The 144,179-nt window shown below is 43.9% G+C and overlaps 1 protein-coding gene across 3 annotated transcripts; it reads right to left on the bottom strand.

Annotated features, from left to right (window-relative positions):
* Positions 1-69,601: 69,601 nt before the first annotated feature.
* HUNK (hormonally up-regulated Neu-associated kinase) lies at positions 69,602-126,726 on the bottom strand. 3 transcript variants are annotated; one of them, XM_051607965.1, is made up of 10 exons: positions 126,448-126,726; positions 105,570-105,862; positions 96,626-96,681; positions 91,040-91,175; positions 89,086-89,213; positions 83,410-83,545; positions 78,855-79,023; positions 77,758-77,841; positions 72,531-72,711; positions 69,602-71,351 (listed from the first exon to the last, which is right to left on the bottom strand). In XM_051607965.1, exons 1-10 carry the CDS (start codon positions 126,724-126,726, stop codon positions 70,705-70,707), a joined length of 2,109 nt encoding a protein of 702 aa, XP_051463925.1. In that variant the 3' UTR covers positions 69,602-70,704. The 3 variants fall into 3 exon arrangements, with proteins under 3 accessions (XP_051463925.1, XP_051463926.1, XP_051463927.1); XM_051607966.1 differs by having other exon boundaries at positions 72,531-72,594; XM_051607967.1 differs by lacking the exon at positions 126,448-126,726 and adding an exon at positions 123,088-123,139.
* Between the last annotated feature and the right edge of the window lie 17,453 nt (positions 126,727-144,179).

Below are 144,179 nucleotides of genomic sequence, written 5' to 3'. Positions count from 1 at the left end.
ATTGTGTACAGCTCTGGAGCCCTCCTGACAGGAAAGACATGGAACATTTGGAGATGCTCCAGAGAAGGGCTATGAAGATGATTAAAGGGCTGGAGCACCTCTGCTATGAAGACAGGCTGAGAGAGTTGGGTCTGTTCAGCCCAGATAGGAGAAGACTCTGGGAAGACTTCGTAGTGGCCTTCCAGTACCTGAAGGGGACCTACAGGAAAGCTGGGGAGGGACTGTTCGAAAGGGCGTGTTGTGATAAGACAAAAGGGAAAGGCTTTAAACTGGAAGAGGGTAGATTTAGATTAGACATTGGGAAGGAGCTCTTTACAGTGAGGGTGGTGAAACACTAGGACAGGTTGCCCAGAGAGATGGTGGAGGCTCCGTCCCTGGACACATTCAAGGCCAGGCTTGATGGGGCTCAGAACAACCTGATCTAGTTAAAGAGGTCCCTGCTTACTGCAGGGCGGTTGGACTAGGTGACCCTTAAATGTCCCTTCCAACCCAACACATTCTCTGATCTTGTTGCTGAGCATTTATCTCTCAGCACATTGACTTAATTAATGGTCTCATCCCTTTGGTCAAATTCTATCCACAGGTATGTAGCTTAAGGGATGTCTCTGTCAACCCTGTCTGCTTCAGTCACTGAAGTCCTTCCCACATAGGCTGTCCTTTAGTCTTCATCCTTACGGAATAAGGGAAATCCTTTTGGCACCTGAGGGGTAAGACAGCAGAAGAATGATGATAGCTGAAAAGGACAAACCTCTCCACAAATCACACTTCTGTTGTCTAGAGGCACAAACTCTGGCTTATAAAACTCATGCTATGCACCAAAGTTTCATAATGCTGGCTTCTTCATCCATAAAACATGTCAAATCCTAAATGACATAAGCAGGATTTTCAGTGGCAACAAAGCTGTTGGAAGAGGCTTAATAATTTCACACAACTTCTTGTGGGTAACATGATGACATGTCCAGCAGGGGAAGATCTGGCTAACCATCATCAGTGACCTCCTCTGGAGGACACTGCAGTGACCAAACAGAATGTCTGATTAAGATGAGCCAGCAGAGCAAGGAGTGCTCGGTGGCATTTGGCAGGTGAAATAAGCAGAGCTTGACTGTGTTTTGTTATTTTTGAAGAAAATGAGCAAGCAATCCAGGAAGGGAAACACACAAGTCAAGGATACGTTTTTGAAGATGATCTGTTGCCTTCCTCAAGAATGATGTGGAAATTGATTGTAATTTCCAAGAAGAGGAACTAGCTATTATAAAAGATCATCTTTCTTGAAATGTCTCTGAAAGTAAGAACATTTCAATTCAAACAGTTCCAGAAGGAAACAGCAATGCAGTTTTCCTCTGTACGTGTAGACAGCACCAGTAATGGTAATATTACTTCTGTTTTCACATAAAGAATTGTAAACTGGCCCCTTGAGCAGGCAAGGAGAAACCTAATCAAAACATGGGCTTGAAGACATCAAAATCTAACAGGCTGCCATTGCCCCTGCAGAACCCCTTTCCTCTTCCCACCAGAGCACCTCAGAGCTTGCCAAGAGGCAATTGCAATTTCCCAGCTAAGGGCAATCTTTCTTGGGTGACTTGTCAGCATTAGTCTCAAGGTAAATTAGAAGATACAGCCCTGCAATATAGCAATCATAGGCTTAGCTTAGACATAATTTACTGCCTCTCAGCATAAGCCTTGTATCAATGCAACAGGCATGACAGCCAGGGATCCCTCCCCGCTTTGTGCCAGTTGCAAACTCTCTAGTCTGGCAAATATCCATGTGTTACTTTAGCATTTATTGAATTGCTGAGATGTGTCCTAACACCTCTAGTAGGCTCAATGCACTTGCTTTTGGGTGGATGGTATCATGACACAACAGCAAAAACTCTAGCCATATCACCCTATTGCTGCATAGCATTTAGCTTTTGACCTTATGATACTTAAACTATCTTGCTGTGTTGGAAGTTTTACATTGTGTAATGAGAATAGCGGAATTTGAGCCAGGAAATTAGCTGAAGGAGGGGTGGGGGGTGAGGGGGGGAACAGAGTCTGCCTTAAAAAACCAGAACAAAACACGTAACTGCTTAAAAAGGCTGTAAAAAGGAGAGTCTGCAGGGAAAGCAGCAGTGAGAAAGCCCTCTTGGAGGGCTAGGACTGGAGTTTAGCACATTCTGCTCCAGAACCTGCTTTCCCTAGTTGGAGAGAGAAAGGCTGAAGTTAGAAGGCGTTTTGCTGGTTATGCAGCAACGTGCCTTGCAGCATCCCTGCCAGCTGTGTTCCAGTTGTGCGTCCCAGGGGCAAGGGGTGCTGTGACCCACCCAGGGCCTGTTCCAGAGCAGGCATAGATGGGCCCACACATGCACCCCTCTGGCTTCACTGAGAAGTCACCTTCACAGATAAGCCACCTGCCCAACTTGCCATATTTAGCCACAGCCAAAATTCAGGCACCCAAGCCTGTCCCAGAAACTTGGTTTCACCTTTTCTGTCATTGTAACTTCAGGTGGCCAGCTAACAAACCCTGTGCTGCAGTCACATGTTCCGTGTCCTCAGCAACCCTCTTTAGTTTACTGAAGCTGACTGTGATGCTCACAGTTCAGCATTTTTCTGTGGCAGCAGCCTGAAAATGACATCCAAGCATCAGCTTGGCAATTTCTAAAGTGAAAGATATTAGAACAGAACTGGCTTTCATATCCATCAATTTAAAATAATTATGGGTTCATTTAGGAAATCATTCAGTGGAGCACCATGGATTGACTGGAGCAGTCATACTGCCTTGAACTTGTTGACTTGACCTTTGAGTCAGACAACAAAGAGCTTGTGTTGAAGCAGCTAGTCATTGTGCTCATCAGAAAAAAAGATTTCTCCCTTAAAAGTGTGTATGTATTTGTCTCTGCAGAGCTCGATGGAAGATTTAAAGCAACTACCTACTTGCAACTTGATGAAGATATTTGTAAGGAAATTGGTGCACATAAAATACCTGAGCTAGCCCCAGACAGCTATCAGCTATTCTAGCTGAAATTACTATAGTAACCCTCGCATCACAAATACCCTTCTCAACAAAATTACCTCCTAAGTCTTACAAAACTAAGGGGAACTAAGCAGATTTGGAGCATTTGCATGTGATTGTGCAAAATGGCAGTTTTTTAAGCAGCTCTAATTTTTAGCTAATACAGTTGTAAAGAAAAACTTGAAATGTAGTTCAGAGAAATCCACTTTAAAAATCTGTCAACAAGGCTTGTCAGAATCTTCAGACAGCCCTGTAATGAGCTTGAGTTCTGGGCAATGTATATGGCAGTTAACTCTGGAACGTAACAATGAAAATGAAAATATTAGCACATGTTTCTATTGATCTGTTTTTCATTTTAGTGGAAACATTAAAGGTACAGGTTAATTCCAGATACATTCTTATGCTTTCACAGTCAAAAAATCTTTCTATTTGTCTGCCTGCTAGGCTAAAAACTCAGCTCCCCTCTGTGTGGCTATTTTCCATACAATATTCAGCAGCATATTGAATATGAAACATGATGTGGGAACATTCAAATAATGCAGTTAAGTAAGACACAGACTCATGTTTCGTGATAATCATTTCTATAATCCAACAAAAGCCTGCCCCATTTTTAATTTGTCTGGGGCTGCCACTGAGTTTCCAGTCTGCTGCACCAGAGTCATCCAAAATGTAGGTCAGGCTTGCCAAGTCCACTTCTGCATGAAACAAGCTGCCTTCCTCCCCAGGGGGTGGGTGTGACTCTCCCACTGCCAGGGCATGGCCAGCATCTTGCTGCTCTTCCTGCCAACCTGTGGCTGCTTTGCTCTCCTTAAGGGCTGAGAGGTGGCTCCTTGATGCCTTGGGTTGAGGAAATGAGTGGGAAGCTACCTCCCCATAGTGAGGCTGTGTTTTGGTTGCATCAGGCTCATGAGGGTGGCCATCTGTCTCCAAATCCAAGGCTGGTAGTACCATGCATTGGAGGTGAGTCCAAGTGACGGAGTGGCAGTGTCTCCAGTTTGGCACTGGGCACAAGCACCATGTCTGTGGTGGGCAAGGGGAAGGCCATGGTGAGCAGTCCTCCCAAAGGCTTGAGCACAGACTAAAATTATAGCCCCATATGGTCTAAAGTGGTTCCTGGGAGCAGAATGAGTCATTGTGGGGGAGAGAGGTCCTCCCCAGCCTGGCTGCTGTTAGCAAGAAGAGATTGGGAGCTGAAGAAGAAAGGGCTATGGGTGGGCAAGCCCAAGCACACCCAGGAGGTATCTGTGCTTTGGACAGACTCAGTGGAAGCAAGCTCAGAAACTGAGGAAGTACCCAAGAAAGGAGGCTACAATACCCAAAGGTATTACATAAAGGGTGTGGGATTTGCCTTTAGTCACTGCGACAGGCAGCTTGGGCTTCTGTCAAGCTTTGGAGGGGACAGGGAAATCCACGGTTATGCCATCCAGTCAGGAGATCCTGTGTTAGTTCACCAGAGCTAATACTTGGTCTGAGGTTTGGGTTGCTCCATCATGAGTGGCCGTACAACCCTTGCCCAAGGCACTGTTCAGATCACTAAGCTGCGTGTAGCAAACCAGCTCAGGCAGTTTCACTGGTTCCGGGAGTCATCTCCCAGGCTTGAAAGAGGGAGGTTCACTCACATTTTAATCCCTTTTTAGGGAGTGGGGCACCTCTTATATCTGATGCAAGCTGTAATAACTCCCTTGTGCATCGCCATCATGTCCACAGACACCTGTTTCCCAAGATAGGGTGTTATTGGCATGCATTTTGCTCACTGGTTGTACAATGCAAATTAAACCAGAGTGACATGATAAGCGTGGATGCCCCGAAACTGATGTCAGCTCTGAGGCCTCAGCCTCGCATCTTCCTAAAAGCTCCACCAAGTAGCACATCGAGTAAAGACATAATGTTGAGGAGTTACAAAATCCAGGTAAGATACTGAACTACCAGGAATGGCTGAAAATCTCTCTCATATGGCTGGTGAACTCTGCAAACCACCCTGAAACTCCTTAAGGTACCCTTTTCAGGGGGAGTCTTTCCTCTTCTGACCCTTTTCTTGTGTCTGACTTACAAAAGTATTTAAAAAATGAAGAAAGGAGAAAATTGCATACACAGCTGTGAAATAACATATAGTGTATAATATAACACTAAATAAAGGGCCCCTATTGATACTGCCAGTGCAGAAGCACATGCTGTAGATAAATCCAGCATGACACATATGTGCAATAGCCCAGTGTGTCCCACAGACCATCTGCCAACATATCTTATGGACTTCCATCCATCCATGTCAAACTTCTACTTAAGACTGCTCCAGGGCTCATGCACTTCCCAAGATTATGCGCAGCTTAATACAGCTTTGTAGGGTGTGAATCCCTGCTCTGGAAACTGCAGGTTTAGGTAGGTCAGAACTGGACATGAGTTGCATTAACTCTGCAACAGTCAAGTGCAATGTCAATGAGCTGCATATTTTGTGTGTGAAGTCAAGGGTGGCACAGTGGACACAATCCAATGATCTAGGGCTTGTATTGCATGCTCCCAAGTTAATATTCAGATTTAAATCCTAAACTTGGCCCTTCATTGTGTTTTTTTGGTTGGTCAGTTATATTAATTGTAAAGACAAAGTCTTCTCTAGTCCTAAGCAGCAAACTTAATTACCATTTTAGTCATCACAAATGCTTAAACTGGCTAGAAAGCAGGGTGTCTGAGCTATGGATTTATATATTTTTTTTGTGTTAACTTTGACCCTAAACCAGACAAAATTCAGAAATGTTAGCAATTTTCCACAATCAGTGGAGTTCCAAGAAAGTTTTATCTGAAATCAAATCTCCAAAACAAAATCTGCCCAACAGCTCATAGTCCTGCAAGATTAAATGAAAATATAGGCACAAAGATTTTTCAGAATGCTCTAAAGGTGGTGCAGAAGTGAATAAGAATGAAAATAAAGAGGGATAGGAGTTCAGGGAAAGTCCCAAGTTGAACAAGCAATGAATCTGACAGAACCCATGTAGCAGTTGACTTGCTACACTTGTCCCATGTAGTCTGATGTGACATTTGAAGTCATAGTGAGATTTTTCTTCTGCTAGCACTGTTCTGGTCTGTTAATCACCTTCAGCTTTTAGTCAGGAGTGCTCGGGTTTGTCAAAAGAGAAACTGTCTGTATGCTGTCTCCTTTGCTTTAGGCAGCAAAGGAGCCTTGGAAATGCACTAGCGCTTCTGAGGTAGCATGACCGACAGTCTCTGTTTCTAGACTTTCTAGCTGATTATTTAATGGGAGTGAACCACTCTGGGAGAAGTGTGGAGTTTCTTTCAGTGAGGAGCTGCTGTTAACTAGCAACACATTTTCATATGACAGGCAGTGATCATAGAGAAGCTTCAGAAAGTCTGAGACTCCTTAGACTTACTCCAGAGAAGATCAGGGCTGTAATGGTAACTAGGTTCATAAACGAATACGGGTTTTTATTTTAAAACTCATAGCAAATTCTTTATAAAGTTTATGGAAAAGAAATAATCCCATTGATTGGATCATCCAGAGCAGGTGATTAAACGCATGATGAGCCTTCACAGCCTTCTTTGCGACATTGCCAAGTGTTGGACCATTGATTGTAAAGTTCTCCACTGATGGTCTTGACTGGGTAGATGTAACCAATGTATTCTTAGGAGCTGCTTATGATTAAACATCAGTGTGCCTTGTAGCACACATTCATTCATAAAGCAACAAAAAGGATGACAAATTCTGTGGGTTATTACTGTCCCTGAATACCCTTCATTTATAGGGACATTTGAGTCATTTTTGCAGTAGCAAGAACAATGGTGAGTCTAGCATGAATATCAGAAGCAAAGCACACACTGTAAATATGAAAACTGAGTGCTTTTTTGCAAAAAATCTTTCCCAGAATGTTGTTGACCTCACAAAATATTATACGTGCATACATATATGTCGACATCTATACAGGAGTGTGTGCAAGTGTGTGTGCATATATGCCTCTATTGCTGCCTAAAAAATCACTATGGCCCTGCAGAACCCCAATTACATATGTGTTTAAAATAAAATATGAGTGTGTATTTATAGTGATGTGTAATATTTTATATAACATTTGAGAACAGATGTCTAGGGAGCAGCAAAATTTTAATTAGGGTTTTTCATTGCTTTTCCTTAGAAGTCAAATCGAAGTCCCACTGAAAGACAGGAGTGAGACACAAAAAAATAAAACCCACACAGTAACAAATGTTTACATGTATTTTGTAACTCACTCTGCAAAGGCCACCTGGGGCTCATCCAGTGTAAAAAAGCCAAGACTCTCTGGTATGAGGCCTTTTTCTGTGTATGTATCTGTAATGATCATGTCATGAGTAGTGGGAAAAAAAATATTCAGTGTCCTGAATTTCTCTCAGCATTTGTCACCTAATTTATCAGTGCTTTACAAACAGGTGCTTCAGAGCAGATAAAGCTACCTCAGACAGCATCAGCAAACTGCCTGTTGCTGAAGCCACTGTCACTGGGCTAGAGACATTGTGTCCCAGCATAAAGCCATGAGGAAGGGGAAAGCTACACTCCAGGCAGAGGTGCAACAACTGCCTATAAAGATGGATCCAAATGAGCTTTAAAGTAGCAATTGTGGGTGCTGGTATGAGCGTGGCTGTGACACCATGGAGCATGGCATGGCATGCTTTGGCTAGCTGGGCAATTGTCCCTGCTATAGACAGGATTTGCAGTGGTGCTGTTCCTGCACTCCAGTGGAAGCTGGGATAGTTGGTTTAAAGCAGACTACAAAAACATGGACATAACTGCAGGAATTTGTTTGACCTTTGGATTGACATGTTTTTAAGTGTGTCTCAGCAACTGTAACTCTGCTGGCTGAGGACCTCAAAAGTTTTATTCAGTGTAAACCCAGCTTTGGAAACAAGTCTCTTATCTGGTTATCAGAGAGGTACCCAAAGCAAAAAAGATTCAGGTAGTTGCCTGACATCCCAGGGGATGTCTTTGAGTGCACTAGACACAGGCTAATGCCCTCACCCCAGTGCCAGGCTCTTGCCCATGTGAGCTCACCATGTCAGAGCAGAGGTGAGAGACAGTGGACTCCTCTTGCACAGGAAAAGGAAGAATTTCCCAACTGTAAAGGAATTATTGAGCTGCTCTTCGAGGCTGGAATCTTGGCGTTTCCCAGAGATCAAACCTCCCCAGCACACAGTGCGGAAGGCCATGCCTGGGGTCCTTTCTGAATATTAGGACAACTTCCCTATCACTCTTGCTTGAAAATAGGTGATGGGGAGGTTATCTCCAGACCTTTGGTGCCTTCTCCCCCATCCTGTACTCAGAGTGTGGGAGTTCTCCTGGTTTCATGTAGCTGGGGAAACCCTGTGGGACTGACATCAGAGACAGGATGCAGCAAAAGATGAACAACTGGATTGTTTTGGCATGCCTTTTCCTTGTTACCAAAGTATATCCAGTCTGCAGCTGAGCCAGGCTCCCCAGGAGAGTCAGCAGCCTGCTTGGACTGGGGTGGTGTAGCCCAGGAATCATTTGTTTGCTGTCCTGCTAGTGCGATGACTACTGCATGCTATCAGGAAACTGTGCAGTAGGTGACATAACTGCCTTCCTGTGCAGAATCTACAGCCTGTCTCCTCTTGGGCTGAAGAGTGCTGAGGTGGATCAAACACCACTGAGCTGAGCTGGCTCTGCAACTTCTTAGCCCTGGTGGAAATGCATATAGTAGATAACCTGTCAGACATCCCCATCTAACCTGCCCTGGCAGAAAAAAAGATAATATTTTTCACTCTGCTGTGTTCACTTGCAGACTTTTTAAATGTAAACATTGATTCTGTCTGACTAATGTAAGTGGCCTAATTAGAGCCTGTTTCTAAATAGATTTAGAATTGCTGGCCATTCCAGGCTACTAGTAAAGCAGCACTGTGTTAAAATATTCTGCTTGATTACTTTCATTCAGTATCTCAAAGTAAACTTCATAGAAAAAAATGCTGTGAAATCAGTAGTAAGATGTTCACTCTTGATTCTAATTAATCTCCATGGTTATATTTAAGCATTATTAAATATGATTAAGTGCATGATCAGTAGACAGACCTGTTTTTACATATCACACTTAATATTCAGAGAAGGCTGCTCTGATCTGTGTCTCACCATGTGAGTAATACGATGGAAATAAATTAACAGGTGAAAAAACACACTGGTACATGAAACACTATCTGCAAAGGGCATTCAGTTCTTCCTTGGGATCTTACTCATTAAATAACAAAAGGAAACCCACACAGACGAAGGCTGGATCATTCATTTGGAAGTTTTAAATTTCTTCCCTACGGGAAGCTAAAGAACATTTTTTAAACACATACTATCTACAGTGTTTTAAATCTCTTGGGTGTTTTTGGCCTAAAACATTTGTCTCTGTAGCACCTCCTATATGCTAAATGTTCTCCAGATAGACACTTACTGGTGCAAGGGAAGTTAACCTCACAGAACATGTCTGGGATGGGGAAGGTGGTTACTCCCATTTTACAGGTAGGAACCCTGTTGGACAGAGGAGTTGGAGAGTTCAGTCAAGGTCATGCTGAAAATCTACAGTGCAGGCAGGAGCAGAGCATCAGTTTCCAAAACAGAGCTCCAGCCAAGCTGGAAGAAAACATTGGTTCCCAAAGCAGAAATCCAGTGCAAGTTTAAAATGCAAACTACATAATACACTGTGCACGCACTGTAGTCAATTCAAACATGAACTACAGCATTTTGCCTGGATTTCCAAGTCATTTGGCATATTTGGCATTGTGAAATAGTTGTCTTTCAGACAGACTTATTAGATCTGACAATGTACCAAAATGAGTGTCATCAGACATCATGAGGACTGTGAGAGACACACTTAACACCCTGCCCATGGTGACCCGATGTGTATGCAAGGAATATGTATGGCCTTGCCTGGTAATCACCTCAGGCTTTGAAGAAATCATTGGTGCCAATGTGTTTGATGTTTGGAGAGAGAAAAGGTTACAATTTCTCTGGAAGAAACAAGCCACCTTCATTCAGTGGGGAAAAAAGTGGCATTTTTCCATGCCTAGAAATGTGAATGCTTCAAGAAAAGTGCATTCAAGGGAACCTGCACACAAGGCAGCATCCATTGACTGTCATCTTGAGGGGGAACTCTAGACAATCTATGGCAAAATCCCTGCTTCCCCACTCGCATGCTCTAAACACTAATTTCTGCATCTTTTCCTCTGAGCCTTGCTGCTAGTTCCCCTCCTTGTGCAAACAATGACTCCAAGACATAAGTTCAGTATTTGCATCGCTACAACTTTTCAACTTAACAAAGCAAAAAAATACAATAAAGAAAAAATTCAAAGCAGATGGTCTAATAGGACAAAGCTGAATTTGAGGATTAACCAGACTAATAAAAGCTGTCATTACAGGTTGTCATCATTGGCAAGTTATTTATTAGCTCTAAACAAACAGTGTTCCCTTCAGATACCAAATGTCAAATGTTTTAATATGTAGAAATCAAGTCTTCCTCTTCCAGCTGCTCCCATTTCATCCTGCCAGCTGTACTGTCTCATCTTCTAAGACCTGCCAAAGAGCCCAACATTAACATACCTTATTATGCACATTATTTTGCCAAAAGAGGCCAGATGAGGCCAAATCATTTTGATAATAAGCCCCGCTGTCATTAAATACTATTATGCATGCTACTGTTGTTCCTGAAACCTCTGTGGAATATTAATGAGCTATCCTTGGCATTTGCTGCAAGCATTCTGCAGTAAATGAGTTTGGTACTTACTAGATCTGTCCACAGTCCAAAGGGATCTCTAACTATATTGGTCACTCTTGTAACTCAGAAAAAAAAAAAAAAGAATTGACTGGTAAGCAAAAGGTTTCCAATTCTGGGAATATTTCTTTCTCCTTTAAAAACCATGCAGCTAATGAAATAATGCTTTGGGGGTTTGATTTGGATCTTTAGCAGCAAAAAAAGAGAGGACAAAGGAGGGAATTGCCTGGGGATGATCCAAACCTTTTATCCCTTTTTTGAAAACCTTTTTTTAAGGTCAATTTTAAATGAAAATACCATTGTGAAATGAGAAGCTGAAAATGCCATGGTGAAAATAGAAGCTGAAACATTTCAAGTTCTCTGAATGCTCTTTTTCTTTTTCTTTTCTTTTTTTTTTTTTTTACACCTTCTTTTAAAACTGAAACCATATATGATAGTTTGACCTCAAGTTGTCAATAGCTTTGGATAACCTACAACTATATATTTCTGTGAATTTTTTTTCTTGGAAAAATAGTCACCGGTTCTATATGTTCTTTTAGGGCAGAGTACTTGACATTAATCTGAATGTTTTAAAGTTCCTTTGACCTAAGGTTTCTGCTATTATTGGAATATTTTGATTTGTTTTCTTAAGCAATTTATACTTCAAAAATTGAATTGTTTTTCATTTTCCTGTCCATTTTCTGCAATTGGCAATTTTTTTGTAGCATGATTTCAACAGAACAGTAACACAAAAACAGTGGGAAAATGTGCCATAAGCTCTCAGTTTTAACGTGACCATAAATTCAAGCCTTGTATCTGTTACTGGTGGCCCCTTCTCAGATATCTAAAGGCTAAAGCCTCACTTGCTGTGATTAACTAGTTAGAATCTCAGCCAGCTGCACACCCTTTACCAGGGACCAGCAAAAGCAAAGGCAGAAAGTTATTGCGGTCATTTTTTTTACCATGTCACAGAAAGGGAGTAAAAAAGAACACCCAAAAGGAAAATATTTTTGACTCGTAACATCTGGCTGGAAAGAGATTACACGTCTGTCAGAAAGACAGTTTCTGCCCCTGGAGGTGCAAAATCTTCTTTTCCCTTCATAGGGAAGTCTAAAAAAGGGAAAGAAAGCTGGAGGCTCCCTGCGCTTGGGCCCTGTGTCTGCCAGCATCAAAGGGTTTTGCTGCTGCCCTGCAGTGCCCTGGGAGCTGCATTGCAGGTGACACTGCTCTTCCAGCCTGCAAGGACAGCCTGGCCTTTGCAGGGCAGCTTGCTGGGGCAGGGCGTGCTGCTGCACGGCATTCCTGACATGTCTGTGTGCAACTGGTCCATGGCTCATCACTTGGGGTAGCCCATGCAATCTGGAAGGTGGTGGTTGCCCATGGCACTGGCAGGGACCTTGAAGGAAAGTGTGGCTTGGCAGCAGATGATATGATGTGACAGACTAGGCCAAATTTCTGTGCCTCGTCTCATGTGCAATTACTCAAACCTCAGCTCAAATGCCACAAAAAGAGACCCTGAGTAACATATTCCTCTTACTTTATTTCCTTATGTACTTTTTTTTTTTTACATCAGCTGGTTTTGCTGAATTTGGTTCAGATTTCTCAGCTTTCAGTACTTAAGCAGACAATACTATGGAATCTAATTTAACACATTTTCCTGGACCCTTTTGTTAAGCTGTTACTTTAAGTAGTTTATTTCAGATCAAGCAGAGAATGTCCATACTACAAGCTATGCCTGGGGCTGTTTCTGGACTATAATGCTAACCTAATCTGCAAGATTGGGCACGTCATGTTACCTTTCTGCATTTCACAATCTCCTATATATTCAAAGGCACTGTGAATAGGAGAAAAATCCCAGGGATACTGGATTGAGACACAAAGGAGTTTTATTTAAGAGTCTCAGTGACTGTGCAACTCCCTCCTACGGTGACAGTGGAGTACCAGCTGGCCTTGCAAAACATCTGCTTGCCATTGCTCTGCTTTGGCAATGCTGAGGGTCTTAATCATACTTTACTGAAAATGTTTCCACGTGTGTGCTTATATGCTCAGTATTAGTATGGTTAGCCATATATTTTTGTAGCAGAAAAGAAAAAAAATCCCTTGCATATTTTTTTTTTCCTTTAAAACCCTCTGCAGTCTGGACTCCATTCAGAGCTCAGGGCCTGCTTTGACAGAAGGTAGCACTTTTTAATCAAGTTTTTACCGCATTTGTTTCACCGTCACTTGCATCACCTAGGAAAGCTGTGATGCCTCCCCAAAGCACGTGACTGCAGAGTTGAAGGTGATGGGAGGGTGGAGGGGTGGAGAAGGAATTTTATGAGCTGAGTGTGTGGGAGGCCCACACTGATGGGAGAAGGAGCTTTCCAAGCACAATACCCATGGGTGGCAATAGGAAAGAGGTGAATGACCTGCTCTTCCCTCTCCAGGACCCTGGCTACTCCAGGGACATGTGGCTGTGCTGTGCAGCAGGTTGGGTATGGCCTGCAGACAGGACAGGCTGCGGGGCCACACCAGGCAGAGCTGGAACTGTATCTAACAGCCCCAGCATATCCCTCCTCTGGCAGATCCTCAGATGTAAAGCTGGGCCCAGCTGAGGCTTATCTACTTTTTAGCCCCTTCTTGGCCCTTTGCTGCCACAGATGGACTTCTCTGAGACCCAGAGGAGCTTGGCTGCAGGTAGCTCGGGTGGACGTGCAGTAGTCCTACAGTAGCACTGGTGCAGCACTTGTTTTAGAAGGGCTGTGACCTCCCAGCTCCTCTATGGGGCAAGATGCGGTGAAACCTCTGACTCATGGGAGGTGCTGCAGGAGCCAGGCATGGGGGTGCATCACGCAGTTCCTGCACGGCTGGGGCTGCTGGTGTGGCTAAGGAGCTCTGACGAGGTGAGCAACCTGCCATCCTGGTGTTTCCTGCTGTTGTCCATGTGGGAGCAGCTTTCATCCACAGCCTCCAGGGTCATCCTGCTGGTACTCTCTTGGGCAGCCCAGGAAATCTGATCCAAGGTGCTGTGCCTCCCCACTCCCTGGACAGGGAGATCCCTGGGAAGGATGTGACACCACTTTGCAGGTAGTCACTGTCTCTTCAAGCTTTGAAGCACATTAGTGATGCAGCAGCTCTCTGTGCACATTTGTCAGAGCAGTGATTTCTTCCCCAGCTGCTGGTGGGCCTGAAAGAGGCTGAGAAAGCAACCATGGAGAAGAAGGTGGGAGAAGGGAAGCACGACGCAGATGCCAGGACTGCAGAGCTAAGTCTGGAGGGAACTGTTTTGGAGGAGCTCCTTCATTAGTCCAGTAGAGTCTGGGCTTGGGAAATCCATCTGAAAGGTCAGGAGTGAGGAGTGCTCGTTGCCCAGGGTGACTGCAGCAGCTGGAGTGAGGAAGCTGCTTTCCTACAGCCTTGTGGGAAGCTCACTCCCAAAAGGCAGGGATAGAAAACCCATAGGAGAACCCCTGTTCCCTCAAAGTAACACTGAGATGTGGGGGAAATGATGTGGCAGTATGCTAAGTGCTTTGTGAAAATCCCCTGAAGAACAAAGCTTTGCAAACCTGAGAATGAGTATCTCAATTTGAGATTATAAAAGAATAAGTCATGCTATCTCCTCCTTTTATCATATTGTTGTCCATTCACTCATGCATTTATTTTAGTTGCATTCTTCTTCCATAATAACCTGGATTGTGACCAAGGTGTTACAGGCATACCATGAGATGCTTTCTTTTATATGTACAAAAGTGAGCTCTTGCTCATATAATATGCAAATTTTGCAGTTTGGTCTAGATACTGAGTTTCAATCAACAGTTTCATCTTAAAAGATCGAAAAGATAATCTTGTTTCCAATCATACATAAAGTTTATAAAAATTAAAACTGACACACCATTTTGGTTGACCTTTGAAGTTTCGGTTAAAAATAAAGCATTTTCTTGATCATGTTTAGGAAAAAATACATTTTTAGATCACATTTCTTTCATATGTTAGTGTGACTGGTGGGTCATTTCTTCCTCAGTAGTTAATAAAACTGAAAGGAGTAATCAACACCCTAAAAACCATTATAAAAAGTTGCTTTCTGCTTCTGTTTCTAATAACAACAACCAACCAACTTACTGAAAACTTTTCAGCTTGTATCCTTTGGATTCTATGATCTTCAACATATTTTTATGATCCAGGCCTCAAAACAGTCATCCAGAGGAAGTTGGAGAATTCCTCCTCTTTCAAAATTAGCCATAAAGATCCAGAGCATCTCTCAGAGATGGCAGTGTTGCACATCGACAGATGTCAGTATGGTGTAAAGCAGTTTTCTTTTTGTTAATCTATTCCTTCTGCTTGAAGAGAAAATTTGGGTGTGAGCACTTCCAGGACCATTTTGCAGAAGCTGAGCTGATGGCATTAGAACTGTGTGCCAATCTGGAAAAAGTAAGTCTAAGAATTTTGCTTCAGCTAGCCTGCAGTCTAAAAAAAAATCCCACCATAAACCAGGCACCTGCACTTTCTCAACAGACAAATGGCTATAGATTATAACATACCTTACCAATATATAGGACATGCTATTCCCCAGCTGTTGTAAAATGTATACTCCAACTTTCAGAAAAAGATTGGTGTAAAGCCCACGTTAAAATAAAACAAACTACTTCTTAGGTAATGTTTTCTGTCACCAAAAAGAAATAAACACAGAGCACATGCCTAAAATCAGAGTCAGAAGAAAGGGCCAAAGTATTTTTAGATCGTCTGAGTTCCCAGCCTAAGTAGAGAATGATTTTAATTAAATTTAGCCAAGCCTCAGCCATTCTTTCTGTGGTTGACTTCAGTTGTACATCTCACATCTTTGAAAAGCTCTTCTCAATTGCACACAGGCAGCTTTGTTTATAGCATAGGGAAGGATCAAATGGCTTCCATTGAGGGGGAAGGGAGAGGACAGGAAGGCATTTTCTTCTTAGTGATCCTTGCCTACAGAGGAAGCTTTATAACTTCACAAGAGAGAGTACAATATGCTCAGCATATGTCAGTCTTTCCTCCCAGTAAGAGAGATGAATCACCTGTTTTCTCTAGAAGGGAGGTGTTTAAATCCTCTCTGTTCATTAGGAGTAGGGAGCAGCTTTCTTATTATAATGCATATTAGTAATAATCCCAGCAAGAATAGTAGCATATGCAGTTGATGCTTCAGATTGGCAGCTGATGCTGGCAGAAGGGATCTTGAGGAAAGGCCCATTTTTAATGAATAATGCAAAGGACAGTGTTTGCAGTTCCAGTAATTCAAGGCCCAGGGTAGGAAGCCTGGTTCATTCTGCTTCAGGTCACACTTCTTCCCAGAGGGCACTAACAAAGTGGCTAGGAGCCCGCTGTGGAATCAAGAAGAGGACCTGTGTCACCTCAGAGGAACAATCTGTCTCATAAACACATAAAATTAGGGCCTGGAGAGGAGTAAGACAGGCAACACATCTTCCAGGGAAGTGGGCTTTAAAAAACACCTACAGCAAAACATGTATGTGTGGACTTCAGTCCACCCCTGTTCAAGAAGGCATTTCAATACGGTATAATAGCAACAATTTGTAGGCTTAAATCCTTGCTTAAGGCCAGGTTTTCTGTTATAAACTCCTCAGAATAAATGTGGTATGCAAATCAGGATGCAAAGTTAAGGAAAATGTTGCGGTGTAACCTCAAGAAGGGCTACGGAGGCTTCACTGGAAATGTGGTATTTGCAATTATTTCTGTGATGACAACACTCAACAGCCTTAGCTGGCGCCTATTTGTGCAGGGGACACTGCAAACGGGACAATAAGATGATCCTTGCTCCAGACGATTTTCAAGATGAGTGTGAAACAAGCCAGTGAAGGGCAGATGGAGCCCAAGGAAACCATAATATCATGTCAACCTGAAATGATTTGTCTGGTGGTAGGCAATTTGTTGATTTTAACAAATTGCAACTATTTCAGAAAGCTACATACATCATTCTGTGATAAGAGTCAGGAATTTCTCAAAGCTCATTTTACTGTTTGCTTTGAACCAACTTCTTTTAAAATTGTCATACAAAGTGGAATATAATTCTTCTCTTGCCTGGCAAGAGCAGAAAGAAGTACTGCTTTGAAAAGTCCAAATGTTTTAAACTGTTTTCACAATCAGCCTTTCTTTGTTTATTAATTGATTGGTCATGTGGGGGCAAATATCCTTGTGCAGATAGTCATTCTTGCACTGAGGCAGAGGAGAATGAGTAACCTTGGGTGGGTCAGGCACCCCAAAGCACAGGTTTGTCATTCATTTTTATGTGAACAAAAAATAAAAACTACAGAAAAAGCACCAAAGTATTCAATATCACGGTTTGCTTCTGACCGTAGTGCAGGGCAAGAAGTGGGGAGTTGAGCGCAAAAGAGAAATTGTTGCTCTAAACTCAGATTGAACTGAAATAGTTCAACAACGAAAATTAATAAAGTATCCTGGGAATTGAAGTATGGAGGGATTTGTCTGGGAAGCAAGTAGTTAGAGCAAACTTTAAAGAAAGACTGTTGACCTCTTTAAATTGGTGATTTAAAGTGCTTCTTATTGTCTCTAACCCTCTGATCCCTGGAAGTAGGGATGGTTTGCTGGCAAAGGAGCATGTTTTATCAACCCTGGTCTGTGTATGCCTTCCCTAAACAGGTATGAGCAGCCAGTCCTGGCAAGGTGATCTAATGGAGAGTCTGTACATTTGGGTGTACAGCTGCCCTTCTGCCCCATCCCAGAAACATGAATATAGTGAGTTTCAGGACAGTTGTTCTGATTACACTGCTTTCATGTATTGAAAATCTATACACTTGCCTTGATGGCTTTTCAGTGATTGATTACTCAATGCTTAAGTGTTGATTAGACCGAAAACCTTCCTCAGCTCTCAAAATATTTTACAGTGCTTATTACAAAAAGGAAGATGGACACCACTGGTCAATCAGATCTTTAAAGTGAAGCTCCTACTGATGCATTTATAACCATCTGTAGCACATAGTATTAATGTCAGCAACATGAAGCAGACGAAAATAAGTCTTTCCCCTGACTAACTCCATCATCTACCTCTGTCTGTCACTGAAACACTCACTCCTCATGCTGCCTTGGCCTGAATATTGTAGGTAGTAAATTTCTCGCAGCACCTTGAATCCTGTTTCAAGTTCTTCAGCAGTATGGAAATATTCCATATTGATTTATGTAAAGTAAACATTCTAGCTTGTGTCAGAGTAACTTGGAGGATTTTTCTCATTCAAAAAAGTATTTCTTTTTGAAGTTGAAAAGTTTAATTATAGCTCCAAGCACAACAGTCGTGGAAAAGCCTGAGGCTGAAAATGTACTGCCTTTGGATCTTGGATAGCCTGTTTTACATGCATGATGTTTTACTTTTGCCAAGCTGGAGAGTTAAGGTTATGCAAGTCTATTTTGGAATTAAATACAATTTGCTTTTACAGCCTGACAGTTTATGGGCATTTAGGTAAATGCATAGGCAGGCACTTCAGATTAATACCTTTATTATCAGCCTGGATATTTTACCTTTGAAAAGTAATCTGGCTGAAAGAGCTGGAAGAGTCTCTTTTGGTGACGTCTCTCTAGTTGCTGACCAAACAGTATTTAAAGAATTTGTGGTGCATTTTTCAGAGAGGATAGGATAACCTCACCCCTCTGACCTGTATTTATTCCCTCTATAAAACAGATCCTAATGTTCAGGGCCCTTAATACTACTAAGCACATAATGGCCACTCTGTTCGCCTACAAAGTCATTGCCCTCTGTGCTTCCAATTTGCACTTGATAAAGTGCCACTGCACAGCGACTCATAAACCCCAGTTTTAGTGAAATTTGGGGCAGGAGGAGGGTAAGCCTCAAGTGCCATCAAGCTATCACACTGGGGCCATGTCCTGGGGTTCACCACAGGGAAGTTGCTCCCTTATGGAGGTGAGAACACCTGAGGGGCCCTGGGCACCAGGGCCGGTGGCAGTCAGGCTGTGGTTGGAAGTCTGCACAGTCTCTTTCACTGCTTGCTGTATTGTGGGGGATCAGACATCATCTGTAGTAAATGGTCTCCACTGGGGTGCCTTTGTGGAGATGGCATCAGATTTGGTCCTTTGTGCTGCCACCTCTGCAGTAGCTGCTGCCACCTTCCTCCCTTGTCATGGTGGCTGGGATGGCCTGAAGAGGTCACCACTGCTGCTCCGGGGCACCTGAGCCCGGCTCCCTCCCCATCAGCTTCCCACCACAGCTGGCTCCGTTGGATCCAGAAGTGCTGCCTTGAAATCAACATGACTTGTTTTGTCCTCATCTGCAGGAAAACCCAGCCTTGCCCTTGAGGTGGGAGAGATTCCCCAGGGGCTGTCCACCCCAGTCAGCACCAGAACCAAGCCAGCTCTTTGGCTCCATGTTGGATACCCATGGTCCTACTGCCACCCCAGCTGGCACTGAGCTATTTTTTTGTTTGTTTAATGAAGCATTTGTGTCTCTTCTGCCAGGGCTCTGGAGCCTGGTCCAGAAAAACCCCCCATGTTGAGCTCCCGCTCCCTAGGGAAGCCCCTTCCTGGCTGCCCACAGGGACACAGCACAGGCAGGCTGCCACAGCACCCTGCCATGCACGGCTGGCCTTGCTGGATGGGCAGAAAGGAGCTGGGGGGTCAAGAAGAACACGACACTTCTTGGAAGTGCCTCCACTTCCCAGGCACTGAAGTCATGGATGAAAGGGCAGGAACAGATCGCTGCTGTGCCTGTGCCACAGTCAAAAGCATCCTGTGTCTGGCCTGCTACAAAAGTGATTCCAGAGCCAATTTTACACTAACCTGCCAGTCAGCTGGCCTTCCGTTTCACAAGAAACCCTCAATTTAAAAATCAGTTTTAATTCTAGATCAGTAGTCAACTTTGAGTTTCATAGCTGCCAGGGAATTTAGGTATTTAAAGATACTGTTCAAGATTAATTTTTAGTCTGTCTATGTAGCACAGTCAACATGATTTCTATATTTTATTGCCAGAAGGAATCTCAGATGTATTCACAGAATCACAGAATCACAGAGTCCTAGGGGTTGGAAGGGACCTTGAAAGATCATCTAGTCAAACTCCCCTGCCAGAGCAGGGTCACCTAGAGCACATCACACAGGAATGTGTCCAGGTGGGTTTTGAATGTCTCCAGTGAAGGAAACTCCTCAGCCTCTCTGGGCAGCCTGTTCCAGTGCTCTGTCACTCTCACAGTAAAGAAGGTTTTTTCTGATGTTTATGTGGAACCTCCTGTGTTCCAGTTTGCATCCATTGCCCCTTGTCCTATCACTGAACGTCACGGAAAAAAGCCTGGCTCCGTCCTCCTGACACTCACCCTTAACGTATTTGTAAACATTGATGAGGTCGCCCCTCAGTCTCCTCCAAGCTAAAGAGACCCAGCTCCCTCAGCCTTTCCTCATAAGGGAGATGCTCCACTCCCTTAATCATCTTTGTGGCTCTGCACTGGGCTCTCTCAAGCAGTTCCCTGTCCTTCCTGAACTGAGGGGCCCAGAACTGGACACAATATTCCAGATGTGGCCTCACCAATGCAGAATAGAGGGGGAGGAGAACCTCTCTTGACCTACTAACCACACCCTTTCTAATGCATCCCAGGATGCCATTGGCCTTCTTGGCCACAAGGGCACATTGCTGGCTCATAGTCATCCTCCTGTCTACCAGGACCCTCAGGTCCCTTTCTCCTCCACTGCTCTCCAGCAGGTCAGCCCCCAACCTGTACTGGTACCTGGGGTTGTTCTTCCCCAGATGCAAGACTCTGCACTTGCCCTTGTTGAATTTCATCTAGTTTCTCTCCACCCAACTCTCCAGCCTGTCTAGGTCTCACTGAATGGCAGCACAGCCTTCTGGTGTGTCAGCCACACTCCTCCCAGCTTGGTGTCATCAGCAAACTTGCTGAGGGTACATTCTGTTCCCTCATCCAGGTCATTGATGAAAATACTGAACAGTACTGGTCCCAGTACCGACCCCTGAGGGACTCCACTAGTCACAGACCTCCAACTAGATTCCGTCCCGTTGACCACAACTCTCTGACTTCTTCCTTTCAACCAGTTCATGATCCACCTCACTACCTGACCATCAAGACCACACTTCCTCAGTTCATCTACAAGGATGCTGTGGGAGACAGTGTCAAATGCTTTACTAAAATCAAGATAAACCACATCTACTGCTCTACCATCATCTATCCGCCTAGTTACTTCCTCATAGAAGGCTATAAGATTGGTCAAACACGACTTCCCCATGTTAAAAACATGTTGATTGCTCTTAATGACCCCTCATCCTTGATATGCCTAGAGATAGTGCCAAGAACAAGTTGTTCCCCCACCTTTCCAGGGATGGAGGTGAGGCTGACCGGTCTATAGTTACCCGGGTCCTCCTTCTTGCCCTTCTTGTAGACTGGAGTGACATTTGCTATCCTCCAGTCCTCAGGAACCTCTCCTGTTACTCACAACTTACCAAAGATGATGGAGAGTGGCCTAGCAATGACCTCCGCCAGCTCCCTCAGCACCCGCAGGTGCATTCCATCCAGACCCATCGATTTATGGATGTCCAGATTGCTTAACTGATCCCTAACCCAAACCTCATCTACCAAAGCAAACTCCTTCTTTATCCTGACTTCTTCTGGGGCGTTAGGGATCTGGGGCTCCTGGGGAGAGTCTGCAGCAGTAAAGACAGAGGCAAAGAAGGTGTTAAGCACCTCTGGCTTCTTTATATCCTAGGTCACCAGGGCACCCACCTCACTCAGCAGTGGGCCTGTATTGCCTCTAGCGTTAATTCTATCTGCAATGTATTTGAAGAAGCCCTTTCTATTGTCTTTGACCTCCCTAGCAATGTTTAGTTCCAAGGAGGCCTTAGATTTCCTTATTGTCTCCCTGCATCCTCTGACAACAGTCCTATATTCCTCCCAAATGACCAGCCCCTCCTTCCATGATCCATAGATTCTCTTTTCCCACTTGAGTTTGCCCAGCAGTTCCTTGTTTAACCATGCTGGTCTTCTGGCTCCCTTACTTGATTTCCTACCCATTGGGATGCTCTGATCCTGAGCTTGCAAGAAATGGTCCTTGAATGTTGACCAACTACCTTGAGCCCCTTAACCATCTAGCACTCTGTCCCATGGGACTTCTTTTAACAACTGATTGAAGAGGCCAAAGTTGGCCCTGAGGAAGTCCAGGGTTCTGGTCCTGCTAGGTATTCTGTTCCTCCCACACAGGACCCTGAACTCCAGCATCTCGTGATCACTGCAGCCAAGGCTGCCATTGACCCTCACTGCTTCAACAAGACTCTCCTTGTTGGTGAGCACAGATCCAGCAGTGGTCCTCTCCTGGTTGGTTTGTCCACCGTTTGTATCAAGAAGTTATCATCAATGCATTGGAGGAACCTCCTAGACTGGCTGTGCAGACCTTCCAGCAAATATGGGGGTAGTTAAAATACTCCATGAGGACCAAGGCCTGTAGTTGTGAGGCTGCTTTCAGCTGCCTGTAGAAAGCCTCACCAACTCCCTCGTCCTGATCAGGAGGTCTGTAATAGATGCCCATAACTGTATCTTCCACGCCAGCCTGCCCCTTAATTCTTACCCACAGACTTTCCACTTACTCCTCCTCTGCCCTTGGACATAACTCATTCATTTAATTCTGGACTGCTTGTTTAAGAAGTCACAGTTTGATTTTTTTAGACTTCTTCAATCACGTTTCCTCTTCATGCAAAATTCATAGCATAATATTTTAAAACTGTGTTGTACCCAGGTGTGTGATTCTCTGCAAATGAGAGCTCAAGTTTTTTCAATGTATAGGTAGCATTTTTGTGCATGGAAAATCAACTGCGTTCCCTACAGAAAGCTTCCAGATTTAACATCTATACTTAATGTCTGTGGAGATAACATGTCAGAAACAGAATATTCTGTAATGCATTACAGGGATGCAGTCTTAAGTCCTTAGACAGAACTGCCGCTGATTGCAGACTCTGGCTGTAGCCAAGCAAAGAGTATAATACACAGAAACCACATTCTCAAAAATGTGCAAGCAGTTCTATGGGAATTACCAGGATTTACTGCATGCATTTTCTCAAGCTGATAAAAGGCTACATTTTCAAACCCGACCTTAAGTGCCAAAATCTTTTGTGTTTACTAATTCACTTTGTATGTACACACAAACATTTTATAGTGTTGTAGTTTCTCCTGCCTGCTATAAATCTCTTTAGAAGGGATCAAGTTGTACACACTGAGAATACACAAAGCACATTGAAATCTTGGCCCTGCTAAAATGAGTGGGAGTCTTGCCTTTGGTTTCTGTAAGTCCAAAATTTTACCCACAAAGTTTAAAGAACAGGAGGATTTCTCAAGGCTCAAAAGTGGGTTTTTTTTCCTCCTTACTGGTGTTTATAGTTATACTACACTTTTTGTTTGTTTGTTTGTCTTGGTTTTGTTTGCTTGTTTGTTTTAAACATGGTATTGTCTTGCTTCAATAGAAAGAAAAGGCAATGCTCTGAAGAGAAAAAGAACAGAATGCCTAGTCTGCAAGTGAACTGTAATTAACCTTTTATTCTATAGAAATTGCACTTTTCCCTGAGTCTAATGGGTTGCTGATTCTGAGAAGAAGCAGATTCTGGGCAAATCTTGTGTGTTAGCACGTGCAGAGAGATACTTATAAGTACACACAAAAAATGGCTTTCCAGTATCTATCAACTAATTCATCTGACTTTCAGAGAAGCAGAACAAAACTAAAAGTATTGGTAATTTAGCTTTACCACAAATTCCCTTCCACCTGCTAACTGTGCATTTTTGCCCATTTTTCTCTTTTTTCCATGCATATGAACAGACTTGAAAATTCTTCACATCAGTCCTAACCTGGGGAAGACATCGTGATAAATCTTCAGTCACCGGATTAGATGTGTTTGTTATCTGTGGACAGCTACAACACATCCAGGAAGATCACTCAACACAACTAGTTTTTATGTTATGCTCATCCTGAATTCCTGTTGCATGTCTAAATAACCATACTTACGGTGAGAATAAATCTTCAACAGAAATTCAGTGACATTATTAAGTTATTAAGCTGTCTGGGTATGAAAGCCTCTGACTCAAGTTAGTGAGATTTGCAGATTGAATTAGCTGGCTTATCTTGGATGAGAGGCTAAAGCAAGGTCAGATGTGAATTCTGTTGAGCTCAGGAATCCACTGGCTTCATGGCAGTAGTAGAGGCAAGCTCACAAAATGCTATTTGATCTCTGTTTCCCTTTTATGGGCCCAGTTTTTTTCTGATGAGTCTGAGGGAAAAGCAGCCTTTTCCCAGTCACAAGAGAGCTAGTGCAGAGCCACCCAGCTCAATGTGGGACCTTGTGGCTGTGCTCCTGGGGTCTGGTAAGACCCAGCAGAGACTCATGTGCTCATATTATGTTGGGAATACATAGCTGCACACCAGAGGAAGGCATGGTTTCATTCTGGGGAGTGAGTACTTTAAAGAGATGGAAGTTTCGGATGGCTAAGCCTTGTGCTGCTTACACCAGAGCTGAATCTAGCCTCTCCCCTTTCAGATGTCTGCTTTCCTCTAAATCCCTTGTTCTGTCACTAAAAATCCTTTGCTGCTGATCCAGATAGGTGAACTGCAGTCACAATCATATTGATTTTATTGCTACTCCATCTGTACCTCTTGTGCTAGACCAAAAGGAGCATTTCTAAGACCGTAAGTGGCCTCAGGAGTAATTTTTCTTGCAGACAGGGGCAGTATTGTCTTTTTTCAAAGAGATCTCAATAGTCCTCATTCCTCCTAAAAGTTTCTGAAAACATTACCAGGCAAGGATGATCTGGATGGATTTTGGAGGTTTTTATCTACTTCAGACACTTTGTAAGTGTCAGCAGAAAGGCCTTGCTGTGCCACTGAACATGAGGCCTTTTTCCACCCCGTGAGAGAACGTTTTCTGTAACAGATAAGTCACACACCAACCAAATGGTGTGCTTCTTGTTTTATTCCCTCTGTCCTCAAATTAACTCTCATGGAGAAGCTGCAACTACTTTAAAAGCTAGCCCCTGCGGGACTGTGACTTTCCAAGGTTGCTTGCTCTGGAATAGAAGGAACTATTTTTTTGCTTGTGATCAGCCCAGCCTAAACAGGAACTTGATTACTTATTGAGTTCTTAAAATAACCCTCTTTATTTGCATTCCCATTGCCTGTAGAGATCATTTGGACCCATATGCAACGCTGATTGGTTTTAAGTTTCCATTTTGTTTTTAAGAACAAGAGGTCTCACATGCTTAAAACTACCTTTTTCCTTTCTGTTCTTTCATTAAACCAACTGACAACTGACATGTTTAACTTTGTAAATTTTTCAAAAAATACAATAAAGTTCAGCGCAGGCTTATGTGTGGAAAGACTCTCCTTTCCTCAGAGAGCCAGCTGGACCAAAGCCATGTCAAAAAGTTCCTGTAAGGAAGACGTAACTAGAAAGGAGAGAGGAATTTTACAATTACTCCTGCTGCATTAAAAGCCTCTTCAGAGTCCTGCTGGCTCTGCCAGCTTGCTGAGCTGGACCCTGCAAGGTCACAGCTGTAATGGGCTTGAAACAGCTTTCATGAGGCCACTTCTGTAAGTGTATAGGGCTGGATGCAGCTGCAGAGAGGATGGAGAGCAGGGGGCACTCAGGAGTCACACGGCTGCTACTACAACACAAAACTGAGACCGTAAGTGTGGTAGCAGAGGTGGCTCATGGGATGGGACAGAACAGAACTGTTGGGCCCTCCTATTCAGTAAATCTCCCCCTGCTTGACTTTGTACATACCCTTCTCTCCTGTGAGTGTGTGTAGCAATGATCTACTCAACCGAGGACAGAAGCCTGGATTTCATCCCTGCTCCAAACATGGTCTGATGTGCAGCTGCAGCCTACTATGTGGCATTTATGCTGTGTGCAGTTTTGCTCCAGAGATCCTCAAGAGTCAGTGGGAGACTTTCTGGCAATGTCTACAGGCTTTTAAGCAGCCACGTGGTGAAAAGCAGAACCTGTGACCTGAGGGTGCTGCAGTGCTGTTGGCTCTGCCAGGAATGGCTATGTCAGTGCAGAAAAACATACCTTTGTTGCCTTACCCCAGTGGGTAACTCACTGCAGAACAGAGAAAGAAGAGGCCACAGCTTTGTGCAGGACATCTAAACAGAGAGTGCTGTGCATTAGTTGCTTCTTAAAGCACAGCCGTGTCCAAAGCTTAATGCTGGTTTCCAGCCAGCTAAGCAAAGAACAAATCTTCCCTCTGAATGACCTCCTGAGGCTGGTATTTGAATCACACTGGGAAAAAAAATGCCAGCTAAAATTTGCAGGGGAAAATGAAAATAAAAGTGTGATGTAATGTGTGTGCTGACTGGACTTATTCCTCCTTGAATTTTCGTCACAGCAGTCGGCAGCTCAGTGCAACACAGAGGAGCTGGGCCTGGAGTCTGTGTGCTGCACGTGCTTTAGGAGCTGGCTTGGAAAAAGTGGTAGCACATGGAGACCATGATTTTCTTGGCTGCCCCTTCACTATATTCAGCTCAACACTTGATCATGATTCTTCTACCTTTAGTGTGTTATCATTTCACCATGCTCCCTGTTACAGCCTGTTTTGGACCTTGATGTGCAGGCTCTCTATGTAGCATCTGTGCTCCTCCAGCAGAGAGCACATGCTTGTTCTCCTCTGACTCACTTTCTAAGCCTCATTGCTTGTAAGCAGCAAATGAGATGGAATCCCAGATTTCTTGGCCGGTTTGGATGGGTGATGTCCTGCTAGGCAGCAGAATCCTAGCAATTTTGGGATGAAGCAACATGAAGCAGGATCCACAGTGTGCTCTCACTGTGGCATGTTGGAACAGCTGACACCACCTTCCCCAGGATGGGATTTAGTCACCCACACGGGGTACAAAGCATTTGGAGATATCCACTGTAAATAACCAGTGAGGCTCAAAGATAATGAGAGCAGGGAACTTTAGAACTTGAAGGAGGGTATGTCCTTATCTCTCCTGTGGTGATAAAAGGCTGAGAGAGAAGTCAGCCAGCCAGCTTCCCTCCAAGGTACAGGACTGTGGCAACCGAGGAGACCTGGAGTTGTTGAAGGCTCTGGTGGCAGCTACACAGCCCTTCTCACCAAATGAAAATGAAAGAGTCCTGTGGTGACCAGGAACAGCATGGCCCTGAAAGCTCTGATTTTAGGAAGGCCAGGGTTGCCCCAGGACTTAAAGGTCCCAGCTGCTTCAAATTGCGTCAGGCTGGAATTTAGCAAATGGAACAAAACATGCACATTTGCAAAGTATTAAGTGGTATCTTCAGTGCAGGACTTGGCTTTGCTTTTATTTGCCATCACAGCTTTGTTTTATAGGGCTCTGAAGCATGGGTGTGGGTTGCTTTTGATGGTCCAGCTTCCCTGGGTGTTTGAAATGTCAAGAATCTTCCAGTGTGCAAGTAGTCCTGCTCCTCCAGTTCATGATGCATTCCTTTTTTCTTCGTCATTGTAGCACTAAACATCTGGCTGAGCAGAGGGTGAATTTCCACACCAGGACTACCCAAAAGCCTGTCACTACATGCTTGTAGAGGTGACACAACAGCATAATTGCTATCCCAACGCTGTGTCAGTGTAAATTTGCAGGAACAGTGTTGTAGACAGGAAAGCTGCTTAAAGAACACAAGAAGATATTTTCGGGAGCAGGGAAGATTAAGATATTTGAATTAGCTGAGTTTCAGGCACTGTTGCATAAAAATGAGCAGGGAAAGAGCAAGAGACTGAGGCAAAAAATCCAGTTAGTGTTATTTCAGGTCACACAGGAGTGAGAGGAGCTGGTTGGCCTTGCTTCTAGAGAAGCGTGCTCAGCTTCAGAGCAGAAGGGACTTTGAGACCCTTAGGCAAGATGCAATATGGGAGGTGCAGCAAAGAAGATTTCCCTTGCAGAGCTCTGGCCAGGACCTGCTGATGCTAATACATGGTTGTTTGCCCTGGACTTTAGTGGGAGTTTCACTTACTGCACTGTAGAAACCAGTAAAGTCTGGTTCAACCTCAAGTAGTTGCCTTTCAACTCACTGACATTTTGCCATGATACCATTTCTTCTCCAGATCAGCTTCCAGGATTGCTTTGCTGTCGACATTGAAAATGTTATTTTCCCCAAATCTAACAGCAGGGATCAGAACGAATTTCTTAACATCCAAACCAAGATCCTCAGTTAACTGAAGAAAACTTACCCATTTAAAATCCCAGTTAATCCCATCTTTTAATAAACCAAAAGATTTCAAACAAAACTGGTTATTATGGGTGTGAGCCCATTCTTTCATATTAGCTGGAGATAACATTGAGGCAATCAATTGTCTCTGATAAGCAGAAACCAAGTCAAAACTACCCACAAGCTGTTCTCCCTCCATTTGGGAGAACCTGAGTGTGAAATCTGTTTAGATGTCTGAACGGTGCATTCACAGCAATTGCTTTTATTCTGACGTGAGAGCAATCCCAATTCAGATTGGAAATTCCTTATAAGAGAGGAAAGTACTTTACAGGCTTCTTTTGAAATCCACTGCTTCTCCGTATTTCCCTCTTCAGCTTGTAACCAATTTGCAACTTGAGGGGCTGAGACCTAAAACCCAGGTAATTCAATAAGCAATTAAAAAGAACTCAATTCCACGTGCTAAACGACTTGCAGAAGCAGGGCACTGTACCTCCACCAAATGCTGCATGTAGGTTTTTATGCCCAGAGGAGCGTCATTGAGGTAATTGCCTTTCCATTTAGAATAAATATGTTTTATTCTTTGCTGCTTAACTTAGTGTTTTTAGAAGAACGATCTTCATTAACATGAGAGAAGAGACACTGCTCTTTAGGCAAAAATGCCTGGAAGTACTTGTTAAAGAGGAATAGAGCATCTGCCACTAACTTTAACTTTCATCTTACTTCTTGGTGGGTTTTCTTCGTGCCTAAGCAGAGTTCACCTGCATAATTTCAAGACTCAGTGCACACTCCAGCCAGTATTAGACTAAATAACTCATTTTTCATTCATTTAGCTCTGTTAACCTTCTTGTCACAATTTTTCCACCTAAACCATCATTCCAAATCATGACTAACACTAAGTCATTTTTATCACCTGCATATGTTGCCATTTTGCAGTTTGTGGAGAGTTCTTAGTCATTCATAATATTGGTTTGATTTTAATTAAATATTTCTGAATGTGCATGTGTAAGTAACCTTCTCCACTTCCAATATTCGAAAGAACAGATTGAAAGAAATATTTAGACATTACCAGGCATCCCCTTCCAACATGAAAACATATATACGAAGGATGGTGGGATGCAGAGAGAAAAAAAGGAAGATGAATACTTGGGCATCCCTAAAATTGGAACAGCAGAAGGATGAAAGGAATTCAAAGAGAAGTAAAAAAAGACACCAGATGAAGCTCGTCTTAGCACTGAGGAAACAGTGCTAACAGAAGTTAGAGACTTCCCTGGGGATATTTTTGACCTGAGAGTTGGCTGAAAGAAGTCTGAAAACTGTAAGCAAAGGCGGCGGCTTCTGCTGTAGGATTTCTACTGGTTTTGGTGCAACAGTTTTTGTCCATCTTGTGTAATCAAACAGGTTTCTGTCACAGAGCCCCACTTCCACCGTCCTCCTAATGGAAAAAGCCAAAGGGGCCCTGATTGTGGCTGATGGGTTGGATCAGAAGGACTAATGATATGCTGAGCAAATTCTTGTCTTGCTGTGGGAACTTTCATGGGCTCACAGGACTGGGCTGGAAGAGACCTGAAGAGGTCAATTTCACAGCTTAAATGAAGGATCAGTTGTCCTTAACCCCTTTTGACAGAAGTTACTTCAGCTTGTCTTTCAGAACTTCCCCTGCCAGAGGGGAACTTCTTCACAACTAGATCCAAAAACAAAGAAATTATTACTTTTGTTCATTTTACATATGGCATTCCTGTTCTTACCTCTTACCACTGAGTACTTTCTTCTCAGCAGTTTGTCATGACTGTTCCAAATGCATCCTGTAATCACTAAACCACCCAAACTTTTTCTGCAACACCTCTCCACAGCCAGTTGTTGTGTCCTGGAGTTCTGCAGATGGTTCCTATGGAAGAATGAGCAGTGTGCTTGTGCCTGCTTGATGGCAATTAGTGTTTTTCTAGACTGAGTTCCTGGTTGGACAAGGCTAATCTGAATTCTGTGCCAGTCCTTGAGTGGCTTGCAGTCCTACACAGCTTAGTACTATCTGCATAATTGTTAGGCATCTTATCTGTCTCATCATTCATTAATGAATGAGTAGCATTGGCTCCAGTAGATATCCCTGGGGAACCCAGCTCAGTACAATCTCCCAGGTTGATAACGAATGACTAAGAAAGATTGTCTCACTATCTTCCCCATTCTTCCTCTTTTTAAGAGGTGTGGGCAGCTGACAAGGCCACTAGCTGAGTCCTGGCCTGAAGTTAAGCTAAGTGAACAGGACGTGGGAAACTGCTGGACAGGACTTGAGAAATGGCTGGACCTGAGAGATAGCAATGTGAGAAGTTGACTGGAGTTACAGATAGTGTGGAATGGGGTGGCTGGATTTTGCAGGTGGTTAAGGAGGTGTTAAGTGAGCAGTGGCCAGAATTCACAGATAACTCGAGGGAAGCACTGAGGAATTTTTCAGTAGTAGGACCTTGCAAGGCCCACATCACACATAGATTACCATATCCAGGAACACTATATAAGGACAATAGGTACCAGGATCAGTAATATTGTATTTGGTACAGATACAGCAAAACCGAGCAAAATGAAGAAAAAGCAATTGGGGTGGGTTGTTTATTTGGAAGAAGCATGCGGTGGAAAAAGGGAGAAACAAAGCACAGCAAAAAGGAGGGTTAATGTATGGGAAAAGGGAGAATACATGAATCATGCAATCAGGGTTGCATGCCAGGCAGTCCTGAGCTTGATGACAGCTCATGCAGGGCAAGGTACCAAGCCTGTTGCCCTATTCATACCGCACGAGCCCAACTTGCTTTCACAGTCAGGAGGACGGGCAGAAGGGGGACTGCTTTCCTTAGCAAATCCAGGGAATGTCCAAAGATGATCAAGCATCCTCAGGTCATTGAGTCCATGCTTACACCAAGTCTGACAGAATCACCATCTTGTCAGCAACTTCCAAAGACTCCTGGAGAGCTTTTACTTTTAAACTTGATCAGATATTTGAGCCTGTTTACAACAGGGCTCCCCAAACAGTTGTGTCAGAGCAGCAACGGCTTAGTGTGCTACTGCTCAGGAGTGGAAATAGAGGTCAGGAAAGGCACCTATTTAAGGCAGCGTGGTCACTAAAGCCTCCATTCCATCAAACTTTGGCCCAAGAATAAAAGAAAATCATTTTACACTACAGCCTTCTCCTAGCAAAGATTCAGACTCTTCTGAGTGAAATGTAATGTGTTACTGCCTCTCATTTCCTCTCTCTCCTTTTATTCAGATCTTTATTTATCATCCAAAACCTGAAACCTGGGGATTAATTTATTCCTTACAGTGGTTTGTTTTGTGTTGGGTTTTTTTGTTGTTTTGTTTTTTTTCTTCCAGAGCTTTCACTAGGAGAGAGTATTTGTTAGGTATTAATTTGTCCCCATTCTATTTATATTTGCATCCTTTCTTTCTGTGATAGCTACTTCACTTTACCCTCTGACATTTTATTAGTCCAAAATGGGAAACTCTGGCCCCACTGACATCAAGAGGAATCCAGCTATTGATTTCACTGCAAATGCAGTTTCAAACACTGACCTGACAGACTGCAAAAAGCTATGCCTAGCCTCCCGACATGCAGGGGACTGTCACCCTCATCACACATCACTTGCCTTTTCCTCTTAACCATCTGTAGGTCCAGCTCAGAAATACTTGTAAGAATCAGTAACAGACTGAAAAGATGTGAGCCTTGATATTAACTATCTGCTTATATAGTTTCTCTGATGTTGGCTTCAATTACCCATAACTGGGGGTCATGCTTTGCTGCCAAGTCACTGAGCAACTTCCTCTGTTTAAACAGAACATATAAGCCTTACTCTTTTCCAGAGTTCATGACTCTTTTGTAAAGTGTTTTATGATACAGTTGTTATAGAATCCACCATCACACTAACAGCTACAGACAAGGCTTGACTGTTGGCCTGGCTTCAAGCCCATTCAATTGAATGGAAGTTTTTCCATTGCTATCAGTGAATACATACATCAAACTGCACCACACGTCCCACTGTAATAACAATGCTGCAGTGTTTTGAGGGACATGTCTTGTCGCTGTTTTTCAGGGAAAAATCAGAGGTCATGATACTAACCCTGTGCAAAAGATTCACAAAAGGTTTGTGCACCTTTGAGGCCCTTGAAATACATTTTTAATTACTTTTCTGAGAGTCTTTGTGATGGTACTCATCACTGGAGCCTGGTCTAGTCATTATGCATGTATTCACACAGAAAGCCTGAACTTCTTTTTCTTTCCCTTCCACCTGTCATTTTCAGAGACTTTGTTCATGTGAGATTTAATATTGACTGTTCTTTGTTGAAAGGTGGAGCGATATGTGGAGTGTGGTACTTCCTTCTACCATGGTGTTAGATCAGATCAACTCATTAAGTCATGGCCCTGAAATAGTAAAGCAAAGCTGGATAATTGACTCCAAAGGACTCAGGACTGCAGGCACTTCTGCAGTTCAGGATAAGCAGAGGAAAACATCCATAGCACATCTGTATCCTAAGTGTGACTATGCCACAGCTCTAGCAGATGCCCTTCTTCAGAGAAAACCTTTTACTGTGCTTCACAAGGAAAGAAAGACCAGATTTTCACATGGCCTTGGCTTGCATATGTACATCGTTTTCTTTGAGGTTACGTTGGCTGGCATTTAATTCAGCAAGTGAAGCACCCACTGTGCAGAAGAGCATCTGAGAGGTGGTGCCGCTTGAGGCAATGAAGGAAAAGGCTAAATCAGCATATTGTATAAATCACAGGACCTTGTGAGAGGTATTGGGATACAGAGCAGCTTTTTGATGTCATCATTTGAAGTCTCACATAATATGGTTATTATTAGAGAAAAGCACAATGTTAGTCTTGTGTACTTGGGAAGTCTTTGCTGTCGTGTGACCGGAACAGTCAAAATACATTCATAGCGTTGTTGTGCACACAGCTTAAGCTGAACACCTACAGGCACTCAGATGAAACTTTACTGCACTGTAAAGGTTGTGTTTAATGGGAACAATATTAATACATCCTTATGCAAGCAGAGCTTGTTTCCCCCACACTCCTTTAGATTCAGATTCATTCTTTGTAGCTTGACTCTGAGAACTGACCAATGCCAGATGCTGCAGAGCAAGGACTGGACAATTTTAGAATATGTTGGACACGAGGAAAGCTTTTTCCCAGTATTAGTTTGAAGTACCAGTTGGCCTAACTTCTGAAGCATGCGGGGGAAGAAGAGGGGAGAGGCTGCACTTCCATAAATTAATGTAGATCTGGAGATGTTTGGTTCCCGTATGAATGCAGAGTTATTTTCTCTCCTATCAAAAATGACCATGAAAAAAAATCACTGTAAACCAAAGGTTTTAGATCATTAGAAGGGCAGAAAAATATCTCTGGTCCTTTTTAGGGGAAACTGGGCTATGGCTAATGCTGAGTTATCAATGTCCACTTACCCTCCCTGGACATCGGCTTTCCTAAAGCTTTTCTGAGGGCTTCTTAAATGGGAGTATCTGTCTTTTCAGTGGTAACTGTTACTGCCTGGGCCTGAGGGAGTTTAGCAAATTAATTAAATTGCTCTATTTTATTTTCTATGTTCCTGTTTTTAAAGCAAAACAGCCTGTATTTCAAAATCCCTTTATAATGGATAAAAAAGTGGAGTCCCTCAAAGTCCATATTAACATGCCAATTCAATTACAGCATAATCAGCCAGAACTGTTACTTGTTGAAATCCTGTCAACAAAAATAACTCACTCTTCCCCTTCAGATTACTCCAGCACCTCCATCTTCTTGACAAGGATTTTGAAGCAGAGACCACCTCCCCCCCTGCCCCTTTCAGACTGAAGGCAGGGAATGAAACACAGATGTGTTACCATTACAATCCAAGGAATGGTGGAAAATGGTGGGGAGAAAGGAGGACAAAGCTGGCCCTACTGTTCCACTGTTGCTCTTCCAGGGTGGGATAGGACCTTTGGGCAGAGCTGACTCCTGTGTTCCCTGGTGTAAGGCTGCAGCTGCCTCCCCTGATACACACCAGCCTGGACAGAAGGAGCCCCGCTCCTGGCAAGCTTTGTCTGCAATTCATTTAGAAAGGAGGCAGGTCCTCTCCTCTGACCTAATTAAAAACAGGTGGCCTCCTCCTAATTGTGTGCTCTAACCGGTTCATGTGCATTAGCAGAGGAAATTGGAGAGGAACAGGGTTCTGAGTTGTCATTAATTTCCTCACACTCAAAGATCCATACACTGGGAATGCTGGCTGTTTATCTATATATCATTCACATTGTTCTACTCCTCTATGTAGAAACTTGACCTTTTGTAAAAATAAAAGTATTGGGAAATTTTTTCATCTCTAATTCTAGGCAAGTATGTAGAAGGATACTGCTTTTCCAAAAGGCATCTCATAACTTGTTCTGGTTTGTTTGTGGGTTGGCTTTTTTAAAAAAATATTTAAAAACTCCTAATTCCAACAGATGACTGCATAGTTAATATTGCTGATAATTTTGCTCCTGTTCCTCAAAAGATCGTTTCCAGATTTGGTCCTGTCCACTTGCAAGGAGCCCTGCAAGAAAGTGGTCTATTTTGGTTAAAATATTGCAAAGCTGAAGCAGAAATCTTCCCTGGAGGCAGAGTGGCCAAGGGCACCTGGAGACCCATCAAAGCAGCATCTGAAAACCCTGCAGACGCAGCCAGTCTCTGCCGCAGTGTGGCCTTGTGGTCCTGGGGGGGAGCAGAGGGTCTTACAGAGCCAGGAGAGCATCTAGCAAGTTAAGAAAATCAGACACAGGGAGCAGGAGAAGATCTTACCCCACCCATCCTCACTGCTCACCTTGGGAAGATGCCGGGCACCAGCAGCTGTCCCCAAGCTTGGGGTGGGCGGGGGTGTCTCAGTGTCTTGCCATGTCCCAGCAAGCAAACATTTCAATGGTACTTCTGCCTTTGTATCTGTTGGTGGGACCACCCTGCCCATGTCTTCTGCCCAGTGCCAAGAGCCTCCTTAGGCAGGGGCTGCATTGGGCCCCTGGCAAGTTTCTCAGAAGAAGATGTCCTGATGTTTCTGTTGGTGGTCCACTTGGAAACATCTTTAAGAAGATGAAAGCTTTATTGTCCTTTCATTGTGAAAACACCATCACAATTTCTCTGCTTTTTTCTTGTTCTCTTTTTTTCAACATATTTTGCTATACTTCATCTTCTTCTTCATTCAAATTTGGGACATTTGTACTCACCTGAATATATATGTAAAATGCTGCTCTTCTTAATTTGTCCTACAACTCCTTTAAAACCAGCCCTCTCTCACTATAAGCCTGCAAGGGACCTGAAAAGTTGCTTTGTTTGAACTTGAGTTCTACAGCATTGGATAACTGGCTCCATTCAACCCAAAGTCTTCAGAAATTTGATGGATGAGAAGACTGTCCTGGTACCACCAGTCTGGGTACACTCGAGGGAACCAAGGCCCAGCAGCTCCTGTGCACAGCCCTGCTTCACAGAATCTGGTCTATGGGGTCCATACAGGGTCCGCACATATCCCTCTGAGCAGCCTGTGGGCCCCCCTGCCACATTTCCCAGTTTTCCACCATGAAGGCACCAGAGCTGGGTGTAGCATATGGAGTTAAGCTGTGTTTGTTTATATACCTATGCAATAAAAACTGTGATTTGGAACCCAGCTGTGTCTTTATGATTTCCTCACGTTACTAATGAGAAAAGCTTCCTTAACAGTGCACTATTAATGGTTATCAAGGCTGAATGAAAAATAAAGTCACAGCTCATAGACAGGCGTTACACACACCTGATTTAAGGAGATGAAAACATCTCCTGTCCTTCAGACTTAAACTCACAGCTGGATAAAGATATGCAGCTTTACCAAATTCCTTCTAGTCACTGTCAGTATGGAAAAGAAACAAGGCTGACAAAGGAGAAGTTGGACTAGCAGGGAAAGTTTTCTGCAGTACCTCTAATCTCAAATTTTATATGCTTATTTCAATAGAAAAGTTGATTATTTTTTTTTTCCTGTGAAGTTCTGAATAACTTTGTTCCAGATTTCTTCTGTCTATAATTTAAAGTCTTCGATAAATACCCAACAAGATGAGGCTGAGAATTCCCCTTTTCAGTCAGCAGCTTCAGGACTGTAAAGCCACATGTGCTCTGAATACAGAGTTATATTAAAGTAATACAACAACAGCAATAAAGCTTCTAGACAGAACTTTAACTCTGAGTTTGTATTTTTAATGTTTCCTTGCCTATACAGGTCTCAGTTCTGGGAACTCATACACAATCATGTAAATTAAGAGTTATTTGAAAGTCCCCATAGGATTTGGAGTCTTGATTGTTTCTATCTGGTCATATATTGAATGCGCTTAAGAAGAAATAGAAATGACTTTTAATTGCAATCAGGGAACTGTACATACCAAAGTCACCGCAATATGCTAAGGAGTATGCTAATGTCCCCCAGCATATGCTGATGTAGTGACACCAAGATGGAGAGAAAGAGAGAGAGAGGGTTTTTTGAGTGGGAGGTAAAACACAAAGGATGAAGTCCTGAATTTCACTGAAGTTAGAACTTTGAAATCCAGCTTCTTGCCCAGTCTCACCCTGCCTTCCTGTCTAGCAGCCAAGCCCTGGGAACCCCAGGCATGGATCCTCTGAAGCTTGCTTCTGGCTCTCAGCTGTAAGGGTGGTGGGCGCTCCTAGCTACATGAAATCTCTGCTGCAGTGATGGAAGATGTCTCATGGGCTTTGCCATAGTGTTTCTTCTAGGATTTTACCCACTAAACAGAGATATTTTGTAATCACATACTGAGGTAGAATCTTAGGGAAAATTGCCACTTACCAGGTGGAATTTCTGGAAGCCAGTGGAACTAGGGGCCTCCCTTCCAGGTTGTCATGGGCCACTGAGGTGGACAACACTTGAATTATTACCTGTGCTCTTTCCAGGTTTGCTAATGCATGTGAAAAAAGGGAACCTGCCTTCACTGTTATGGTTAACTGCAGAATTATTGATGGGAATTTTAATGCTCTTTGTCAGGCGGAGGTTTGGGGAACTAAAAGGGGCAAAAGATTTAAAGCAAGTCTGTTGGGTGCTGGCCAATCATGCAGACCAAGAATTGAAAGTGGGTGGTCTTGGAAAAGAGCCAGTCAAAATAGGGCCAGGAGATGGTGTCATCCTTGACTCCAACACATTCATATTTTCTAGTGAGGGTTATTTCTTCTTGTGGGGAACTTCTCTTTGTTCTGCAGTTGAGCACAAACATCTCATTTTCTACAATCTGTGGGATAATGTGTTCCACCTGCCAGGTGCAACACTGTTGACCAGAAAAATCACAGCAAATTACTAGAAAGAATAGACCAACAGCAAGCCCAAGAGAAAGATTCGCACCTGCTAAATTGTCCAACTAGGAAAAAACTTGGTGTTAGACTTTCAGAAAGGTGTGTAAAAGAATATTACAAATTACAAAATAAAGCATCTTGACTTCAGTAAGACCTGCCCACACACCAAGCTTTGAAACTTACCTTAAAATGTTTGTGGGACTGGTGTAAAGTGGTGTGAGGTTTCAGTATCATCCCCTTAGCTGCCACCAAAGTTTTAAGCAGAGCAGCTTGACATTTTCCTAGTGGTAGGTGGGATTTTTTAAATTTTAAATTGTTATTTATTATTCTTCTTTCAGTAGAGGTTGGGTAAGCGCATATAGGTTTTGTGACACTTTTGAACCACTGCCAAAATCTGGTTCCAGCTGAGTTGTGATGTGTCCTGCATCACTGTGTTGGTACTGCAGGGTCCTTCCTGAACCATGGAGTCCCAGGTGAGCCTCCCACTACTAAATTTTGCCTAGGGTAACACACACATTTTTAGATTTTAAAATACGGAGTCAAGCTAGGCAACACTGTAGTCCTCATAAGTATGGTCACTTGCTCTGCCTTGCATGATTTCACTTGGAAGCCAGTATTTCCAATTTCTGGGACTACAATTAACTAACCAAAGGGTCAAGCATTTGGCTCCGACCCTCACATTTATTCCATAAATGGTTTGATTCTTAACACATGCCACCTTGAAAGCTTCAGTGTTCCATTTATGGTAAAGCATGATGGAAATTTTTATTTGTTCCCATAATTGATGCCACTTGGGTTTCTTGTTACTTTACTGCTGACATGTGATAAAAACTCCATGGTAAACACATAGGTTAATTGCAGTTTTGATTCCCATTACTTATTTATCCTTTGCAGGAAAACATTGCAGACCATGTTAAATGTTATTGTTATTTTTTTTAGAAGTGTGCAGCTACAGCTCTACCAGCTACAAATAGGCAGAGCTGTCAAAGGCAGAGGATTTGCAAGTGTAAATACAACTGGAAGAGAAAAATGTTATTTTTTCTTTTTAGTTCTTTAAATTCGCCTTGAAGTGACAAGACAGGACACAGACCATTTCAGAAGAGCTTACTAGATGCTGCTTAGGGCCAAGAAAATAAAAGGGATTTTTCAGTACATCAGCCCAACAAAGCAAATCAGCTCAAAATCCATCTGGAGTGAACCAGGTTATGAAAGATTTCAAATTCATTTCTCCTGGGCACAAAAAAAAAAATAATCAAAACCAACAAGAAGACATTCTCTTCTGCTCAAAATGGCCCCTTAAATCTGAACAAAATTATTATTATTTCTGGGCCTGTGGAAAAAAGAAAAAGCAAACAAGAAGGAAAACTGCAAGAAGAAATATTCCCCTTTTCTCACCATTTTGGGCTGAAAAGAATTGCTGGAATGTGGGTAAATTTAGTTCTTTTTCTTCCTCTGCTTGAGGAGAGTTGATTCCCATTTCCCAACCTCCAGTCAGTTTATGAATCTTTTCCCAAAATAAATGTATTTCAAGCCCAGATGGTTCTAAAGCCACTGATGATTCCAGAAAGACCAAGGCCACATTTTTCAATTAATTTACTATTTGTCAATATATATTCATGGCTCTGCCCCAGTCTAATAAAGATATCACTCATCCAATGTATTAATGTCTATTTTTAAGTTGCTTTTTGGTGCTTTAGAGAGTGAAAGCAAGTAAGTCCAATTGAACTATCTTTCTTTAACCACTGAAGGCTTTCAGTGGGATTCGAGCAGCCAGGTGTAGGTAGAGACCTGGCTACCTCAGGAGCTCATCTGAAAAGGACCAAAGGAGTTCAAATGTCCTAAAGCCACAAAGCATGCAGGCTTCCTCACTGCAGTGCTCTGGGAAAGGGGAAGAACTTCCCCATTTTTTTTCTTTGCATGAGGTTTCCATTACACTTGCAGAGAACAGAGAGCAAGAGGGAAGGCGTTTGGTAGCCACCCTTCTTTGAACACCAAAGTGTCTCCCTGTGGCACTGTTTTTCAGACAAAACCCTCTTGAAATCACTGCTGACAGGATGAAGTGATTGCTGCCCAAGCCTGAGCCCAGCAAATTGGCACATCCAGCTGTGCAGGGCTGGGGCTGGGCAGTACCACAGGCACTGGGACAAAACCAAACACACCCCCACAACAACAGTAGGTGATAACCAACCCAGAGACGATTATTCCTTTTGGCTGTGCTGGCCAGCAGTTGACCAAGGTGGTGAATTCTAAGTGTTTTGCATGCTTTAAAAATAATCTTCTCTAGCATAATACCATTTTTAGAGTTATAGTGAAACTTGCACCTCAGTCATACTTAAGGATTGTAGTTTTTAGGTAAAATGTGTGTTAATGGAGAAGTATTTCCTTTTGCTAGGTTTAAAGCTGTGGGATTCTTGTCCACCAGTCTCTTGTTCCTCTGTGACCTAGAGCAGCACTGTCAGGTAGGTGTGTCTTTCTCTCATGTGTGATGCCCTCTTTTTGTGTGCGACACTGCACATCAGATGGAAGTGATGAGGGACTGAAGCCACACTCTTCCCCCAGTGAGGAGAACAGAGCCAAGCACAAGTGGAGGAACATGGCTTAGATGGGGGAAATCTTCAATCTCCACCTTCACCTGCCTTGGAGGACCTTTGTCTTGTCACCTTGGAAGAGCACTATGGAGCCATGGCTATGTCTGCAAAGCAAGATATCCAGCCCAGCAAACACCAAGCAAAGAAAGGACCCAATGTTTATGGACTCCTAGAGGCAAAACGCAGGCATAAACAGCATCTTCTTTAGCAGAAGATAAAGCAAAGGCTAGCCTGTGTGCAAAGATAGTTTTAACTATTGGCAGCTAAATTTGTCTTTAGATGTTGCTGAGGTATTTATAGAGCTTCTGGAAAGAGATTTGAAAATATGCTGTAATTAGGCATTTGAACTGGAATAACGTTATGATAAATGATCATATGGAGTTTCCAAACACCTTAAATAGTCACTCTGTGCTCCTAAAGCAGAATGTTATTGGCTCTGATCTTGATTTAATGTCCTCAAAAGGATCTTTAAAAACAAACGTGGGACAAAGAAGTCAAGCATCAAGTTTTTATTTCAGAGTTCAAAAGCCTAATGAGGTAAGGAAGCTACCAAGAGAACTATAAAAAGAAAGGCAAAAGGTTGAACAGTCAACAAACTGAAATAGGAGGTGGTTGCAGATGTGCATGATACACAACACAGGGCAACTGCTAAACTTCTTATTGACATGTTAATCAAATGCTTTCAAAATAGAAGCAAGAGAAAAAGGGTAATTCCTTTTTCTGTGTTTCATCAGTTTGCAGCAAAACTGCCCCTCAGCTGTAAAGAGGCTGATGGCTGCTGGTTGCTGGCCTTCTGTTCTGGTAATAAGATTTTGATGAGGAGTGTGCTTTTTGCCAAAATAGTTGTATTACTATCGTCCCTAACACAGATGTAGCTGACCTGGCATAAAGGTGTCTTTTACCGACAATAAATCATTCCTTAATGATGATGATCTGGTAGCAGTAAAATACATTTTCATCCATATAACTTCAGTCATACTACGAAGACCATGCCAGTGTCCAGGTATCTCAGGACTTAGCTAAACTGAGAGGGCTTTACTACCACAGAAAAACCTTGCAAAAGGTTGCAAAAATCACAGTGAAAACATGGGGTGAGAACAATTTAATGGAAACTTCTCCCAGCTGCATTTGGTCAGATGGGCAAATAGCAGAATTTTCTGGCATGTGCCCTGCCCTTGAAAATTTCAAAATGCAGAAAGCAAAGGCAGCCACACTTTTCCATCATGAATGACACACCACTGGTTACCTGGTACACATTAAAACAGCTTCAGCTTTACATATATTCTCATGTGTGTGGTAGAAGTAATTTCTGCATTACATGGCTATACAAAAGGGCAATGTTAGCAAAATTACACCAGTCAGAAGTATGCTAGAGTTATCGCTTGAACTTGGGCCTTTTAGGAAATCCTTTCTACTATAGACATGTATTAACTTTCAGAATGACTGGGCAAATTTTGAAAGAGAACAGAATCCAAAATGCATCTCGCAATGGACAGTTAAATCCTTTTTGGATTTTGGCACATCTTCACTTGCTGTGGCTGTTCATCAATGCTGAGGGAACTATAACAATTTATATATCCTAGAATGACTTCATAGATATTCCTTCTTTAGTGTACAACTACAAATAACACAAGATTTTCACTTAAACTGTTTTTAGAGGTAGGATAGGTGGCGGGCCTTTTGGAGTCAAGTGCATTAGTAACAATTAATGCTCTGGTGAAAATGGCAGTGACTTTTCTATGGATAGCCTTTTCCTCTTTTGTCTGATGGCTTTTCTGACAAATTCAAGACGCTATTTTTGACGTGTCTGTCTAGTTAGGCTTTTCCTCTATCCATAACGAAGGCTGGAGCTCAGGCAGGTTTTCCTGTCCTCCAAAGAGCCACTCAGAAAGAGCAAACAAATTGGGAAATCCAAACAATTCCAATAGCAAAGTATGAGCAATCTGTCTTCCCTCAATACACATGCCAAACAAATACCCTGACATCATCCTCATTCACTGCACAAAATCTATAGCAAGTGCAAACACCCTTTTCCTTCCTTTCCCTTCAGCTTTAACTAAGCAGAAAATAACCCTGCCTTTCCACAGGAGTGATGGTCTGTGCTTTTTCTATTTCCTGTTCCTGTTCTTCTATAAATAAGCTGAGTTTTACATCATTGTCTATGAAACCAACACTGTTTTCCTTAACCTCTTTGACAGATGAACTGGACAGGATGTAGCATGTGATCATGGGTTGAATCTGTGGCACTGTAGTTTATAGTTTAGCCCCTAAATCTATAAGCAAAGTTTTGCTGCTTTCAGTGAGCTGAATCCTGGCACAAAGTTTCGGCCTGAGCAAATTAGGATATCCAAGTGTGGAACATAGGGAGGCCCACACCTTAAGAATATAAAGACTGCTGTAAGATTATTAAATCTGCATTCTCCTGACTTCTGTGTATAGAGTAATTCTTTGGTTTTGCATTATACTCATAGCATTTTCATGCTCTCATTCAGATGCATAAACCAAACATGCTGATATGCACATACAAATGTTAAGAGTATTTTAAGATCCTCTAAGACTTCATAGCTATAGAGGATAAAGCTAAATGAAACAAGTATTCTAGCATATCATTAAACACAGTAATGTCCTGAATAATTCCAGATGTATGATCTCTCAAAGAAGTGAAATCAATCAGTCAAAAGCAATTGGTCCATTGAAAACATGAATCTGTGTGTGGAAATAATAAGACATGAGGTCCTTCGACCGTTTCTGCGATTTTTCAAGAGCTGCTAGAGGCTTTTGTTTGGGGTGGGTTCTTCAGTTGGCATCCCAGCTCTGCTCAAACAGTCAGGAGACTTCCCTGTATGAATTAACAATTCTTTTTGCAAGAAGCTGATGTAGCCTGTTTTCATTTCCCCTTAATATATCTGTGTATATGTACCTACATATATGTGTGTGTGTATATGTATAGAATAAATATATATATATGTCAAAATGAATTTCACTGTAAAATGCCTTCTTGTATGGAGTCATGACTAGCTATCAGAACCTGGAAGGGTCTTAATCCAGTCTGCAGCACAGCAATGACAGGATATGCCCTGAGCTGTGGCTCAAAGCAGCTCTGCAGTTCTTCCCCCTGGGACAGAGGGACAAAATTAATGATCTGTGTTTCCTAATGGAATGGGTTAAAAGAATGTTATGTACAGCTGAGGCCCTCAGCTCTCCGACGGATGCAAAAGCAGTGAGCTTGGATCTGGTATTGATGTAGCTGCTGCTTTGCTGTTTCTTCTCTTTCTTCTCCTCAAGGCAAAGGAGGATCCAGGTCCATTTGAGGGCTACTCTTCCCCTTACCCCTGAAAGCTGCTACACAGAAGGTAATTCACCTAGGCCCACCTGACTGTATATGGTCTCTGTGCAGTGCTGATCCTCACAGCACATTAATGTCTCTCTCCTTCCTCTGCCTTTGCATTCCTCCCAGGTGGATGGGACCTTTATCCCACTCCTCGATCTCTTCAAGTGACACCAGCTTACTTGACAATGTAGCTGAATGCCAGAAACTCAACACTACCTCATCCTTTGCTTTTCTTGCCTTTGTACTCCACCCAGGGCCTCCCCCCAGGAGAAAGCTTCAGCTCCCTGACAGTTCTTTTTGGAGTCTGAAGTTCCTTTTTTGTGGTGCTGGGTTCAGGCCTTCAGCCTGAATAGGGGAGTGTCTGTGGAAAGCTCAAGTCCAGATTCAAATGCATGTCTAGCTTTTGTTTATGTACAGCAGAGGCGAGAGCATGATTGCATCTGTAGACACAAATACATTCAGACTCCAGGGAAATTCAGGGTTCAGACTTGCTGCTGGGTCCTCTTTCCGACCGTGAGCTGAAGGAAAAGCCACACGCCCGACAGAGCAGCTCTGGGTTTGGATCTCACAGCTGGCTGTATTTATAACATGCTTAGGAGCAACCAAATCCCAGGCTGCAACTAAGATGATCATGACGATAACAGGAATGTGCTCCACTCTTCCTGAGCAGTCAAGCTCATGGCTCTGTGTGTTGTGTGGCAGCTGGATAAGAGAAAATTTAATTTATGGGCTGTATGTTTGTTGTCTGTGAGGGTAAGAATTCGTAAATCATTCTAATAATTTAAAGCAGTATCACAAGTTTTCCTTTCTAGGGTGAGTAGCTACTACTTCTGATGGCAGTAAACACTCTCAGAACAGTAGACCTTAGTAATTAGTGAAGGAGCCCCTCAGAGAGTGTCACCAGTGTGGGAAAACTCCTCTCAGGTTTTACCATCAAGTTGTTAACCAAGACTGGCTATGAGCATAGCAAGGGAAACGATATTAATTGGCACCATGTTCAGCTTCCTGCTGCATCTTCCCACCTGGACTATCTAATGACTTTCCCTGCAGTGGTCAGGGAGCAATGGGAGGACAGTGAGCTGGCTACTGGAGTCAACAGAAGCTTTCTGCTGGCCTTTGGTAGAAGAAGGCACTTGGGGATTTGCCCGCTACAAACATGACCTTGGTATAAAATGTGGAAGTGTTTTTGGTAAACAAAGGAGCCTAAAGCCACATTGCAATGGCTTCACCAGGTTTGCTGTATGTACTTCTAGGGCTCTCTGAGGACAATGCCAACATGACTTCTTTAAAGTCATGCAATAGCCATGGGCAAATCATGGAATGGTTTGGGTTGGAAGGGACCTTAAAGATCATTTAGTTCCAACCTCCACCTCCCACTAGACCAGGTTGTTCAAAGTACTGTCCAATCTGGTGTTTAACACTTCCAGGGAGGGGGCATCCATAATTTCTCTGGGCAACCTGTGCCAGTGTCTCACCACACTCACACTAAAGAATTTCCTCCTAATGTCTAACCTAAATCTCCCCTCTTACAGTTTAAAACCATTACCTCTTGTCCTGTTACTACACACTCTTGTAAAAAGTCCCTCTCCAGCTTTCCTGTAGCCCCTTCAGATACTGGAGGGCTACTATAAAGTCTCCCCAGAACCTTCTCTTCTCCAGACTGAACAACCCTAACTCTCTCAGCCTGTCTTCACAGGAGAGGTGCTCCAGCCTCCAGGTCATGTCTGGGGCCTGTGTTCCTGTCTTGGGGACTTCAGAATTGAACACAGTACTCCAGGGGGGGTCTCAGGAGAGTGGAGCAGAGGGGGAGAATCACCTCCCTGTATGACCAGCTTGCTGCAGGAAAGCCATGGGAGCCCCTCACCAGCACTCACCCTTGCCTTCCTGCCCTGTGCAAGAGCTGCCCAGCCAGCCCTCTGCAATGCATGGTGTGGCTCCAGGCTTGTATATTTTATCTTGGCTGTGTCTTGTGCTGCCAAAAGGTACTGGAAAAGGTCCAGCCACCTCACAAGCTCTTTTCCCCTGCAAATTACTGCAGCACAAGGTTAGCGACAAAGCAGCCAGGTGGAGTGTATGTTGCTTCTCACTTTTGGAAGACAAGCAAAGGGCTTGACTGACTTCCAGCTAGCACTGCAGCACATCAGTTATGTTGGTGTGTGGAGTTCTTGGCAGGAGGAATCCCCCATAGCAAGAGTACAAATGCACTGGCCCAAAGCCCCAGTGTTTAGCAGAACCAGTGGAGCCGTTCAGCCCATGTGGGAGCCCCTGCAAGGCCATCCTTGCTGGAAGAAGCTCCAACTCCAGCCCCAGTGGAGGGGCAATGCTGATGGGAGTTGGGGTGGGAGAGCAGAGGGTAATCCCACCTGGTATTTTCTAGGAAGACTTGTGCAATTTCAATGGCCTTCAGTCATAGAGGATTAGGTTGGACGGGAACAGCACAGGAATGCTGCTTCAGCTGTTTAATAAGGAAGGAGACCTTGCTGTGCTTATAAAACTAGTCAGAGTGTGTTTGTCTCTGGTTTCTCTAAAATTTGTGGGGGAGCTGGGCTGCTGGGTGAGGGAACAGGAACTTTGTGGGATTGTGTTTGTATCTGCAGTACTTGGGATGTTTTCTGAGCAAGAGTCATGTTCTGCCAGAAGGAGTAAAGATGGTGGGCAAAAGGCTGGTGGCAACCTTGGCAGCTGCTGCACCATTCATTGTAGAGATAAGTGGATTTTAGATACACTGAAAGCTTCCTCTGTGTTACTCATCCTGCAACACAGTGCCCTGTGCCAGTTCCAGTGAGATGATAATTAACTCCTTTACTTATTCACTGGACTAGGTACCTTCAACTGCAGGTAACTTTTCCCTGCTCTTCAGTGACAAAGCTGGAAAAGAGAAGTGGAAGCACGTTTGTGAGTGAGTGAACAGAAGGCAAGGAGAAGTGAAAAGCTGAAAGCCAGATCTCCCAACAAGATTTTCAGTATTGTACAAACCATGATAAAATGTGAAATCACTCTCCTTTTGTCCACCCAGGGAGCTCAGTGAGTGAGCCAGGACCCAGGGAGCAGGACTGGGCACAGGTGACCTGCAAGGCAGCATGAGACAGGCTTTGGGAACTGTGACGGAGGTCCCATGGGCAGGGGTGAGCATGAGAGTGCTGAGTGAGGCTGCTCAAGGCCATCTGGGACTGTGCACCCAGGGAGGCCCTGATGATGGCTGAGTTGGCTTTTGTAGGAAGGAGAGTCAAAGGTGAGGAGACCAGGGAAAACAGGTTGCAAACATGCAGCCTGAGCCTCCGAATGGACATCTGCATCTCTGGTGGAACTGAGGCACTGCAACTGGACCTGGGGATGGAGATGGACAACACATCTCATAGCTCAAGCATGTGCTACAAGAATCCAAAGGCAAGAGATTTTTCTGTCCTGTGCTTAGCCTCTGGTAACATTGGACATACTTCCACCAAGGCTTCAGTAGCTGCCTCTTCACCTGCAGCCCAGGAAGCAGCAGGGGCAGCTTGTGGGGTGAGTGGGGCAGCTGTGGTGGCCATGGAAAGGCAGGCCACCTCTACTTACAGATCCTGATCCCATTGATGTGTGGGGACTGACCTCCACGTGGGCATGCTCTGCAGCTGAGTATTTTAATGTGACTGTCACCATTGGCCTGTCTTCGTGACCAGAATAAGTTAGTTAAGGCATTTTCAAAGCAGTAACCACAGGAAATTTTAAACAGACTTGTGTTTGTAGGAAAAATATAGTGACTTTTATTTAAATACAACTTGAAATTACTCAGCCCACATTTATAGGACATGTCAAGTGGGATGTGTAATGCCAACATGTCCTACAATTTTCATGACATAGCTATACATCGTGGAGAACTCATTTTACATAAAAATCCCTGTGAGCATGAAGTGAATGGCTTTTCTACACCTGGTGCTTAGATGGGGAACACCATGAAATCAGCTGCTAAAGAGGCTTCCACCATTTTTCTGCCACAATATGTTGTCCAAAATAATGCTCTCCCTCTGCTTGCAGCAGTTTACTATCTCCTTGTCATGGGCTGATGCCTTGCAGAACACAGAGGCTTTGGGAAATAAACCTTTATGAGTGTTAAGTACTGATAAACAGGGTGGCCTCTGGCCAGCCTCTGGCCCTCTAAAAGTTTGCTGCTCCTGGTCTGGCCATTGTTGGTAGTTGTCACCCCTGTTGCAGGGGTAACTGAGAAGGTGGTGTGCAGTTGGGTCTGGTGGCAACTTCCATCATCCGTGGCTAAGGGCTGGCACACCACTCACTCCACAGCTCTTGCTCTGAGATGTTCAACAGGCAAACAAGGCTGCAGGCCGAGGCAATAAATTAACTCAGCCTGGCTCATGGGAGCTCAGACAGACACATCTCTGCAACTAGACCCCCTCACAGCAATTCATTCCTTATGTTTGTACAGGGAAACCTGCTCTCATGGCCCAAATGGGAAGAGCAGATACCCCCTGTGCTCAATAGATAAGCACCTTGAAGGCTGAGGGTCATCCTAGGGCCACCTGGCACTTGGGCCCTGCTCCTACTTGATGCTGACCACTCTGACTCTGCTGAGGTGATTTGTATCAGTCTTGGGTCTGACCCTCAGTCTTTACACGAGCCTCCCAGTGATTTTAACCAGATCATGGTACATGGCACGTTGCAGATTATCCTATCAAAATTTTGCCTTTTCCACTGTGGTCAAATCAGCAAGGCTCCATTCAGCTTCATCATCCCATTGGCACTGAGCTGCTCCACACACAAAACTGTAGATGAATAGGAGCTTGGCCTCTAAAAGGAGGAATGTGTAGCATCAGAACCCCCACCTTTGATTTGTAATTAAAAAAAACCCAAAACAATAGGTTGTAATAAGTCATTGGAACTGCTATTCTTCCTCCTCCAAGGAAAAAGTTACCATCACAAATAACTAAAAAACAAGCAATGTAGAGAAGCATTGCATGCTCCTGTCAAGTGCAGAATTAACAGAATATATTGTTATGCCCGTATTATACCTATCAAACTCAGGAAAACATGAGGATCTGGTACAGAACTTCTAAAGAGGTCACAGAAATCAGCCAGAGGCATGTACAGATATGATATACCATGGAGCAATTTTTCAGGCTTTGGTGACAGCAGACAGTTGGATTCAGAAACCTTTGCCAGTGGCCATCACTTCCTGGGAAAGCTGAGATCATTCATGCCTTTTCATTTCTCTTTCAAGGCAGCCTGGCATGATGTGGCTGTGCAAGTCTAACACAAGTTAATGAAACCACTGGCAGCATTTTATAATCCATGCAATCACTGAAATTATTTTTTCTAGCTTCTCCTTTGCTGCTGTATTATTGCTATATGGACTCTTTTATATTAGGGTGGATCTGGACTTACTGCATTATTGTTTACAAAGACAGCACATTCATCCCATTGTAGGAATTTTTACTGTATGAATGTGGGTTTAATAAATAAATAAATAAATAAATTTAATAATAAATACATGAATTTTTAATAAATAAAAAAACCTAAGGAGCTGGGGAGGAAGAATGGCTGGGTCTTTCACCTGCTGCGTAAAGGTTATGGTGGGACAGAGGAGGAGCCACGAGTGCTGAGCCGTGTGACATGACAGCCTGCAGAGCCTCTGACAAATGGGCTTTTGACAAGAGCAATTGACAAAAGCAAGAGCTGGTGTCTGAATTCTAAGTACTTTGGTTTTTTGTGTGTGTGTGTTTTCAGGAAGATTGTGTCAGCCAGCCATTTGATGCAAAGCAGGCTGATATATTACGTGGTCACTGTGGGGATCTGAGGGAGATGAATATAAGATCTAGCCCACCCTCTGGCCACCCGTCTTCACCACGTCACAAACAAGGTGTCCTGCAACCCCCACCCAGCCTCCTGCCTCTCTTCAGTGCTGGTGGGTATCTCCCACCTCTGAGGGGCCCTTGAGGACAGCTACATGCATTGCATTAACAGCCGCTGCCTGATCTCCCCATGGTACCTGGGGGGAAATTGCCTCTAAGCATCTGTAAAACTAATTTAAACTTTTCCTCCTAACCCCCACATAAATGATCTTTTTTTTGTTGAGCTTGCAAATAATAGACACAACTTCTAGATGCAGAGAAGACAGTTTATCACACCAAACAAAATTAACTCCTTGTTACCGTATCCTTCTCCATTTGTTTGCTGTAGGCTGCAGTATCCTTGGGAGAGGAATCATCTTTGTCATGGATATTTGCACAGCACTTACTTGGTGGTCCTTGATGAAGTCTTCCAGGCATTCCAGCTACTCACATAGTATATTAAAGCAACAAGAAATTCTCTCACAGGGCTTTAGCTAGGACAGGCATGCATTGTTTGCTTCTCTAAAATCCCATTCTTTTTGTTTCCTTCCAAATATTTACACAAACAGTATTTTCATTTCAGGCTCTTTAACTCTTTCCCACATCTTATGGGATCTTCTCAAAGAAAAGTGCCAGCATTCCTAAATCCTGATAGTCCTGGTTATCAGATATGTACATGTGGAGGACACACACCCAGAGCTTCATATGTGCCTCAAGAGCTCTATAAGATCCTACCCCTGCCTCTGTTTTCCCAGCAGATATTTATTTTCTGTCTCTTTCTTCACAGCAAACTCAAGCAACGAGCTTGGAAGGCAGTCAACACTTGTGGACTACTCCAGCTTCAGGGTTGCTTTACACAAATGGAGCTGCTTAGAGGAAAAACTAGTCCTATCCTTTTGTTTCGGTGGTTTCACCTTAACCTAGAATTTACAGCTTTGCCTTGAAAAATTGTCAGCTTAAAACTTAATACCCACTGATCACTGATAAACATTTCAGTCAAAATACTAGAAACACAGGATGGGATGGGCTGGGCCAAGATGCCCAGACCCTGAGTGGTGCAGACAACCAAACCCTACCTGAGAGTTCAGAAAAGCAGACAGAGAGTTCAACCTTCCCGTGGCTTGGGAAGCATCTGTGAAAAAAATGAACATCAGGAGTAAATAACCCCAAAGCCATCACTGCAGTGTGCCACAGGGAGAAAACAAGAGGGATCAGGGAGAAAATCAAGCCTTTAGTAAAGCTGAGGAGACAAAACCTAGAGGTGCAGTGGTGAGAAGGGAAGGGAATTGAGGGCTGCAAAGAGAGCTTGGCTGTGCAACATCTAGGGTATTTCTGGAAGGCCTTGCACAAAGCTTGTCCATCAGTTATGGTTATAGTTAGGATAAGGTTTGGGGTTTAGAGAGACTGGCAGAAAAAGCCTGGAGGTGCAGTTAGAGCATGGATGGAAAGGGAAGTGTGGGCTGACAGGAGAGGTTGACTGTGAGATATTTTTCAAGTTGGGAAAAAAAAAAAGCTGTTCCTTGGGTAAGGTTTGGGGTTGAGGAAGGCAGGCAACCTAGAGTTACAGCTGACCTGAAGAGGGAAAGGGACTGTCCAGAGGAAGTGTGGTGCCAAGAGAACTTGGCTGTGAGTTATTTTTCAATTTGGGCAATGTCTAGGGCACCTTGTCCAAACGATGATTGTCAGCTAGTGATAAGCTTGGAGTTTAAGTTTGGTTTAAGAAAGGGAGATGGCCGGAGTTGATATTGGCTTGGAGTGGGGAAGGCATTTGCAAAAGGGCAGGGTAGGTGGCCAAGAGAGCTTGGATGCAAAGTATGCTTTATTTGGGCAACACCTGGGGGCCCTTGCCCATAAGTCAATTGTCAGTCAGCATTAGGGCTAGGGCTAAGAGAGGGAGAAATCATGGAGCTGTATTGGACATCAGTATGGAAAGGGAAGTGTGGGTTGCTGAGAGAGCTTGCCAGTGAGGTATGTTTTATCTGGTTGTCCTCTCCAGAGTTTGGCCATCCACTACTGCTTTCGTGAGGTTAGGATTAGGCTTAGAGTAGACCCAGGGTTGCCATGGGAGGAGGGCTTGAAGGACACTGCCAAAGGGTGGGCTGTGGAGAGAGCTTGGCTGTGAAACAGATTTATATGGGAAATATCTGCAGAACCTTGTCTAGCAGTCTGGCTTCCACCAGGCCTATAGCTGAGAGAGAGAAAGCCTAGTGCTGCTTTTGGAAAGGGGCCACCTAAGGAAAGTCTTGGCTGCAAGTCAAAGGCAAATAGTTCAGGTCCTGCTGTTCAGGTGCTTCTCACTTGTCTGCAGCATAGTACAGACCCCACACTGAGCAACTGGTGCAAACCTGGTGCAATTCTGAACCAGTTTGGACCTACCATTTCTTTGTCCAAATATGGAGAATAACAGAAAATTATGATGTAGGCTTGAGGAGTTTTTTTCTGTTTAACCTCCTCCTAGTGATCCAAATAGAAATTTGTTACTGTGTGTTGCACAGAGCCCTTATCTGGATTGCACGGCTGGTTTTAAAGTAAACATTGTTTTTCTTGGTCATCAGTTGAGAGTGAAGATATGGGAGTTTCATTATCACAGATTAGCCCAACAGAGAATTTTTAACCCATTCGGAGCTTGTTCCACTTCCTTTCTTTTACACCTCATCCTCTTTGTAGGACTACTTCTCCCTGTCCCCACTGAGAGCTCACAGAGGAGCTTAGAGGCTGAGCCTGGCCCATGGGACATGGTCACAGGGTCCTGGCATAGCACTGGTGTTGGGGACAAGCCTTTCTGAAGAGAGTGCTCAGGGAACCTCGCAAGAAAGTATTTTCCCAGCTGCACCTTGAGAGATGGCCTTTCCCTCGTCACGCTTTCTGGGCCATGTGGAGTGTGGGGTGCATGGGTGTGCAACAAAACTGGAAGCCTGAGAGTCAGTAGAGTTGCTGCAGTAAGTGACCGCTGTATCTCACCAAATGAACTGATTAAAATACTACCTACTTAAGCCTTGCTGCCAGCATCCTCTCCATGGAGACATATCCCTGAAGCTTAGGGGAGAAAGAGAGCATGTGGCTTACCAAAGACACCACATCTGTTTGCAGCTGCTTTCTACAGAACTTAGCTATCACCTCTAGAGGAGCAGGACAGGGGAAATGTCAGAATGCAAGTTCTACTCATCCATCTGGCATTTCCACCTCTTTGAAAGATTTTATCATGTGCAGAGCTTCCAGGCTCCCCTGCAAGCCATGCTCAAGCATAAAATGAAGCTTAAGAGCAGTGCTTACACTCTAAGTCCTGTAAGGCTGCCAACAGGATTTTCCTCAGCTGGCTTTGCCCCCTCCACTGTTCCTAATGTCCCTGCTTACCCAGGGTGTGTGCATTCTCCTAAAGAAGTACTAGTTCAAATATTTGAATTTTTGGTGGTAAGGTTGTTTTTCCCCATGGAAAGGGAAAATAATCCCAGTCCATTAAAGCACATACTAACCTTAAATTAATGTCTATAGTCCATGTTTTGCTGGGTTAGGACAAACATAGACTTTCGTTGCTAGTCAGTGACAGCCTTACATCAATTAGGAGGATGGAGTAGTCCAGTAGGATCTATTTCACAGACATGTCCTGAGGTTTTAAATTGTCTTGGTCTTTTATATAAAATTTGAACAAAACTCACAAAGCTGTTGCGTGGCTCTTGCTCTTTGGTTATTTTGGGGCTGTATCCTCCTTTGTTGAAATACATGCGACTGAGAAAAGTTGCCAAGACTCTGAGAGGTAGAAAGAAAAGGAGAGAAGAGTCATTAAAATTCTTAGCACCTACTGCGAATACAATTTGTGTCTCTGTTGTATTATAGAAAAACTAGCTACATTTTCACAGTGACAGTCAGAGAGAAATTAGATGCATCTCCATTTTACACATAAAGAAAAGGAAATAAAGCTTGTAAAAGCCTGGTTTTCATGAGGGGCCCAGTACTCCTCTTGGAGATAGAGGGAGTTGCTGGGTTTGTGTCTTTGGAAGCACCATAGGAAACACCTGGTGGGATATGCATCCAGCCCAGACCCCCAAGGGATCGATGACTCAGAGTAAAACCAGTCAAGCAGGCAACCCCGCTGTGTTCCCCCCTGCTGTCCTTGTAAGACTACATCAGCTCATCAAGAAATTACAGGCTGCTCTTCGTCATCATGGAAACTGTTCTTCAATCGGAAATCAGAAATGCTATTTTCCTGCAAGCGCCAAAATTTAGGCTCTCTTGTTTCCCTCGCGATCTCTAACGGGAAACAATGACAGAAAAAATTATGCCTGATTCATGCCTTTGCTGATTCATGCCTGAGGAGCCCCAGTACTGGGAAGAGCCGTGCAGATAGCCAGGGTGTTCTGTTATTTGGTGGGTTGAGGAACATTAGCATCCCTCTTCGCACAGCCTCTTGGCGTTTCACGTGGCGCAGCTGTGGTGCATGTAAGTATCTAACACAAGAAGTCTTGGGGGGAGACCTAGAAGCCCTTCACCCTGAAGTCACATAGCTGCTGTCAGTGAGGATTTTTCCTGAGCTGTAGATTTTTCCTGGTTGGAGTATCAGAGAGAAACAGGTGCTCAGCATAATTTACCATAGGTTAGCAAGCAAGGGCCAGCAAGCTAGTGCCATCTTGCATTAAGCTTTCAGGCCTTAGATCACATTTCTGCTCCTGCATGCAAGAGGACAGGAAAGCATCAGGTGTGTAGGACTGCTTGCCCTATGTCTGCCACAAAAGCAGCCCTGTTCTTGGGACAGCTTAAGAGCTTGGCAGATATGAGACCTGACACCAGCAGATATCAACTCACGTATTGCAAGGAGAGATGGTACCAGGCCAGGGGCTCAGGGATCCTGTGTCCCAGGCTGCTGGTGAAGGAGCCACAGCCCGAGACTGCAGCTCACCCAGGGCCACCGTGTGATTCATGGTGTGGTCCCATCCTATATTGCACACCTGTTATGTCCAGCTGCTTTCTTCTTGTTCAAGCATCTCCAAAACAGCACAGCTTGGCTCATGTGCTTGCTCTGCCCTTCACAATCCTTGGAAAGATACTCTCCGGGGCCAGAAGAACTTGTAATCTAAACGGTACAAGAAATACAAACAAGACAGGAGGATGTCCCTTCAAGAGAGAGGGACATGGGGATGATTTATGGCAAGGAGGAGGGGGGGTGAGGGGAGGATTGATTACAAAGAAAGGTTTTATGGCAGTCATTGGCCTTATAGAACTAACATAGAACAATTTCTTATTCTGAAATCCATCAGTGCTGCTTTGGGTGACCTTTGGCAAATCAATTCATCTCTGTCTATGCCTCTGGTAAATGGGAATAATACAGCCTCACTGTCTGGAGAGCGCTTGGTAATTCTCAGATGAAAGATGTTTTATTGGTACCAGTATCATCTTTTACTGTCACTAGCATGGTAAGAGAGCTATCACCTAGCAACAGAGCAGCAACTCTCCCTGCTCTAGTTGTCCATGTATTTTTCTTCAATTTTGGCTCTCTGGCAGTCTGCTTTTCATTTGGTGATACTCTACAGCCTGTGACTGGTTTTCCTCCCTTAATGTTGCCTGCTACAGACAGGCACAGCTGCTGCATCCCAAGTCCCCCTTGCCTCCTTTCATCACTCCCTTTTACCTCTTACCAGGTCCTGCCATACATGCAAGTGGTGACAGAGTGTCACCATTGGCTAACACAACAAAACATTTGCTTCTCTTAGCCAAGGCACCCCAGCGGAAGTCTTGAACTTTAAAATAGATGTATAGCCTTTAAGCAAACTTTAAAATACAGTTATTTCTCAGATTAGCACAAATTACAGGTAGGAAAATGGTCAACAGGAAACTTCCTAAAATTTTGCGGAAACAACCATTGTCACAGATACTCCAGGTATCAGTTTTAAGGACAAAGGGGCATGTAAATAACACCAGCCACTGGAGATCTGGAGTCTTGCCAAGTCCTGTGATGCCTTAGACTTGTGATAAGAGCAGTCATAGATTCATAGAATTATCAAGATTGGAAAAGACCTTCAAGATCATCCAGTTCAACTATCTACCCTACAATTCCTAACCACTAAACCATCTCCTGAAACAACACATCTACCCATTTTCTTAACACCTCCAGGGATGGTGCCTCCACCACCTCCCTGGACAGCCTGTTCCTATGCCTCACTGTCTTTCTGTGAGGATTTTTTTACTAATATCCAATCTGAACCTCCCCTGGCAGAACTTGACCCCATTTCCTCTTGTCCTATCACTAGTCACTAGGGAGAAGAGGCCAGCATCCACTTCACTAGAACCTCCTTTCAGGTAGTTGTAGAAAACAAAGAGTGCTCCCTTCAGCCTCCTCTTCTCCAGGCTGAACAGCCCCAGCTCCCTCAGCCTCTCCTCATAAGACCTGTTCTCCAGACCCCTAATCAGCCTAGCTGCCCTTCTCTGCACCCTTTCCAGCACCTCAATGTCCTTCCTATACTGTGGTGCCCAAAACTGCATACAGGGCTGGATGTGCAGCCTCAGCAAGGCTGAGTAGAGGGGCAGGATCACCTCCCTGGTCCTGCTGTTCACACCACTGAAGAGCGTTCAGCCTTCTTGGACTCCTATACCCTTCAAACAGATTCCCAATAGATTCTGGCAATCAAGCTACTGAACAAGTTAAAGTTTGCCCTTTGGCAGTCTAGGGTGGCAGTTTTGCTGCCCCCTCCTCCTGGCATCTCTAAGAATAGAGAACTCTAACAATTCACGGTCACTGTGCCCAAGACAGCCTCCAGTCAGCACGTCTCCCACCAGCCCTTCCCTGTTCACTAAGAGCAGGTCTAGCAGGGCGCCTGGCCTGGTTGGTTCACTCACCAGCTGTATCAGGAAGTTATCTCCTACACATTCCAGGAACATCCAGGACTGTTCGCTTTCTGCTGTGTTGTAGTTCCAGCAGACATCAAGGAAGTTGAAGCCCCCCACAAGAACAAGGGCAAATGACTATGAGATTTTACCCAGGTATTTATAGAACAGCTCATCCACCTTACTGTCCTGGTTGGGAGGTCTATACCAGACTCCCATAGCAATATCAGCCTTGTTGGTCTTGCCCCTAATCCTGATCCGAATGCATTCTACCTTGTCATCATTATAGTCTAGTTCTAGACAAGCATAACAATTCCTAATATGTAGGGCCACCCCACTGCCTCTCCTTCCTTGTCTGTCTCTCCTGAAGAGCTGGTAGCCACCAGCTGTGGCACTCCAGTTGTGTGAGGTATCCCACCACATTTCTGTGACAGCCACTATGTCATAGTTTTCCTGCTGCATCATGGCTTCCAGCTCCCCTTGTTCATTGCCTTGTTTGCTGTCTTTCCATCCTTAAGTGGATAGACCAACAGAAACCATTAAAACCAAGAAGGACTATTCTTACTGTTTGTTTAAACTAGAGTTTATATAATTACTTAAGGAAAACAGTTTAAAAAGCTCAAACAAATTCTTCGATATTTGGGTCAGAATCTGAATCCAGGATCTGTTGGTTCATGAGTGTGGCGAGCTCTAAGTTAACTTCACTAAGTTCAGTGAAGCATCATCAATTTCTGTCAGGTGAGGATTTGAGCTAAAAATACTTCTATTTATTTTGCTACTTTCTCTCTCTCTCTCTCTTTTTTTTTAAAAACAAAACAAAACAAAACCAAAACAAAAAAACCACCCATCTCTCATTTGAGGGAGGATGTTCCTGTAGCCTAAAACACAAAGATGCACCAGTTCTGCCTGTACCACAAAATACTTTAAGGAGTGGTATCTCTCTACCCTTTGGGGGTGAAAGATCTGGTAGATTTGGCTCCTCTCCTTGGGAATGACTGCTATAAACCCGCACTGTCCTTGGGTCATCTGTCTGACACTTCACAGGAGGATAATGTGCCAGCGGGATGTTTATTGCACAGTAAAACCCATGCTGTTCCCCTGCGTGGTTGCTGTTAGCAGAGTGATTGTTGGCATTCAATGCATATGCAGCTCCTGTCTTTTGAAAGGAAGGGACAGGAGGGAGTCTGGGTTTCAGATGTTTCTAGGCGCCAGTGCTGTGGGAGGAGCCCACCCTTTCTGCCTCAGAAGATGCCTATCAGGAGGAGCACAGATGTTTGTTCATGGAGCTGATGCATCCATCATCATTAAGTTTCCTTTTAGAAAAAACTTTGCCTGGACCATTGCTTTTTTTCTGCAGTGTTTGTGCTGTTCACTGTATTTTTCTTTGCTGTGTGTGTCTCATGTGTGAAAAGAAATTATGGTTCTGGTGTCTCAGGTGGCTGTGAGGATCCTTTCCCCAGCCTTGGCTTCCCCAGTCTCTGCAGGTCACTGGTCATACCCACCCTTCTGATTTCTGGTAACCTTCTCCTTTTCCTCCATTCCCAAAGAAGTGAGGGGAAAAAACACTGGAAGACAAGTAACATGGAATAAATAAGTTCTTCTTCCCACTGTCCCTTCCCCTTGCCCTCTGTTAAAGCGTGGGAGTTTTGGAAAGGCTCCTTGGTGGAAGACAGGCTGGTTTTGTATTGCTTATGTAGCAGCATATTGAAGCATAGAGGAGACCTGGGAGACCAGGCCTGAGCACTCGACTCAACATTGCTAAAGAAGCTGATTTTATTAGAAGCTGCAGCTTCTCCAAAGAAATACACAGAGGTACACAACTGCTTCCTCAGTCAGAGAGACAGGTCAGCTCCTTCCCAGAGCAAATGCAGATCCTTCAGTCTTGCTCCTCCATTTGCTGACTCAGAGCAGGATCTTGCCTTCCCCCACTGACTGGGAAGAAAGTTTCACTGCTCAATCTAATGACACCAGTGCAGTGCAGGAGTGCCTCAATGCAGGGCTTTCGAATGTCTCCTGCAGCCAGTGCTGGTCAACATCAGCACATGTGTCTGACATACCAGCCTAATGAGCAACAGAGGAGGCATTAGTCAGATTTAATCTTATCTCCCTTTCCATGGCTGTCAGAAGCATAGCACTCCCTCACTGGAGAACACACTTCCCTAGGATGCATTTTACAGCCCCACATTGCTTGCTCCCCAAGGAATAGCTTATACAATAAACTTAGTCAAGGGGCAAATAGTGAGAAGTTGTGCACAAGGATGTTTAGAACCTGACTTAAAAAAGAAAGAGAAAAAGAAAAAGGAAAAAGGAGAAAGAAAAAAGGAAAAAGGAAACCCCCTTGGTGCTTGCCAGAAATTTGAGAAGGATTGAGATGACAAACTTAGTACCAGTTAGAGTAGCTGGTTGCATTCTAAAGAGGGAGGGAACAGGACATCACTGCATGAAAAAAAAAGAGTAGCTGCATGACCAGAGAGAGTAATTAAGACAGATCTTCCACAGATCAGTCCCACCACCAGAGTCTGTGGGGCCCATGGAGGACACAGGCTTTGACTGAAGGTTTTCCATGGTTGTGCTGGTCACAGCAACTACATCCTGAGCAGGCACTCTGGTTTCTGTTGCAGGCTGAGTGCAGCCTGCAGCCTGTCCTCTATGGAGGTACAAGCTCTACCTTCTCTATCTTTGTAATTTCATGAAACTTCTAGGAACAATGTGATTTCTGCAGCTGCTGCATCTCTGTGAACTGCAGTTGAGCTTGGTGAGGGACAGAAAACAACTATAAATGTTGCAAGCCTGATTGCTCCCACTTACCTTGTGTGTGAATCACGCAACAGACATTCACCTGTGAGTTATCTATTCATGTACAATAATATTAATGTCTACTAAAAATGCATGAACGCATGACTGTAACCCTCAGTTTATATTACTAATTATTTAAAAATATTGTGCAGTCACACAGCAGCTACTTGGATGCATCAATTACTTTTTCTTTCAAAGATAAAAAACCCCCACAAACAGCTGTGCGTGTCCAGATATCATGTTTCCAGGTCAGTACCTGGGCCGAACCAATGCTGTCACCATGGTGCTGCCTGGGGCTTGAGACAGAAGATGACAAGGGTAATTGCCAGTAGTTTGCTTTTTTTGTCCCTAATCACCTGAGCACAAAACACAAACCACAATGGTTTTAAGAAACCAACTTCTGAGATTTCATTTGACATGCCTGAAAGGATTTGAGGCAAGGATGCTCAGTGTAAAACTCTTGTAAAAATTGTTTGCAAGCTGTCAGCATCCTTTTAAATAGGCCGGGTCTGATTCTCTATAATTCTGATATAATCTCATCCTTCTAACATGGGATGCACACAACGGATTGGTTTTCTAATGTGGCTGAAAGGTAGGGATTTGGTGTCTTCATTCAAAGAGGATTGCAGATAACTGAATCAAGATGAGACAGGACTCTCTGAAGAGGATACTGTCCTTGCAAGCTCCTCTTTTGGCAACTACAATTTGAGAAACAGAATATATCCAGAAAAAAGGATGAGCTGGAAAGAAGAGCAGTTGCTTGAGTACACGGGTGCTAGGCTCTCCCAGAAAGCATCTGCAAAGACAGAAAAAGTGGAGGACATTTTTATCATGACATCCTTTCTTCCCTGTAATATTTAACCATCTTTATATATTCTTGTAAGAAGTTTGCCCAAGTATCCCACAACACAGGTGGTGAGTGGGCTCAGGTAGATGCCACATCCCTGTTTCCTGGAGGGACAGTTCTGCACACGTCAGCAAACGCCATGAGGATTTTCATTCTCCAGTGCTGTCAGCCTGTGCCTTCTCATGTTTGTCTTCCAAACACTCATTTGGGTTACAGGGGGAATTCTCCGTCTCTGTCGCAGCCCTTTCCATAGACCTGGAGAGACTAAGAAGCAGCAGCAGTAAGGTAGAGCAGGTCTGCTGAATCAAATGTGTCTCTTCCCAGTTTTTCACAAGTGAGGAGGCCTTCTTCTTCTGCATCCGATTTCCCCTGCCAAGTCAGGATGCCCTGTCTGTGAAGGTACAATTAATCACTATGGAGACTGTTGCAAAGTTACCAATCTGGGCTCAGTTATCAGCTGAGCACTAAGCAACAGGTGTGGGTGGCTTTTGGAAACATCTCTTTTTTTTCCCCATGCTGGTGTGCAGTGCCTGAAGGCAGAGAGAGGGTTTTTTTCCCTCCCAGTTATCAGGAAGTGTGCAGGCCAGAAGCTTAGGTGGGATTTCCCAAAGCGGAAGAGTCCATAGGACCCAGCATCTCTGGGTGTGCAGCCCCTGCGGAGCAGCGTGTCCTCCCGGGTCCTGTCACGCCATCTGAAATACAAGACCACGACCCAGCAAAATCCTGGGTGGGAGTAGGGAAGGGAGCACTTTGCTGTCACTTACAGAGTGTTACAAGCTCTAACCACAGCCCTAGGCCATCTGCCAGACCAACTCCTCACTCAAGCTGGAGCACAAACATCTCTAGTCGCTCTACCTATTGCTGCAGGCACAGAGGTGTGGTGGTCAGACACTGCTCTGCCAAGTCCTGCACAAACACAAGTCTTGGAGCCAAGACTAAGTACCTTAGACGTATAAGTCCTTTCCTGGTTCCTCGGCACTGGCAAACTGGGGGACTGCACTCAGCTGTAGGTAGTTTAAAGCACCCTCCTGGAGAGCAGACTGAAATATGTAATCTTTTCCATTTGGAAAGGAGAGCACAGCTCCGAGAAAAAGAAAATTTGAAGCATTCATGGGATTTGCCAGATCAAAGACAAGCTGGACTAAAGCACTGGCAGCTCCTTGCTGAATTTGCCCAGGTGGCCCTGCCCCATCCCCACACCCCCTCAGCAAGTCTGTGCAACATTGGACCTAGAGCTAGGGAATGACAACCATGGCTAACAAATGCAGGGAATTATGCATCGAGTGCTCTGCACATTTCAGCAGCCTTAGAGGAGCTGAATCTACAACCTGACAGGCACTCCATGAAACAGCAGTGATGAATAACTGCATCAGGAGGCACCCCAGGACAGCAAGGCAAGCATTTTTTACCCAGGTGTTGCCTATGCAGAGCCATCAGCACAGCTCCATGTGAAACTCCCTGTGCAGCTGAAAGTTCACATCCTCACCCAGTCGCCAGGAAAAGACAGAGGGGTTACATCCAGATGCATCCATGGATGAAATATTAAAATGAAGTGCTGTGAAAGAGGCCCCTGGGGTGTGGTAATATATTGTGCTGCATAAGAGAACCTGCCCTACTCTGGGGTTCTGGTTTGCCCCAGTTCCACTAGTGTAGATGTACAGTAAAGACAGCCAACATAGGTTCTGAATAACTGCCCCCCTTCCTTTTTCCAGTGGTTTCTTGATAGGACAGACACACTGAAATACCTATCCACAGTGCTACAGTCCAATTTTGGCTTTGAGGTGCACTGAATACCTAGCAAAGGAGATGCTGCAGAGCTCACCTCCTCCTGCTTGCACCCAGAGACACCTAAGTCCATAGGGATACGTATCTACATGTGATTTAAACCAGTTCTGCAGCTGCTCTGCCTGGTCTAGGTCTGAAACAGTCTCCAAGCAGCCCTGCCTGGTGGAGACCCTTTATTTCAGCTCCCTGACCACCCTTCAGGTATTGCACAAGCCTTGGACACTGCAATGGACACATTCCAGGGAAACTGAGCATTGTGGAGCACCTAGTGAAAGGTCAGCTGGGTCAGCAGAGCAGCTCAAAACACAGCTGCTCAAAAGAATAAGGCATGCTTTTAAAAGCATCAGTTGCAGCTGTTTTCCAAGCTCAGGAAGGGAAAAGGTAAAACTGGCTTCAGTTTTGGGAAAATCACTAGATGTATTCTCATTTTATCTCAATCTGCACTCTCAGACTTGGGCCACACGTCACCAGTGTAGTGGTAGCCTCAGAAAACCATGGGGCTTTGCCCTGTTACATGTCCCTTGAAAATAAAGAAGTTATGCAGTCATCAAAACTGGCCTAGCAGAGGTCTCAGACTGCAAGAGCCACTGGTGAGGCAGAAGGTGTCTTTAATGCTGCATTCAGCAAACCCCCCATGGTTTCCCTTATTTCTGTGCAGTTTGTACTCAGTTTAAAAATGTTTATTTTCTGAAGTTGCACTGCTTTATTATGGGAAAAAAAAATTATTATAATTATTTAGCCCTCTTTCTCCACATTAAATCCTCTTCACAGAGCATCATCCAGGACACATTGTTTTGGCAGCTTTATATCCTTACACAATTTCACTGCCCAAGCATCAAGTTTTTTTCACCTGGGGCTTTGCACCCAGCAGTCTAGCCTAGATGCAGCATAGCCTCTGGCAGGATCTTGAGGCTGCAGAAATTATAATGGCAGATTAAAACTGTTCAGATTCACTTTTAAGAAGTTTGTGCCAGAAATGCTGGTGACCTGTTAACGGTTATCACTGCACACTGACAGAGCATGGCCCTGTTCCTGGTAACTGTGATGACACCCAAGCTTGCTGTGTCCTCCTGCTATGCAGGAGAAACAGATTTTCTGTTTCTGTGGATCTGAAACATTGAGGAGGTTTTGCTATGAAGGTCGAGGCAGACCCAGGGTTGAAGCAAGCATGAGGATATTGATGTCCTTTCTCATCTGAAATCTGCTTTCACATTTAAATGAAGAAAAAGGCCTTTGATTTCTGCTTATGAATTGTCCCACCTGGGAGCAAAGCACCTGGGGGTGAAGCTCTGTATGACCTTGGACTGGTTGCAGGGGCTACCCTGGCTGGTCAGGTGACAAGCACCCCACCCCATCCATGTGCTTCCATCCCTTCTCCAATGTGAGAAAGAATGTGGGCTCAGGGGAGCTGAAAACAAGCCCAGCACATAAGTTAATTATTTTTCAACTTTGTAATCTCCTGCATTCACTCTTTGTGAAGTGCCAGAAAACCAGCCCTGGGGTGGGAGAGGGCAGAAACAGAGCAGAGCTGGAGGAGGGTGGTGGGGACGAGAAGAAAGGGATGGATGGTCCTGCTGCAGCCTTGGTTTTGTGAGGTTCCAGCTGTGGGAGAGCTGCCCCTCACTGCTTCTTCTTCTTCCCTCTGCCTGCCTTCTGGTTTCATTTGTCTGAGTTAATAATTAGTGTGGTGACTCTCAGAGAAAGCAAAACATGACTGTCCTTGCTGAGATGGTTTCTGCCATGTCATCGCTGCACATAACCAGGAGCAGAGGCGTGGGACTTACCAGTACAGGCTAAAGCTAGATTCTACCTCCTAATATACAAAATAAGCCCAAATGAAGGAGCTCTGTCCTGCTCTGTGCTAATAGAGCAAGCATCCAGCAGTGCTCCCAGAGCCACAGAACTTATCCTGAGGCTATTTGTGCTCAGCTGTAAATGTGGTATTTTCTCCTATTCCTTCAGGACACACATCTCTGAGGGAAGTGTCAGGTATTAACTTTTCCTTTGGCATTTCCTGGGTTCTGTTTGCCTCTGGTTCCCCCAAGGCAGCACTGATGGTCTCCACATCCTGGTTAAGCCTGGCTGAGCTGCTTGCACGCCCTGTGCCTGCGCTGTGCCAGCTGCTGTGCACTGCTTGAGACATGAGTTGGCAGCAGCAGCACCTTCGCACTGAGGAGATACCCTCCTCTGCACATCCCAAGTCACACCCACCTCGGTGGCCTAAGATGCTGCTGCGTTTTATCCCCATTAAGCCTACAAATTGCACTTGCCAAAATGCATCACATGTCACCTTGTTTGAGGGCTCTGGACAGTAATCTGGAGAAGAAAGCCCTCTATGGGTCAGGCATGAGCTGCATGAGGGAAGGGTAAGCCCCATGGAGCTCTCATTAGCTGCTCCACAGGAACGATCTGGTTTGGTGTCTCCTCCCAAGGCTGAGCTGAAAGCCCAGGGGTGGGAGTGGACATGATGGATTCTGCCCCATGTTTAAAATCATGCAGGAAACCTGCTTGCTCCCAGGACTATTTTGGTAGTGGCAAAGAGCAGAAGAGTCCCATCAGAGGGCATCCCCCTGGGCTCCTACTGTCAGCTAACTGCCCCTGGATGGGTCTCCTCCTCTTTCCCCCTTGCCCTCAGCTGATTCTGAGAGCTGGCACCTGAAGGACCCAGCCCAAAGGCCACCTTCTTCTGCAGCAACCACCCGCTGAGCTGCAGGACAGAGGTTTCTTCTCTTTCCCTTCTATTCTCTTCACTCTTCACAAAGGTGCCTGACAAAACAGCTGCATGTGTGAAAATGTTGGCTGCAACACCCGCTACGCTGTCATTTTCATAAAGGCAGGCTGGTTTTGTAACTTGCAATTTTGTTGTGTGCTGAAGTAACTAAGTAAGAAGGCTGGCATTGTGTGTGGTTGTTAAGCAAGCAAGCCTTAACACCATCAGCAAGAAAGAAGCCTGACATTTTTATCAGTAGCCCTGGGGTTCAATGTAAAATCTAATTAATCCATAAACTATCACAAATTGGTGGCCTCTGCAGGGACTGGAGAGTTAAGCACCAATTTAAGACATACTCTGCTGGGATATCTGACTCCTCCATTCAGAAGCCATGCTGTGAAAATGGACTTTTTCATCCCTCTCAAATTATTTTGCACTAACGTTTTACTTAATTGCTCTTTGGAAAGTGATAATCAATACATGTGTGAGAGGAACTTCTGCTGGGGGGTTTCCAGCAAGTGTCCTGAGTAAAATGTTAGGGCAGAAGATCCTCCCAGTTTTACAGATGTCATCTCTGGGAGGACTTCTGCTCTGCATTACCTTTGAGGGTGGCTTCCCCTTTCCCTGCTCCCCAGCTGCAGTGGTGGACTTTTGCAGGATGCCTTCCAAGGTTTGTGGGAGCTCCTTGGAGGACTTCCCATCAGTGCTGCTGGGAGCTGATCACATGCAGCAAGATCATGTCAGAAACTTGTCTCATCGTTCAAAATCTTCAGCAACTCCATATCCCACCTCCAGCTTTCACTTAGCCATTTCTGGGGGTTGGCTCTGCCACCTGTCCCCTAGAATCCCTTGCTCCTGCAGTGCCGAGGTCTTCAGGGCAAAGTCTTTGGGGAACTGAGCTGCTAAAACAACCCAAACTCCTCTTAAAAATCTGTCTGCCACTGTTTTTCAAACACTCATGGTCTTGTCTGGTGTGGCAGCTCTCACAGGGATGGACAGACCCCTTCCTGGCACAAAGGCCACCCGCAGGTGCTTTGAAGGCTTTCTGGGGAAGGGTTTGAACTCAAGAGAGCTGCTCAAAGACAGAATCTGTAAGAACTTGTTAATCTGGCAATTACAAATCTGTATTCCTCCCTCAAGCTCTGTCCTCAGAAATGACAGAAACATCTTAGCGGCATTAAAATAGTGTTTTAAAACCGGAGCCTGGCAACAGGCACCAAAAACTCCCATAAATTCCAGTGGTTAATGTGCTGGCATGGTAAACTGAGCAATCTCAGTGTCAGGCCTGCCTGACAGCCTGGCACATGGATGGGAGGTGTGCTGCATCAGTGTCCAAATAATTTCTGGGGTAAATGCCCCATGCACTGGATATCCCTGTGTCAGATACCCCCTGCAGTAACACTCAGGTTGACACGGGGTGAAAAAAGGTATTTCTGTTATGGATCCTAGATCAGGCTGTCCATCCGTCCATCAGCCTGAACAATGTCTGAGCCCTCCAGGCTGCTTTCAACCAAAGGAGGTCTTTGAAATCTGAAGTTTTCACAGATTTTATGAGGACTGGTGACCAGGTAGAGGAAACTCAGCTCAGCTCAGCTGGGGTGCACAGGAAACATGGGTCCAACTCCACATACGGACAAATCAGAAACAAATGGTCTGGGTGTAGGCAGAGGTGGCAGGGAAAAAACCTAACAGCCACCCCTGTGCTAAAAGCTCAGGACAATACTTCTGTTCCATTATGAGAAACAGAAAGAGGGAAGCTATTTTTAAATAAAGCCTCTGGTGGCTTTTCTTTTCTTTTAGATTGAGCCTATCTTTTCTGGTTGTAGGTGTTACAACAAATTAGTGGGTTTTCACATTTACAGGTAGAAGGTGCTATTCATACAAACATTAATAAATGTGCTTCTTTATGACTCATATCTCAAAATGCAGCAGTCGTGTTTTTAGATATTAACAAACATTTTTAATTACCTCACATTTAACTAGTAAATCTCTTCTTATTTCTTCTCTCTTGGGTATTTCACTGCCCTGACAAAAGTAGGCACAGAGCAGGAATGCTTGGGTAAACTCCAAATGCTACTATAGGCTCTATCCTCACACCCTTTGTTTCTAACAGCAGCTAGTTGCCTGGACCTCAATAACAGAAAGCATCATAAGACAAGCTTCTTTTGAGATTAAAGACTGAAAAGGCTCAAAATTATTTGGCCTGACCTCTCCCTACATCCATCTGCAAGCCATCGTTGTGAAAGACAATTACAGGTAATGCAAACATGTCCTGGGAAACACATGCCAATGTACGTGGCTAAGGAATCAATGCTCAAGCAGCTCCCTTGACAGAAAACCTGCTGCAAATGAGACAGTCACTCACTTCTGAGGGAGAACATTTCTCTCAATGAGGAGTGATGACATAAAGTTGAACCCTCTCCCCATATTCCCCCACGCTATTCCTGCTTGAGACTGCCTGCGATGCAAACAAGTGGTGTAACCAGGAGAAAGAGAGCTTGCTGAAAGACCGTAGGAGTCACACCTAGTAATGAACTTGCCACACGCTGTATTTCTGCACGTGAGTGATTTGTAACTCTCAGTCTACACTGCTATGATAACTTTTTAATAGGAAAAACAGGCCCCGGTGCTGTCCCCAGCAGTTTTGTTATGCTCCAGGGAAGCTATATGGAAGGGGAAACAAAAGAGAAAATTGACCAGCAAGTATTAAAAAAGCAGAGAAGAGGCAGGCAGACTCCAAACACCTGCACACAGCAATAGTATCTCTGAAACTTCTTACTTCTTGATAAGCAAGGCCCTTAGGAGCTTGGGGTGCTACACATTGTAAAGTTTAAAGCTTAATTACAAATGAACAAACTAAGGGGCAGCTTCCCCTTGGGTTGGAGGGTTTTGTCACACTAGCTGTGGAGGGGTGTATCCATGCCACCCTAAAACTCCCTTACCACAAGCAGCAGCCCTAGACTCAGCAACAAGCCAAGAATTTATCCACTGCCCTCAAGCTCTGACAATGACATGAGGTCTGCTCAGCAGAACAGCACAGCTATGCTAACCACTGAGTCTTCCCTCCTCTCCTTTCCCTTTTTCCATGTATTACCCACAGCCACATTGCTGGCCTGAACAGATTCGTGCTGATCTGTGTCCAGGGAGTGGCTGGGAAACCATCTTACTGGTGCATTGGAAACTTGAAAGAATCCTGCAAAACCAAGCCAGCCATTTTGCAGCTACACACTAAATGGTTTTCTTGCAAAGATCAAACGATGTTAAGTGCAAAAGTATGAAAGTAACTGTTACTTATTTGCAGGATTTTTAAACCTACATACTTGGAAATTTTAATATTTATATGCCCATTTACAGGACAGGTACAAAGACCAACAGCTTTAGTAAGAGATACTGATTTGTGTTCTTTGATTTGCTGAAGAAATTTTTCCAGGCAGAAGAGCCTGAACAAGACCACTTGTATCACTATGGATCCTGAACTGCTGTCCAGTGATCAGCTAGTTTGCAAAACCCTCCTTAAGTGCTTCACCACTGCTCCATTGGGTTCTGCAAGTAAACAACACCTCAGAAGGAACCTGTAAAGCTTCCAACTTGCATCCAAACCTTGCAGTGCTCTACTCCTCAATTCACAACCTGACGTAAAAGGCATATTTCAAACAGGTTCATTACAGGCTCAGTGCCAAGCCTATGCAAACACCAGAAAAAGACCTCAGCTGATTTTGGAGGTCTTTGGATCAGTTATTCTAGGAAACAGATTTGTATAAAGGTAGGAGGAGGAAGAAACAGTACTTAAAAGAATTGTGGGATCAACATCAGCAATGCTCCAACTGAAGCTGCGTCTGACTGCCAGTTTGCATGGCTGTGCTACGCTTAGGAAGGTAGGGCTAGTCCCTACAGCTAGTCCCTACAACTTGAAGACATTAACTCCAGAGAAGCAGAAAGCTCACCAGCAAATGCTTTTGGTTCTATTGGGCTGTGGTATTTTATTTATATTATGGCTATTCAAAAGCTGGGTTCTCATCTGAACTGGCCAACCCTATTCCCTCGCTTGTATCTGGATATAGCTGTGTTGTTGAGGAGCAATTAATTCCCATCATTTTTAAGGTGGGAAGAACTGGAGATACCTATCAGGCTCCACTGGTGGCAGAGCATGGATAATGACCAGAGGGCACGACTTGCAGAGGGCTCCAATTAAGCAAGTGAAATCTCCCCTTGTGCCTTTTAGGTCACTCAGGATTTACAGGCAGATCAGCAGCCAGATTCAAAGCGGTTAGTCTTTGAGGGGTAAAGGTAAAGGTGCTGGTAATCCTCCTGTCACCTCACCATTTTGCTGGTTGTCTTTGTACTTAGATAATCCTTGCTATATAGTAACCTGGCAAACAAAGTCAGAAGTCCATGGCAATCTTGTTAAAAAAGTACATATATTTAATAATGAAAACAAATACAGGTTTTTTTCCCCTGGGATTTCCACTACTGTATTTAAGTAAGTCCCTACTACGGTCACTGCAGTTTGACTGTACGTAGCTACTGTCTAAGCTGGATACATGGTTATGGTTTAGCAGTATAGTACTCATATATTGTCTATAAATATAATAAAAGATTTAACATTTCTGTTTTCATTCTGATTCTTACACATATTTACTGGGCTTTCACAAAAAAAATTACATGTCTCTTTCCCACCTCCCCCAACCTTTTATTGGGTTCCAAATAAACCTGAGTTTGCAATTCAAGTCAGTATCTGCCATCTGTTCAGGTACTGTCTGATGCACACAAAAGATGGGATTTCAGTGGTCCCTGCTTCCTAGATTTGCAGTGCAAACATGTTCTTAGTGTGAAGAAAAAGAAAATGCTTTGATGTTTTTAAAACAAGAGGAAGAGCTAAAATAGATGTCTGGGACGCAGAGGTGCTCCTTACAAACAGAAGATGACATTTTTCAATTTGGAAATTATTAAAATTACTTCAGGGATGTCTTAGCATACTGGGATTTTTGTGTAGATTATTTTACAGGTGGCTTAACTACTTCCCCCAGAGGCAGGTGTCCCATCTACATTGTGGAGTATGAGATGCTTATGGACACCCCCATACTGAACTGACAGGCAGCTTCAGTGCTGAGGTGAAGGTCCCATCTGCAGGGATGAGAAAGGTGCTCTGGGCATTCATGCTCTGCTGGCTTTGCCAGCAAGCATTCCAAATACTGAGCAGTCCAGTTACCTGTTCTCTCAGTATCTGGTTTAACGTCCAATTTTTTTGCAGATTTTGGTGTAAGACTGAGAACTGGGAACCCACGCTCAGCTGTGGTTTCTACTGGGGATCTTCTCCCTTGCCTCTGTTGGCCCTCCACCCCCAGTCCCTGTGTATCTTATGAAACCGGAAGGAAACTTTTCAAAGTTTGCACAGACACCAAAGCAATGGGGCCATAAAATCATCTGCAAAAACATTGATAAGAACAGGGCATGGATTCCTACTGATGGTCTCGATGCAAAATCCTTGTCTTATAACAACGCCAAGAAGAAGACAATGCCTCTGTTGCCTGGGTTTTGAAATAGCATTAAGTGAGTTGGGGTGGCAGTGGGGCATACACAGGCCAGGGCTGCCTGCTTGGGAACCAGACTGGAACAAGCTTTGTGGAGACGCCCTGAACACACAAACACATACACAAGCGCAATGGGGATGAAAGAGAAGAAAAGTCTTTGGCTAAACCTTCTAATCTATAGGAAATGATTTGAAGACAAAAACAGAACCGAAAAAAAGTTGCCAAGCTCTCAGATGTAACATTTACTTAGAAAAACAAGACTGGTATGCAGAACATGGTGCCTTTTAAGAAAGTTAATCTTCACCGCTTACAACAATACAGAATTTTTGGTAACCACTGCATTACCAATCTTCCAGTATAAAATGGCATCGGTACAGGTTCATGTGTCATTTATTAGTCTTTTTAATTCACTGCAGTCTCTCAGAAAAGCCTTCAGGTGTGTCCAATGGTGTAATGGGGACTAACATGTGCGGGACTAGTACAGCTACAAAAATCAGAAGTGACGGGAGTATTCAAACACAAAATGTTGCAATCTGCATTACTGTTTGAAGCATCGACTCGCAGACCCACCATAAGAAAGGAACAGGACTCCGGCGCAGCAAATTTCTGTGGGATGAAACTTGTTTTGAAATAATCATGTTTCTTCTGAGTGACATCATTAAATCCTAATTTTCTTTAGGAAAAAAATGATTCTGTTATTAGCTACTTCATGTAATTACCAGTAAAATCTGCTTTGGCTTCCAGTACCTCGGCTTCTTCTGAGTGTTTAGATCACTTGTGCCTTTATTCAGGCTTCTACCAGTTTCATCCTCTCGGCAGTGCTTGTTAGCAAGTTGACTTTGGATGTTGTATCTTGAGTTTTTTCCACTTGTCTAGCCACGTGAACAATGCCTGTAGCAGTATGAGGTACTGTGTGGTACAGGCAGATGGAGCACACACAGTCTTACTGCAAGCCCTGGATGGGACTGGCATTCACGGCACCACGCAATTACCTTGATGAATCAAACCATCAATGCTTGCTGCTTTCCCAATCTAGAAGAAAGTGGCAAAAATACATATTCATGCAGCTCTTTCAAGACATGTTTTACTGTACAGTCAGATGCCAAATGCTAATATTTCTTAACGGCACAAGCTGAGCCCCTGTATTTCAGCTTTAGTACACAGGACAACGCTTTCCTTCCGAGCAGATCTCTGATTTTCTACTTTGGACCACTGTAGTGTATTACAGAGTGATAGTAACATGCCTGTGGCTTTCCCTTCTTGTTAAAAGTATAAAAGGTTAGGTTCCAGAGAACAGCAGTGCAAATCCCAGGATGTCAGACTAACACTGGCCGCTGACAGCATCTGCTGCATTGAAGGAAATCTGCGTGGGGCTCATCTGCTGCAGCTGAGGCATCCTTGCTTCCAGTGGCTTGTCGCTTGCCGACTGCATCGTCTGGTTCCTCTTCCGCAGCATCTGTCCAATCCCCATCATGGGGAATCTGCCTCTGCTTTTAACACAGTTAGGGCTGCCCAAGGGGTTATTGGAAACCAGCTGAGTAGGGGACACTGCTTCTTCTTTTGTCGGATATGCTTTTTCTTCATATGTGAAAGAGACTTGGGTGGGATGGATGGGGGATGTACTCCCTGGCTGGAAAAGCGGGGACAGTGTCCTTTCACTTGAGCTTTTGTAAGGGAAATTCATTGGAGAGCCTAAAATCCTGTACTGATGAGAGGGGGAAACCTGGTCTATTTGGTCCTCTCTGTCGACTGACTCGAAGGAGTGCACGATATTCAGGATGAGAGGAGAGTCCTTTGCCCGGCCCCCGATCTGGGCTGGCTCCTGCTGTGGGGACTCCTGCCTCTTGAGGAGCCGAGGGGTTCTGGGGGGCGGCTGCTGGACTTCGAGGTACTCCAGGGAGCTGGAAGTGACACAGCCTGTCTTGGTTGCCAGGGGTTCGTGGAAAGGGCTTACCCCAACGCTGGAGTCTGCAAAGCAATCAGAAAAGGAACCAGAAGAGCCAATTGCATTTAGTAATAGCACTGTCTTCTTTGCCTTACGGCAGACAGCGTCCAACATCACCTTTAACAAATTTTAGAAGAGTGTGACAAATGCATTAGCTAAAACAAATGGTCTCAGGGATATACTCAGAACCTAATTCCCTGGCTCTCATTTGATACTTACATTGTTGTTTCATGGGTAATTTATCTGCCACTTTCCTCAAAGGCAGGAAGAGCATTTAAACTGAGTAAGACAAGGACATGAAATGGAAAACCACAGATGTCTTCAGCTGTTTGTATTAATTATATCCTCTAAGGCCGTGTTTGAGAAATCTCACATTTCTCCTTTCTTAGCACAGCTTTGCAGGGTTTTAACTGGGTCTGGGTACTGTATTCATTGACATACCTAGAGATGCAAGGGACAACAGTGAGGTAATCCCTAATGTGTTCCTTTGCATTTTGGAAAATAATCTGTTCTTGGTTTCACACGTGTAAATATGGAGTAGCTGCACCATCCAGATTCAGGCTGTTCCAATTGGAACAGATTTGCTGCATCAACTTCAGTGAGAATCTTCCTCCAGCAAGGACTGAATATAAATGGAACAATCTTTGCAGGATTTGGCCCCATAAAACAAAACAGCTTGTGGAGAAGATCTGCTCAGTTTCTACAGGATGCCACCATTACTGGCACTCTCCTCAGGGTCAGGGATTTCTTCTCATGCTGTCCCTTAGTCCCCTCTTAGCAAAACACATTCCTCAGTAGGAAGAAGCTTGTCTACCAGCTTTGGTTTGTCAGTGATCTGGGGTGGGTGTTGATGCTTTCGAAGTGCCAGTGTGAAGTGCAGATGATTTTGTATAAGCACATATAAATAGGGAAAGAAAGCTTTTTTTAAAACGCTGTGGGAATTCTATCAAATAAAAAGGGAAGTACAAGTGAGCACTCATGACTGCTGAACATCATCATGGCTTCCTTAGGATGCTTCATTCAGTGTTTTACTACATTATCCAGTCCTCCTTCCCATACCAAATCCAGAGCAGACAGCGAATGCAAGCCCATGACTATGTACTAACAAACACACCCCACACAAGACACAGCAGTTAATACAGCGTGTGCTCCTTGCACGCACATGCACACAAGGACAAACCACTGGTGTTTCTCCCACTGACCTTTCTCCGAACCTCCAGCCTTGGTGACTTTCCGGTCCTTCAGCAGAGCCTTGGTGTTCTGTATCTGTGAGATAAGACAGGAAGAAGGCTGTCTATATGAAACTGGACTTTTCTCTGTTTTCTTTGGGAGCTGACGGTGAAGACTTTCCCCTTTCTTTTCTTGTTCTTTGAGTTTTTTGTCCTTCAAGTTGTAAAACAAACAAGAACAATTTGGTTTACTTAAGGGAAGTTTAAATGAACCCCAGACTTATAAGCACATCACTTACCAAAGCCGAATTAGAAACTGTCCACTTATAAGGAACTTACCCTGGCTACTCAGAATAACTAAATCTTCCATGTCTCGTTTTTCTCTGATCTGTTTGACATGATTTCATTACTCCCATCTGCTCTGACATTCACAAAGCATGAAAGTCGGTTTTGGAAAACTAAAGGACAAGGAAAGCTTTCTCTTCAGAGGCCATTTGTCCTAGAAGACCTCCTTGGAGCAAGTAGATACAGGTTTCTGCTCCTCCATACTTGAAATTTGTCTCAACTATTTAAGCACCAAAAAAAAGGTCTTTGATTTCTCTTTATTGCATTTTCTCTCACATTTGAAAAGGTGAGCTGCAAAGCTTTAAACAAGTTTAAACTCTTTGAGACAGTTATCTTCTGTCCAAACAAGATCCAGAGGAATATGGGCCTTGATTTTACAACATCTCTGCAATTGCACAAGACATTGGGGTGTGGGGAAGAATTACTGACCCAACCCTTCACTGAACCCTAACTCCTTTTCATGACAGGGAAGGCAGCTGAAGGTGGGATTGCAAGCACATATATCCTAAAAGACTGGTTTGACCTCCAGTGATGACAAGAGGAAAAACAGAACCAGGGAGTGGGATTCTGAAGAGGAATCACATTTTCAAAGTGCTGTTCTACAGTTGAAATTAACTGTATCATTTTTTCAACATGAATCACTAGATTTTGCAAGCTGCATAACACTCTCTGCCTGCTACTGATTTCAGGGAGAGCCAGAAGTCTTATTCACTTCTAAAAATCAGGTATCAAATTTGTGGCCCATATTTTTCTATCCCTCCAAGACGTCAAGAATCTCTCACCTTTCTGGAACAAACCTGTATGGTCTGGTTTTAGATACCTTTCCAAAAGAAGTGGGGCTTTTGTTTTGGTTGCTTTGGGTTTGTTTCTTCAGAAGGGCATCTACGTGACTTCCTTTGCTTGGCTGTAATTCTCATATAAGCAATGTGTTTTGCTGTGTCTTACTGAAAAGTCACTGTAACTACAAGGTGTTTTTTTTTTAATGCAAAAAAGTTCCTTCACCCAATTATGTGCTGAGGCCTGTAGATTTTCTGATAATTATGCACTGACAAAGGGCTGGCTCTTGTGATGATTTGCCTTTGAAAGTTCATTGACATGAATTCTATTACAACGCTGAAATGCAAAGTAACTTGCATACATGTGAGAAAGGAAAAGAAAAGCACAAAAGACAAGTTGGGTTCTCTCGGGCCACTAAACAGCTCTGGAAACATACTAAGACACCTAAGAGGAAAATGACAGCACCCGTTTTGATGATTCCCAGCTCTGACAGAGTTCAGCCCCCTGCACAGACAGTGTCTGGGCATCATTGGGCTCATTAACCTTTGAATTTTCCAAAGTTACTGAGTGGGAAAGAAGAGCTTCAGTGAATCATGAGCTGGGGTTTTTACTGTTTTTTTACAGAAGAGGTTAGGTGACTTGGGAGAATGAGAACCAGAGAACCTCTGTGAGGTCCTCACTGCCTTTACCTCAGTATCAGTTTTGCACACGTGTTTTTGGTCCCTAGTCTTCTCTCCATCCATCCATTATCTCCTCCACCTTACTTCCCTTTAGCTAGCTAAAGCTGGCTAATCCTTCCAGAAACAAACCTACACATTCTGGAGCTATCATCACTTTGTTTATGTAATAGTTCTTCATTCACCCTGTGTCTTTCCCCTTGCCTTTAGAGGCTGCAAACACCTCCGGCATAGAGCATTTATTCCTCCCCTGCCTGTGCTGTGCTTGGAACAACACAACATCTGATCAGTCCCAGGCACTATCTTGGCAAGCACAGTCACTATTGATGACAATGAAGTAATAACAACAGTAATAAGAACAGCAATAATAGTAACAATGCAGTGTGAGTAACACCCTGTAACAATAGAGTCAGTGGGAGCTGTACAGTTAATTTTGAGCCCACCAGACTGTTTTTCCTCTCAAGACACTGAAACTCTGCTGCCAAGTTCAGCAAAGACTGGGGCCCACCAACTATCTTTTTCTAAAGGTATGAGTGAGGATGAGCCTAAGTGGTGACTATACTAAGCCTAAAGGAGCTGATCAAGATTGTTAGTGCCTTTCCACTATTTTGGAAAGGTGAGGAAAGAATTTGCATGTGAATTGCAGCAGCATCTGTGAGAATGCAGGAAGTTTCAATGTTGCAATATTTTTAGCCTAATGGTGCAAGAACCAAGCTGCAGCTTCTCACCACTGCTCTGAGGCACCTGTCAAGTGCCCCTGGCTTTGCCTTCACAGTGCTGTAATGTTTTACAAGCAGCAGTAACACAGTCATACCATATAGTTACAGCAACCAAGAAAATATACGTCCAGTGTTAGCAATGAATTACTTTGCCCTGGATTAACGCTGCACATAGTCTTGCAAGTATTTTTAAAGTTTATTAAGATTGCTTCTCTTACATGGCGGTCCTTGGAGGGGAAACGACCAAAATCCTAAACTCCCAAGGTGCTGCATACTATTATATTTTAAAATGAAAGGAAGATTTCCTTCAGGGGAGTTAAAAAGTTCACTCTTCACTGTACCGTGCACAGCCACGTAATGTCGCACAATGCAGGAGTTGTACCGGTACATTATACTTGAATTGGTTTGGCATGACATCATCCTCTGCTATTTCCTGTCCTGACCTCGACCCGAAAACCTCCTCTCAGTCCCAGCAATGGATTAGGGAGGAAGATAAAGGGTATTTGCCTTGGCCACGTCTAAAATAGTGATAAGACAATGACACAAGTTCTTAAAAAATTGCAAATTCCCTGAGTCTGAGCCCACTGGCTACCCTGCAGGAGGCAAGTATCCCCAGTGCTGGTCCCCTAGATTCACTGCAGGGATGACCACTCATCACCTAAGGCCTCTCCATAAAAAAAGAAGAGATGGAGAGAGAGAGAGACTGCTGTCTTCCTCCCTCTTCCCTGTGCTGCCCACCCACCCTGAGCACTAAAATGAAATCAGCCTGACAAACAGCCTGGTTACTCAGCACCCACAGCAGCATCCAGCACCCTCAGCACTGGTGTACTAATCCCACCACCCCAAGTTAACAAACCTTGTGGAGAAGAGGAGCTGGGCATGGCCACTGCCCATGCACCCTGCTGCCTGCCCCAGCAACAGGCAGTGCTGCTGGCAGGCAGCTGGATATCCCCCCAGGGGTGAAGTCCTTTATTTCACATCTCTGAAGTGAGGTGGAAGAAATACCATCAGCTGCTGAAGCAGAAGCTGACCAGCTCCCTCCCTGCTATTCCCATGGCAACGCACAGCTACGCTCTCTGTGCAGTGTCTGCCTAGGTACCAGTGCTTCCCAGTTTCCCTCTGGAAATGGGAGGTGATAAGGGGACTCTATCTGCAGCTCAGGAATCTGCCCAAGATTATGAAATCCCCATCCAGGAGTCTCAGTAGTTCTCACTGATCCCAGCAGCACAAGCTAGACACTACAAAGGCTGTGTTATCATACACATGCAGGCATTTTAGGAGAGGTGTCTGCCATGGTTACAAGCAGCAGCAGCAGCACCCCAGGGTCAGTGTCTACCCACGTGTGCTGCTGTAATTGTCCTGACACAGCAAGTGTAACACACTTACTTACTTGTGCAAATACAGCTAAAGCGATATAAACATGCTTTATATTCAGCCATGCCCCTGTAGAATTAGAATATACCATATTATTATCATGGTGTCTGCACTGTGATTGCATCAAGGTAACTATTTCAAGAAAGAAATTACACCCTCTCATCCTCCTCTGGGACTAACTCCTACTGCAGGAGAGGCTTTGGAGGGAGCCTTTATCCTTGGCATCATACAGTGGTGCTACTCTTAGATTTTCAATTATCCTTACAGAAGTCAAACACCAGTTCTCTTTAGGGGTGCAGGGGATTTCAGGACCACCACCAAACCAGACCTCACATTTCTCTCTTGGCCTCATGCAACAGCTTGAAATAAACTGTCTAAGGGCATTTTGAAATATTATACTCATTGAGTCTACCCACTGCTGATGATACATTTTAGGTAAGGTGGCTTTTGATTTATATAAGAAAAGAATGATAAATACTTTGCCCTGGTATTTCCATCTTGCTTACAGTTCAGCTTGTCCTGAAAGCAAGCCTTGAAAATAAACAAAACCAGCCATGATACAAATCTGTACCTGCAGTAAGAGCATCAATCCAGCACTGAAGAGTGGCTTTTGAATTAGGTATACTCTTCAGGAATACTGTTTTGTGTTGGTAGGTAACACTTGGACAGCTCATATTACTCTTGTAGTTTTAGTGCTTGGCAAAGAATCAGCCAGAGAAGTAAAAACCAGCCATAAGAAAACTCCTGTTATCTGATATGCATTCTTCTAATACAAACTACCTTCTCTATTTGCAGTCAAAAAGACAGGAGACTAGCAGAGTAAAAGGTAACCTGGTTAAATGTTTCTCTGGCCATGATATGATATCAAGTCCCTCATGATACAGTGGGCTAGTTCTGTATCACTTCCTCTAAGAAGCAGAGTTTTCTGCTAATATGGTTTCACCATTTCTAGTACCCAGGACACCAGGAATGCCACGTGATGAGGGAGGGACGCCCTCGCTGTCACTAAGCTCTCTGCCCTACATCACCAAGGTCTTGAGACAACACAGTTATGGGTCTTTGTACAACACCAGCAACTTGCAACCCAGAATGAAACAAGGAGTGCCCTGAAGAAGTTTGTATTATTTTGCTAAACAGAGCATTTAAAACTTTTATTTTCTTTATAAAAGCTTTACACTTCTACCCTAGGGGGTTGTTTTTTGTTCCTTCAAAAATAAATTGAGGGAATTATTTGCCCTGCACAGGCAAGACCACAGGTCTTTTTTTTTCTCCACAGGTCCAGAAGCCAATAGCCTTAATCACAATTGCCAGGGAACCTCAAGTTCAGTCTGCTTTCAAAGTGGCTTAACGAGCTTTCATGAACTTTACCTCATAGGAGTCTTTATTTGTCTTGTATTTTTCTATCTGGTATAGTTGGGTTTTGTGGCAAATATTGTCCTGGCCTTCAGATTTCTGTGGAGAGAAAAGCACAAAAAAGTAAAATATTTAAGATAACTAGAGAAAACTAACATTCAATTACTGCTTCATGAACCACATCCACTCTTGGCATTCACTGGAGACACATCAACTTACAGAGATGGTGCACTAAGGTCCATTACATTTTAAATATCATTGATGGCATCATCATTAAAAGAAGCTTGCTGAAAGAACTGAGAAAAGAAAAAAAACTAAGAAGCTGTTGTCAGATCAGAAGGCCACTGGGCATAGTTTTGCCAAGACTCAGACACATTAGAAAGAAAACTCCCTACAAGCCACCCTTCTTCCCATGCAGTCATGTAGAAGCCTACAGACCCACAACTAGTTAGGACTCCTCCCCAGACCCACAGGCAGCCATGTGGAGGGGCCCAGGGAAGAGAGGATGCACCTTGTCTTTGTGTGCTGTGCTCAGTCTAGCACTCGAGCAAGTACCTCACAAAACATGGCTGGGCAGCTCAGCTCCCCTGGATGTGCAAGGAAGGGTGACATGTGGCAGCAGACTCCTGCCCCAGAGAAAGCTGCTGTGCAAACCTGGACACAGGGTTTCTGACCCCCAAGCCATACTCAGGAGCCAGGAAGGTCAGCAGGAGACCAGGAGATATCATATTAATGTTATTTCTCATGTGAAACTTTCAGCTATGTTTTCACTTTATAACTAAATAACATTTTAATAGCTCTTAAGCTTCCTCTTGATTTCCTGAATCAAATTACATTGTGTTATTGATATTTCAAGCAGCAGAATTATCTCAACATATGCACACAGTATGCCACAAGTCACAAGTAAGGTTCTGTATGGCAACTCTTTGCTTTCTATATGGTGACTGCCTAGACAGTAGGGCTCTCTTATGGAATCAGGGACTTGTCAGACATAAAGCTGTCAGCAATTATCTCTGCAACCTGGTGAATACTTACCTGAAATACTGTTACTAGTTTGTGAGGAATACTTCCCCTTCACGGTTACTGCTACAAGATGAGTAAGCAGCACTTACCCTAAGGCTTGCCAAGTAGCGCTCCAGCTTCTTATTAAGAAGAAAGTAGATGGCAAGGGTGTGACTTGCCCTGTTCGAGAGCACAGTGTTGATGACATCACTGTTCTTGTAGCCAAGCTTCTCAGTCATATGGAGCAGCACACTTTGGCTGAGGTCCTCAAGGTGAATTCTGCAGAGAGAGAGAGGCAGAGCATGTCCTTCATACTGTCCAGTCATGGGGGACATGGCAGAGCGTAAAGAAGAGGCTTGAAAGGCTCAGCAGAGTGGGAATGATTAGCTCTCTCCTCCTGTGAGCAGGCATGAAAAGAGCAGGGTATTAGGGAACCACAGGCACCATGGGAAGTCATAACAGCTGAATGAACAGCACTTCTCCCCACCATGTCCTATTCTGATGAGAAAGAGCATGGTGATACTCAGGATACTGCTGTTTGCTACTCTTACTCTGACCAGTGAAGACTGTCAAGATCATCCTGCTGGTTTTGAAGAGGTAAAATCCAACTCAGGGCTACATTTGGCTTTCTGAAATGACCCTTTTCTTGTAATCAAACACCACTGCTTTCAGTTTCATCCCTTACCTGATGCGCAATATTTGTGCACTAAGTAGCTAGGGAATTTCATGCTGGATCATACAAGAGGATGTTATTGCAGCAGCTCTCAAAATGGTAAAACTGCTGCTATACTCATGTCAGTCAAAAGCACAAGTACAAGACATGTTTATGCATGTGCTCTTCTATAAAGTCTACAACAAACTCAGCCAGGGCGATAAATGGAGTTCAGCAGCCTTGTGGATAGAGCAAAGCATCTTCTCAGTCTAAGTTAGAACCAGATTTTCTCTGCTCCTATTTCAACCCCTAAATGTGCTGGCCAGCTTCCCAGATGCACCTGTCAACTCCCATCCATCTCCAAAAAAATGCTGGGTTCCATTTGGTTTCTAAAGGATATTCCTTGTTCCTAATAGCAAGTCTAGTACACGGCTAAGGCAACTTAGGGGAGCTTAGGTTGTAGGCTTTTTCACAAGCTGCCTTCCCCCTTCAAAAGGACCATTCTCCACTTCTCCCACTCCTGCCCTGCTGTTTCCCTGTCCTGTGCACCTGTGATGTGAGGAATGCCTGGACAGCAGTCTGGGTCTGATGTAGATGACTTTGACAAGATGTGAAACACAGTCTGGAAAATCTCAACTATTTTCCTTTACTTGGTGTGCTTATTAACATTCATTCTGCAGCTAAGGTATGCTTGGGGTTGGTTGGGTTTTTTTAAGTTCAAAAGCAAAACTTATCTTTGCCATTGCCTGTTAAAGCATCTGGACAGCAAAAGAAATTCAAGCAATTTCTACTTGAAGTGCTCAGCAAAATGGGCAATTTTTGCTTGCCTTCGGCGAATTTCTTTAATAAAAACAAGCTTATAAAAAGCCTGGGGGAATATTCTCCAGAAAATGCTGTTTCTGCAGTTCTTCTGTCTTATCTCCCTGCTCTCTCTTTTCCTACCAAGTTCCTGTCTTGGGAACAATTTGGTGTCCCAAATGGTGGAAGAGCACTGCAAGAACATAACACAGCTTCTTGCTTGTGTTATAAAAAGTACGATTGAGAGAGGAAGGGGTTCCTTGTAAATTCAGTAGTGGATTTTTCAGAACTAATTTGATACATCTTACCCACATCTGCACACTAACAAAAACTTGGAGAAAGTCTGTCAATGCTGAATCTAGTGACACTTTTTGAGTGTCCTGGTTCAAAAGGGTTTACTCACGTCTTTAAATATTATAATCGTTATATTTTCCCTATAATGCTCCAGTACAACAAAATCTAGGCAGGTCAAGCTTAGTGCAACAACTAATTAAACTACAGAAAACCTATCAAAGAAATGCAGTGAAAGGAAGAATCTCTGTGGCTGTTATCCTTTACAGCTTCACATAAAATGTGGGTGCAGATTAGAGTTTCTACTTTTCTTTTGTTTTTAGACCAAATAAGAATAGCAGTTCAACAAGCAAGAAAGAAAAAAGTAACTGTTTTTTTTTTCAACAGCAAAGCATAGCATTCCAAGCTGATGTTCCCTTTAAAAGTACTTATAATAGGGAAGGACTATTATCATTACGATATACGCATATACGCATGAATAAGCATATGCCCTCTCTATAATTTGTCACTGCATTTTCTTCTGTTCTTCCATTTGATTCGCTTGCTTTGAGAAGGGAATGATGAATGGGCAGTCCATAAATAAAGAGCATTGCACAGCTATTCTGTCTAGTAGAGGCCAGCCTCTTCTGTAAGTCGCCCACTCAACTACAGCAATGAGCAGCCTCTAGAAGGCATGCTTCCACCCCAATCTGACTAAAGCCTGACAACTGCAAGTCAAGAAGTCAAACACAGAGGCATGAAAATGTAACTACAAATGCAAAGGAATTGTGAAAGCACATTCAAACCCTATTTCTGCCTTTTTTTCCTCTTTTCTGCAAATCAGATGATGCACATAGCAAAACAATTAAATTATCCATACAGCTCTCAGTTACACTTACATTCACTTAACAGATGCCACATTTAGTAGATTGATTAGACTCATTATGACAGCGATTTCATTAGCTTAATGACTCATTCAGTTTACACTTGTTTTCCCTTTCTTTACCATACAATGTTCATATGTACCATACTTCAATACAGTCCAATATGCCATGGAAACTCAGATTTCCTTTTGTTAGACAGCATACTACACAAATTAACTCAACTGCCCTTAAATTTGGTCAATGTCAAGATAATGTGTCTGCCTGTCCTCATTCTTATTCCTTGCAAAACAATTGTTCATAGGGGGCATCTTTATATTCTGTCCACGTAAGTCTGAGGACTGCAGACAGTCTCACATTTGCCCTTCCCATTTCAGTGGATGGCTCTAGTGATGCCTCCAGGCATCCAAGCTGCTCAACAGCTATCCAACCATACTGTGAGAGGGGGAGATCTGTTATTCTCCTCAGGTCAAAAAAAGGCATAGTCACAGTGATTCTTCATGATGCTGTAACTGAAAACTAAGACCCTGCCTCTGGAAGGGAAATTCTTGCTGCTAAATTAGCAATGTTCATTCCCTATCAATGCAGAGGCAAAAAGGAGGTAGCTCCGGTACAAGCCCAGATGGTGCAGGCTGTGACCTGTAAGCCAGCTTACAGCAATGTCAAAGAGAAAGGTCTCCAAATTTTCCTAAAGGCTGTCCCAAGATTTAGGCCAGGTCTCAGCATAATCAAGCACTCATCACCTGCTTCAGTAGTAAAAGGGGTGCTGCAGGTGCCTCTCAGCCCCACAAGGGTTGGACCTATGGCTCTGAAACATACCCTGTTCATCTGGTTAGTGGTGGAGGAGAGGGGAATGTGGGTTGAAGGCACTCTCACCAGGAAAGCTGTGATGTGGGCTGAATGGTGAAGGCTGGCTGTATGCATGGCTTGAGCATGCCTATGAGACCAAGTCCTTCAGGACACTGACACAAAGAGATGGCCTGGTTGGTCAACACCAAGTCATCTTTGGGTGAAGGACAGTAGAACAGATGTTCAGGCAAAAGTAAGCTGTCACGCCCCTAGCCATATGCTACATCTGGTAGTGGCAACTGAGTAAACTGCAGTGGGGAAGTTAGGATCTTCACTTAGGGACTCTCCCCTTTGCAAGTTAGGACAGAAATTTTGGGGCACTATAAAATTTTAAACACCAAAATTAGGCTTTAAATTGCTGTCTTTGCCTCAGCGTCACTTAGCATCTTGGCCTGCAAGCTAGTAACTCCTACAGTGAATCCTCTGCAGGTACTACAATCATGTATGAGACACAGCAGGATGGCTTTGATAAATGAAAGAGGTTTTATCTGATCAAATATAGACATATATGTCTTAAGTGAGTTGTCTGAGGCTCCAGTCACTGGGGAGGAACTTGGATCTCCTGGGCACAAAGTCATCCTACTACAGAATTAATAATTCTGTAAAAAGTGCCCTTATTTCTCTCCATGGTCTGTATTGAGAGGTCTGGTTGGATGGTTTATATGTCAACTCTACACTTCAGATGCTTGAAGTCAAGCAAGATTATTTCTAACTAAAGTGGGCCACAGGTACCATTCTTTTACTTCTTCCCTAGATGGATGTTTGACTGGCCATCAGGTTTGTTCTCTGTTTGCATTTATTAATGCATTTAGCATTGCACAGGTATTCAAGATCAACAACCAACAGAGCAAGATCATTAAACTCTGAACTTTCTCATCACAGTTTGTATTTTTACCTAATCCACAGAACCTCATGTACGTATGGCAAACAAGCATAAGATCAGAACTGATGTCCCTCATATCTATTCCAAAGTCTGGAGCAAATCAATCAATACGATCTGCACTCCAGACAACCCTGCAAATTAAGGTGTTGTGTTTTTTTTACCATTTCAAGCAACACATATTCAATGGCCAATCGTAACAACTTTTTGGACAGAGTCACACAAGCAGTCCCAGAAAATGCTGTCACACAAGGAATGAAACTACAACGTCAGAGACATTTACATTTTAATGTCTATACACACTGGCAGGCTTTCTCCACTCTTCCACACAGTACCTGTTTGGATATGTGACATTGGGAGGTGCTCTCCCGGGGTAATTCTCATTAAGCCATCGATTTGCAAGTGCCTGCTGGATGTTTGGTCTCTTTGCAGGATCTGGCTCTAGTAGAGATCGTAGAAAGTTTATGGCCGCTGTGAAGAAATCAAGAAAAACAACAGGTATATCATATGCTTTATGACTCAACGTGGTAGTTGAGCTACTACAGGTGTGTAGCCTGACCAAGAGCACACTAAAACGGAATGTTTTCCTTACGGTATGTTCTAATGTCCTTGAGAAAAAAGAAAATCTGATACAAGATTAGTAAGTAAAATAAACAATGACTTATAGTCACAATGATTTATAGAGTCATAAACGAGAGGAGAAAAAGCACCTTTTGTTTCAGAGCTTGTTTGAAGTTTCCAAGCAGTAAACCAAAACTTAGCTTTTGTATGAGGACAAGAGGCTGGAGTCAGGTCAGAGGCAAATCACTCAATCTGTATTTAAAGTAGAAGGAGATAAACTGGGGGTGAGTGGAGGGACACAGAGCTGGGAGGGAAGACATGGAGAATTGGCTCCCTTTGACATTATAAGGACAAGCTCTCTCCTGGCTTCCGTCCAAGCTACAACCAGTTGCAGGAGGTTTTAGTCAAATTAAAATAGTTCAGTAAAATTAATAGGCTTCATTCTGTTTTCATATACTGAACCTTCAACTTCCAGTGACATTCAACCATCCCACAGGAGTTTCTTGCAAAAACCCTCAAAAGTACCTTTCTGAGATTTTTAAGTCATGTGCTTCTTATATGATTAGGAGCAATGAAATCAAGTGATTTGCATAAGGCCTCATAAGAAGTGCATACCTGAGCTGAAAATAAACTCTATTTTAATTAGGTCTGGTCTTTATTCCTCAAATTATCTAGGCTAGATTCAGTTTATGAGCTACGAGATAGTGAAGAGTCAACTATGTCTTCTACAATTCCCTGCACGACAGTTAAAGAAACCTAATTCTTGGAAAACCAAGATCGGAATGATTTTGTAGAGGAGATACAGTCAAGTGAGATGATGCCAAATGAGTCCCAAATGAAGTAAATGGCAAGCAAGAGGCAGCAGTGATCGCTGCAGCAGAGTTTTCTCCAGGTCAGATGGAGAGGACCTTAGGGGCTTTTTTCCACCTTCTTCCACAGCAGAGCTGTGGTTCCCCTCCTATGCTCTCCTGAGTGTGTCATGTCTACTCTGCCCTGGGCAGCGGAAGAACAGGACCACTGTGGCACAGGACAGTGTTCTCTGGGATGTGTACTCTGGGCAAGCCTTGCCAACATAGATACTTCAGCTCAGCACAGGCAACACAAACCACTTAAAGGCTCGTGTTACCAAGCACGTCGAGCAGCATGTGCTAATGCCTCAATGCTAGAAAACTGGGAACGTTGAGCCAGGCCTCCATTCAGCTTTCCAGGCCTTTGGTCTCACTGCCATAGCACGCTCACCTGGCACCACATCATACCCTCTGTTCTGAAGCACAGCAGCCACGGTGTGTCTTCACCAGCAGCAGAGTAAAACCTTCATGAATCCCCATTCCCACATCCAACTTAAGGAGAAGAATATGCCTGCCCATAAGGTCACGATGTCCTCATCTGAAAAGGGCATAAATGTTTACCTAGGTTTAGAGATGTTGCTCTTCACAGATTCTCCTCTACCAGATGGCTGTCCTCCTTTGTGCTTGCCTGGCTGTCCTCCTGAGCATTTTTATGTCCCTGAGTCCACCCACATCACCCCTCACCTGCAGTACAGGATGGGATGGCTGGGCTGATGTACTGGGCCAGGGAGGTGGACGAGGGAGGGAGGCTTTCTCCCAAAAAAAATCAGGGTTAGATGCAATGGGTGCCACCTCCTAGCAGCTTGGGTAACCTCAGTGTTCTACAGCCTGCTAAAAATCAAGTATCAGCTGGAGGGCCCTGAGAGGCTATTTGTTTCTATGCAGGTCTACTGTCAAGAAGTTAATATATGGAAAAGAGAGAGTTACAATTATGTATTTACCAGTTCAGCTAGGTATCAACTGGGCTTTTTCTAAGCTCTGTCTTCACAAATTGTTGATTTATGTGAGATACTTTACTTAAAATCTTTCCCAGTGTTTTTGTTTTATTCCTATGACAGCAATATTGCAGCAACAGCAGGAAAAGCCCACATCCAAGTTCATAAACCTGCTGGAAGTTGATGCTACGGCTGCTCTCTGCATGCCCCGAGTGCCTCCACATCATGCCTCTCTGGCGCAGACTTCCCTGTTATGGCAAACAACAAATCCCTTGTTTTTCCATTTGATCTCCTCTCTCTCCCGTACTTCCCCTGTCTCAGAAACCTCATGCATCTCATGGGTTCAGAGCAAAGTAAATAACCCTTTCCCAAACAAACACTCTCCTCCCCATCACCACCACCCTTAGCGCCCCAGTCAGCTAACACGTCCTTACAAAATATTTCTTTTTTTCTTTCCCCCCTAGGCAAAAGGCAGGTAGTTAAATGAAGCTGTGAAGCACCACAAAGATCAACAGATCCAGACTGGGAAAAACTAATTCTGGATAGAGGATTCCTCCCTGAACAGGCTTCCTTCCCGACTGGACCCGAGTGACACGGAGGAGATGAGAAACAGCACCTTGGCTGATGTGAGCTGTCAGATGGTATAGGGAGGAGAGAAGACTTTTCTACTTAGCCTTACGGCTATGGAACAGAAAGTTAAATCCCCAGAAAGCAAACATGAAGTCGCCCAATTGATTTTTGGACCCACTGTGTGTGCCTAAAGCTGTTTTTCCTGCTGCACCAAGCAGGCTGGCGAACAAAGGCCTCTGTGAACCACCCCGTGGGGCTCATTGCATGAGGCCTCATTTATGACAGGCTCGAGGACAGAACAAATCTGATTAGCCAGTGACCTTCACTCAATGGAATTTTGTTCCCATGGCACAATTTTGGGGCAAACTTTACTCTTTTGACAAATGAGAAACCAGCATGAGAAACTACATTTCTCTCTTAAATTCCTTGAATGGAGCTCAGTGATGACCAGAAATGGAGAGTGCTTCAATGGGGATTTCAAGACCTCTTGATGCCTTCATCTTCCTCTCCATGAATGAAACCAACTTGGTGTCTTGCTCCCACTGTGAGGGTGTGCCTGGTTAAAATTAGGTGTACAAGTGTTGCTTACAAAACCAGCTGGAGAAAATGCCATGTCATTTCACAAGCCATGAGTGAGGTCCATCTAATAAAATCCTTCTTCCAAACTACAGGCATGGATAGATGATGCCCCTTCTCATCTCCATTTCAGTGCTCCAGAAGGAAAACTATGAACCATGAAAAGTTAGACCAGATGATCCTTGAGGTCCCTTCCAACCCAGCATTCTGTGATTCTATAGTCACACAGAAGTGGTAAATTGAGGATAAAAAAAGGAATGTGTGAGACGTGAAGACCAATTTGCAGAACAACTGAACTCTGCTTAACTAAAATCAGTAGAGATAGCTGTGTTGTTTAAGAAGCTTGATGAAAAATTGTTTCCTAAATGGGAAAACCAAACACTAACTCCAAATTTTTCCTGTTGCTACACAGTTGCTTAGGGTGCTCAAGTTCACCCAACATTTTAACTAATACAAATAAAATATACTCTTGCTTAGTGATAAGACTGGCTGCTTTTATGATGGGACTGTGTGTTGAGTAACTGTGAAATAAAATATTGCAAGACAACATACTGAAAAAGCAAAATAAGACTCCTGTAAAAAATGTCTACTGTATATGTGAATTTACAGAAAAAGAAAATACGATCAAAGAAGTTGAACGTATAAACCTAAGAAGTTAACGAACACAACAACTGGCAGGGCAGAGGAGCCAAGCTTCTAACTACTGACCCAAATGTCATCTTCAATCAGTTTGCTGTGCCAGTGAACATGCAAGGCTGCTGACTTAGATCAAGAACTAATATGTACCTTTGTTCACAATGAGTAAAGGTTAACACATTTAAATCTATTCCATTAATTTGCCATCACCTCTGGGAGTTCAAGCTGCTACCGTTCTCATAGGAGAAACCATTTTCACTGGAGACCATCGTGTCAGCGAGCCACAAATGCTACAGAGATACATTTGGGAGAAAAACTGATCTCCATTATAAAATGGTAGGATGAATGAAACATCAAAGTGAAACCTGCCATAAGTAATGTTATCTTTGTGGCTGGTCTTCTACAGGCCTTTAGTGGGTGATTCAGCCTTTAACAGATAAGTTACTCCAGTGAAATCAGTGAAGTCTCCTGCTCAGAGATGACTGAACGAAAACTACAATTGGGACACAGTCCATCAGTTTGAAGACACTACCGTCATCACAACTGCTCTTTATTGGTAAAAACCTCACTCTGAGAGGTAAGTTTGGTAATTTTTTTGCCAAACATGGAAAATGTTTATTATGACATGCAAGTCCCTGAATTAAAGAGTAATTTTGCAATTGATGCAGGATTTGGCATCTAGATCAGTACAGTACAAAGCAGTCAGTATAAACTTTCTTTTAATTTACTCAGCGGGGCTTACGAGCATGTGCTAGAACATTAAAATAGCCATTTTGTGCAATTGAATCCTAAAGGGAAGTCTCCAGAATGGAAATACCAAACAGTCTAATTGCATCAAATAGACGTCAAGACTTGCAGCATCCCAGCTCACTTGTAAACCTACCACTTTACAACATGCCAGCAATATGAACTGCTGGCAAGAAAAGTGTACCTCATACAGAGGCTGAGTGAACAAGGAGTAACATACTCCACATGACTGAGAGGTAACCTGTGTGAGAAAACCTTAACTACCTCCTTTTTCTGAATACAGGTAAATCTGTACTTGGGAGAATTCATTTTGTGACACAAGTTTCAAAGGCTTTCTCTTACCCCTATGACAATGGTTGCCTTCCTTAGAGCACTGAGTGAAAATGTATGCTCTGTTATCTTTTTCCTATTTGCCAATCTTTTAACCGGAATAAATATCCCTTTTAAACAGGTCAGCAGATAAGGAGAAGAGAAGCTCTCTGTGAACAGCAAATTTAGCATACAGAAATAAAACTAAACTACATAATGGAGTTTGTTCCAAATGTTGATGACGGTCTTGCTATAAGCTGAAAAATTATTCTGTTGCCTAGTGACATGGCTTTGAAGCAGAAATTAATATTTCTAATACTAATATATCAACAACTTTGCATTTTGTGAAGGCACAAAGGTTATCGCAGGCCACTGTCCCAAAATAACTTTCTGTGTGTGTCATTATTCCAGAATAAATATGAGGTCATTCGGGGCAGCTTATCATTCAGTCTTAGTCATGACAATGCTCAGGAATTTGTTATTCCAAAATAATCTGTAGATGCATCCATGCCCTACGCTAAAATCTTCTGAATGCGCAAAACTGACCAACTACTTTACAAAAGCAATTTCACGGATTTGTTCCTCTCTCATATGCAGCACAAGTTGGCACTTCTCCAGTTTAAATACAGAAGTCAAAGCAAAAGGAGTTAGAAGTCAAAGCAAAAGGAGTTATACTACGACAACTCCAGCAGATCTGTTGGAGGCTAAAATGAAGAGTATTTTTCCCAATTAGCATGCCATGTCAGCAGCAAGATTCACAACCCAGAATTCAACCCAATGGTTCTGACCAACTGGATCTGAACCAGTACCATCACACCCCCTTGATTACCTGTGGAGAGCTGGGTGGGAAAAGGGTTCATTTCTTTGTCTACCATTTTCTGGTATAAAGCTCTCAAGCTGAATGGCTCCACAGTAAAGGGTAATGTTCCAGTCAACATTGCATACATGTTCACGCCACTAAAAGAAAACAGAGAAAAAGAAGGCAAAAATTATCAAGAACAGGGAAAAACTGAAGCTTAGGTTTTAGTGACTGTACTTCATCTTTAATGTCTGACAGCTATTAAAAAAGACAAAAAGAAAACTTTCTTCTGTTGCACACAATTATTTGAGCAAGAATTCCCAAATGTTAGCTCATGGAGGGTCACACAATGTGTAGAACATAAGCTGGGAGCCACAGGGAAGAACCCAGCTCTAAGGCAACTCCTCAGCTAAATGCCATGCCACAATCAAGTGGCACACGCTGCTTTTGGAGGCCTTGTCCTGGTGCTGTCCTGGGTATGGAAGGGATGCCTCCACCAATGGGGAAATCACAGGTCCTTGATTAGTGCCCAAGCGTGACCGCCACAGCTGCTGGTGCAGCCCAAAGATCAAGTATGAATAACTACATTTTTCAGAGCAGAAAATTTACTTGTTTATGCCCAGCAAAGTCAGAGATGAAAAGTGGGTTGGGCACTCTTGTTCTTTTTTCTCTTAAAAGGGCTTTAAATTCAATTTGAGTGGAATTCCTCTCTTTTGAGAATTTGTTTCCCCAGTCTATAGAATACACATATCTGAACAGAAAGAAACTAAACCAGTGTGCTATCACAAACTGCTATCATAAACATTATTTGTTCAGCTATGAGGAAGGGTAGGAGTTAACCATATTTTCTTTATATTTTAATTAAAAAAGGAAACACGACATTATTTCTGGATAAATTTAAATGGTTTAAAAGAATGAGTGTGCTCTGCTTGCCTGAATTCCTCAGGGCTGGTACTCTCAACCTTGATATGGACAGATGTCCTACTGCTGAGGTGAGACATTCAGTGGCCACCGAGTGATTTAGCTGTGGGTCTCCTTGGAGGATAGACTGCAAATTAGACTTCAGCAGGGGAAGCTCTAAAGAGCCTTGAAGTGCAACAGGGGACCTACTGAGTCAAACTGAGGGATGAATTTGATGCAGGTCCTAGTCTAATATATAAATTCTGGCCAATTTTTTTAGCAGTAGTAGTTTTTATACAGTACTGCACATTTCCCAAGTGTTCCAAAAACTTCAACTCGGGGATTACTGTAATTCTGTTATTTTGTTGAAATTTATACAGATGCTATTATCTCCACTTGGTGAGAGAAAATCTGTCAATACTAAAGCAAAAGCTAAAAATCAACTGATTTCAGCCAATTCCTCTCCAGGACTAAGATAACCAAGACCATGTCAAGGCCCAACAGGAGTGCAGTGGGAATTGCACAGTCTACAGCAGTACTGCACACAAATTCACTGACTGCAAAACATCTTCATATTTTCTTTTACCTCTGGCACCAGGAACTTCTGTCTGATCTTTTGCCTCAACACTAGTAAACCTACAAAGGCTCACAAGTTCTCTGGCTATTTCCCCGTTAAACAACTGTCCTTTCAAAGTGACAGCCTGACTTGGTATCACATTTCCTGTCAGACTTGACTGTGGATAGTGCACAGAGCCCATCTGAATGCTTGAGGATCTTTTGAGGAAATCACAAAAAACAGCTGTTGGCCTTCTTGTGTCAGAGCCATGTCTTCTACTATGTCTGAACATCACTGATCAACAGCTGTTCTTTACTGCAATCTCCCTGTGCTATATGTTCTAGCAATCTTTTACAGGTAGGTAAAAGATCTATTTCAGAAAAAAATAGCTGTGCAATTTAGTTTAGAGTCACACAAATTAAACCTATTTTCTTGCTCAGAGTAGCCAAATACATGAATAAGGCTTCTCATTTGAGCAATGGGTAACGATGACAGCAATAACAATTATAAACTAGAGAAGTAACTCACATGGACCAAACGTCTATTTTAGGCCCGTATTTTTTCCTTGCCAGAAGTTCAGGCGCTGCATATGCTGGGCTCCCACACTGGGTGCTGAATGGATCAGAATAACCCAAGATGCCTGCACAGTTGCTCAATCCAAAGTCTGTGAAAAGCAGAGAGAGAGAGTTATGAAAGAGACAGATACAGTAAAACTGCGCTACAACACAAGGGGGAAAAAGCCCACATTTTTTCCAAAAGCTAAGCAATGAACTGCCTGAGAGAAAAATCATCCACATGCAAATATGCTACAGAATTTGTTTCTCTGAGGTGCTAAATAACCAGAGATTTCCACAAACAATAAAAAATCCTGGAACATGCACAATTATCTATTTCATACACAAAGCAACTACATTTCACTGGGAACTGGATGGTCACAACCAGAATTGAGCTTGGCACTACATGATGTGCATGGGGCAGAAAGCCATCTCCGGCTGTTGTGGACTGCATACCGCTGCAGTATGTTATGTAGAGGCCAAGTTTAAGTGGGACTTCTTCACCACTTCCCTCTAAATTGTGTAAATGAGCCATCAGTTCTAAGTCAGCGGGGGATGGGCGTTGCTTCTGGGACTGCTGTGGTGATGCAGAAAGGCACAGAGTTGCCGAGTCAGCATTTCAGCTCTGAAATAACACAGGGAGATCTTGGAGCAAGAAGGGGAATGTGCCTCCTTGACTTCTGCCTTGAATTACTGTATTTCTGGCCCCTGGGTGTATCTGACACTCTTTTGCTGGCAATAATAACAAGAGACTGGAAAAGGCTGGCACCATGAGCTGGTGGGAGACAAGAGGCAGCCTCTCCGGACCAAAGGAGGCTGCAGTTTCCCAAGTGCTCTCAGCCAACAGGACCAGGCTGGCGCCGAGAAGGGTGTTCCCAAAATCTCCCCCCATCTGCTCCAGTGCTGGTGTGGCTGCAGGCTGCGCTGGGTTTAGGGAAGGATCTTTAAAATTACAGCACAAAGCGAGGGAAGAAAGGCAAACAGAGTCACACCAGCGGCAGAAGTGCCTGGGAGCAATGTGCAGCCAGGGGAGTGCAAGCCCACCCTGTCGAGTGGCAGCCCATGCCTGTCTTGGGAGAAAGCAATTATGAAACCACAGCTGACATAGAAGGCAAGGAGAGGTTTCAAAGAGTCTTGGAAGTGAAGTCAAACAACCTGATGTTATCAGAGGAAGAAGCGAGACAAGCTTGCAAGGAGGAGGACGATGGGCAAAGCTGGTAGACAGGGACAACAGCTTTTGCTGTAGGACAATAACTCCAGGAGTAGTGGATCTAGGGAGGTCACAATCAAAGATGTTCACATTGTTACTGATGACAGCTGCAACAACAAAAAAATCCCACTATTAAGAACACTGATGTGTGTTTTGTTCCCTTCTTTTTGATCCATCCTTCTTCAATATTCCCAGAATGCATGAGTGTTTAAAATGAAAACCATTTTATACATAGACAGTCAGAAGTAGACCATTGAATCCTCTCCCTCTAGACTTGTGCCTGGCATCCATGTGTCTTGTAAAACAGAATATTTCTGGCTGTGCTACCCACCTGCCTGGATGGGCTTAAAGGAGCACATCTTGCAGGCCAAATATAGCAGGCAACTGTTGAGCCCATGCAATGATCTCTCTCCACAGAGTCATTAATTTGGGTCTCTCTCTTATCTACATAAGACTTGAAGTAATGGTTTGTCCTTTAGCTTTTACTCCACTTCAAATTTGGCTGAAATCAGGCGGGAGTTCCTCAAAGCATTAGAAGTGCCCTGACAGGGCAGTCACATTAGCCTTGTTCCCTTACAAAAATAGGAAAAAAAAACAAACAAAAAGCTTAAAAAATGTAATTATAAAGATTACTATGTGAGCTGGAGTGCCCAAATGACTGCACAGGGCTTTCCACCCGACTGGCTGCATCTCTGAAAGCGACACAAGCACAAGAGAGACAAGAAGCACCATATTTAAACATCCAAAGAGGCTCAAAGGGGTTTTACTGGAGAACTGTGTCAATATGGAAGGAAGGCTCTAGACAATTTCCTCACTTCTGATGGGAAACAATTGTCTCTGGACACCGCTTAATCATCTCTACTAGATGTGTATTATCCCTGGGGCTTATACAAATACTTCTGAGGATCCATTTACTTAATTAATGTATTTATTAGCTGTGGCCCAAGGTGGGTTTTCTCAACTGTAAAATACTTTTTAGAACTCCTAGAAATAATATCCCCACACAGTATTATTCATGGTCTTTACCCTACTGTGTCTTACCACCTCAAAATTACTTGACTGCAGTATAATGCTTTACAATCAGCACACAGAAGGGCTATATTTTGAGATGCTGTAAATCAGCACTCTTTTATTATTATCCATGGAGGTACCCTCTAGTGGAAGTTTTCATTATCTTATTTGCTTAAACTATAAACATCTAATTCTCTTTTTTCAGCACATACATTTAATCTAAGCTGCTTTTTTCTTCCCTTTTTTTTTTCCCCTACCCCGCATTGAAATGCAGGATGCATGCAAACGTGCATATTGGGGAAAGGGATTTTATTACAAAAGAAACAGGAATATTGTTATTAACAGTGTGGCAGCACATCACGATCACAGTGTCATTTTTATTAAGGATGCACTGCTGATCTTGATAAGGAAGGTATTACCACCAGCATTGATACTTTCACTGCCATTCCTGTCTCTGTCTTAGGCTTCTTTTCAGTAAGCCGAGCTAATTACAGAATTCAGATCAAAGGCCACACTTGGCTTTCCAAAGTAAATATTATGACATGGCAACTCCACCACCCCCACTGCACGTACTATCGAAGTATCACATCTCATTACTACTCTTCAACGCCTTCAGGAAACCCACATTAAGCTATGGATATATGGCTATCTCTGAAGTTGTGGCAGTTGGAATAAGGAAAGAGTTATTCAATAACAGAAGCCTTAGCACCAAGCTGCTGGACAAGCATGACCACAGAGCTCAGTACTGCTGCCTGTTGGAAGGGTTTTTTTGGTGTGGTAAGGTTCTTGAGCAGGATGCCAAGGACTTCACACGGCCTGTGAGTGGCTTTTCAAAGCACCTTTATGAGATGGTAGACAAAGAGAAGTGAACTATGTCCAGTGTTTCCAATTGTGTTGTTCTTACGATTGGAGACAGACAGCTAAGAATAAGTCCACCTAACATAGCAAAAGGAATTTTTCTAATAATACTATCTAAGAACGTATTATAAACCACCTTGTCACGTAACTAAAAAAGAGTAACAAAAGCAAGTTTCCATTAAGCAGCTGGGTGAAAAAAGGGACTAGAGGGATTCAGTTCTCATTGAAATGGATGAACAAGCACGGACTTTCAGTGTTCTGGTACATTTTCAATCTTCGTGTCACCTTTTCTTTTTCCTTTATGGCAAGTTTTCTTCATTTCACAGTTATTACAAGAGCGACATTTTTATTAGGTAGCTGCTGCACAAGAGACAACACCAAGCTCCTACCCCAAAGCAGTTCATATGAGCTGGTTTTGTAGCTCAAAGTCTCTTCTCCCAAGCATAAAAAGCAGCACATATTTCCTCAAAACATGTTCTTGACTCCTCAAGAATGACTGTGTGGTGACACAACTGATCCTCCCAATTTCTAGAAAGACAGACTATATAAAATATTGTACTGAGCGTTGAATGATCTGAGTGAGGGAACAGGCAGGGGAGAGGAGTAAATTATCTGGTCTACTCAACCAGCCACAGACATGTGCTGAAACATTTCCCTTGTCCTGGGAAATTGTGGTGGCAACGGAAAGATGTGCAGCAGCTCAAGCACTGCTTCTGCTACCATGTAGAAAAGGGCAGTTGGTGAAGAGACATTGCCCAGGGACCTAAGGCTGGTTTCAGCAGCCCCTGCTCCAGCTTTCTGTGTAAGCACAGCAGACAGAGCATGAAGAACAGAGGCACTGCTTCTTCAGGGTGAACAACCAGAGATCACCAGCATCACTCGTGAAATACAGCATGAGCTGACTGCAATATTGAATCTGTTTTTACTTACAGCAAAATTATTACTAATAAAGAAACCTTTCTTTTTCTAAAACATACCCAGTTGGACAGTGGGATTTAATTGCTTTGTTTTAAAATACATACTGTGTACAATCTGCTTTGCTTAAAACATCAGGCTGCAAACCTGAGGACAATTTATTTCAACACCAGTGAGGCTATGGAAGATCAAACTGTCTCTTTTCTCTATTCTTCCCACACCACCCACTGTGAGGAGACCTTTCTATGCAACCAAAGCAAACGAAGCTGCAGGAACAGTTCTGAAGTAATTTTTTGGCATGTGAGTTTTAATTGTGCATGTATCATCTGATTAGGTCTGGGTTTGGATGTCAAGTTCACACACTGTTGTGTAATCAAACCCCCAGTAACAGGAAAGTTATAGAAATTCTTCACATCTATCAGACGTTCATCCAGTACTGTTGCAAACCATCTGGTCTCACTTATCTGCTAAATCAAGATAATGGGTGGTATCCATCATTGCTGATGAATGATTCATGGTAACATATCGGTATCCTCTTGACCTGTAGCTGAGGTAATGCAGAGTTCTCCTTTGCTATTATTTTTTCAGAGTCAGTTGATTCGCTACAGAGTAATGCCTGAAAGTCATGGTAGTATTTCTGAAGACTGAATTCCCTAAGTAAATTTTTAGCATTTCAGATTTCATTAACCATCCTCCTCTTGTTTGTTTGGAGATGTATGTGCTTTATACATTACAGTGAGTGTCCATTTGACCTGAATGTTGTGTTTTTCATCACTTTGATGAAACCTTTTGAAAAAAGAAAGTCAAGTTTTTAAGTCTGCAACCAGAGACCCTGCTGTTGGCAAAAGTGTAGGCATGGAGATAAATATAAACAGATGCTGAGTTTTTTGTTGTTGTTGTCTTCTGTTTATGAAGGGCATGGGTTTTTTTCAATGCCCACATTAATATTAATGGAAATTACTCAAAGGTAGTGAGAGACTATGCCCACTGATGATTAATCTAAAATGTCTGCACAACTTGAATGAATTGAGCACTGCATACAACTGACACCTGAATAAAATCAAGACTCTGTAGTTGATCTTTTTTTATTTTTAACAGCCCTCTAAACCAATTTTATATTGGGTGCTGGAAGGAAATTTAACAAATATAAATATAGGACCAAGTTTTGCCAGCTGCTAAAAATGTGTGTAACTCCCACTGACTTTAGCAGAAGCATATGTATATGGGGGCAGAATCTAACCCTTTGTAAATATGAAACTCTCAAGATAATAAAATAAATTACTTCTGTGGTGTCAATGCTTTAATTCTTTACAAAGTTCCTGATTTTAATATGAAAGCCATTGGTTAAAAGATGAAGGATTTTGCTCACACCCATTTAAAGCTGAATTATTTGGAACATTTTTTTCACAAGATGCTGTCAGGAACAGCTTGATTGCTATCTATACTCTCTCAGCTCCTCTCTGCAGCAACATTAGCAATTGTCACATGGAGGATTATAAAGTCTCAAAAACTCTCTGCATAAAACCACCAATTTTAATTACTGGAATTGCCAAACTGGTTTCATACCAATAAGCTTGATATTGTTGTCTTCATCTAGCAACAGATTTTCTATCTTCAAATCTCTGAAAGACATAAAATATTTTGAGTGAGCTTCCAAAATAATGAAGCAGCTTTCCATCACTCTCATCAGTGTATTTACAAGATTCACATATAATAACATGCATAATGGAAACAGTGCACACAGTTCCACATTCAAAGCAGAACCCTCCATGCATTGTCTCTTCTCCAAAATAACCAGTGCTTTCATACACAGTTTCACACCTATTTTTCAGGCACAAAATTACTTTGTAAACATTTGTCAGAGCATCCTGTAATTAATCAGGTTCTTCAAATTTCTCACGTACTTAAAAGTTTGCAGAGATCTTATACACTGGAAACATACAAATATATGTTTTAGGACTTGGAGGTCAACTTTCTCATTACCCTTCACAACCAAAGGCTCTTCACTGGTCACAGCTGAAGAATAAACCTTCTTCCACAGAGATCTGAGGAATCAAACATCTGTCATCTGCTATTGTCTACAAGGGAGAACAGAATCAGCCTTCCCTGGAGATGAGGCATCCAAACTACTTACAGAGGTGGTCAGCACTGGTACTCTTGTACTCTCAGTGAAAACTGAGGCTGAGGGACTGAAATGACTTGCCCAATGCTATCCAGAAGGCCAGTAACAAAGCTGAGTGAAGAAGCCACACAGGTTTTCTGAGTGCCATGTTTGTGCTTTCCCCACTACACTGCCCTGTCCCACCCCACAGAGCCCCTGCACAGCTCAGGGGTTGGACCAGTATTGGAAAAGAGAGTATAAAATGAAAGCGGTCTCCTTCTACAAATTGACTCACCTTTCTTCTGACAGGTATGGCAGCACACTGTTCGCTCCACATGCGCCCTTTCACAGTTTAAGGATGCAGTTGTGGCTTCCTAAATAAAGTTCTACTTAAGAAACATATCCCAGAGATTACCTCCTCCACAAAAAACACTTCAAAACCCCAAACTGAATCATCTAAGCATCAAGTCTAACATGAAAAACATCATTACATGCCTTGTCCATGACTTCTAGCAGTTGGCTGTCTCTTTATCACAAGAACTTTTCCCCCATCCAGACACAAAGTATTTCTAACAACTAGCATGCTGGGATATCAATAGCTCAGACAGGCAGTGATGCTTCTCTCAGCACGCTTTGGAAAAATCTGGATAATAAAGCCATCAGCTATAATTATGGGAACTCAGTGACATCCATAGTTATTTTGCCTTTGTAAGGCAAAGGGAGTAATGAAGGATGCCTCTATTACAGATGAAGATACAAGGCTTAATAAAATAAGACAAGCAAACCAACCAAACCAAACAAAGCACTTTCACAAGAAAGGATCTGGGAAAGAAGAAAAACAGCAGTGACCAACTCTAAGCTAACTCTAAGGAACTCTGAAATGTTCCCCTCCATTTCATTTTATACCTGTGCTGTATTGCAAATCAACCTGAGGCAGAAGACTACTTGAAGGTAGGATGCCACTTGCTTGAGCAATACAGCCACAGAAGGACTTCCAAACTGAACAGATGTTTCTTCAAGCCAATGAGCATTTATTGCAGATTTTCCTTCCTTCACATGTAAAAAGAAATAGGGGAAATACTATATAAATCTACTGAAGGAGAGTATTTTGCAGATTTGAGGTATTCAGGGGTGATATCCAGGCTTTCCTAGAACATCCAGCCAAACACCAGGCTTCCTAAGGAGAGAACTGTGCTTTGCGCTCAGTAGTAAAACACATCAACACAAGTTCTCGTTGCAAAGAAGCAACATACCTCAGTCAATGAAATGGGAGACATGAGGAGGGGGGTGTTATTTTCCCTTCTCTGGCAATAACCCAGTGTGTTGACTTGAGGAAACCACGGTAAAAGTGTCAGCTAATTTTAAATATCACAGCAGCTTGGCCCTGCTTTGACCAAGACCCAGACTGCAAAGAGCCCACTCTCTAGCCCTGCTCCTGCTCCAAGGGCAAGCACCGGCTCCAGCCCCATGAGCCCAGCTGGCATTCATAGCAACCTTCTATGATGTGATACCCCAGCTATGAGAGACTCCAGACCCACCACCCTGCATACTACTAAAGGAGATTCTCTCGTAAGGCAACCACCAATGCTGAAAAATGTTTTGATACAAGGGGGATGTGCCCTGCCAGACGAATCTGGATCAACCACTTCTGCTTTCCCTTACTGACAAAAAAGGGCTTAGCTCTTCACATCTTACATCTTTATTGCTTGCAGGTGGAGGTTTTCACAGACAGAGTGATTAGCCTCTAGAAAGATATCAGAGCCGGGAATTTAACAAGAGAGACTGCCAAAAAACAAGTGTTGGAAAGAGGGGAAAAAAACCTCAAAAAAATCCCAAACAAAACCAAACTGAAACTAAAAGAAGCACATAGAGCTTTGGGCTGTATACTGCAATGCTCAATACAATGTCTCAAAGCAAGGAGAATGACCATTTGGAAGCTAATGGAGGAGGGCTAAATACAAATACAAGAAAGCGTATTTAAAAGGATTCAGGGTTAAAACAATAAAACTAAAAGTATATATTACAGAATAGTTTAAATCTATCAGAGGAAAAAAATTAAATGTAAATCTAGCCGCAGTATAGAATGCAATCAAACCTGGTTAATTAAAGATGTTTACCCATATGTCTATTCTCAGCAGATTTGCTGGTAAGTGGTAACTGATCTAATAGTCCATATGTACCACATTTTTGTCAACACATGTCAATATGAGAACACTTTTTTTTTTCCTGTGACTCTGGGAGTTAAGACAACAGGTTTTTACTCCTTGATACAACCTAATGGGATGATTCCATGCAAACCAGCCTTAGAAATGCAAAGCAGATGCTGTATGAAACCAAACCAAAAATCCCCAGACTAAGCCATAGTTGGACAATTGCTGCTACACAGATGTGGATCCTTGGGCAGGCACTGGGGTAGGACCCCTGGGCTGCCCAATCCCTGGCAGCAGGCTGGCAGTGGGGGATAGAGATGGTGGGGACCTGCAGACAGGACAACTAGAGCCTGCATGTCTGCACAAGATCTGTGTCTGCACAGACAGAGGGTTATTCAGTGAATACTTCAAGGGACTTTAACAATACCCCAAATTACCCTCTTTTTAACAAAAAATGCACTGGTACAATCCAATTATGCATCTGCTCACCCTGCAGACAGGACTGACGTCCACAAATTTCCTAAATGCTTTATTATGTCAGTTCTGTCCCATTCAAACTTCAATTATACTTTACAGAGAGAGGCTCATCTGAGTTGCTGCTTTGTTTGAATGTTTGCATCAATTCATTGCAATGGAAAAAGCAGCATCACTGCACTCAAAAGTGTTAGGGAACCCTGAATTTCATGCATTTTCAATTATAAATGGTTTAGCAAATAAAAGCAAACATGCCACCTTATTTATTCTAGTCAGTGGGGATTTTTTGCATGTTTTTAATAGATGCAAACCTCTCTCTAAAGAGAGAATGCCAGTTACCAGCTATGACACACAAAGCACTTGAAACCCATGTTGAAGTCAATGTGGAGACCCAAAGCACTGAACATCAGGCTCACATACTGGTCCCTGCAGACTCAAGGGTCCTCATAATTATGCACGTAGCTTGCACTTCTTGCAAGGCTGCTGGTGCTGGATGCAGCTGCTTTGCAACGGGAAAGGTTGGAAAAGCAGTCCCTTATGGCACCCAGCAGCATGTGCCACGCTGCGTGAGGTGGAGGTGGGGAGAAGAAATGTAGCTGCTGGAGACCCTCAGTTTCCCTCCTTGAGGTAAAGATGATCTTGGTCCTTATAGTTGCGGTGCTTAAAAAAAATGGGACTAAAGGATTTTATTTTATTTTTGACCCTCAAGCAAATGTTTCGCATTCATTGTTGAAAAACTTCAAAATACCAGCGTGCACCCTCAGTGGTTAAATACCAGAGGAACAAAAACTTTTAAATTTTCATGAAGGCTTAGTTCCACAAAGTTTTGAGTGTCTAACTGTGGTACCCGTTAGTCAAATCTATGAATAATGAAGTCACTCAAGAAAGATTAAACTGCATTACTGCGATGTGGAGAATCAGCATATATTTATGCCTTGTCAGTGTGTGAAGCTAATAGTACACAAGTATCGCTCCTCATATTTGAAAATACTCCTGCTTCATGGGATGGCTTGTTTGGGAGTTTGTTCTTCTGCTCATGGGGCCAGTTTTTCTTTGGTGTTGCTGAGAGCTTCACGGTCCGCTTTGGAAACCGCAGCTCCAGCCAGTGACTCCATCAAGCAACATGAGCCTCCTTCACTGAGCGAGCTACTCCAGGCTTCAGCTGTCGGCTCAGTGTGCTTTTGAAAAGCAACTTATTCAGTGTCATTGCAAGCATCAGACAGCAAAACTGAAGTTTTTGCATTTCACGCTTTATTTCTTGTCTGGGGGAGGAAGAATGAGAATGAAGGTTTAACCAGCAAGCAGCTGCAAAGCAGCAGTGGTTGGTTGCTGTCTCCTCCATCTTATTTTAATCAGAACCGCACCACAGAAAATCACTCCTTAACTACCAGCCCGCAATCCCACATTCTAGCCCCATCCAAGATTCAGAGGTGAGTTGGAAAGGTTGCAGAGATTTGGTTTCATCATCATATCAATATAAATTTCAAAGGCTTTGTTACCAAAATATTATTTATTGAGCCTGATTCTTTATCAGTCACAATGTCACTGAGTTTAATGTTTTTGTCTCTGTAAAAGAGGAATTCAGTCTATTGCCTTCACTAAAACAATGTTTAGTTTGTTTACAGCAGAGTACTCCAGGAGAGAATGCCCAAGGTAGTTTTGAAATCTGACATAAACTAGAAAGACAGCTTTGCACTTTAAAGGGAGACTTTGTTCTGTAGTGCAGGATCTGTCATAAATATTGCATCAGCAGCCAGACTACTGGCACTTAAAATTAATAGGATGGAAGTTATCAAAGCCAACATGTCAAAGTAGCAGGTACCGAGGCAGGAATCCCGTAGTACCCTGAGCAATTGGATCATACAGCATCACCTTATTCTGCTAGGGAAACAGATCATGGAAAAATACCTAAACTCTGCTCAAAACCTCAGGGGTTTTTTGTGCCTTTCAAACTCCTGATCTGCCATCAATTGCACAACAGCAGTGGAAGGTATGAATGTGCTGCCATGAAGACAGAAAAAAAGGGAATACAGAAAGCTATCTTTGCTACCAATATATTATTAAATTCTTTGACATTGTGACAGTAATTGCACTGAATGGGATTGGATTTTCTTAAAATTACTTTAAAAGGGTTGTTTAGAATTTCCTGTGGGATGCAGTGGCAAGCACCAAGGCTTTCACTTCATTTGCTCTGTTGTCCTTACACTCCCAAGGGGCTTATTGCTCATCCTGCTTTTTGACAGCATGAAGGCCTATGTAAACACCCTCCGAAAAGAGAAAGCTTCACCAGATACTGCCATTTGGCTTTGTTTTCCTCTGTCAGAGGGAAAGATAAATATTCCTACCTGATTCACAGCTGAGCTTGTTGCAAGTATATTTTTAGCAACTAACCAGCTCTTCTGATAGAAGGAATGAAACAGAGATGATTACATTAAATTATATATGGAATAGTGGCTTTTTTTTTTTCAGTGGGCAGCCAAAGAGTTCTGAACCCTGGACACCACTCATCAAACATAGTTCTTGCACTCAGGAACTTGCAATCTTCATCCATCAGTAACAGATGAAATATTTATAATTTAAAATGCATCTATATAATCAAACATGAGTTTTGGGGTTTTTTTTTAAACCTCTAAATAAAATGAGGTTTCTTGAAGTGTTTTAATTTTAGGCTGTTCACACATCAACGCCTTGTAACAGAAGTATTTCCATTGAGTTCTGGGTCCTAGCTCTTGTCCAAAGATCAGAGTGCTTTCCTGCCATGCCAAGTCTTGTTTGTAAGTCATGAAGCTTGCTGAGTAATATTAATCAAATAATCTAAGCACATTTTATGCAACTTACTTTATCTAGCTTTTTTTCATTCTGAGTTATAGACCAGGGTAAGTCATGTATATTATTCCTTGAATAATGCAGATAAAACCAGTGATTTTTTGTAACAAAATACTCAGTGAACACTTTCCAACATCCTGCCCCAGTCAGTGTGAACGATGAAGGCATTTGGAGAGAGACAAACAGTAGACTGCTTTCTGGCCTAGGATGCTGGGTTTTTTTCGCCCGCAATGAATGGGAACACCCACAGATCACCACACAGAGGAAAGTGCTATTTTTTTTACCTGCTTTAAAAAATAACAACAGTAACAACAAAAGAACACTGCCATTTCATCCAGGGTGAGAATGAATCAGACTTCTGGACTATTTTTTCCCCCTCTTTAGTTGCATATTGAGTAGTCTGGTTTTAGGGTTGGCACAGTCAAAAGCCCAAGATGCTGAAGGACAACTCCTGGGGTAACTATTATTCTTTCTCCCTATCTTGCTCACATGGAGCCAGGAGAACAAATCTGGATCATCCATGGTTTTCCTGCATCTCTCCACTGTTCTACGTATTTTACTTGCAGAGTAATTCAAGACATTGAATGGTTAAGCTAGAGAAAATACTTGCAGATACACTGCCCGTGAGCCTGTCAAATGTTATCAGTTTAAGCAGAATTGGACCTGCTCATTACCCGATGGAAGACTCCCAAGAACAAGCTCTGTGCCGCACTGTGATCTGACAAATAGAGTGGATGGAGTACACTGCCTTGGGGTTAGGATTAAGCCAGTGTCACGGGGCTGGATGGACAGAGCTCAGCTGCCAGACGCAGCAGAGCATGTCAGCATTTCCAAGGCTGCTTCCTCCATCCACTCATGAAGGTCCCTCATGCTTCAGTCTCTGTGAGCTGCACTTATGTTCCCAGATACAGCAGAGAGAAAGAAGGGTGAGGGCCAAAACTGCTGCTGTACAGCATCTGTACAGGAACTTGGACTCTTTGGGCTCATGTTCTCTCTGGACACCAAAGCCTTGCCTTCTTCCCACCACAGTAGCCTGCTGATTCTAGCCTGTACCTAGTGAACAAGCTATTTTTGTATAAAATGCAGATTGGAACACTCTCTGAAATAGAACGGAACCAAAGCCAGGCCTACCAACCCCCCATAAGCACTTAAGCCCCTACGCAGAAGGCAATTTTTTCAGGGAGAGGAACTGTTGCTGCTGAACTCAATACTGCTGTTAAAGGCTAAACGTGTTCATCTGTTCCTGCCGCATTTCCTCTGCCCATCTCAGAAACTTTGACCTTTTTCCTTCCTCTCTCTCTGTATGTACCGGGTATCAACTGATCCCTTAAAGAATTAAAAAGACTTCTTCCTTTTCCATGCCCCAAACTGTGGGGTTAATAGTTTAAAGAGGTCAGCAGCTAAGTTGCTGATAGAGATCCTGCAGAATAGACTTGCTGGTTACTCAAATACTTGTATTACAGTCGTACCAGAAATTTAGCTTGCGATAAGACCTCAGCACATCCGAGGCTGTATGTGCATGTAGCACCTATCCCATATGGATCACAAGGAGCACACAGAGAGATTCAAGACCACAAAAAGCAGTTTTCAGAACGCATGGAGTTCTACCAAGACAGATGCACCCAACAGCACTGCATAGTGGTAGGCAGCTCAGCACACAGCTGGGGGAGGTGGCTGTGGGGTGCTTTCAGGCAGTTTGCCAGCTGCCTGCACAGCAGCCCTATGGACGAGTATATACAACAGCTCTCCGTCTTCTACAGAGTTGGTGCAGCCAAGGAAATTAAGACCCAGATCCTCAAAAGTATTCAGGTGCCTAGCTCCTATGACGTGCCTACATAACCTAAGAAGATGGGGCCTACACAACTTGCTCAGCATCATATGGGAAGTATGTGGGAGTCCAGATTTAACACCAGTTGCCCCAAATTTAGAAAGCAGAGCCTCCTTCTTAGACAATACCCTATAAATATACCTAAGAACAAAACAGGAGACATAAGAGCTCAGACCAAAGGTCCATACAGCCCACCATCCTCCTGTCTCCATAGCAGCCAAAGCACACAAGCGGAGAAAGGTACAGGGACAGGGAATCACATGTGATAGCTCCATCTGTACTCTCTCAGCCTCCCCCACTTGCTGCTCAGGGTCTTCCCCAGGCAGAGGAAGCTACTCCTTATTCAGCAACCCTCTGCAGACTTCTCTCTGATGAACTTGTCCACTTTCCCCTGGAGCCCAGGTAACATTTTAACTCTACAGCATAATCTTGCAAGGAGATTCACCTCCTGCTTACACACCGATTGAACAAAGGTCCTAAAGAAAGCAAGGGACATATTGCAACAGTTCTGGATCTCTCCTGAGAAGACAGTGTGAAATGAACTCAATGGCTGCATACTCTGCATTGTACTTCACAGTCTTCAAACTTGTGAGGTCCTGTTGAGGCAATAGAGTAAAAGGAAAGAGCAGAGAAGCAGAAGCAAGGAACTTCTGTGGTCCCACTCAGGCTTCGTCCCAGCAGTGTCACTGTGAGGCTTTGGGCAAATCAGTTCACCTCCCTATACTACTGCTGTGTTTCCACCAGTAAAACAACAGACACACAACCACCTCCTCAAAGAAATAATGAAATGATTCATTAGTTAATGTTGGTACAGAGCTTTCAAGAGGCAAACCAGTGCTACTTGCAGGGAAAGAGCCATATTTTCACAAAGCACAGGCTTAACCTTAAAGGACACGGAATGAATGCAGCTCCCGTGTGCCCACCTGAAGCTGCACACTTTCTTAAGTGCTTTCTGCAGATACTTTCTAGTGTCTAAAAAAACAGCCTCTTAAACAATTATCATGAAGATTAGCCAAAAAAGCCATCAAGAATATGTTTTACAAGGAAGTTTCCTTACTATACAAATAAATGCCAAATTACCCTTTAGAGGCTCTGAGATACATTTTAACCAAAGAGGGTTTTTAAGATTACCTGTGAACCACTCCTGCCCGATGAAGATGTTCAACTGCCAGGATAAGCTGCCGGATATATTTGCGTGCTTCATGCTCCTCAAGCCTTTTTTTCTCGTAGATCTTGTGCATCAAGTTGCCACCAGGGCACAGCTCCATGACAAGGTAGTAGCTGTTTTCTGTTTCCAGTATATCCAGCAGCTGAGCAATGTTCGGGTGGCGGATCATTTGTTGGATCTGCCCTTCCCGTCGCAGATTCTTGGTGACATAGGTGTCCTTTTTGGCTCTTTTCTTGTCAATTACTTTCACTGCCACCTAATGAAAAAATAGAGGAGAGGGGATTGTTAGCAGTCACACCAATGATTTATTGCTTTAACCTTGTATAAACAACCTAAAAAACCACTATCTCTCAAAAGGACGTCAGTCTCAACTGATACACCACGATTCCAGGCACAACTGCTCTGGTCAGAGAAATAGCTGTTTTTCCATCCTCACTGACAATTTCTTTCTTTATTCTCTTGTACAATGACAGACCAAAGTTATTACAAGGAAATAGGTAACAAAGGAGAGGAGACAATCTCGTTAACCATACCCAAACACTTAGCACACTTAGTGCTGGGCATTTATTTTATCTATTTTCCCAGAAAGCCTTCAGGCTGGTGTTGACAAGTTTTAAGTGTCATTTTTGCCTTGTCCTGGTTTTGGATATACAAGTTGAGATTATATGCTTCCATGGTAAGTTTCTTAAACTATAGCCAAGTGTTAGTTTTGCATGATTAAACAAAATAAAAACACACAAGGAAAAACAAAATAATTTTGCTATCACTCTCTTGGCACATTTCTTTTTCCTCTTTTAAAACACACATGAAATATGATTCCCTTGTGACTCCTAGAACTGAGCAACTCTGCAAAATCCAAGAAGGCAAAACTTTTTTTTTTTTTTTTAGTACAAGTTTTAAGTGGCACACCAGCTCACAGCTGTCCAAGTCAACTGAAGCCCATAAGAAACTGAAATACATAATAAAACTAAGGAGACACTGTACCACAACCTACAAAACACCTCTCCAAGTGCTTTCCTTCTCATTGCTGGTGCAGAACACCACATGAGAACAAAAGGATGGGACTGGCTAGGATATCACTCTGTTCTACACCTAAACAATCTGGTTCCTTTCATTGTTTTAATGGATTCACTAAATAGCTGCAATAAAAGTATCTGCCTTTTTCTGCCTCAAATTTATAGACACTCATTTATTGAGATTTCTTATTTAGATTGGGTGCTGTAGACTTCCAGGTCATCTGCACCAGACAAAGATTTAAACAGCTTGTGCCAGGCTCAGCAACAAAAGGCAGCATGGAATCCTCCTCCCAGGCTCCTCCTTTCCTCAGAGCTCTAAAACAAAGGAAGTCCTTCAGCGCACGCACCCAGACCCCTCAGCTCACCCATCATTACCCAAGTGACAGCTGGTTGTTTGTCAGGATGAGGAGGGGGGAACACAGTGCTTGGTATTCCTACATGACAGTGAATTTTACATGATGCGGAAGAGTCTTGTTTACATGAGTACAGGTCCAACAAAACGCACAGAAAATGCCACAACTGCCCCCCCAGACACAGGCACAAAGATGTTGCATCCACATCTCTTCTGTCTGCCTTGATTTGGCCTTGGAGGATCTCCCACATTACCTTACTCCTGCAATAAGAAGGAATAACAAATGTGGGGAAAATCTCCGAGTTTTTTTACCCTAGGCTTAACACCCAGGCAATAGTGCAAGTCCAAGAAGCTTTTCTCCACCTCCAGCTCACACAACATCCCTTTTCAACTATGGCCAACTACATCATGACAATCCACAGCACCGCAGGCTGGTGGGCTTCAGTGACAGGGAGATAAACTTATTCCAAATATATCTGGCTGTCTTCCTAGCTTGACAAAGTGCCAAGCACACATCAAGCACAAGACAGGTCTCAATCTGACTAGCCTTACCTTTATTTTTTCTGCAAGCAAAGGAAAGGTTAAATTAGTGAACATTTTGGTTTTCCTTTAGAGAACAAAAGCCACAAAAATATGGTCTGGAAATGCGACAACAAAAATAAATCCATACCCTTTGACACAAACGCCTTGACTCTAAGTCAAGTTTTATCAGCAAAGGAATTGAAGAATAAAACGAAAGGATTTGGGGCTTCACAGTCTGTCCTAAGAGCCAGAAGTCAATATCGCTGAGCATGCTATTAGCTGGAACTGTTTCTGCTGCTAAAAGATCATTCTGATTAAATACCCTTGATAAAAAGATAATGCTGAACACCACACGAGACAGCTGCCTAGGTGAAGCCCAGAGCAGCATCAGGACCATAAATGCCCGGAAGCTACCTCCCTGACTACTCACATTAAAGAAAGATCATTTAGTCATAAGATAAAACAACAGGTAAATTAGCACTTCACCATTTTTTAAAGCCTCAGGTGATTCACCAAGGAAACAGTCTTAGCATGTTCTTCCATCTAATGAGATAGAACTGAGAACAGAGAGGCTCGTGTGTATTATTTATACAGCAAACCACAGAAGTTATTCTGGAGAGGACAAACAAATTAATGGGTTACAGAAACATGAGATGCCAGATTGTCTGCTGGCAGCACAAAACAATCTTTGCAGAAATGAAAAAAAAAATAACCAAACCAAACACCTGGTATTTTCCACTGCTGCCAGATACAAAACATGCAGTATTAACAGTATGGAGCAGTAATCTGTTCTGCATGTAGGCAAGTCATTCCCAGTTCATTTACCCAAAAAAAGCACACTACTCCATGTGTACACATCTGCTGCCCAGGCTGAGCATGGCTGTGGAGATGGGGCCAACCACCTGAACCCAGGAGATGGAGCCACCTAGGTGACTACTGGATGTCTTTTTCACTATCACAAAGAACTAGTTTTCTGTGCCTTAAGGACAAATCTTTCCCTTGATTTTGGCAGATACTTGGTCAGTAGACCAAATCTGCTGCTGTCCCAGCAGACAAGCAAAGCTGCTTTTGGACGCACTCTTGACTCGGAGCTACCTTTCCTCCTTCAAGGCCCCGTGCATTGGGGCCAAGAGATCCACCAGCACAGCTGACAGAGCTGACAAGGGTGGGAATAAAAGTTTTGTTTTGGCTTTGCATTAGGGGAAAAATAAGAGTAAAACACAGGGTAAGGCTACATCTCCCACACCTTCGGTGCAATATTGCTTGCCCCTGGGACAGATGTGCGTGGGACCTTGTGTCCTCACCTAGGTCCATGCTGCAGCACGGGGCACCCTGGAAATAACTCAAGACAGAGGCTGCCTCACCCCCTCTGCCCTGTCTCAGGGACTATTCAAAAGCCAAGGTCTTTAAAAGAAACCTCTATGTAACTAAAGAAGTATTGTAGTTGTCATGTACTGGGTTTGCACTGCAAGGTTTTGAGGTTTTGGTAGCAGGGCAGCTACAGGAGTGGTTTCTGTGAGAAGATGTTAGAAGCTGCCCCCATGTCCAATACAGACAATGCCAGCTGGATCCAAGACAGAGCTGCCGCTGGCCAGATGGTGATAGCGCCTCTGTGATAACATATTAAAAAAACCCAACAGCCTGTGCAATTGCAGCTGGAGAGACGCATGAGAGTATGTAAGAGAAACAGCCTGCAGACATGCAAATCAGTGAAGAAGTGGGAGGAGGATGTGCTCCAGGCTCTGAAGCAGAGATTCCCTTCCAGCCCATGATGAAGATCATGACGAGGCAGACTGTCCCCCTGCAGCACATTGAGTTTAATGCAGGAGCCCATGCTGGAGCAGGTTTCCTGGCAGGACTTGTGACCTTCGGGGGAACCCGCGCTGGAGCAGTCTGTTCCTGAAGGACTACACTCTGTGGAAGGGACCCACGCTAGAGCTGTTTGTGAAGAACGGCAGCCCATGGGAAGGACTCATGTTGGAGGGGTTTGTGGAGGGCTGCCTCCAATGGATTGACCCCATGCTGGAGCAGGGGAAGAGTCTGAGGAGTCCTCACCCTGAGGAGGAAGGAGTGGCAGAGACAATGTGTGACAAACTGACTGCAACCCCCATCCCCTGACTTCCTGTAGGAGAAGGCAGTAAAGAAACTGGGAGTGAAGTTGAATCTGGGAAGAAGGGAAGGTTGGGAAAAGGTGGTTTTTAAGATTTAGTTTTTATCTTTCATTACCCTTCTCTTATCTGACTGTTAACAAATTAAACTAATTTCCCCAAGTCGAGTCTGTTTTGTTCATGACAGTAACTAGTGGGTGATCCCTCCCTGTCCTTATCTTGACCCAAGAGCCTTTTATTCTATTTTCTCACCCCTGTCCAGCTGAGGAGGGGAGTGATAGAGAGGCTTTCTTGGGCTCCTGGTGTCTAGCAAGGTCAACCCACCACAACCCAATCACACAAACAGCCTTTCAACTTCCATCCAGACATTCTCCATAATAGCTTCCAGCTTTTGTTCCCCTCTGCTCCTCCTCAGTCTTCCTCCTTACTACTCCTTTTGTTTACTCTTTTGTCCTTCCAGACAATGCCCTTCCCCTTGCACCGTAGTTCTTTTTGCTTTCTTGTAGCATCACATTGCTTTCCTACATTAAATGCATCCCATGGTACAAGGGATGTGCAAAGGGAGATCAGCACTCTCAGCAGAGCTTCTGTGGGTTTATTTTGCTTGAGTTTCTTGGATTTTCCTCCAATTTACAATTTACTCTGAAGCATATAGATGAAGTCTAGGGATTGAACTCTGCACTCAGTTGCTCCAGGGTTGATCTAGCTAAATATCCCTGATTCATCCAGTGCTAGACCAAGGTAAGGGAAGACCAAACGTGCCCAGACACATTTATTATACACAGCCTCCTGTATGGTGTAGATGTGTGTGCACACACCTGAAAATTACATTCATGCAAAAGGAAAAAAAATTAGTAGATAAAATACAGTAGATGTTAAATAACCATAAAATAAACACGTTCAAGCTTTCATAGCCTACTCAAAACATGCCAAGTATTCAGCTTTGCTCTTCCAAGTTTCAAGTAGGGGTTCTCTGTCTCTGCATCATGCCTATCTCCTGACTTGAATTCCTGGCTAATATTGGCACAGGAATAAAAAATAAATGATAAAGCAAGTAATTACTCTCAATATGTAGCAATAGTGGCTCTTGACATTCAACACTTTGCTTTTGGCTAAACCTTTGCTGTGTAAATAAATACATGGTTTGGGTTATTCTGTGTTATGAGATACAAAGATGAGTAATAGGCCATATTTTTGGTTCCTGAGTCCTAGAATTACACTGTTGGAATGAATTACTTTCCTGAAGTTTATGGTGTGACACATCATATGAGCAATTGCTGCTTCTCTCAATAGTCGCACTAAAATAGTTCAGGATGGGCTAAAGCATACCAAAACGGAGGTGAGGGGGAACTGCAAACACCACTCTTCACAGATCCCTGGAGGAGATGGTGACATTGCTTGCAGAACCAAGCAGCTAAAACACCATCAGCAAATACAGGCACGTGTCATCACCCAAACAAAGGCACGTGTTGGACACACATGGGCGGGAGGTTTTTTGCCAGCTAGTGTTTTAGGAGGGTTTGTGAATCTGCAAGAGAGAGTCGGTGGGGGGAAGAGGAGCTGGCTGGCACCAAACGGCACAAAAACAGTCAAAGCAAGGCCCTGAGAAAAAAAGCAAGAAGGGACATTTTAAAGAACCAAACGTTGCCTGGAGAAACCTGGGAGCCAGGGCTTCGGTTGCTAGATCACTGCTGCATCCAGAGAAAACACATTTGCATCATCTTTTTAAACAGTCATACCTCAACATATGAAATTGCAACAAAGCATAGAAGGTGGCTCACAGATCATAAGGATGCTTTGGGGTAGTGTCCATATGCCCACGGCAAGGGGCACATTTCACTCCAGGCAGCCCCCCAGACCTGCATCCCAATAGCATGCTAAGTCCATGGAGCTGGTGACAGGTCTGCTGCACCAGGCAGGAAGAACTTCCAGGTGCTCAGTGGGCAGAAGGCAAAGTCATCTTCTCCCCCTCCCCTTCTGCCTGCTATTTATAACGCTGCCAGTGACACTTGGAAAGATCACAGGTCAAGAAGCAGTGCTTTTGTTAGTGAGAGAAAGATGTTTGCTTACCCAGCGGATATGCAAAGGTCTACTTAGATCATTGCCTGACTGCTCTGAAGCAGTGCTGTTTGTCAGCCTGCAGCCCAGTCTTACTGAGAGATTTTTCTTTGAACCAACCCTCCATAAATACTCCTCAATGCTGGAAGTCTGCTTTGAAAACTTGTGGTTTTCAGCTTCTGTGTACTTCAATAAGAAATTCAAGGCATGGTCCACCTGCACTGTACTGCTGATGGGAAACCAAGTGTTGGATACCAGGATGAAGCTGAACACAAACCAAATAATATTGGAGGGAGGATCCAAGCCTGTTGTAGAACTTACTTTCAATTACATACAAAATTGATGGAAGGCAATCGGGCTTCTGTAAGCGATGCTCCCTCACTAAAAGTGCTCAAGGCCAGGTTAGATGGGAGCTTTGAGCAAAGTGGTCTAGTGGGAGGTGTGGGTTTGGCAGTGGGGGTGTAACAAAATTATCTTTAAGGTCTCTTCATCCTATGATTCTATGATTTTGTTTTTTGGTTGGCTCTTCCCCCAACTCCCCGCCCAAAGCTGCAAAGAGCTTTACTCAAGCCATGGTTTTACAGTAAAACATCAAACCCTCTACATGGCTTTCCATTCAAAGCTCAAGCTTTGACCAGCTTAAGACACATCATGACTTCACCTGAAAAAAAAACAAGTAACAACCATATGATCAGCAGTGACTTAAGTTACACAGTACATTAGCACTTGAGGAGACCAGGTCTGAGTTCAGCCTTGGGTTTCTTGCTTGCTAGATAGGATGTCTTTGCACAGGCTGCCTCTTGGCAAAAGGAAACACCTCAATGGCAGCAAACCTTCCTGTTTGCTAAAAAATAGGTTTTCTCAATGGTCTGTTTGCTGAGTTAAAGTCAAGAGGTCTTGAACAATGCTCACGTCAGATGCTTGCAGCAATATCCAGAGAACAGCTTCATAGTAATGTCCTTGACTAGCAAAATAATGTTATAACATGTTTAACTTTACAGAGAACAGAAGACAGCACATGACCTTGCAAAACCAGGGTATGATGTTTTGAGGACTTAAGTTTTCCCCACTTATCCAACCACTTGAATTGTTTCCTTCTGCAAATTCTCGCCTAACTTTAAATGAAGAGGAAGGCAGTTCCTGCCAAAGGGAGCTCCAGCTGAATTGAGAGGAAACTGGATTGAATAAGAATCCAGCAGGCACTGTGGGATTTGGCCAGGAGACCAACACAGCATAAGAGAAGCAACTTCAACTGTTGGAGGGACAACCTCCCGGCCTTTTTTTTTTTTCCATCTTCTTTGATTTTCTTTTCTGTCCTCTTTCCGCAAGTCTGCTTCCAACAGACCTTCTGGAGATGATGCCAAGTCAGGCAGCAGTGCCGACTCTCAGCATTGTCCTGGGCCATGGGCCATTGGAGGCCTGGTGCTCCCTGACCATTCAGACATAGTTCAGAGCTGCAGGCTACAGAGTGCAGCTGGGGGGACAGTCAATGGGAAGGCCTGAGACTTGGACTTCTGCACCTAAACCCACAAAACTTTACTGACTGGTTTAAGCTTAGCCAGGAGACTGAGACAAAGAACCAGACCATGTAGTTATTTTACAGCCAGCATTAGTGCAAAGCCATTTCCAGCTCTTTTTGAAGTGCCCAAGAAGGCTCATGCAATGAATTAGTTTTATTTTCTTCCTTCCTTTCAGTGATAGCTCTCTGGCACCACTTGTAGCTTGCTTTGTATTTAGGACTGTCCTCACCAGAAAAATCTGAGCCTAATTTTCAAAAGCAGCTGGTGATTTTGGGTGGCCAATTCAAATAATATTAAACAGACCTAACTGTGAAGCCTGCGCAATTGTCAACACAGTCCTGAAAGCAATCCCTTCAAGGGTATCTCAGTTTAGGTAACCAACCAGCCAGACACACAACAAGTTGCTTTTCACAACTGAATCCAAGGATTAGAAAATGCCAGCTTCATTCCCTGGGTAGCATTTATTCTTTCCTTTAGCCATTACAGCTTAGCAAATGTTACAGAAGAGAAAAGGAACAAATTTTTATCCACAGCAAGTTCCAATATCTTAAGAAATAAAGCATTAAAGGATCATCCAAGCAAATGCACACTAGAAATCAATAAACTGTTCACCATCAGAAGGGACCACACATGTCCGACTCAGGACAGAGTGAAATCACAGCTCTTCTGTTAGGACTGTCAGACATGGAGAAGTCAAGATCCCATCACAGAAACAGACTTAACTTTCACCATGGGACTGAACACAATGAAACTGTAGGAAAAGTAACGTTCTTGATCATTTGCCAAATTAACTTGTGGCCCATACCACAATTCAGAGAAACTGCCTGAAGAGGCTCCTGGGGTGGCATTTTTGGTGGGACTTCCTTTGGCTTTCCTGCTTGGCTCCCTAGCTACCATCCTATTTACCTCTCAAGAACCACTTTGAAAGAAAACTGCAGATAATTTCTATGACTATCACTAGAATGTAACCACTTGCTAACTGTGCTGCTTACAGCTTACGCATTCATGTCAAGGAAGCCAGCAATTGTCCAAACCCACAGCCATATGTTATTGCAGACTCTTCCACAAGAATAAGGCCTGTCCTATTTATCAACATTAGAAAAGGTCAACCCTTCAGTGATGGCCATTTGGTACCTTTTATGCCTTGTATGCTTGCTACAAACATAAAAGGGGGGATAGAGACTGAGTTAAACATGTACATGCATGTGCACATATATGCACTGTGAAAAGGCTGCTTGGTAGCTATACAATTAGGGATGCATTGAAGTTTTATGTGAAATGAGAAGTATCATCCCTTTGCTTCACACTTGAGTGGCAATGTTGGGTCTTTGATAGTTTTTTTTATCTGCTCTTTGTAGGACACCTGAATATATGAGTTTTGTTTTGTATTTGCTCTGGCTTTAGTAAAATCAGCAATCAAAAAAGATAGACAGGAGTCATGTCTGTTGAAGTATTCTCCTTCCTTCTGAGTCTCTGGCAGTGTAAGCAAAGAGTTTGGAGCTCAGCAATACATAAAACCAGCTGCTGTAGAGACAAGCACCGGATAAATGTCTCAGTAGGCAGGAGGCCACTCTCTCTGTTGGCAGACTAGGCAAAGTCAGGAAAGCTTGAAATCAGCCCTGAAGAAATAAAAACTCTTCTAAATAAGAAAGTAGCTCTGAGTATGCTCACTCAAATGTTTCAGATTCAAGACACCTTGAGCGGAAAGAACAAAATTGCCAGAGGATAAACAAATCTTACCATTACCTACAGCCCAAAGACGACAGTATCCAGAAACGCAGAAAAGGATTCAGGAGTACTTTAGATAAGCAAATGAACATAAGCCCTCTTGATGCCACAGCCAACTTAAACATAATCCCTCAAAGCATAAGCAGGATGTATTTGTAACCATAAGAAAAGGCATTAATTACACCTGTCCAAGACGCTGGGGGCTATTATTAGATTACTGTATCCACTTCTGGTGCCAATAATTAAAAAATTATGTTAAAAATTTGGAAAAAGTTCTGAAAAGAGCTTCAAGAACAGTCTGAGGTCCAAGAACTGTTCGTCGTAGTAACTGAGTGAAGCTCAAAATATTTAATTAGGAGAATGTTAAACACTGACTTAATGATTTTCTGCAAGTACCGACATAAGGAAAAGATTTCTGATAACAGAAAGCTCTTTAATCTAATAAAATAAAAATTAACTTCCCAAAAGGTAAATTGGGCAAACTCAGGCTATGAACACGATCCATGTTTTCTTTAGGTGGGGTGAAGTAATGATAGAAACATCTTATCTTATAGAGATGAATGTAGATTGTGAATTTTTCCTCCCTCTCTTAAAAGTATGCAATAACTCAACAAAACATTTATACAGCTACTCCTTTGGAGAAGACTGGGCTCATCTTATACAGGAACTCAGGCTGGATGATTTGCTGGGATCCCTTTGGGCCCCAGTGCCTGTACATATGCAGAGTCTCTAGTCCCTGCAGAGAGTGGCAGGACACAAGGCACAACATAGGAGGATGGGGGATGACCTCTGCAAGACGCTCGGGGAACCGTCAGCAGTCACATCAAGAGATACAAATTTTGCAGGCTCTCTCTGACATCCTTGCTGGAGCTCCCCAGTGCAGAAGACATGAAGTGTCATGAGGAGTCATGCAAATATTGATACTGCTGCAGACAGCCCAACTCACCCACGGCTCAGCTGCCAACTGTTTTGGCACAGTCAGATTAGCGTTTCCACAGGGAGACGGAGTTTTCATGTGTCGAGACACTGGTGTTTGTAAGGACATGCTATGGGATTGCTCTCACTATGCTAAGACCAAGGGCAGACCACAAGAAGCACAGAATATTAGGGGTTGTAAGAGACCTCTGAAGATCATCAAGTCCAACCACCCTGCCAGAGCAGGACCAAACTAGGGCAGGTAATTCAGAAAGGCATTCAGAGAGGTCTTGAAAGTCTCAGAGAAGAAGACTCCACAACCTCGCTGGGGAGCCTGTTCCAGTGCTCTGTAACCCTCACAGTAAAGAAGTTCTTCCTCATGTTGAGGTGGAACTTCCTGTGCTCGAGTTTGAGTCCCTTGCCCCTTGTCCTATCACATGGCAGACATGAAGAGAGGTTGTCCCTACCTTCTTGATGCCCAGCCTTTTGAAGGCGTTAAGACTGTCAGTATCACAAGCCTGTGTGCATGAGCTCCTCAAGGCTTCCCCAACCTCTACCTTAGTGCCCTTCCACACAGTACGGCATTCCCCAAACTTCTGCAGTTTTTCCTCCCCTTTCCTCTTATTTCAATCAGGAAGGAAAGAAACAGAGTGGGGTAACTGCTGATTTAACACATGATTAACGCCTTGTCCGATGTGGTCCATTTCCACAGAGCAGGTCAGCTTCACAGGAGGAGAGCTGTTCTTGGCCATATCTTTCTTCAACATGTTTTTTACTTCACAAAATATTTATGGGTAACTGAATGCCATACTTCATGGGCAACAATTGTTATTCTTTCCTGGACATACTTCTGCTTTGCTATTTCTGTAAAACCAGCTGCCCCCTTCGCCCTCATCTTCTGCTTCATACCCTTCTTAAACAGCTGAAAGACTACTGGCATTTCTGCCACCTGAAACGGCAGACTTTTAGACCACAGTGACCTCCTGCAGATGGTTTTGAGGCAAGGGGGGTGCTGCAATTCTACCCATACCCAGCCACTCTGAAAAGAAACCCCCAAGAATTATGCTTTCCCTTGGTGCTGTATATCCAAAGCAGCAGGATTTGTACAACACATGGGTGGCACAGGGTCAGAGGACAACCTGGGAAATAGGAATACATGTGGCTACAGCACAGCCCCATCCATGGGGAGGAACACATGACTTGTCTTGAGCAGGTCATGGAGAGGATCTGTCTTGCCTTTGGCAGAAATAAATCAATTCCAGTGACCCTTCAGTGCCCTCTTGGTCAACTAATTAATGGAGTAGCCATAACTGCATCCCCCAAGGGAAAGGAGCACATTTTTACCTCCCTGGCCTCTAAAGATATCTACACAAGTCAAGAGAGATTACGCAGAGACTGATGGAAGCAGAGGCGGCAGAAAGCCAGACGCAGAGATACACAAGAGTGCACTGAAGAGGTTCCAAAAGAAATCATTATGAGCTTGTCAAAAACAGCCTCTGGGCCAGAGACATCCTCTGAAAGGAGAAACTGTGTCTCTGGGCCAGATGGGTTTGCCTTGCCATTGACATGCAAAATGTTCATTAAGTATCCCTTTCCAAATATTTGCAATTTTTCAGAAAAGGGCTATTTCAGCCCTGTTCATAAGGTACAACTGACATGCTTAAACACTGCCCAGCACTTAGGATGAAAGCTCTTTGAACTCAAGGTATGATCAGCTAACAGGAAAGAAGTTTTTCAGGGCCTGTCCCACAAGAGCATGGGGACCCTGATGTGCAGTCACTACGGCAGATGGAAACAAACTGCTACACAATGGGGGTCCTTTTCCACCCAGATGTGGCCTGAATAGGCTGTCAGGACAAGAAGCAGCCACCAGAGCAGAGGCATGGCAGGGCATGGTTGATGCCTTGGTTGCAAGTGTACCGTATCCCACCCAGCTGTTTCTGATAAACCACAACTTGCCTTCCTAATGCTGAAAACTTCTTCTGTCACAGCGAGATGGATGATCTCAGGTTATGTGTGGCGAAGCAAATGCAGAGGAGCGATACCAAATGACACTCCTCCAAGACTGATCCCTGCAGAAGAAATCTGGCAGCTAATGCTGCTTCCCATTTTCCTGATCATGGACTCATAATGCACTTCATGTTAGTCCTTGTTTCACATTCTAGTGATCAAATGCATAACTGGACTTATGGAAGACTAAGTGTCCCTGATTTAAAGCACTTTAATACCAAAATAGCTTTATGACTTTAAGGAGGAAAAAAAGCTCTGTAAACAAAAACCCAAGAGCCACTGCTCTGGAGACCTAGGCAATACCCTCCTTTATAGTGTTTTAAAACACAGTCAAGATAATATTTACAACTGTTGGGAGCCAAGAAAAAGGTGTCTCCAATGAAGTTTTCATATATAAATAATATGTTCTCTCCCTTAGCTCTGTGAACATAATTCACAGAAAATAAATTTATTCTCTGAAAAAAATGTTTCTATGACAATCTTTCACAACAGGCAGGGAGCAAAAGAACTTCATTATATAAAACTTATCTTTTTTTAGTTCTCTTTGTTGCGATGATTTTTCTCACAGCACTAGTAGCACTGATCTTGCACTACAAATGAGAAAAGCCCTGTTGGGACTAGGATTAAAGGTGCTGGATCTAGAGTTCAGCAGTGCAACAGAGGAACAAAGCATTGACAGAAAAGGAAACTTTGGTCAGGACAACACTAGCTTCCTACTTATTTTTTGCAGGTGGTCTCCTTGGGGCACCCACAGTACCTCCTCCCAGACTCTCCACGAGGAGGAGGTTTGATCCTGCTCCCTGCAAGCAAGGATCCTAAATGCAGAACATCACACAGGTTTTGTAGGGACTCACCTCACCTTAGAAACAGGTACCTCTGCCCCAGCATGGGTCTCACAGCCACGTTTGCAATGGTGGCTTCTCCCTTACTCCAGTAAAGCTTACTGGAAACACCTACCCAGCTCTCTCCATCAGCACAACCAACATCAGTCCCACTGATGACATTGGAACCACTGGATTTGTACCCTCCAGGAGATCAGCGACCAGACAACCCATCCAGGAAGCACAGCAGATAGAACCACAGAATTGTGAGGCTTGGGCTTTGGGCTCTTCAGCTTATCTGAAAAATAACAGTTAAGCCAAACTGGAGCTGCAGCAATGCAAAGTGTGGCTCCATGGCAAGCAGAGAGTATTTGAGACAGTCTGAATCTAGGCAGTACTGGTTTGCTTTGGTTGTATCCCATGCTGCTGGGTGAGCACAAACACAGCAATCCACCTAATTCTTCTTCTGGCTGGCATCTACCCAGTCATTGGCTTTGTACAATTTTAGATGCTTCTCCATAACCTTGAAGAGTGGCATAGTCAGCACATAAACTCTCCAGTCATTTTATATTACTGTTCATACAACACAACAGCTTAGGTTTTAGACAGACAATTACAATTCAGTCGCCAGGAGACTTGGCACACCATCTCACAACTGCTTTCCTTCTAGGGTTATAACCTTGTGATGAGTAAGTGCTGCTCATTAATAACCTCCATTTTCCCACTTGCAGGAAAACAGCTAACTCATGAGGGTGGAGAAGCAGACACCTAATGTGCTACAACTGCTTAAATGCATGAAGCTACAGTAGCATTCTCCAACTCACTGGCAAAAAAAGGAGGTATGGCAAACTGCAAGACGGTAGAACGCAAGATGTGTTTTAATTACCACGACATTTATAGGTAACACATGCCTACAAAAACAGGCACACAGATTACGCACCATTAAACATGTTAAAAATACAATACTTGCAAGAACAAATACAAGGATCCAGATGTGAGCGTTGCATAAGAACTACACCTGGTGTCAATTCAACCTAAACACTCAGCTTCCCTCAATCCTGCATACACCACTAAAATTATACCAGTCTATACGGAAAGCAGCACATTGCTGACAAGCACTGTTAGCAACATCCTTAAAACTGCTGAATGTAAACTTGAAAGCAGATTATCTCAAGAGGATAAGCAACTGCCACATGTGCATGAATTCAGCTCATTGCAGAACACGTTGCAAGCTACAGCTGAAAAATATTAAAGCAATCTTCCTGGAAGACAGACAGCACTAATGAACTGGCTCTCTTGCCTGTTAAAGCCCATTCCCACTTAGGCCAAGTATGCAATGTAGAAAAGGGTTAGAGGGAAGAGCGTGGCTTTATAACAAGTGCCCAATGCAACTGGTTATTCTCCAGACGAACAAACTGTTAGCAGGTGATCATATAGCAAAATGAGCAGATAGGTGGACATCAGAAGTCTGGCATTTGTTCTGCCTTATGCTCAAATTCTTGAATGCTCCATAACACGTATCAGGGACCACTATGCTGACACAGCAACCTATCTTCTGGTTCAGCTTCCAGCCAAGTCCTCACTGATGCCATTGCAACCATGACATTGTCCTTCAAATAATTTTCTGAAGTATCATATATTAACAAAATAATGTTTAATAGCTTCAGTTCAAATTATGCATCTGCACACACACACCCCTCTGTGAAAAAAATAGTGTCAAAGCTGTGCAAGCAAGGAAATATCAAAAATCAGGCTGCAGAAATACCCTCATTTCATTCCCTTGGTGCATATAATTAAGTGCAGCATATCATCCAGGTGGAACAGTTGGCAGCTGTTAATAAAAGTGAGCAGAATTCTGGGAGAAAGCCACCATGCAGATCTGCAGTAAGCACTTTTCAAAAGTGTGGGGTTTTTTATAGAGATAAAATGTAAAAATACATAGAGAAACAGGCAAGAAGAGAACGACTAATTCAATAGTTACAGTGAGAGAACAAACACATCTAGGAAACTGATAAGTCTCACTGGAGGAAGAACATAAAATAACAGATCACATTTCAAATTAAGATCCCGTGGCTTTACCCTCTGAGACACTGAAATCAATTAAGACATTCCAAGTTTTACAGTTTCACCTACAACCTCACGATATTTGAGGGAGAAAAAAAGGGTTGAACTGAAAGATCATTGACGACTCAACCCTTGTTTGCAATAAAGTAACTGCCTGGCCTATTTGTCTGGCAAGATGGTTTGAAAGCAAAAGTGATCCTCACACACACACATGGCCCCCAAGTCAGAAATCAGACAAATGTAAGGATCCTAGAACTATGTATGACTGTATACCAAAATTTCCAGGTTTTAAGCCAGTACTGCTGCTTGGACAATCCTGGATCTTAAGATGCAGACAAGGTTGATAACAGCAAGTCCTGGCACAGAAGCCCTCAACCGGAAGCCCCCTCAGCACTGGTTTCCCCAGTGAAGAGCAGTGATGTTGCAGGGGGAGACACAGTTACTAAAAGCATTAATGGGGCAAGATACCACCTGCCAACACATGCAAAGGCCTTTGGCCAGCAACTCTTCATTCCCTGAAGTCTGCGGTGGCGGACACAGGGAAAAGACAAATTTACTCAAGGCAAAATTAACGCTGTGATATGTGAAGGTGCATTACGGCATCGTAGCATCTGTTGCTGTCTTCTGGAACCACTTTTATCCACACTTTCCTGTGTCCACCTGCCTATATCCTCTTAAATGATTTCTCAAAGATAGAAATTGTGCAAAAAGTGTCACTCCAGCCTATGCTTTGGGTACCAGGTCCTAATGGGCTGAGATGAGAGTTGCCTCCTCCATCGTACCCGAGAAGGGGATGGAGGGGTCTGCAGCAGGAGGAGGCTGCAATGGAAAAGGTGGGGTGCAGGGCCAGGGACCAACACGGACTTCTCTATACTCTCACCTGTGTAAGCACTGCTTAAAATGCTTAAAACTAGCGTGCCTAGTCATGGGAAACATTTTAGGAGGACTGGCTGATGTAGAGCAGTCATATAACCTGCCTGACCACTGCTCCACCTCCCATCTACTCCCTGGCAGTGGCTTCAAGCCCCAGTTGCTCCACACCCACTGAAAAGGCTGGGAGATGCACTGTTCTCCCCATGCTCATTGAAAAGTGCTTGAGAAAGCGGAGGCAGGGCCCAAGCTTGAACAGAAACACTGCTGCTATGCTGGTGTATAATTCTGCATAATGCACACAGCAGAGGACAGCCATGCAGGTGCATTTTAGAAACAGCACCCTCCTTCCAGGAGGAACTCCCAGGACAAAAAAGAGGCATTTTCAGCTCTGCAGGGAGACTGCTCTGCCCACCTACCCACCCCAGCACCTGCAGAGTGCCCAAATATAAATCTTCTGTTTAGTTTTTTAATTACTTCTTTCATACAGAAATGTATTTGGAACACAAACTCTTCTGTGAAAGAGCCATTTTTAATACCAATTGCTTTGTCTTCAATGAAGAAACTGGTAAATTGTATTTTTAGCCACTGCTTCCCACTGTTGCAGAGAGCCACTTGACTAACTGTAACTAGAAGTGTTCCTTTTTCAGGTTTAACAATAGCACTAAAGAAAACGCTAAACAAATTTTGTGGTGGATGAGAAATCAAATGAATCAATTTGCCTCAATGACTTTTTTATAGTGCTAAAGATTACGCTTAAAGGCAGTTAATTGTAATCTCAGTTCAAGTTTGTTTATAATAACTTTGGCTCAGTATATTGTCAATCAATGTCAGTTCGCAACACTATATATACGTATATATGGAGTTATTTGGACATTTCATCGGGTTCCACAGCAGATAAGACAAATCTATTTGATCTACTCACAGAGCCCCATATCACCCCCACTGCAGTGTTGGCAACATAATCTCAGCTGTCTAAAAATGCAAAAAATCACTACCTTGTGATATCTACCTTTGCCCAGTTCCTGTTGCCCAGCGATTGACCCTTCTGAGCCCCAAGCAGAAGGCTTGAAACAATCTGAGAGTATATTGTGCACAGGCTCCCAAAGTTAGCTGAATACAGCTAACTCAGCAGGGTTCCAGAGCCACAATTTAAAGCTAAATTGGCTTGCTCTTCATAGAGGAACTATGTTTCCTCAGGATTAGCAATAAAGACTGCCTGAGCTGATCTGACAAATCAGCCTTTTACCCAAAAATGTCAGATTATAGGCTGTGATATATTTATTCAAAAGCAAGGGAAAGAATAATCTGTTCAACATTCTCCTGTGCTCAGCTAAAATACACTTAATTGCATCAGGCACTACCAAACATTTTTCAAGCCCAGAAAATAATAACATGCCTGACATTATGGCAACATAAACTGCAAGAAGTACCATAAAAGGTTTGATTTAAAGTCCAATGCTAAAGACATTCACAGGGAAGGTTTAAAAATCTCACCTTAGCTCACCCTCTTGTGCTCAGGTGCCCATGGGAGCTGCCGATTCCTGTCCCACACAGGTCAGTCAAAACGCATCGTCCATCAAACTGCCCTCAAAGCAGCTGGTAAAGTAACTAGTGTTTGGCCTGCAGTATGTAACATCTCATGCTCTCTTGAAGACCTCTTTAGCTTCTAGCAATTTCAGGGTGAGGTAATGGCAGATTTTTGGCATCTGCTCCACATTGCCTTGATTCTGTACAATGCATCGTGTCAGTGCGATGGATCCGAGCCGAGCTGGGGACTCATTAATCCACAGATTTCATTTCTAAACACACAATTTTCTGAAACAGTAATGCGCATTAACTCCTACAGAGTTGCTGAAGTCTGCTGCAAATCAAAACCTGTTTGGGCCCCCCTTGCTGAAGTTAGATATTGCAGTGACCATAAGAGCCCAGGCTCTGCCAAAACAGCTACCAGACATTAGTAGCAAGACCCCTACTTTACAATATTATGGCAATTTCATTGAAATGTAGGTAATGCCCTTTCTCAACAACAGCTTTACAAGACAAAAATCAGATGTCAATTTTTTTGTTTCTTTTTTTTTTCTTTCAAAATATATGCAGGAACTAATCCTGGAATAATAGGCTCATAAAACATCAGCTTAGAAAAATGCAGCAATTACACCGATCCAGCAAGCTGTCCACGGGAGGTGGCTTTGTTTCCACAATTTGCTTCACTCAACTCCACTTGCAAACATATTAAGTATACACTCCTGCAGATTAACTTTTCCTCTGCAAGTGAGCATGCTGAAAGACTATACATGGCCGATTTCTGGCTCATGCCATGAAACGAGAGGCAGCATCAGGCCCTTACGGAGAGATCGTCTCTTCCAGCCTCTGGAGGAGTGTGGTGTCACTCTTGGGGGATCCTCCCCTGACACAAGAAGTTTAAGGGTCGAGGTGGGTAGGGAGAGATGACAGAAGGTAACTGTCACATGCAGCTACTAATGCCATGTCTCAGACAGCTTCATTAACTCCAGCCTGACTTTGGCTACCTGATGCCTACAGGAGGTCTGTGTTGAGTGTTGGTGCCACCTGGGCTCAGATGCTGGCACTGTTGTATCTAACTCTCCACTGCCTGGTCTGCGCTTCACCGAGATTTCTCAGAAGGTGCAAATGGATCTGGCCTCTCACGTATTAGGATGCCCTCGTGGAAGTACTTTGCCATTTCTAATGTAAAATGTCTTCTTCCCACAGCACCTCCTCCCATGACCTGCTGCCGCTGATCCCCACTGTCACACAGCCTCGTGCTTTCACTCATGATCCCACTTCCACCCTTGCCAGTCTCAGCCTCCTCTCTGATACAGCCTCATACTCCAAAAGAAAGGAGCCTGGATAAGCAGATGTTTTTCTTCTCTGCCTAATATCATAGGCAGAGCTCAGTCACCCGTGGTGGGCTCCATGTAGGCAGAGCTGCCAGCAGCTGTGAGGCAGAGCCAGTTTGGGCATGTTTCAGCTGCCTTTGGCTGGAGGCCACATGAAAGCTCGGCAGAGGAATATGCCCAGAAGAGCTGTGTCCATCAGCTCTCTACTCAGGGTGAAATTCTCCTGTGGGGTCACACGCAGGATGGAAAGCATTTACCCCCTGGTTAGAGGGAGGAACCTCCCTGAGATAGGACCTCACCTGAAGCAAATAGTTAATTACTCTTATCTCCTATCCTTTAACTCAAATTGCTTATCCATATATACCTGGAATTAAATATGTGGATTTTCTCAGAAGATGGACCTTTGACTAGTCAATCTGAAACTATGCAGCTGATCCTTCCCCCACTGAAATTGACAGCAAGAGCTTCCTTTGATCCTATGGCACAAGATCAGGTCAGAGAGAGCTCAGAGATCATCATGCCCATCCACAAAGACAGACACGGCAGCTCAGCAGGAACCAAGTGTGATTCTCCTAGAGTTTCTGCTTGTCACTTTGTCATAGCGTGTGTTATTCAAGACATTGAGGGGGAAAGAAAAAAAAGAAAAAAGGCAGCAGCCCTGGGAGCTGAGACAGAGGGGCGTGTGGTGGGTCCTTTTATTTTTTCCCCTCTTCACAGACAGAGATAGATGGAGCAATCCAAAAGCGTGGAGGTGGGAAGGACGTGTGTGTGCATGTGCCTTTTATCAACTGGAGAATCATTGGATGCATCTGTTACCAAGGAGAAGCACACACTTGGTAACTGAAGAGAGCAAAAGATATTTTGTTTGGTTTTGGGTTTTTTTGCATTCCTATATGATAATCATCACTAACCTTATCATTTTTCTCAGGATGAAATTTAGAGCCCTACATTAATTTCACTCCATGAGAAATTTACTGGGATGAAAAAAAAAAAGAAAAATATTAAAGAGTGCAGGAATGCAAACTACCAAGATGCAATCGTTAACAGCAGCACAGTTACAGAGGTGCTTACACCTGGAGGAAATTACACTGTACTTAGCCCCATTGGTCCAAGGAGCTTTCAGTAACAGCGAGGCATCCCGGTTTGGGGAGCCCTCAGGTAAGGGTCTGATAAAACAGAGGCACAAGTCAGAGAGGAACAACTCTTCATCAGGGGAGCACGGCAGGCTTGTCTGCACTCTGTTTACTGCCCAGCCAAGCCCCTGCTACTCTTTACAATGCTGAGATATATCCTGATGGATGGTAACAGCCTCCATTGAAGGGTTCTGGATAATAAACAACAAGCAGAGACCCTCCACGGATTTTTCTTAGCAGCACCCTAGGGAAAAAAAACATCCAGGGTGCATCCCACATCTTTTGCAGTGCTGAGATACCAACAACTTCTGAAGAGCCGAACCGTGCTCTCTCCTGCAGACACACGCGGCATCTCCCATCGCTTTGATGAGCAAGAAGCACCTGGGTGTACCTACATGCTCAATGTCGTGGCTCGACTGCACGCAGTCGGTGTCCAGTTGCTGGTCCTCAGCAACGCAAGTCTCAGAATTAAAAACCCATTTCCGACCAAAACAAATAAGCCAACAAACCGGGGCGGGGGGACAGGAAAGACAGGTGAAGGCAACTGAAGTATTTCAAGAGCAAGGTAAAATTTCAGCCACGGAAACCTCGGTACGGGAAGGGGAAGCGCCGTTTTCAAGCCCGCGGCGTGCGGCAGCGCGGCGGGGAAGTTGGGAGAGGGGCGCCAAGGGGATCCCCCCGCCGCCCTCGCCTCGGTGCCCCTAGCCGGTCTCCTCCGAGGGTCTCACCCTCCCAGCCGGCAGAGACTCCGCAAACCCATCTCACACCCCCAGACCCCCCCACCACACACACACACCCACTCCCCAGGGTGCCCGCAGCCCCCTCGATGGGTGCCCGGCGGCTCTGGGTCCCAGGAGCGGTACCTTCTCTCCGGTGAGCACATGCAGCCCCTCCCGGACCTTGGCGAAGGATCCCTCTCCCAGCTTCCTGCCGATCAGGTAGTTGCCGACCCGTTTGGTGTGCTGGAAGTCCCGGAGCCGCTCCCGCGGCGCCGCCGCCGCCGCGCTCAGCCAGGCGGCCAGGAAACTGCCCTCCGCGCCCGCCGCCGCCTTCCGCGCCTCCCCCCCGCCGCCGCCGCCGCCGCCGCTGCCCGCCACCGCCGGCGGCTCGCTCAGGAGCCCGTCGCCCGCCGCCGCCGGCATGCCCGGCCCTGCCGCTGCCCCTGCCGCCGCAGCTGCCGCGCCGCCGCTCCCCGGCCCGCGGGGCGGTCACCGGGTGGGCAGGAAAGTTGCTCGGGGAAGAGCTGCCGCCGCCGCCGCCGGCCAGGCTGGGGCGGAGGGGCCGGGGGGCGGAGCGGGGCGGGCGGGGGGCCGGGGCTGGGGCGAGCCGGCGGCGCGGTGCCCCGGGGTGCCGCCCCTCATCGGATCCGGCGCCTCCTCCCCGCCCGCCGCTGCTCTGCCCCGCTCCGGCAGCGGTTGCGGGCGTGAGGCTGCCGCGCCGAGCCGGGAGGAGGGGACCGGGGGAGGGACCGGCGGAGGGAGGGGGAAAAGGCTCATTCAGTTTGAATTTGCGGTAATTTAATCCGTTCGCACGCGGCGGGAGCAGATGCCATCTATACCCGCCAGCCTGGGTGTTTTCAAAGCCCGCTGGCCCCTCTTCCCCGTGCTCCCCGCGCGGCACCCCAAAACCTGGTTTGGTGGCAGCGCATCCCTCTCTGCAATTGAACCGGGGGTCACGGCTCTCGGGCAGCGTCGTGACTCTGCGTGTGCCTCGCTGTTCTTGCTGCCCGGGGATACCTTTTGTGCTGCCTTTCCCCACCTTTCTTCCTGAGCACGCCTCAGCCACCCTCACCCCCGTGTCGAGGAAACGTGCTACCGCGGCGCGATCACGACCGCCTCGCCCGCCCGCTGCTCCGGCGGCGGGCTCCGGTCTCTCTCCCCGCCTCCTTCACAACCCCCTTCTCCATCTTACGCCTCCCGGCCCTCTGCTCTCAGCCGGCGGCGTCCTCCTCCTCCTCCTGATTCGCAGCGCGGGGCTCCTGGCCGACCCCATGCCCCGCCGGCTGCATCCCCCAAAATGCTCTCGGGGGTTTGGTAGACCGAGAGAAAGGAGGCGAACTAGGCACCCGTTCGCCACAGGCTGCGTCCAGGGGACAATCTTTTCTCTACCCATCTTCCCCACCTCGTGGAGAGGGAGAAGAAACGGCTACATTGCCTTTTTCGCTGCCCAGCCCCCTTCTACCTAGGCTGGAGGCTGCACTGGCAAACAGGAGGCGCACGGAGAGGGAGAGCTGGGATGGGCGGATGAGGCAAAGCTGGCAGGGCTATCCTGCTGTGAGTGTCCCGTGGTCAGTGGCATCAGCCACCTTCAGCTCATGTTGTGGACGATCTCACAGAACAGCTAATTCCATGAACTGCCTCAGGCTCCTAAGGATTTTAACCTAAAACCTATCAGCAAGAAAGTAATCAAGGACCCCGATTTAGCTTTAAGCTACGTTTTCAAATGTTGCCCATGTAGCTAGCTGTTAGTTAACGCTTAAAATAATAACAATAACAATAACAAATCGCGCACTGGAGCAGATGCGAGCTATGTCAGCAAAACCTTCTGTAAAGATGCAGCTGTACCTGATAAAAAGCGGCTTAGAGCTTTGCTGCAATCACACTCCCGCCGCATGTGAAGCTGTTGCTCCCACTAGAGGGCTGGCCAGCACAGCTCATCCCGCGCACACGCTGCCATCTCTTTTAAAGCTCTTCTCCTACTTCCTAAAAATGTCAAGCCAATTTTACACCGCGCTGCTGTCCATTAGCCTTTGCTGTCTCGACTCCACTTCTGTCAATTCAGGGTGAGAACTGTACCCCTCTGGTCCCTTCCAACTGGAATAGCCTAACTGCATCACTAATTGGATTTTGGCTGGCACAGGTGTTGATTAGCCACGTGCTCCTTCCACAACACCTTTCCTCGACATCCCTGCTTTGGTAAAACTTTTCCATTTTTTAACTCTAAGCACAATTACAGGTTGGGCAGAGAATGGATTGAAAACAGCCCTGAGGAAAAGCTATTCTGCTCTCATGAGACTCCACCTGGAGTTCTGTGCCCAGTTCTGGAGCCCCCAACACAGGAAGGACATGGAGCTGTTGGAGAAAGCCCAGAGGAGGGCCACAAAGATGGTCCAAGGGCTGCAGCACCTCTCCTAGAAATACAGGCTGAGAAAGTTGGGGTTGTTTAGCCTGGGGAAGAGAAGGCTCAATCCTGGGAGCTGCTCCACATCACTACACTCAATGACATATGTTTTCAGATGAAATTTCAAACAAAACGGAAATTCAGCACTGTTCCAGTAGGCAGAAATTGGAGAAGGAAAAGCTCCAAGGCAAATAAATCCTATTTTGGTTTTAAAATATACACTTATCCCATGTTCTGGATACATTTACAAATATTACACAGCCACCTAATATGTAAGATTGTGCATTCTCTGACCTGCCATTATCCTGGGAGCAGTTTGGTCTCCTGTGGGAAGGTGTAGGGACACAGGACCGTGACATGTTTCCCGAGCTGATGGCTGCTGTACTGAAGTTGTGCTCCGTGTAGCTGGGGTACACTTTAGCATGACACGTCCCTAACAGCAAAACAGGTCCCGCTCCTGCTCTTCCCGATAGTGCAATGCTGTGCCAGGGTGTGTGGGCTGCTGTGCTGTGAGCAGGGTTGATGAGGCAATCCAGGCTTTTTAAAAGTGACAAGAAATTTAAGACAACTCCTCTACTGACCTGGACACCAGAGAAATATAAGTGGAAGTGCACAGTGAGGCAGTGCAGACAGCCTTGTACCACACTGTGCCATTCTGATGTCATCCTCGAACAAATTACCCCTGCTAAATTACCTTCCTCATTCTCCTGCATCAACTGGGATTGATAAATCTGGTTTCCACCAAATCTGTACAGTCCAGAAGATTATTGGTATTTCTTAAATCAAAACTGGAAGTGGGAAGGTGCCAGGAGCAACCCCATGTTTGCAGGGAAGGGGACTCAATCAGTGGCAAGGCGAGATGGTTCAGTGGTGCAGCCTGGGTCTGCATCCCAGATGTCTCCAGTCAGCATGATATATGTGAGGTTTGTAACAATATTGCTGTATGGAGGGGGAAAAAAAAAAAAAAAAGAAAATAAAAAGTCGTACAGCAGACAGTTACATTGGAAGAATAAAAAGTACATATAGTTTTCCCGTAGCGGAGAGGCTATATTCTGTATCATTTAATGACACGGTTATGCTAGGAGGGTTTGCAACTGCATTTGCTGTATAACTGTTCTTGTAATGGATCAAATGAATGTCTCAGACAGACAATGGCAGGAGTTCCCAAGTGTCTCCTACGCAAGGAACTGGAACAAGGAAATAGGAAACATGGCTGCCCAAGAAAATCCTGGAAGACATGCTTGGATGCAGCTTCTGGCTAATCCTTATAGGCAGCAATGGAGCGCAGAGGAAAGACGTAGCCCGGCTTCAACTGCAACAGTGTGCCCTTGGGTTGGAAGAGCTGTAAGGGAAAGAACATGTCAGTTAGCAGCAGGAGACCAGCTCATAGTTTAAATGGCAATAAGTGCTACTCAGCAAGAGATGCTTAGCATGCACGTGCCTGCATCCTTTGCTCCCTGGCTATAAAGTTCATCTCAGCCCCCCGACGCTGGCCTCAGCATTTGTAAATATGATGACCAAAAAGGGATGCACATCAGCATTGTTAAGTCCTTGCTGGCATAGGAGAGGTGAGCCAAGACCATGTGCTCCCATCATTTGCTTCCCTGCTGGTGCCAGCTGGGGATGGGGGGAACCTCACCCAGTGCAAACCGAACTGGACCCTTCCCTTGCCCAGAGAAATATGCTTTCAGACAAGCAGGCAGACAGACACACAGAAAGAGGTATGTGCCTTTGTCTAGGCTCACAGCTCTTGCTCAGCTAAGAGAAACATAGTTTTAGCCACAGTGATGATTAAACAGATCTTAATGACATGTTTTCAGTCAAACACCTGAAAGTCAACCTCTTTAAAAATAAAACTGGCAAGAAATGGTCATTGCAGCAAACATTAGGGGAGCTCTGAAAGAACCCAGTGAATTTTATTTTTTTTTTAATTGACTCAACTCAAGGACTTAATGAGTTGACAGTGTCCTTTTAAACAGGCGAGACTGCTGCCTTCTCACAATTTCTATCCTGTCCAGCTGTGCCCATCAGGGTGCAGTCTGGATGGAAAGGGGATCAAAGGCTGCATTCATTTCTGTCTGTGCTTTAATTTAAATTTAACTCCAGTGTGCTTTATTTTGAGCTCTGGTCTTTCTAGGTAATGACATTTTCTGATTAACTGTTGAAATTACTAATGAATTAAAGGCCGTAGTCTGTCCTCAGGTTGAAAAAGCTCTAATAACAAGCTACTAAAAATAATTTAGAGCTTGGTTTAAACCCATGAAAGCAAAGAAATTCAGCATTACCCTGACAGTATTGTCCTTTGCTGACTTCAGCACTGTGAAATGTTCTAGTAAAATGTATTATCAGCTTGCAAGGTGGGTATTTTGCAGCCCCAAAGAACACTGAGGCCCCCGGGCCCTGTGCCCAATGTCAAGGTCTACCTGGGCTGAATCCTTCAAGGGTCAAACGCTACAGCTGATTTCCCAGGCTACAGTACTGTGTCCAAGGGGGATGTGGCTGGGAACAGAACTGGAAAATGCTGGTCCAGCAGCAGAACATGGCAGTACTAAGGAAATGTTTGTGAGCCTGAGAGCCCTTCAGCAAAGTGTTTCACCTTACTGTGCTGTTGCCTCTTCTGGTGCAGCTGGTGGTGGCAGCTTTCCAAGCATTTCGCACGGAAGCACAGGTCTGTCACCTGGGATGCTCAAATTCTCCTTACACCTCACTTGTGTATGTGATTCCCATTAACTGCCCTCACTTGTCCTTCCAAAGACATTCAAGGTCCTTGAGTGAAGCAATGAAGAAATTTCAGCTCTTTTCACCAGTGTGATGGTAATGAAGAAGCAGGTAAACTTGCAAGTATGCTGCGTGACAGCAATGAGTAAAATCTGTTCTGGTCAAATTAAAAGCAGGCAAGCTCCATTTACCTGCCACATCCCCAGTCCTTTTGAAGGAAATTACTTCAGTCAGGTTGTGGGAGAAACCCTGCCTTAGTACTGCTATCTTAGGTTAAAAAGAGAAAAGTAATCCTGTTATTGCTTATGCTCTCTTTGGTATTTTGTTCTACTTTAAAATAACTGGGGGTTTTGCCTTTTTTTTTTTTTTTTTTTTTTTTTACAGCTGTCTAGTTTTGTAATATTTGGGTTAGAGATATTGCAGGGGTGTTATTTTAAACCAGATGGGCTTATCATATTTTTTTAAGTGAGAATGTATTTGTGTTCTCAAAGAATTTATAAGACATGGGGTTTTTACAGTGGTTAAATCCCTGAGTTCAGGTTGGCAAGAACCTGTTTACTGGCAGTTCCACAATAAACTGATGCTGTACCTGGCTCAGCCTCTGTATTGCAAACATAGATAGCAGTGAAGACAGTTCCTTCAGTAGGACAGTAATGTCCAGTCTCAGTTGCTAATGTTATGACTTATGTGCCTACATGTAGGTACTGCAAATACCATTCAGATGAGAGAGGTATTTCTAAATGCACGTAGTCTTGTAATCATAGAGGAGTGTACTTCACCTTTCACTTATTGCAAGAAGAGAACTTCTACAGTTCAGCTTTCATAAGCTTAAAACTTGTATTTGAAAAATATTGAATACATTTTGTCCTGAAATATATTCAGAAAACCTATATATGTAAAAGTATGTAAGTAACCATCAGAACTATTTGATTCATTTTACAGCAATATGCTGGCAATGCAGTTATCTGTCACTGAGCATCAAGAGCTCTACTTGTCCTGTCCTCCCGCCAAAATCTCCAGTTTGCTCTCTGCCCTGCAGCTTCTGTAATATGGCTCTCTGCAGCCAATATAAACATTGAGAGCATGAGATATGACTTGGAGGTATCATAAACCAAATTGAATTTAATATCAAAGTAAACAGCAGGGGGGTGCTGTATTGATGTTGTTATTCTTTTTCACATTCCATTAATTAAGAAGTTCAATGTTTCAATTAAAGTTAAACTGCTGTGAAATCCCCCTTGCAGTGCATGGTGTCATAAAAATTAGGACCTTGAATTTAAGTTTCATTTACATATGAGAGAACACAAGAGTATTGTATAATTCTGCCTATGTGAAATACTTTTTATTTTCAAAAGCCTTTAGATATCAATGATGGATAACATGTAAAGAAAAAGGAAATCAGAGTTTTGCAAATCTCTGAAATTAGTGTGTCATGCAGAAGAAGGTGTGAGGTATTATGAATGCTGACAAAGCCCCTTCATTGGAGCTCTTGGGTCACTCCATGGTGTCACACTGGCACACTGATACTGCTCTCTAAGAGTGATTTAAATGCACAATGAGAATGAAGATGAGCTGATATTTGGAGTAAAACTTTCCATTTGAGTAGGGACTGGTGCTAATCCAAATGATCCTGTAAATGCTGTGGCAGACAGCATTCAAGCAAGTAACCTGCCACAACGGAAGTTCAGAATCAAGATGTCCTCAAGCTCTAAGACTGTGTCTCCTTACTCTTCTCCTTTTTCTTAGCAATAGGTCAGAAAATACCCCTGTACCACAGAGTACAAGACTGCTGATTTTTCCCATTGTTGCTGCAGGCTGAGCACCATCAGCCCATGTCTGCCGTGTGCTTGCACCTACAGTAATTGCTGGTTTTTTTTCGATTGAAGGAAGTCATCTATTTAAATGTTTCTTGCAAGAAATGTTCCGAACAGCTTGTTCGCATCTGTGGTAAAATGTGAACAAACCAGCGATTCAGTCTTGATCTAAGATTTCTATATTTTATTTAGGCCTGAAAGAAATTTTGATGACTGAATGAATTATTAGAAAGCAACTGCTGCAGATACATAGTCTATGCAGACAGGCTATGGGACGGTAACTAGCTAAGGACAGGATCTGAAGTGCTCAGGTCAAACCTCTCACTTGCCAGCACTGCTTTACCCCTGCTGCTTCAGGCTTTTCCTCTGCAGACAAACTGCAACAAGGTGTCTGTCCTCCTTAGCCAGATGTGCGGGGGGACTAAGTCAGTTGTGTTCCTTCCAGCACCTACCTGACAACTTCAGCTCCTTCCTTTAAGGTACATCAAGACTGCTGCACAGAGGTGTACAGCAGGAGGGAACATGCAGGGCACAGCTGGTGGCACTGTGTCGAACACCCGCTTACAGTTCAGCTCAGGCTGGCTTTAGCTAGAGTTACCTGGTTGATATGTAGAGCACATCTCAGCTCTGGCCCAGGCTTACTTGGTGCTTAAGAGATGCAGAGTAAGAACTGCTCTCTGTGCCATCAATAAACAGGTTCCCATAGGCTCCTAATTTCCTAGATATGTAGCCTGCTTACTTGGGGAATACTTCACCTATGAAAAATATAAAAGGAGTGACACACCTTCCCAGTTGCATCCTGTAGCAAGGAAAAAACAATTTAAAAGTTCAGCCAGCTGTCATTCTGATGATTGCACACAAATGCCCTCATAAAACTGCTACCAGTACAAATCTTGTTGGTATACTTAGTTTTAATTATAATTTGGGAGCCCTTATACATTTAATCAGATTAAAAATCTTGAAATGAATTGCACTCCTGTACCAAGCTATGAACACTCATCTTGGTGCTTTGCAACTCAAAACATCAATTTTCCAAGCGTTTTCCTTTGTATACAGATAGACTTATTGCATGACTATTGCAAATCCCATTTGCAAATCAGGGCTAACTTGCTGCAGCCATGTCTCTGTATGCAACTTCCATAACTATAGAAACTCCACAAAAAATTCAGAGCTGGAAAACCCAATTATGAAGTGCATAGCCCTGAAACATTTCTGAAGTGGTATTAGCTTAATAATTAATTTATTTTTAAACTGTGAATCCTGTTTGTCTGATTTTACCTAAATATGGTTTGGTATCAAAAGAGTTCACAATGAGCATAAAAATCTACATGGGACTATTCTTAACTTGAAAAAAGAAAGAGGTGCACAGCACTCTGCAAACATGAAAATAAGTATGAGACCAATTCCTGGATTCTTTATTTGTGGGATTCATGTTTTAATAGGACAGCTCAAGCGAGTGAAAAGGCAAAGATGTGGCTTTTGATCCTTGCTCCTTGAGCTTTGCAAACACTGAATGGCTAAGCAGGTGTAGAGGATGAGCAGTGGAAGCAGAAACAGCATCAGGAAGGATGTGATGCTGCTGCACAGGAAGCAGGCAGCCATGCCGAGCACAGGTGAAAGGAGGCATGACTTGGAGGAATGCATCCAATTTTGATTGCAAACAGATGATTATGCAGTCAGAGCTTTTCTGTTGGAGCATAGTATGATGTTATCTAGGGTACTTTATAACAGGTTTTTTGACATCTGATTCTCACCAGCCTTTATATCTATGGCAAAATGAGTTAATTTTCACCAGTTCAGCACCCTCCGTTTAGTCCATAGATATTTCAGTCAACAGGTATCTCAGCATGATTCCAAGCTTGCAGGATTTTTTTCCTTTGCATGCTTAAAAGAATTACTAACTGGACTGAACTCAAAAAAGAAAAAGAAAAAAAAAAAAAAAAGAAAAAAAGTGCTTCTTTGTTACCTTGAAATTCTTTTAGTGTTAAATAAGGGCTTTATGTCACATGGGCTTCTGCTATTTAATGATTCAGTGTTGGTTTAATCCTGTGCATATAAAATGTGCCACTCTGTTGTCATGGAGGTAGTTGTGATACGCTTTCTTTGCAGGATCAAGAACAGACAGCCTGGGAGAGATCACTTTATCAGAATGAAGAACACTCACAGCAGTTACCAAATCCTGAGGGAGTTATATTTTTCGATACATTTATTAATTGCAAAATGCCTGTAAGTGAAAATTCTTTTGTTTAATTTCCTCATACACGTCTGGACACAGATACCTTATTTAAAAAAACACATAAATACTAGGCTGGCCACAGTTCATCTCGCACACACTCCAGCGGGACAAGTTAACCATTAGCCTTCCTGCCAGACCCTTGGGCAAAAATCTGAGAAAACAGATGGGCCTTACATTGTGTCCTAAAGGTCAGTGGATGTCGGCTCTGCTAGGCCACTGGGAGAAGTAAATTCCTGAGCTGAGGATGTTTCACAAAGAAAGCAGAGCTTACACTCTCCAGATGTTCAAATTCAGGGTGTGTCAGCAAAAGCTCTCTGGCTGGTCTCAGCTGTCAAGATAGTGCTTAGAGGAGAAGAGGAAATTCCTCGGGCAGTTGCAGTCCAAGCTACACTGCTTCACTGCTTCAAACTGATAGTCTTGGATTCACAGCATCAGAATCAACACAGGAACTGATGCCTGGAAACAAACAAGGTAAGCAGGGACTGTATATTTCATAAGGAATCTTTCTCTTGACAGTGTAGCTCATACACAGTATTCTTGTGTAATTATTTTGTGAATTACCTGGAAGTTTCCTGCAATATGAAATTATATTTTTCAATCAACCATACTCTTCGGTTTTCCTTCCAAAAGCTTGGAGATGCACTGGGCAAAGCCTTCCTTCCAAAGCTTGTTTGCATCCCACCCGTGTTCTAGGCTACAGCTGAATCTCTCAATGTTGCATTGTTCTCTTTCCTCACATCTACACATTGCCCTCAAATCCCCGGTTCTGGCTTGGGTGTCTGAGGCTGCCATGCCATGGCAGCAAGCCACAGCTTGGCCAGAAGCTGTCCTGAGCTCTCTCACAGGGAACATGGCCAAAACCAGCCTATCTGAACAGTGCTCACTGCATACTCAAAGGGATGTTTGCTCCCATTTATTTTCTATTTATCTCCAGGTTATTTTATTTTATTGCTCATTTTTCTATCTCAGAAATACTAGCAACAAGCCCAAGTTCCCTACCATGTTGGTTCAGACAAAGAACGCAAAACTAGAGCTCTGGGACTACTGAGGGTTTAGACCATTTGCCTGTATCTCCAAATTCTCTCTCAAGAGAAAAAAGAAAATAAAGATATGCTGGTGAAACAATAATTTCCACAAGATTCTGTTGCCCTTTCTCTTACTGGTGTCCTCAGTACAGAGGTGGACTTCCTGCCCCCAGCTCCCACTTTGACTGCTCCTGAAGCCACTCAGGCTCTGGTCCCAGTGATGCCAGGGGAGGATTTGTTTCAAATGCCTAGGGATGGAGAGGGTAGGAGTTGGCCAGTGTTAGCAGAAGGGAAGTTGCCCTGACTATTACAAGTGGCTGGCAGACTACCAAGCTCAGCAGATAACAGGCATTTACTCTGACAGTGGTCTGCCTGCAGCCGTGACTGCAGCCAGTTCAGCAGGACATGGTGCTCAGCAGCTGGCACTGCATGGTACTCCCCTGCTGCAACTCCGGGATCTGGATAAAGTATCCAAGACACCCTAGGCCTCTGAACAATTTGCAGCTGGCTCCACCACCAGACGAGATGTGCAAACAATCTTCCTAGTCCTGGGCAACCCTGCTGCAGTCCTGAACTACTGAAACTCAAGTGTACCGAGATAAAACTCCCAAACATCAAGCGTACTGTGATAATGGTTTTGGAGAAGGTTTTGTTTGGCTCCAGCCTTGTCTCCACATGAAGATCCTGAACCTGCAGACTAAATCCAGTCTCCCAAAACCTCCAGGAGGTCTGGCTTTTGCTCTCCTGTCTGATTTCTCAGCCAGCTCACCTGCAGAGCCAGCACTCGGGACGTCCTGTCGGGAGCCGGTGCCGAGACAGAGGCCGGAGGCTGCCGGCTGCTTCCAGGACTTCCCCCCCCAACCCGGTGTGGAGGAGTTTTTGATTAAACCGAGGGTCACACGCGGCGCTCGCCTCTCACAGAGGAACGGCTGCTGCGGGACCTGTTTTAGGGTGGAGGTTAGAATACCCCCTCACCACCCTCACAAATTGTTACTGAGACCAAAGTGTAGCTTACGAACTAACCGGTTTATTAAGGGTTAACACAAACGGAGGGATGAGGTTGAGGGAAAACGTAAACATGGCAAATGGCTACCAGGGATGTATCAGGGAAGTAATGCAAAAGTACTGGGCCCTTCAGGGAGGTAATGCAAAAAAGTGCTGTGCCCTTAAGACGTGGGTTGTGGATCCAAGCAGCGGGAAGGAGGAAGGCAAGCCCGACGCCAGTCCTCCTTGAAGAGGTCGCGATGTGTGTGCAGGAGCGGGGAGAGGCAGGAGGCGTTGTATGGAACCGTGTCCCTCCCGCGGCGAGGCGGATCCCCCGGCGCTGGCGTGGGGGAGAGCGGGGGGCGCAGCCCCCGGGGGCTTCTTCCACAGCGGCAGCGGCGGCAGCTGTGCGTGCCCCCCAGTCTCAGCAGCAGCGGCAGCTTCTCCCTCCTCGGCAGGCAGCTGCAGCAGGGTCCCGCAGCCCGTGGCTCCGGGGTGGGGGGCAGCCCCTCCTCGCGGCTCGGCAGCGCGGGCAGCGGGTTGGTTTCCCCGGCAGCAAGACGGGGGGGGGCTCCGGCCCCGACGGCTGCGGCAAGGACCCGGTGCTGCAGGGGCCAGAACCCCGGCTCGCTCACTGCCACGGCTCAGGCTGGATCCCCAGGGCAGGCAGGCAGAGTCCCGGCGCCAGACTCTGCGGCAGGGCAAGTCCGAGGAGCAGCAGGGACGTGTCCCACGCAAGAGGCGTCCGAGCCGGCCCCTCTCACCTGCAAAACTCGTGACCCCCTGTCCAGCCAGTGTCACCACTGCAATGCATGAACATACTAATGTCCAGAGCCAAGTAGCATCCATGAGCCCCAAGTTAGGGTGGTAACTATTAGGGGCAATTCGTAACTGGTTGCCCATCCTTCCTGTCTTCTATCACACCTGTTGTTTTGCTTTCGTTTGTCTGTGAGCAGCAGGCCTGGTTTTGGTCTGTTAGCTGGGAATAATCAGCAGAAGGCCCTGGCTGACTTAAAAGGCATCTTGTTTAGACTTAAGTGGGGAAGAACTGTTTCCTGCACGCCCTCATTCAGTAAAGCTAATTCAAGCATCTAGAAATCATTACTCACACCTTCAAAAATCATTAAGCTGGCTTGAAAATAAATCTCAGCTCTTTTTGTCTTTCCCTTCTGGCTTCTGCCTTTTTTAGGTTAGTGTTGTACAGGTCATTTATTCTAGCTCTAAGTATATGTGATCTCTCAACCATTTGTTTACATAGGTAATCCAGGCTAAAATGAACGCTCTTGTTTACCAAAATCAGACTACTCCTAGTGAGGAAGTTTTACAAATTAGGCCCTAAAGATGTATGGAATGACCAAATCCATTTTGGGTACAGGGAGATCTATTCACAAATTTTCTGCAGAGGGCTTCCAGTCAACACATCCTAGTAAGTCCTATACTGGAAACCTGGAAGCCAGTTCCTGCTGGGTCCAAATAAAGCTTTAACATATTTTTACTGGTAGACTTTCCAGAGAAATGGAGAAAAAACAAGTTACAGACAAAAAAAACCTATCCCAAACAAAAACTCTCCTGGGTTTGTGTATTTACATGATTACAGCATCACTGAAAGATGTGGTTGACTATGTCAGAATATCAGGCTGATTATTACAAAACCCAGTAGGTTATTAATTTCTGCACCTGTTTCTATAGCAAACACATACTTTCTCCCTTGGATCAGCACTGATTTATCCACCTGGCTGATGAACACTAAGTATCGCGAAAGATTTGGCAGGGAAGGGAAATTACTTACAAAAACTTTGGCTTTGAAATCACTTTCAGACTCTAGTACTCCCCTGTTTGCTTTTTACTTAAATGGCCAAAAAAGATAATGTGGCTGAAACACCAGGTGGGTATTTCTGCCTACCAAAATAACAACTTAGTCCATTTAAAACATGGTCCATAGTGCAACACAAAGGAGAAACAAGAAGTAAAGTAAAAAAGCTGCTCAATGATCAGAGTACTTTGCATTCCTGTAACCCCATCTGGAAATCTGCATCTGGTTCTGCTCCCCACAACTCAAGAAGGAGGTTGGCAAACTGCAGAAAATGCAGAGAAGAGCAAAGAAATATTAAATAATACACTTTACGGTGGAAGAATGTGGTTCTTTTAAGCCTAGCAAAGGGAGGGGGTGATTGCTCATAGTCTGTATGCCTAAGTATGAATACAGGCTCACAGAAAAAGCTGTAATGAGATCCAGTGGTTGGGAGCTGAATCTAGACAAATTCAAGTTATAAAATAAGACACACATTTTTAACAGTGAGGGTAATTAACCACCACAGCAACCCAGCAAAGCATTATGACAAAGTCTCCTTCTTTGGAGTTCTTTAAATCAAAATCAGATGTTTTTCTAAAAGACATATTTCAAACAGGAAAATGCCTGATGCCGTGTCAAACAGGAAGGCGGGCTAGAGCATCGCAGTAGCCCATCTGGCATTACAAACTATACACTACAATTATTGTTTTGTAATGAACCAGATTCTCCAGGGAGAATCGAGAGAAAGTTTTGCCATCAGAATTGGAAGTTAGGTTGTTGGAACAGGGAGAGTGGCAAGGTGAAGCAAAGCATCATTTCATAGGGAGAGACACTATCTTTTAGTCAATCCACTGGTACAGTTTGATCAGCTTTCACCAGCTTGTCTGGAGTTTTTCCAGCTGTATCCATTCATCTAATAAAATATTTTATCTCCTGACAAACCCAGCTTCCCTTATCATGAAAAATGATTGAAGGACTAGTCACAAGCTTGTCATCAGGGAATGCAAAGCAAGAGAGAAGCAGACTTAGAATGAAGATGAGAAGAAGCTGCAAAACATGGAAGGGTGAAGGGCAAATGGGACAAAGTTGTGTACATGTGATGAATCCAGGGATATATTTAAATACCTAGTGATTAGGCACTGTCAAAATGCAGGAACTCGTGGTTTACTAATTACAAAGGTGCTGAGCTCCTGAGTGTGTGTGGAATTCAGCACAAAATATTTAAAAAGTGGCAATGGCTCATTTGTTTCATCTACCTTTCAATTAAGGATATCTGTCTTATTTATGGAAAATAACAGATCTAACTTTTGATGACCTTGACCCCTTCTTCCCTTTACTTCTGTGTATTTTGTATGGAATCAGGAAGGGCTCGGCAAATCAGCTGCTCACCCTCTCAGTCAAATAATTGAAATTTCACAAGCTCTTAGATGCAGTTACTTCTGTAAAACAAACCATCAGACTGTGGAGAAGTGTCACCTGGGTAGGCAGCAAATAGATAAATGATTTAAAGACAGAAAACTATGGATGGCTCCATAGAACATAAGGCACATCCTCTTTTTCTGAGGCAGACATTTCCAGTACCCACATTACATTGTGTGAAATTCCTGACCCTTCAGAATGGAGACTATCATGGCTTAAAATTGCTGCACTGATAAGAGCCATCAGCAACAAGCTTAATTTTGCAGGAATGTTCAGTTGCAGGACCCAGGGCACTAACAGCTGTTTACTGGCCCCTGAGGGACCAGAGATGGAGCAGGAAAAGTGAGTGTGATGAGTGTCCAGTTATACTGCTCATCTTCAGCTTGCTTCTGATGCCAGTAATCCTGGAAGACCCTCACATAAATAGCAAAGTGTTTTACTGTGCCTGACAGTCAAAGTGGGTATGAAAAAAACAATCAACTGACTGACAGACAGTGAAGATAATGTAGCAAGAAGATTATAGTGAAATACCTTGTTATTAAGTGCACTGCAGCATTCTGAATCACAGTTATGATATAAGTACACCTTTAGTCTGTCCCTTAAAATACAATAATACAGGATAAGAAATAAGACAGATGAAAAAAGTAGAACTTTACCTTGAAAAAAAAAATAGAATAAGTAGTTTTAAGTGAAGACAAATTTTAAATATTTTGTGAAGCTTATTTGTATAAGTAACCATCATGACACAACAAGTTGACCCTATATATAAGCATTACTACTTGAGGGGTTAAAGGTATGGACTCTCAGTGGCCAACAAATTAATCAATAACAACATATATAAATTTGTCATCCTGTGACCATATTAAAGTCTAGTTTCCCCAAAACCATGTACAAAAAGCATAATTACCACAGCTTCATTTTCTCAGTATTCTGAATAAAATACTAACAAGCTTCAGGGTCATTCAAAGAGTAACACACATATCTTGACAGTCCATGCAAAATGTATCTCATTTCCAGTTGGTTGATTTCCAAGTAGTGTGATATAAAAAATATAGAACAGTTCTAAGAATCTTTCAAAAATGCCAGAAATAATAACTTCTGCGGTATGTCTTAATCACTTTGTTTGAGTGAAGTATCTAAATAAAAATCTTATTCAAAACTACATGTATTCAACATTAATATGTTTCCAACTATACCTGCAGGCTTATGACAAGGTATTTTTCCTAGAACCCATTATAAACATACCTGTGTTTTGATAATGTATATCATATTTGTGGACATAGATTCATTACAGGAAAATACAATAAGGTAATGAATATATTGGAAAATATCTTTGCACTGTTTAGTTCTCATCATAGAGAAATCCCTAGGCATGTAAACATTACGAAAATTAAACACATGTGTACATGTGTGCAGGACAAGGATCATGCTAATGAAGGCACTCTGGCTGAAGCTAACTTATCACTAGACACTTTGCAAATATATTAAAATTTAAAGACAGAGTTATCAATTTATTCTGGTTTAACTAGAGGATTACATATTATGCTTCTATTTAGACCCCCACTTACATGGTACGTCAACAGAAAACCATGCACTGATCTCAAAGACATTATTTATGTCAGCTAATACATTAAGCATGCTCCTTTCAGAAACCCCTTAGTTGTGATCCAGAGGACAAATGCCACCTCTAGAAGTACAAAGGGTATTGAGAATGGCCTGAAAAAAGATGCCACAAGGCAGAGCCCACTTGGAAATGCCAGTCAAAATGCTTTGCTCACAAAGATTTGTGGCAGTGCTGGGGATGGGAGGTAGCTGGCTCATGGGGAACTCAGCAGTGCTTGTCACTACAGTAGCAACCACTGCTTCCCAATAACAAAAAACAAAACAACAAAAACCCAAAAACCCACACCACAGAAAAATCAAAATCACAACAGAAAACCAAATAAAAAATCCATCCGCTATGAAAAACATTATTCAGGCAGGTACAGCCATCAAGTACTAAATTGCCATTGACAGTCAATAGGAATCAAATGCCTAAGCGCAACTTCTGCCTCTGAAAATTGACCCTGAGGACTGTGCTATCACCAAAAGAATGGCCAAAGAGTTTAACCTTTACCCAGGAAGGTTTCCTAAAATACCACAGAAACACAAGATGTGTTTGAATTGCCCATCCATTGCCCAAAGATTTTTTTTTTGACGTGGCCTCCTAACTTCCAGTTGCATGTAAGGGCTCATCACACAAATCTTTTTCCACGGGTATTTTCTGTCCTGGAGCATTTTTATGTTTTCAGCAAGTGAGGCTGACCTCATGATGCTCCCATCATGTTTCTGTCAATATTCACTTCTTACATGCTACCCAATACCCAACAACATACAGTAACTCACTCCAAGCAATACCAGAGGCAAGAGGCAGGCAAGGAGGAGAAGGTTAGTTGCAGATGGTCACACGATCAACTACAGCTGGCACCAATTCCTGCATATTAATATCATCAGAAGAAAGGGTCATGCAAATTGCTGTTGGTGGTTGGTCGCATAGCAACAGCAGAGTGAGTACAGAAACCCAAGTATTGCCAAACTAGAAAGCTACAGCAAGCTCTCAGAAGGCAAGAGGGTACAAATAGATAATGAGTCTTCTGACAACATAGAGGAACACTGCTCTTTTTAACAAGAAATTTAAAATTAAAATCCTGGAAAAAAAGTAAATTACTTCTCTGCTTCCACGAGGTGTGGGGAAGGCTTGGGGCTAAACGCTACATGCACCCATGACCGTGAGACCAGTTGGGCTGCACCCAGCCAGGAGTCACAAGTGGTGTTTCCCAGGGCTCAGTACTGGGGCCAGTTATCTTTAACATCTTTATCAATGATCTGAATGAGGGATTGTGTTCACCCTCAGCAAATTTGCAGATGACACTAAATTGGGAGGAACTGTTGCTCTGCCTGAGGGTAGGAAGGCTCTACAGAGGGACCTGGAGAGGCTGGATTGGTGAGCTGAGGCCGATTGTATGAGATTCAACAAGGCCAAGTGCCAGGTCCTGCACTCGGGTCACAACAACCCCATCCAACACCACAGGCGTGGGGAAGAGTGGCTGGAAAGCTGCCCAGAGGAAAAAGACCTGGGGCTGTTTACTGACAGCCAGATGATTATGAGCCAGCAGTGTGTGCAGGTGGCCAAGAAGGCCAACAGCATCCTGGCTTGTATCAGGCATAGTGTGACCAGCAGGAGTAGGGAAGTGATTGTCTCCCTGTACTTGGTGAGGCTGCACCTTGAATGCCATGTGCAGTTTTGGGCCCCTCAGTACAAGAAAGACATTGAGGTGCTGGAGCGAGTCCAGAGAAGGGCAATGGAGCTGGTGAAGGGTCTGGAGCACAAGTCTTATGAGGAGCAGCTGAGGGAACTGAGGTTGCTCATTCTGGAGAAAAGGACGCTGAGGAGACCTTATCACCCTCTACAACTACCTGAAAGGAGGTTGTAGCAAGGTGGAGGTTG

The sequence above is a fragment of the Apus apus genome, chromosome 1 (genome assembly GCF_020740795.1).
Source record: "Apus apus isolate bApuApu2 chromosome 1, bApuApu2.pri.cur, whole genome shotgun sequence".
Classification (NCBI taxonomy): domain Eukaryota; kingdom Metazoa; phylum Chordata; class Aves; order Apodiformes; family Apodidae; genus Apus; species Apus apus.
This window is presented reverse-complemented; position numbering and strand designations above follow the sequence as displayed.

Excerpts from the sequence above, each read along its gene's own strand:
- HUNK (XM_051607965.1), bottom strand. The coding sequence starts at position 126,726 with ATGCCGGCGGCGGCGGGCGACGGGCTCCTGAGCGAGCCGCCGGCGGTG. Across the intron at positions 105,863-126,447 it reads ATGTGCTCACCGGAGAGAAG|GTGGCAGTGAAAGTAATTGA; the intron begins GTACCGCTCCTG and ends TTTTTTCATTAG. Across the intron at positions 71,352-72,530 it reads GGCTGGAGGTTCGGAGAAAG|ACTCCAGCGTTGGGGTAAGC; the intron begins GTCAGTGGGAGA and ends ATTGCTTTGCAG.